Genomic DNA, 144,179 nt, shown 5'->3' with positions numbered 1-144,179 from the left:
GATACCCAAAGCACAGGTTTGATTCACTCACTGGACACTAAATTTACCTTCTTACCACTTGTATCTGGGGCAGAGATGGCTATACGGGCATGGGGTTGGTGTGTGTAAAATCACACCATGTGCCACATTTCCAATATCTGCTGAAGGACTCTGAATCTGGATTGCGCATGAAATAATCCAAACCAATCTGAGTGTGATACCCATTTATTTTGGCAGTGTTCTCTCTTGTATGGAAAACAAGCTGCATACCAGAACTGTATCATATTTATTGAGTGAAGAGACCACATCCAGGATCGGGAGCTAGGACAGAAATAGAGTAGAAAGCTCAGGTTATCCTGAGTTAGTCCTGCCCTGGTTTACATATGAGACAACCTTTGTTTTGGATGAAATCTGAGTTGCTTTTTTTTTTTTTAGCTCTTTCTGGCTCTGTAGTCAGGCTATCACCCACCAGTGCTCAGTGAATCTAGTGGAGGTATTGTCCCTTGGTAGTCTGTATACAAAGTAGCACCTCTAAGAATCTTCTAGAATCCTGTCTGCATATAATGTTGACTGATCTGCCTTTGTACTTTGATGTTGGGCACCTACACTTGCATGACATGGAGAGAGTTCCTGGAGGCTGGGTGCTTGCGAGGTCAAACGGGAGAAGCCATGAGTTGCTCTGGGACCCGGAGGGGCTCGGTCCTCTTTTCAGGGCCCTGGGTGAACTTGGCTCTGACCCCCTTTTTTGTGTCCTCAGGAGATGCTGACCTTCCCAGATGTGGCTGTGACCTTCTCCCCAGATGAGTGGCCATACCTGGGTGCCTCTCAGAGGAAACTGTACAGAGATTTGATGCTGTAGACCTACGAGCACCTGAAGGCTACAATTGAGAACTGCTCTGGGTCTGCTGCTGCTGCTGCTGCTGCTGCTGCTGTTTCTGCTGCTGTTTCCCAGTGTGGGGAGGTTCCAGGATCAGGCAAGGATCTTGGTCCCATAGGGGATGGGATTCTGCTGAGCCCCTGTGTCAAGCCTCTCTCTATTGTTCTGATTGCCCAGCCCCTGACTTTATTTCTTAGATGACTTAAATTTTATACTTTTTTTTTTTTTTTTTGGTTTTTGGGCCACACCCAGTAACGCTCAGGGATTACTCCTGGCTATGTGCTCAGAAGTTGCTCCTGGCTTGGGGGACCATATGGGACACCGGGGGATCGAACCGAGGTCCGTCCAAGGCTAGCGCAGGCAAGGCAGGCACCTTACCTTTAGCGCCATCGCCCGGCCCCCTAAATTTTATACTTTTAAATATCTTTTCAGTGACCCGAAAAACCATCCATTGTGTGGGGTTTGCCATATCTGGGCCAAAATGGGTTTGATGTCTGAGCTTGCATATGTTCCCGTAGGCCTGCCTGGTGTCCTCCCTGAGCACAGAGCCAGAAGACTGCCCTAATCACTGTGGGTTTGCCCGAAAGTGAGGTGATTTTATGAGCCAGGGGATCTATGCCACGCCAGTATGTGCTCAGGACTTCTCTTGGACGCTGCGTTCTGGGATCACTCCTGATTTGTTTCAGGGATCATCTGGGGTGCTAGTGATCATTCCTGCTTTGGCCTTGTTTAAGATCACATGCTCCCCTCTCTGCTATTTCTTTTCTGTTTTATTTGTTTAGTTTTTGTCCACACCCTGTGGAGCTCAAAGGTTACTTCTTGTTCTGTGCTTAGAAACCGCTCCTGGCTCGGGGGACTATCTAATATGCCGAGGATCAAATCCGCGTCTATTGCCGGTAGCCATGTGCAAGCGAAATGCCGTACAGCTGTGCTACATGCTGGGGATCTAATCTGCGTCTGTCCTGGGTCAGCCGCGTGCCAGCGAAACGCCCTACCGCTGTGCTACCAATCTAGCCCCTCTCTCTGCTATTTCAATCCTCGTGAACCTGACTACAAAATTTTCAGTAACTTAAGTTCTTTTCTTGTTCGAAAATATCCAGCCTGTAGCATATCCTGGGGTATCCCTATTGTTTCTTGGGACTTTATGCTTGGTGTGGAAGAAATGTGATGTCCTTCACGCGTAGCATTTTCTCTAAACCATTGCATCTCGTCCTTGGCAAGGGACATTTTGACTTTTCAGTTTAATTTTGTCTCTGGATTAAAGGTCTGCACATCAGAATCACCACTGGTGGGTCTTGTTAGATCCTATATGGTTCTGGGGATCGAATCATTGTCAACCCTGTGCTTGGCACATGCCATAACTACTGTAATATCATTCCAGCCTCTCCTTTTTAAGAGATCTCTGGGTCTTGGTGGTGCTTGTCTTTATTTTATTTTATTTTATTTTTGGTTTTTGGGTCACACCCGGCAGTGCTGAGGGGTTATTCCTGGCTCAATGCTCAGAAATTGCTCCTGGCAGGCACGGGGGACCATATGGGACGCTGGGATTTGAACTGATGACCTTCTGCATGAAAGGCAAACACCTTACCTCCATGCTCTCTCTCCGGCCCCGGTGCTTGTCTTTAATTTTGTCTCTTCATTCAGTGTTTACTCCCTGGGTGTCTCAGGGAACTTCGAGAGGTGCTGAATTCAAATGCAAGTCGACCATGAACAAATCCGATGTTTTCCTATTGCTCTCCTATCCCACTGCTGTATTTTCTGGTCCCGTCAGTTAGACTCATTTTTACCTATTCTCAGTGATTCTGTCCTTCATCTGTTCTGTCATTTGGCCACTTTTATTAGGAACCCAGACACTTGTGTTCTTCTGTCTCCTCACCTGCCTGTAATTCTTGAATTCTGGACAAAGCATTGCAGTGTGAAGCCTGAGCTGATCTCTTGGTTGGAAGGAGTTGCCTTGTGGAGGCAGCAGAGAGGTGTGTTTGCCTGGTGAATGTGGAAAGTTCTTCCTATGCTCAGGGATTAGGTTCTGTGTGGAGCATTCTGGGCGTTTGTGAGATGGGATACCTGGAGTTGGGGTGGGTGTTGGGTTCCCAGTACTTCACTGCATGACCTCACCTGCACCCTTTCAGTGCCCTTGATGCTGAGATCCAGGATGTTTTGGAGCTTTGCTGTCTTGCTTTGCTCTTTCTGGTTCTCTGTCCGAGTGTTTAGAACAGATTCTGAGATTCTGAGCCTTGACTCGCTATCTACTCTTAACAAGGTTGCACAGTCCCATGTCAGGGTATCCTTAGGCCCCTGTGTCTTTTTCATTTACTCTGGCCTTTGCTCTTAGATAATTGTGAGTTTTTGAGATCCCCCTAGAAGTGATTTTCTTTCCTCTTCTTTTATTCTCTGGTTCACTCAGTGGTGGAACATGGAGGTATTCCTGGCCTAATGCTTCAGGAATCACTCCTGGTGTCTCAGGGGACCTTTTGGGATGCTGGAATTTGAATTAGTGTAGTTACTGGCACAGCAAGCAAAACACCTTCCATGCTGTGATTTTTTTTTCTGGCCCACTCAAATATTTTAATTTCTGTAGTTTTAAACCGTTGATGAATGAGCCCAGCACAAAGCTAATGTTGCTCCCAACCTGTCTTGCTTTTTCATATTAGCTACTTTAGCAATTGAAAATAATATGTGTTTACCTCACCAGCGTTGCCACATTCAACCAACTTTTATTCTTTTCTTTAAAAACTTCTTTATTTAGTGTTGTGTTTATAGAATGTTGACAGTGAGTTTCATTTATTAAGTGTACACCTCTCTTCACCTGTGCAGATTTCCTGCCACTAATATTTTCCATTCCGTCTCTTGCAGCATCCTGGTTGTCTCTGAGACTGGCATTCTGCTTCTCTGTGGTTGTCCATGGTAATAATAAATGCAGTTATGCTCTAACTGCACTCACCACTTTGTGGCAAGGATTTTATCATTGGGTGGTCCTCGCAGCCTTCCTTTCTATTGTCTCTGGATATTATTACCGTACCGTTATTTATTTTTCTTTTTTATTTGAATTTTGGGTTCCACCTGGCAGTGCTCAGGGGTTACTCCTGGCTCTAAGCTCAGAAATCGCCCCTGGCAGACATGGGGGACCATATGGGATGCCGGGATTCAAACCACCATCCTTCTGCATGCAAGGCAAATGCCCTACCTCCATGTTATTTCTCTGGCCCATTTATTTTTATTTTTCATTGTCCTTTTGTTTTTGGCTTTTGGGGCATGCCCGGCTGTGCTCAGGGGTTCCTCCTGGCTATCTGCTCAGAAATTGCTCCTGGCAGGCACGGGGGACCATATGGGATGCCAGGATTCGAACCAACCACCTTAGGTCCTGGATCGGCTGCTTGCAAGGCAAACGCCGCTGTGCTATCTCTCCGACCCCACCATTTATTTTTCTTAAAACCCACAGATGTGTTACAGAATTCTGCGTCTGTCTTTCTCTTTCATCATCCCTCACAGTCCTGTCTACTTTATAGATGTTCTACAGTTTCTTTAGTCACTTACCTGTTGTCTCTCATCTGTATTGTTTCCAGTTTTAGGAAAATTATTATTGTAAGTAATGCTGTGAAGAGTTGAGTATAGGGTGTGTTTATACTGTGTTTTTTAAAATAATTTTTATTGTGACCAAAGTGAATTACAAATCTTTCACAGTAACACTTCACAGTAATATTAATAAAATATGTACATATTTAATATGGACATAGTGAAAATGAATCAGGGCCATGCCCACCACCAGTGGTCTCCTCCCTCCACCCCTGTTCCCAGCATTCATCTCATGTCTCCCTTCTTTGTCTCCCCCAGACTAGTAGTTTAACTGGTCCCCTCTGTGTGTAGCTTGTTGTAGATTTGGTAGCACTCGTTGATTTTGGGTTTTGTGTATAAGTCTGATCATTTTTATTTCCACCGAATGTTCATATGACTTTTTGGTGTTCATACCCTCCATTTTTCCCCCTTCCGTGAGGCAGAAGAAGATGATTCAAGTTATGTAGTTCTGTTGGAAAAAAATCTGGGAGAATTTCGTCTAGAGATTATAAATATCAATTTTGGGGCTTTTAGGGTTTTTTTTTTTATTTGGGTCACACCCGGCAGCGGTCAGGGGTTCCTCCTGGCTCTATGTTCAGAAATTGCTCCTGGCAGTCTCGGGGACTATATGGGATGCTGGGATTCAAACCAATGACCTCCTGCATGAAAAGCAAATGACTTACCTCCATGCTATCTCTCCGACCTTGGTTTTTGGTTTTTGGGTCACACCTGGCAGCGCTCAGGGGTTACTCCTGGTTCTATGCTCAGAAATTGCTCATGGCAGGCTCGGGGACCATATGGGATACCAGGATTCGAACCACAGTCGTTCTGCATGCTAGGCAAACACTCTATCTCCATGCTATATCTCTGGCCTCATAAATATCAATTTTAAGAAGAAAAACAAAACAAAACAAACAAAAAATCAGACTACAGAAAAAGCTCCCAGTTATTAAACACAACTGCTATCATATAATAACCACAGGAATGAAAGAAAATAAAAAGATGAAAATGAAAAAATGAAAAAATAGAAAAGTGAATAAAAAGAAAAGGAAGAAAAAAACGAAGGAAGAAAGGGTGATGTGGTAAGGTTTTGTACTTCTTTATTTTATTTTATTTTTTTTTGCAAAGGCACAGTAAATATTGGGGAGATTAGAAGGGGAATTACCTTGGCTAAGAGATACAAGGTTTCTCTGCCCTTGAAGCATAAAGTCATGGGAACAACTAAAGGCTCCATACATGTTCATTTTCATACCCTAAGGTCTTTTTATGGTGCTAGAAGGCTTTCCGCTCAGTCGTGATGATAAAATCAGGCCTCTGTAGCTAGAGATCTTGGTATTTGCACAGGTCATAGGACAGAGTCTAGGATAGAGTCTCTCTTTATGGGTTTAGAAGTTCTGTTCCATCACTGTTGTTGTAATCAGTCTTCTGTAATTAGTGATCTTGGTTTTTACTCAGATACTAGGACGAAGCCTAGGATGGAGTCTTTCATTATGGTTCCAAAAGTTCTGCTCAGTTGCAGTTTTCAAAGTCTGACCTCTGGATTTGGAGATCTTAGTTATTGTACAAATCTTAGGCCAAAGCCTAGGTTAGGATCTTTCATATTGGTCCCAGGATAAGTTGTGCCCAGTCGTGGTTGTTAAAGTCAGTCTTCTGTAGTTAGCGATCTTGGTTTTTGCACAGAGCAAAGGACAACTTGTCTTCTGATTTCATCTTACTAGTTAGTTGATGAGATAGGGCAACCTGCTCTTAGATCAAGTTGTTACCATTTCCTTGTCAGGATGTTGTATCAAAACTGGTGCAAGTTGGTGACAGAGCAGTTTTAGGAATTTCCCACGGAGGAGTTTGGTTCCTGGTGCTGTTTTTAAAGAAGTGTTCCAAAAGTTCTGCTCAGTGGATGATGTTGATTCTTCCTACCCATGAGCATGGGTTGTTCTTTATTTCCTTAGACCCTCTTCAATTTCTTTTTGAAGCATTTTGTAGGTTTTTTTTTTTGGTATAGGTCCTTCACTTCTCTTGTCAGGTTGATACCTAGGTACTTGATATTTTTGGATACTCTTTTAAATGGGATCAACTCCTTAATCTCTTTCTCCTTTGCTTTATTATTTGTATAGATTCGCAGGGATCCTCAAACTTTTTAAACAGGGGGCCAGTTCACTGTCCTTTAGACTGTTGGAGGGCCAGATTACAGTAAAAACAAAAATTATGAACAAATTTCTATGCACACTGCATAAATCTTATTTAGAAGTGAAGAAACAAAATGGGAATAAATACCATATGTGGCCTGTGGGCCATAGTTTGAGAACCATTGGTATAGAGGAATGCTACTGTCTTTTGTGTATTGACTTTGTAGTCAGCCACTTTGCTGTATTGGTATAATGTTTCTAAGAGTTTTACTATGGACTCATTAGAGTTTTCAATGTATATCATCATATCATCTGCCAAAAGAGATAGTATGACTTTTTCTATTTGGACTCCTTTGGTTCCCGTCTCTTGTCTGATTGCTATTGCTATGACTTCTAGAACTATGTTGTGTAAGGTCCGAATGACCCTCTCTCCAGCTGCCCGGCGCAGAGTAATGAAAAAGACTCAAACCCAGCAATGATGGAAGTGAGTTCTGATTTATTTTTCTGATCGATCAGGGTCCGAAAACGTTCTCGTAGCCGAGAAGAAGTTTGCGGACCCTCAGACCCTAAACCAGTCTTCTTTTATACAGAATTTTAAACAGACAGCTGCATTCTTATCGTTAAAGCACAACCTTGGAGAGAAACAGGAACAAGCACTGACATGGGAGAACTGTGTTCGAGGGTGGGAGATAAGAAGATTTCAAATTCCAAGACTTTTGAGTAGGTGGGCCACACAGGAGCAGCTCGTAAAACGCAGGAAACGGGAGGGGGAGCCGAGAGCAGGCAGGCAGCATCTGTAACTTCAGCAGATAAGAAATATGCAGGCAGCTAAAGAGAAATGACATAGGGCTAGTTAAAAAAAATGAAACAGAAGTAAGACAATCCAGGCAAGAGTTTTATACCAAGTTTTAAGACTTTCAATCTTCATTACATGTTCATTTCTTTCATTCCCTACTTCTCTTTGTACATAATTCTAATCCTAGAATTTTCTTTAATTATCTTTATAGTAATCACCGCTTTCGCAAACCAGGAATGTTGGGTGAGTAAGGGCTGACGATCATTTTTCCGTAACTACTTCCTGCTGAGAAGGGGTGATGACTCTAGGGACCTGGATGGAACAGCGAATGGCTACTCGGTGTTTGTTTCTTGGGATATTTATCTGAGATTTGTAGACACTTCTTGATATTGTTGCCTTAGTACCATTAGCTTAACTTCCCCTACCTGAGTGAGGATGAAAGTTATAATGCAATTTATGATGCAAGGTCCTATTGCAACTAACAGGAGTATACTTAGCAATGGGCCTAGTAAAGGTAATAGGTAGGGAAGGATTCCTCCCCATAGAGACCACAAAGGTTGCTCATAAAGCTCTTTACGTTGCTTTGCTAGCTCCTCCTGATGTTTTTTTATTCTATCCCGCACTATCCCAGATTTATTTACATAGAAGCAACATTCCTCATTTAGGGCTACACAATGTCCCCCCTTTTCAGCTAAGATTAGATCCAATCCCCTTTGGTTTTGAAGGACTACTCGTGCCAGTGAATCATGTTGGTCCTGCAAATCTTGGATGGACTTGTAAACTTGTTCTATGTCTGAGGTTAGCCTTTCGGATAATTTGTTATATCGATCTAGTGAAATCCCCAAACCTGCGGCTCCCATTCCCAATCCTCCTGCTAACCCTAATGCTGCTAGAAGAGGTAGTAGTATTACCGCTCTTCGGGCCCTATGCCCCCCCAGGTATTCTAGGCTGGGCAGAGGGATGGATTCGGTCCCTGGAATGACATCAATGTTAGGCAGCAAGAGGGCGGGTGCACAGATACCTGTGCTATTTCTGGGGAACACTGAGTAGGCTAAGTTTCCCCCGCAGACCCAGTCCTGTCCTGGGGGAAGACATCCCAAGTTCGGAGGGACCTCAGAAATATTGGAGCATTTTACAGATGGCACTTGCCCTAAATTTATGGTTGAGGAAAGATTTCGAATATAGCAGGTGGGGAAGTCGAATCCTTGAGGGATTACTTTAAAGGGCTTGACATAGGTACAGTTAGATAGGCTGTGTATGTTTGGTCTGGGCATAGCTATTGCCAGAGGCCAATTGTTGCCCATTTTCATACACAACCAGCAATTGGATGCTAGGCTAGGGTTGGTTTGATTTAAGAGCTTATGAGTAGTTTTTAGTATATCTTGTATGTTTGAATCCAAATCCTCAGCTGGCACTCTGGCTCGGAGGGACGGGTGTTTGGGCCAGCTTGGCATCAGGGCATTGATTTCCTTCTCCGCCCATTTTTTGTTTTTGTTTTTGTTTTTGGGCCACACCCAGTAACGCTCAGGGGTTACTCCTGGCTATGTGCTCAGAAGTTGCTCCTGGCTTGGGGGACCATATGGGACACCGGGGGATCGAACCGCGGTCCGTCCAAGGCTAGCGCAGGCAAGGCAGGCACCTTACCTTTTAGCGCCACCGCCCGGCCCCTTTCTCCGCCCATTTTATAGCCTCCTTTTCTCTTTCTTGATCTGTGGGCCCCCCTCCATCTGACACATGTATTGGGGCTTTTAGGGGCCAGCATACCACATCTCCGACACTAGCTTGGCAGTGTGCTGCCCCATATGGGGTTTTAAAAGTTTCGGGGCCCCAATCTCCTCCTGTACTTCCCCTATATGTGCTAGTTACTTTTGCCACCAGGTAGCATTGGCCATTGTTAACACATTGCTGATAGGTCTTATAGCAGTGTGAGTGTACCTGAGTTAAGTTTACACATCCTGTAGGGCAAATCCCTTTTACGTTTGGGGGAAGGGGTTGGGGTTTTTGTTTACATACCCACTGAGCTTTGATTTCACCTGTGGAGGTTGAAGGTTTAAGTTGAAGGTAGGCCATTCTTGTACCACAATCGACCGCCTGTGTGGACCGGTACCCAGGGTTAAACTGGTGGCCCCCGGAGCAGCCGCAAGGGTTACCATATAGGGCCCTTAGCAGTTTCTGTCGGTCTACCGGTTGATTAAATCCCCCCAGAACTGAGGATGTTAAAAACAGCTGCAGAAGCAGAGGAAGGGGGAGAAGTCTGCAGGCGTTTGAGACGGATTTTGAGTGGGTTTTCTGCTCGCTCCACTGCCCACTCATTTTGATCAAACCCTGTTGGGGCAGGCTTTAAATGTGAGGTGTGTATCCACGCTGCAATGCCATCTACCTTGACCGCAGTAGGAGTTGTGAGGAGGACAACATACGGTCCTTTCCACCTGGGTTCCAGCGTTAGGGCACGATGTCGTAGTACAAGGACTGAGTCTCCAGGCTTGTAGCTGTGTGGCACTGCTAGGTCCCCAGGTTCGTATGCCTGCTGAAGATCTTTCCAGATGTATTTTTGCAGTGTGGTGACAGCAGCCAGACGAGCAGCCAAAGGGGAAGTGGAGGTAAGAGAGAGTTCATAAGTGTCAGTTATAGTTTTTACCGGGGGAGGGGCCCCATATAGGATCTCAAAAGGTGTTAGGTTACATTGAGAAGGGAGAGGGGTGTTCCAGGCCCGAAAAAGAGCTGAAGGGAGGAGAGAAATCCAGTCACTTACACCAGTCTCTAGAGATAATTTAGTCAGAGTCTCCTTAATTGTTCTATTCATACGTTCTACCTGGCCTGAACTGCGGGGATGATAAGCACAATGCAATTTCCAATTAATCCCCAGAGCCTTGGGCAATCCCTGACTAACCCGGGCCACAAAAGCGGGTCCGTTATCGGACCCGATTACCTGAGGTAATCCAAACCTGGGGAAGATTTCGTCTAGAATTTTCTTCGCCACCATTTGTGCAGTTTCATTTTTACATGGGTAGGCTTCTACCCAGCCGGAGAAGGTGTCCACAAAAACTAATAAGTATTTTAGTCCGTATTTGGTGGGCTTGATTTCCGTGAAATCGATCTCCCAATGTTGTCCAGGTCGTGTCCCTCTTAGCCGCTTTCCTATTTCAATTTTTCCGGGGTAGGCGTTCACCAGTTGACATGGTTGGCAGGATTTAACAATTTGTTCTGCGAGTCTTTTCATTTCCTCGGGGCACGTGCCCCCAGACCAGTCTTTTGCTATTTCTAGCATTTTTCTAGACCCTAGATGGGTGAGATGGTGAAGTGTCTTCAGATATTCTTGAATCCTTGAGGTTTCCTCTGGTTTTGATGCTTCCTTGAGTAGTAGTAGATTCCCTGCTTCTGGGTCAAGTTCTTTTATTTCTTCTGAGTTCAGCTCAGTGGTTCTTGTGGACCACTCCAACCTGGGGGGAGGTATGCAGATGTCTTCCCAGACCCATACCAATGCCTCATCGTGGAGTGGTGGTCCCGATTGAGAATAGGGCAGCAGTCCTTCAGCTGCATCCTTTGCCTCCGCATCTGTTTTTTGGTTCCCTGTTGCTACTGCCCCATCTCCCCTCTGATGTCCGGAACAGTGAACAATGGCTAGTTCCTTGGGGAGTTGGAGGGCAGTTAGTAACTCTAATATTTCCTTTTTATTTTTAATGTCTTTTCCTGCTGAAGTCAGCAGTCCTCGTCTCTGATAGATGGCACCATGGACATGGGCAGTTCCAAAAGCATATCTACTGTCTGTGTAGATAGTGGCTCTCTTCCCCCTTGCCAGGTTTAAAGCTTTTGTTAGAGCAATCAGTTCTGTCCTTTGAGCAGAGGTCCCATGTGGCAATCACTGGGACCAGATCACCTTGTGGTTACTAACTACGGCCGCCCCGGCTCTTCTTTCTCCATTTCTCATGTAGCTGCTGCCGTCTGTATACCATATCACATCTGATTGTTCCAGTGGCTGGTCTTGGAGATCTTTTCTGATGCTGCTTTCTTTACCTAGTATGTTCTGACAGTTATGCAGGACTGGTCCTGTTGACTCTTTGGGTAACAGTGTAGCCGGGTTCAGGGCGGAGGGCATACCGATAAGGATCCTGTCTTTGTCTAGCAGAATACTCTGGTAGTGGATGACTCAGGCATTTGAGAGCTATCGATCCGGGGGCTGGCGGATGATGCTTTCCAGAGTATGTGGGGCTACTATAGTTAATTTTTGTCCAAGGGAGATTTTATCAGCGTCTTTTACCAGTAGGGCTGCGGCTGCTATTGCTCTAAGACACTTGGGCCAGCCGCTGGCCACCGTGTCTAATTTTTTTGATAAATAGGCAACTGGTCTTTTCCATGGCCCAAGTGTCTGGGTCAAAATGCCTCTGGCTACCCCGCCTTTTTCCTCCAAATATAAAGTGAATGGCTTACTTGCATCTGGAAGAGCCAGCGCTGGAGCAGACAGCAGAGCCATCTTGATCTCATCGAAGGCTTGTTGGCATTCAAATATTGCATCCCCCTTTGTAAGATGATACAGAGGTGCTGCCAGGCTGGCGAAACCTGGAATCCATAAACGGCAAAACCCTGCTGCCCCCAGGAACTCACGCAGCTGGCGCCGTGTCGTTGGTGGCGGGATTTGAGCTACTACCTTCTTACGGGCTTCTGTTAGCCATCGCTTACCGTCACGTAGGGTGTATCCCAGGAACGTTACCTCCCGTTTGCATAGTTGGGCCTTTTTAGCAGAAGCTCGGTATCCCAGCTGGGCCAGTTCTTGTAACAAGTCCAAAGTGGCCTGCTTACAGATACCTTCAGTTTCAGCCGCGATCAGCAAGTCATCAACATATTGTAACAGAGTCACCTGTGGATGCTGGTCACGGAAAACACTCAAGTCCTGATGTAAGGCCTCATCAAAAATGGTGGGAGAGTTCTTGAATCCCTGCGGGAGTCGCATCCACGTTAACTGACCTGAAATGCCAGCCTCTAGATCTGTCCACTCAAAAGCGAATAACGGTTGGCTGGCTGGGTGCAGGGGTAAGCAGAAGAAGGCATCTTTCAAGTCCAAAACAGTGTACCAGACCCTATCTGGGCTGAGGGTACTAAGGAGGTTGTAAGGGTTTGGTACTGTGGGGTAAATATCTTCCACTTGAGCATTGACTGCTCTTAAGTCCTGCACAGGTCGATAGTCCCCGGAACCTGGTTTCTTAACGGGGAGGAGTGGGGTATTCCACTGTGATTGGCATTTTACCAGGACTCCTTGTGTAAAAAGCTTTCTGATATGGGGGGTTATTCCCTGTCTTGCTTCTTGGCTCATAGGATATTGTCTGACTCTTACAGGAACTGCTGTTGCTTTAAGTTCCACCACTACAGGGGCCTGTAATACTGCCAATCCCAACCCTGCGGTCTCAGCCCACGCTGCTGGTTCTACTTCCAACCACCAGTCCAGTTCAGTTTTAGTGGTGTTAACTTCTTCCTCAAACATCCTATATTCTTCATCCTCTGCTCGAATTGTTAGGATGGAAGTTCCAAGCGGCCGGACACTTGGGTTCTGGAATGTTACTTCAGGTCCCGTTTCCTCAAAAGTAATTTGTGCCCTTAATTTAGTCAACAGATCCTGGCCCATTAAGTGCGAGGGGCAGTCTGGAATGACTAGAAAGGAGTGTTTTATTTCCCCTCTCCCCAAGTCCATTATACGATTCGTGGTCCAGGGTCTGTACTTGCTTCCATTTGCTCCCTGCACCAAGGTTAGTTTGTTTGCTAGTGGCCCTAATGGCTTCTTCAGGACTGAATATACTGCTCCCGTATCTAGCTCAAAATCTACGGGAGTCCCCTCCACCTTAAATTTAGCCTTGAGCTCCGGGAGGGGGTTGGAGCCCCGACTCCCTCATTCGGAGTCTATTGTCAGAGCCTTCTTTGGACCGGGCCTTGGAGATTGGGGGCACTCCCGCGCCCAGTGCCCCATTTGTGCGCATTGGGCACACTGATCCCCTCCTTAGTTCGCGTGGACTTTGTCGCGGGTTCAAATTACGACGTGTGCCTGAATTCCATTTTGCACCCAGGTTTTTATGTGGGTCCGAGTCCCTATCTGCTCTTCCTGTGTTTACGGCTACGGCCAGGGCTCGTGCTATTTCTTTTGTTCTCCTATAATCCCTCCGATCTTCCTTCCTTTCCCTCTCTAATTTCTCTTTTTTTTCTTCCTCCTTCTTTCGCTTTTCTCTCTATCTCCCATTCTCTACGTTCTCTAATCTCTCTTCTCTTTCCTCCTGCGTTTCTCTCTTTCTAAATATTTTTTCTGCTTCCTTTAGTACATCCTGCAGAGTCCTATCCCCTATGTCCTCTAGTCGCTGCAGTTTTTTCCTGATATCAGCCACTGACTGTCCTACAAAAGCCATGATAACTGATGCTTGATGGGCCTCGGAAGTGGGGTCAAATGGAGTATAGCATCTATATGCCTCCATTAACCTTTCTAGAAAAACAGCTGGGGGTTCCTCTGATCCCTGTATTACCTCTTTTACCTTGGCCAAATTGGTGGGCTTTCTAGCCGCCTCTTGGAGACCTCATAAGAGTCTGGCGATAAGTAGACAGATGTCCCCTACCTTCAGGAGTATTGGGGTCCCAGTCGGGTCTGCGCAAGGGAAAGACGTCATCTATGACATCAGGCCTAGTGGTGACTAGACCATCGTCCCCGATCACGCTCTTTCGTGCCGCGGCCAGAACTCTGTTTTGCTCTTCAGTAGTAAAGAGTGTCTTAATTAGCTGCTGACAATCATCCCAGGTAGGTTGATGAGTATTCATTAGGGAATCGAAAAGGTTATCAGCTTAGTAGGGTCTTCTGAAAAAGAAGGGTGATTAAGTTTCCAATTATATAAATCAGAGGAGGGAAAAGGCCAGTATTGTAGGGTGGGCATTCTCCCTCCCCGCCCATCTGGCAGCGGAACATTTGGAACCACTGGTCTTAGCGGCATGATTAATGCCGTGTGAAGAATGGAATCCTGTCCCTTCTGCTGGCTCCGAGTCCCCGCAGCTGGTCCTGTTTGTCCATCCCCTCCCTCTGAATCAGGGGGAGAGGGTGGACAGGACTAACTCTGTCCATCTGTAGTTAAGGCTGGGGTTGGAGATGGGGCCAGGTTGGGCCTTTGGGCCGGCGATCGCGGCGGCAGTAGCGGGCATGACATCGGTGGTGATGAGGGGGGTGCAGCGGGAACAGGGGCTGGTGGGGCTGATGGTTCCCGTGCTGCAGGTCTGTAAGGTCTGTAAGGAGGAGGCTCAAAAAGAAGATCAGCAATATCTGGGTAGATACGTGAGAGGTGAGGAGGGCGTGGGGGTGTACTAGGGGGATCTGTTTTTGTTGTCTTAGGGTTCATTTCCCCCTGGGATTTTACAGGAAGTATGCTGGGTGTCATAGGCAGCGGTAGGGAAGGAGAAGGAGAAACAGAGTCAGGAGGATGTTCAAGATTAGGTGGCAAGGCAACCGGGCTGTCAGTAACAGTTGGAAACAGAAAAGGGCGCATCCATTCTGGAGGATTCTCACACAAGTCCTCCCACACAAGAATATAGGGCTCCTGATCTGGGTGCCCCTCTGGCTTGGTGCGATAGATAACACCTTTCACCTTCTGTACCAAGGGTAGATGAAAAGAACCTCCTTGTGGCCATCCTACCTCAAATGAGGGCCATTCTGAAGAACAATATGTCTGCCATTTCCCCTTCTTCACAACCCAAGATTGTTTCTTAGCCCTCTTACTGATTTCTTTCCAATGCTCTAGAGTGAGAGTGAGCGGCGTGGATTGCCCTTGTCCCATCTTTGCTAGACAATTCTTCAACCTTTTAGCAAATTAAACCTTTCTTCCACACCGAATAGTATAACAAGCAAAGAGCAGTATAACCAGCACAATGCAGAGTCCAATTTCCAACACAAAAACCGGAGTAGGGATTTCCGGGGAGAGAAAACAGCACACAGGAGAGAGAGAGGAAGAGGATGAAGCTGCTCCAGACCAGGTGCAGCTAGGAGGACAATGGAAAGACATGAAGAGAGGACGTCCGACCACTAGAGGGAGTATTGTATTGCTTAAACCAATGTGCGCCTAATCGAGCTCAGATTGCCTTGTCGGGGGACAAGCCTTTATCTGGGTTTATTTACCTTCACCTTCACCAGGGTTTATTTACCGGACCACGCCTTTTATGGAGAAGACGGGGTACCTGGTCCCGGGGGTGGTTCCTGTGGTCGGACTTAGTGGTGTTAGTACAGGAACAGCAAAGAAGGAGACCAAAGGAAAATTTCAGCGTGAAGGAAAAACACTGTAGTTCATAGCAACATCAAAAATCACTTAAAGTATGAAAATCAAATCACAAGCCAGTATACCAACAATAAATCCAAAACCAATTATAGCAACAATGAACAAACCAACAACACAGTATGCTTCACACAGACAGACCTTCACCTGCAACTAGGGACCGTCTCCCTGTTGCTTTTCCCCCATTGAGTTACCTCCAACGGCTCCCTGGGACATCTCCAGGGCTGTGACCTTGCAACACCAGAGCCCGTCAGCTCCCTGCCACACTTGGAATACACGTCAAGTGGGGGACCCCGCCACTCAGAACACATGCCAAGTGGGAGATCCCTTAGTCACGTGAGGGACTCTAACCCTCCTTGTCACGACTCTGTTTTCTTTCTGAGTCACCAGGTCTGTTCAATGATAGCAACACAAAACCAACAGATAGACCCAAAGCAAAGCAAACGAGGAGCTAAGGAAAAAGGAAGGGATCCCAGAGAACTCACCAGGCTGGTCTGTTCATCTCTCCGGTCCGGGCAGGGTGTGTGGGCTCCTGGCTGGCTCGCCAAATGTAAGGTCTGAATGACCCTCTCTCCAGCTGCCCGGCGCAGAGTAATGAAAAAGACTCAAACCCAGCAATGATGCAAGTGAGTTCTGATTTATTTTTTCTGATCGATCAGGGTCCAAAAACGTTCTCGTAGCCGAGAAGAGGTTTGCGGACCCTCAGACCCTAAACTAGTCTTCTTTTATACAGAATTTTAAACAGACAGCTGCATTCTTATCATTAAAGCATAACCTTGGAGAGAAACAGGAATGAACACTGACGTGGGAGAACTGTGTTCGAGGGTGGGAGATAAGAAGATTTCAAATTCCAAGACTTTTGAGTAGGTGGGCCACACAGGAGCAGCTCGTAAAACGCAGGAAACGGGAGGGGGAGCCGAGAGCAGGCAGGCAGCATCTGTAACTTCAGCAGATAAGAAATATGCAGGCAGCTAAAGAGAAATGACATAGGGCTAGTTAAAAAAAATGAAACAGAAGTAAGACAATCCAGGCAAGAGAGTTTTATACCAAGTTTTAAGACTTTCAATCTTCATTACATGTTCATTTCTTTCAGTTGAATAAAAGTGGACAGAATGGACAGTCTTGCCTAGTTCCTGACCTTAGTGGAAATGCTTTCAGTTTTTCACTGTTAAAGATAATGTTGGTGGTGAGCTTTTTATAGACAGCTGTAACTATCTTAGGAAGGTTCCTTCCAACACTATTTTGCTAAGTGTTTTCATCATGAATGAATGTTGGATTTTCTTGAATGCCGTCTCTGCATTGATTGATATGGTCATGTGATTTTTGTCTTATTGTTGATGTAGTATATGATGTTGATTGATTTGCGTATGTTAAACACCCCTTGCATCTCTGAGATGAAAACCACTTGGTCATGGTATATATATAGTCTTTTTGATGTATTGTTGGATTCGGTTTGCTAGGATTTTGTTGAGGATGTTTGCATCCATGTTCATTAGTGAGATTGGACTGTAGTTTTCTTTCTTGGTGGTGTCTTTGTCAGCTTTGGGAATGAGTGTGATATTAGCTTCATCGAAAGAGTAAAGGGGGATTCCTGTCTTTTCAGTGTTTTGGAAGAGTTTGATCAGTGATTCTTCACGGAATGTTTGTTAGAATTAACCTGTTAAACCATCTATCTTTCTTGGACTTTTGTTCTTGGGGAGTTTCTTAATTACTGTTTCAATTATCATAGATGTGATTGACCTGTTTAAGCTTTCTACATCCTCCTTATTAAGTCTTGGAAGATGATATTTTTCCAGAAACCCGTCAATTTCTTCTGGGTTCTCTAACTTAACTGAGTACAGTTGTTTATAATAAGCCCTCATGATGTCTTCAATTTCTTGAGGTTCTGTTGTAATATCTCCCCTTTCATTTGTGATCTGGTTTATTTGGGTGTTTCCCCCCATTTTTTTTTTTTTTGGTGTGTCTCGCCAACGGTTTGTCTATGTGTCTATCTTGTTTATTCTTTCGAAGAACCAGCTCCTGGTCTCATTGTTTTTTTTTGTTTGTTTGTTTGTTTTTCTTTGTTTCCCTGTTGTTTATTTCTGCTCTGGTTTTATTTCTTGTCTTCTGCCTTTATTTGGGTTCTTTCCTGCTGCTTTTCCAGGTCCTTAGGTGTCCCTTTAAGCTGTTGATTTTACCACTTTGCTCTTTCCTACCATACACGTGTATTGCTATGAATTTCCCCTAATTACTGCTGGTGCTATATCCCACAGATTTTGACAATTTTTCTCTTCATTGTTTGTCTCAAGGAGCTGTAGTTGAGCAGCATGTTATTTAATCTCCAGCTATTGGATTTCTATGTAGCTTCTTTTTACAGTTAATCTTGATCTCTGTTGCATTGTGATCTGATAGAGTGCTTCTTATGATCCTTATATTTGTGACTCTGTGTATGTTAGATTTATAACCTAAGGCCTGATCTATTCTAGAGAAGGTCCTATGTGCACTTAAAATGAATGTATATTCTGTTTCCTGGGGGTGGAAGGCGCTGGATATGTCCATTAGTCCTAGTCCTTCTAGTTTCTCATTTAGGACTTTTAAATCTTTGCTAGTTTTCTGCCTATTAGTGATAGTGGTATGTTGAAGTCTCCTACTACTATCACAATTCCTTCCATATGTTTCTCCAGGTTTGCAAGCAGATGCCTTACATATTTTACTGGCTCTACATTTGGAGCATAAATGTTGATCAGAGTCAGTACTTCTTGGTCTAATGTTCCCCTGATCATAAGTAGTGACCCTCTTCATCTCTGAGCACTTTCTTGAGGTTGAATGTAATTTGGTCAGTTCAAAGAATGGCTGTTCCAGCTCCCCCCCCCCCATCGGCTTGAATAATTGATGTCCATCCTTTTATTCTAAGCCTGTGTATATCCTGTTCTTTATCAAGTTTTTGTTTTCTGATCCAACCCTCTACTCTGTCTTTTTGTTTGTTTGTTTTTTTTATTTTCTTTTCTGTTGTTTTGGTCACACCTGGCAGCGCTCAGGGGTTACTCTTAGCTTTACACTTAGAAATCGCCCCCAGCAGACTCGGGGGACCATATGGGATGCCAGGATTTGAACCATTCTTGTTCTGTGCAAACGCCTTACTGCTGTGCTATCTCTGTCTCCTCTAATCTGTCTTTTAATGGGAGAGTTTAGTCCATTGACATTTAAGGAGATTATCAACAGAGGGTTGTGTCATTGTATTGTGTAGGGTTGTTGTTACAATTGGGTGTTTGGATTGTGTAATTCATTTCTGAGTAGTTCATTTAGATATGGTTTAGTTAGAGCAGTGGTTCTCAAATAGAGGGGCTTGCCCCCAGGGGGCTCAAGGCTCCATAAAGGGGGAGCACATTTGACCTTGGCAAACACTGTCATAACAAGCTAAACCCCTACCCCGAGTTTATGTCTCTGTATGTCTCTGGAACTGAGAGTTGCTGTGTCCTGCTTTAAACCCTGCTTCGAAAAGCTATGCATTGCAAAGCATGCTCATTGTAGCCATAATCCAGACATCATCTCTGATTAAAAATATCAGCTCAAATTATTTTATATATTTTTATTTTGTAGGTTAAAGTTTTTTTTAATAAAGATACTATTTACAGCCGTGTGTGGGGGGAACATGGAAAATGTTTTCTTCTTCCTAGGAGGGGCATGACAGAAAATAATTGAGAAGCACTGGGTTAGTGCAAATAGTGCGAGTTATGGTGTTTTTGTTTATTTGTTTTTTGGTTTTTGGGTCACATCCTGCAGCACTCAGGGGTTATTCCTGGCTCTATGCTCAGAAACCGCTCCTGGCAGGCTCAGGGGACCCTATGGGATGCCGAGATTTGAACCACCGTCATTCTGCATGAAAGGCAAATGCCTTACCTCCATGCTATCTCTCTGACCCCAACGAGTTATTATTTTTTTTAATCTAAGAATGTTTTTTAATTTTAGTCTTTCCTTTCATATGATTGAGAGTTTTGCTGGGTAGTGAACTCTAGGTTGGAAGTGTCTTTCATTAGGTAGTTTAAATCTGTCATTCCATGTCTTCTTGCTTGAATCATTTTAAATAGTATATCTGGTTTGATTCTTATGTTCCTTCCTTTGTACTTGAAGCCTTTTTTCTCCCTTATTGCTTTAAATAATTCGTCATTCTCTTTGTGTTTGCCATTCGGATTACTACATGTCTTGGTGTTGGTCTATTAGGGTCTATTGTATTGGGAACTCTTCGCCTCCTGGAAGTGTCTCTTTCCAGAGGGTTGTTAAATTTGCTGTAATTATTTCCCTCACTACTTGTTCTTTCCCTACCCCTTTTTCCTCCCTTTCTGTTATTTTTATAATTCATGAATGATTTCTTTTGCCTTTGTTCATTAAGTACCTCACATTATCTTCCCATGTTTTATCTCTCATTTCTTTGTTGACTTCTTTGTTGTTTCTGGCTTGTATTTTGTTCTCAAGTTCATCTATGTGATTATCTATGTGTGTAATTCTGCTATTGTGGCTTCCTATCATTGTTTTAGTTCCTCAGATCGATTTGTATGGACTCTCTCATTTTCTGATAGAGTTCTTCTTTGATTTGGATGAACTGTTCATATATGGATTTTTTAATTTCTTTAGTTAGTGATTCTTTTTTTTTTAATTTGTACAGAATGATTTATTTAAGACTCCCAACTTGAGAAGCACATACTCCCAGTAATGAATAGTATCTGGCAACACTTTTAAGAAAAGATAGGATAGGATACCCACAAAATTCAAATATGAGTTCCTTCCTTATTCAGGAAGACATTTAAGAAATATGAGCAGACCAATATATCCAGGCTCATTAGTGATATTTCTCTTCTCTAGACTGATGGTTATGCTTAGATTTTACTTTATAGTTTTAGAATTTACGAATCTATACCTAATGACCTACCATACATCTTTTTTTAATATAATTTTTATTTTGATCATAGTGGCTTACATATTGTTGACAATAATATTTTAGGTACATATTTACATAAAATCAGGGGGGATTCCCATCACCAAATTGTCCTCCCTATACCTCCATTTTTGTCCTACCTCCCATTTTCTCTTCCCTCACCCCCAGGGCGGCTAGAATATGTGGTCCCCTCTGTATCTAACCTACTACATAGTAGTCTTGCATCTGTTTGGTTTTGATGCCTCCCTTATTTCCCCCTCTAACTGGAGGCAGGACTAGCTAGTTCAAGTTGCGTGGTTTTGCCTGAAAAAGAGAAATCAATAAACTGGGGTAAGAGTCTAATACCCCGAAAATGGGCGGAATCCTTCTAGAGGCTCTCATCATCGATTTGGGAGATGGAGGAGAAAAAGAAGGTGAAACACTCCACCAGTACCAAAAGAAGTGTCAAATATCCAGGGAGGACTTCAGCTATATTGATAAGCACCACAAAAAACAAACAAAAAACAAAACAAAATAAACAAAAACAAACAAACAAACAAAAAACACGCCATGGTCTTGAAATAAGAAACATGGCATAGCATATAACGAAAGAAAAGAAAGGAAGAAAAAAAAATAAGTATAATTGGGGACAACAATTTCAATAATCACCCCCAAACAGAGAAATAGACCAAAATAGATAGGTAAATAAAAATAATAATAACAATAATAAATGAAGGTAAAAAAAAGATATATATATAAAAAATAACCAAGGTTTTGTGCTTTTTGTATTTTTGTTTTTTTTTCTCCAGCCCTGGCACAGTAAATATTGGGGTCATTCGAAAAGGAATTCACTTGGCCTAAGAAATATGGGGTTTCTCCGTCCTTGGAGTATACTGTCATGGGATCAACTCTAGACTTTGCTCAGGATCATTTACTCTCCCGGTGGTGTTTTTGTGGTGTGTAGAAGACTTCTGCTCTGTTCAGGGTGATACAATCAGAGCTCTGTGTTTAGAGGTCTCAGTATCTTCACAGCTCCTGAGGTGGGACTTATGATGAAGTCAGTCGTTGTGGTTCTAGAGGTTCTGTTACCTCAGTATCATTTTAATCCATCTTCTGTGGTTGGTGATCTTGGTCTTTGCACTGAACCTAGGATGGCACCTAGGATAGCGTCTTTCTTTGTGCTTCCAGAAGCCCCATTTTGTTACAATTGTCTCTGCCAGACCTTTGGGACTGGGGATCATGATTATTTTGCAGGTCATAGTTCAAACCCTAAACTAGGGCTTTTTTATTGGTCCCAAGATGTATACAGTCTGGTCATGGGTCTAGCAGCCAGTCATCTGTAAATCGCGATCTTGGCTTTTGGACCTACCAAAGGGTGCCAAGTCTTCTGGTTTTGTCTTGTCGTTAGCTGGTAAGGTAGGCTAATCTGCTCTAAGGTCAAGTTGTTCACATTTTCCTCGTCAGGATATCATGTTAGAGCTGGCCCTTGTTGTTGACCCTGCAGTATTAAGGCTGTCCCGGATGGAATTTGTTTCCTGCAGCTGTTGTGAAGAGCTGTGCCGTTTCTATGTCTGGGTTCCAGGGTTCAAGGCTGGATGAATGGTATCTAATCACCTGAGGTCTAAGTTGATTCCACATGACATATTTTCAAGGTAGGAGATATCCCTGTATTGTAAACAACTATGAGTTCCTATCTCTAGTAGATAAGAGCTCTTTTTTTTTATATGTAAGATTTCCCCTTTATTTAGTGTGCCTTTGCAGGGGGAAGTGGTGCTACATTATATTGTCGGTGTATTTGGGGGTGGACAGAGGGGATAACAGAAACAGGTCACATACCCAAAAACGATAAAAAAAGGAAATAAAAATGTATGTGCTCACAAATGTATATGTAGGACAGACATTTAAAAAATAAATAAATTAATTTAAAAAAAAGTAATAAAATGAGTTAGCGAAGTTTTTAAAGGACCAAAGTGGTGCAAAAGACTACCTTACATTTGGGGGAGAGCAGGTAAATAGGTGGTGTATTACAGGTCTTATGCCTATGTTGGAAGTACAGTTTTTCCCATTGTCTTTTGGGTTTTTCTTGTGGTGTGTGGGTTCCCAGGCATCTTCCTATCACACCCCCTGACCTTCTTCAGATTGGTAAAAATTTGCGGCAGGGAGGTCTTGGAAGAGTTCTTGCATTGGGGATACTTTTGGACCTAGGTCCGGTTTCAAGAAACAGTCCACGTTAGGGGGAGTTGGTAGGGAGGGCCTTGCAGCATGAGTCCGCAGGGGACTTGGCTGTCTTTTCTTGCAGGAGATGAGGTGTGGGTTTGACTGGGTGTCCCCTCGCCTGGGTGCTGGGTACTGGTTCGTTGGGTAGGAGGTCGATCTTGATGCCTAATAAATTAAGGACTGAGGGTGAAGAGTTTTAATATGGTGGGAGATCTGGATGGGATTGAGGGGTGAAGGGATAGTTGGATTTCCGGAGGGGAGAAAGGGGAAGGTATATGGGAGGGGTATGAAGGGAGAGAAAAGAGAAAATACCTTAGAAAGAAAGGGAGAAGAGAAAGGGAAAAAAGTAAAGAGAAGAATAGAAAAGAAAAAAAAGTAGTGAGAAGAGAGGAGAGAATAGCAAGAGAATGCTGGTTTGGTTGAATGTGTTTGATGAATAGAGCCTGTAGTTTAAGTCTGTATGTCGCAGGTACTGCTTCGGTGGTCTGACTGGTCACATGCTTCAATTCCTAAAAGAAGGTATAACCTAGAGATAAAGTGTATGTTAAAGAGTTTTCTCGTGGCCATCTCGTAGTGCAAGCAAAGTATGGTATCTCGTGTGGTATCCCAAGTTGCCATCTTAGTTTGTCTGCCCTTTGTATCCAAGGGCACCTATGGACAGAAAAGCTGAGAGGTTATTTAAAATATAGTAAGATAAAGGCATCAAAACATAGTGTTATGGTATGTTGCCATTGCAGTCAGTGATTTCCCGTGGTGTTCTATACTTGTGTTCCTGTATACGATCTCTAAGGGATTATTGTGGCCTTTGTTGTAGAAGTCTGATTACATACCTGTTCTCTCTATGCTGCTGTTTCTGTTGTTGCTGTTTTCTTTGTGGCATAATGTGTAGTCAAGAGTTTGTGTTGTTCCTTTTTCATGTATTTTGGACACTGCTCCCACGTATATGTTGACTATTACAGTGTTCGGAGTTTCTACCCTGTTAAACCCTGTTATTTGACTGTTAGGTATTAGTTGTGTATAAAATATATGTTCTAGGTGTTTCAGAATAGTGCTACCATTCTGTGTTTCTCTTTTGTCTTCTGACTTACTGATTTATGTCCTTATCTATAAAGTTTGTACGTTTTGGAGGACTTGGGAATCTATTAGGATTTCTCTCTATATCCCCTGCTGCTGTATCTTCCTTAGTTTATCATTGTTCTTTGCATAGGGTGGGTTAGGGTACTGGGTTTTCAGGCTTGTTGTGGTGTTTGTTTGTTTTTTGATTTTTTAATGGTCTGGTTGTTTAGTAGGTGATTGGAAGTAGATCTATTTTAAGGCTTATTTTCTTGGAGTGCACCTGTTAACCCGAGTATGGTAGATGTGATAGAGTCTAGTTGGTTGGGTTTTGGGGCTATATATTTTTAAAGGGAGTAGAGAGATGGGCCTGCTCTGCCTAGCCAGATCTGTTGTAGTCTTCAGTGTCAGTGGGGTTTGTAGGGCAGTGATGTTATGTCCAGTGTGTATATAGTGAATGTACTGCCCAGTGGTGGCGAAGGCACAGTGATGGCATCGGCCGAGTGGTCATTCTTGCTTTTTGTTATTTGTTTGTTTTGTTTGTTTTGGGCCACAGTTGGGTTACTCCTGGCTATGCGCTCAGAAATTGTTCCTGGCTTGGGGGCCCATATGGGACACTGGGGGGATCCTAGGTCAGTTGCGTGCTGCAAGGCAAATGTCTTATTGCTGCACCATTACTGTGCCCCATCCAAGGGGTCATTCTTGTATGTCTCCTGGCAAAGTCGGATTTCTGGTATCTGTTCCCTGATTCCTGCATGCACAGAGCTGTAGGGACTAAGGCGCTGAGATGGTGTGCCCTGTGCCTGTGCTGTGTTTTGTATTCCTAGAGCGTGCCTGTGTTTTTTTGTTTCCTAGGAATGATATTGCTAAAGCATATATGAGTTACATTCCTACTTTTTGGAGGCATATCCGTATTGTTTTCCAGAAAGGCTGGACTAGACGACATTCAACAGTGAATCAGGTTTCCTTTCTCCCTGCATCCATGCCAACACTGGTTGTTCTTATTGGGATTCAGAGGCTATTCAAGATGCAGTGTTTCTGACTGACTCTCAGAGATGCTGGGGGATTATGTAGTTATGGGATTCTAAGCTGTATGCAATTTTTCATTGTGGTCAGGGTTATTAGGCAGACCCAGCAGTGTTTCCAGGGCCTCACAATTCTTGAGGATCAAAACTAGGCCCTGCCACTTGAATTACGATTCTGTCTCAAAATATGACTTTTGGGCTTTTTGGAGACAGAAGTTGGGCTACAGCTACGAATATACAGGGATTACTTTTCTTTTTTTCATATTGGGCCACACCCGGTGATGCTCAGGGGTTACTCCTGGTTATCTGTTTAGAAATAGCTCCTGGCAGGCACAGGGAACCATATGGGACACTGGGATTCGAACCTGGGTCTGCTGTTTGGAAGCCAAACGCTGCTGTGCTATCTCTCCGGCCTGGGATTACTCTGATTTGTGGTCAGAGATCACTGTTGGCAGTGCTTGGGGGACTAATAAAAAAAAAGTGTTATGAATAGAGCTGGTATTATTGGTCACAGGCTAGGCATAAACCGTAAACTGTGTACTATGTCTTTTGCCCCTAAAATACCATTTTAGATGGCAAGACTCACATTTATATTAATTCACATAAAATCTCTAACCATAACCCAATCCTGGCTCTGTTGGTAAAACTCCTAGGTAGGTGCTTCCTAATCACATTAATATCTCTCCCCTCAGAGGAAGTCACTGAGGATGAATTTTTTTTGATGGGCCATACCTGGTAATGTTCAGGGGTCATTCCTGACTATGTGCTCAGAAATCGCTTCTCCTCAGGGGGCCAAATGGGACACCAGATATTGAACCCAGGTCTGTCCTGGATCAGCAGCATAGAAGGCAAACGCACTATTACTGTGGTATAGCTCCGGCCCTCATTGAAGATGATTTCACCCCATGAAATCCAGTGTCACTATAACTCAGGAGAGTGAAATATCTTTTGAAACCACATCACAAAGTATTATGGTTTCAGGGTGCTGTGTACAGAAAAATCTAGTGTCTTAAGTTTTTTTTTTTTTTTTTTTTTTGGTTTTGGGCCACACCGGGTAATGCTCAGGGTTTACTCATGGCTATGCACTCAGAAGTCACTCCTGGCTTGGAGGACCATATGGGATGCCGGGAGATCGAACCACGGTTGTCCTAGGCTAGCGCTGACAAGGCAGAAACCTTACCTCTAGCGCCACCACACCGGCCATGTCTTAAGATCTTATGTCAAAATTACCAGAAACCAGAATAGAGTTTAAAGTAGTAGTGCAGTTGATAGGGTGTTGCCTTCCATGCACTAATCTAGGTTAAATCCTCGGCACCCTATAGGAATTTCCCAGCCAGCCAGCCAGGAGTTCTTGCTGAATGCAAAAACAGGAGTGACCCCTGAGCACTGAGTTTTGGCCAAAGACAAAAAAGAAAAATTTCTGGTTACGAACTTTCTCAATTTTGCACAGAATGCAGATGTTATGAGGAAACTCTTTTTATGGATAGAGGTATAGTACAGCACTCCATTCAGTCCTCAAAGCCTGTTAGAAGTGATCGCAGAGACAGAGCCAAGAGCAAGCTGTGGGCATCTCTGGGTGTGGCCGCAAAATCCAACCACTCTAAAACACCAGACTAGAAGCATGAAGGTTTTTTTTCTTTTCTTACAACAAAATAAGGAAAAGCTAGAACAGACTTTATCAAGAGATAGAGCTATGATTCCGATGGCCTTGCCAACATTCACTCTACCTAAAACCTTCCTTTTTCAGCAGGACCAAAACCGGAAATCCATCCATGTCCCTTCTCTGACCTCCATTCTGAACTTCCTCAATTGTCACATGAAACTTCGCCATCCTTCTGGGATCTTTCTAGGAACATCTGCAAGAAAGCATCCTCGATCAGAGAATTATTGTCCACGTGAGCAGAACCACAGTCAGCCACATTCTGATTCATGTAATTACCAAGTTGACGAATGAAGGAATGACATACATGCAAATCAAAAGCAGAAAACTTCATACCTTTGGCTAAGAAGATAAGGCATCAAAGAATTTCAGCAACAATATCTAGACTAAACATAGTAAAAGAGGGAGCTCTAATAAACATGAGGAAGAAACTCACACAGGCCAGAAAGCAGATCCAAGGGACACAACACACAATTGCAGGAATAAGAATGTCAAGAATTTAAAGAGGCAAGTATGTAAGGCCTGTGCAAGGCTTGAGTGATGGATCAAATCTCATCACCCACCAGAGGACTCAAACAAAGGAGAAGACCCATGTTTGGCAGGGAGTGTGGCTGAGGTTTCAGTCAGAAGTGAAAACTCGTCCGCCACCAGAGGGGACACTCTAGGGGGAATTCCTATTTCCAGGGAGTGTGAGCAAGTGTTCAGTATGCTTTCAAATCTCATCAAACACCAGAGTAAACACAAAGGGGAGAAACCCTATGTTCCCAATGAGTGTGGAGAAAGCTTCAGTGAGGGGTCAGCTCTTATCTCGCACAAGAGGACACGCACAGGGGAAAAGCCCTATGTTTGCAGTGAGTGTGGGCAAGACTTCAGTGAGCTGTCAGGTCTCATCAGACATCAGAGGAGACACACAGGGGAGAAGCCCTATATTTGCAGTGAATGTGGGCAAGGCTTTACAGTGAGTTCAGCTCTGAAGGCACACCAGAGGACACACTCAGGGGAGAAGCCCTATATTTGCAGGGAGTGTGGGCGAGGCTTCAGTCAGGTATCAAATCTTATCATGCACCAGAGGACACACACAGGGGAGAAGCCTTACGTTTGCAGGGAGTGTGGGCGAGGCTTTGCTCAGGCATCTACTCTCATCACACACCTGAGGACACACACAGGGGAAAAGCCATATGTTTGCAGTGAATGTGGGCGAGGGTTCAGTCGGAAGTCATATCTCACCACTCATATGAGGACACACACAGGGGAGAAGCCCTTTGTTTGCAGGGTATGTGGGCGAGGCTTCATTGACAGCTCATCTCTCAAAGTACACCAGAGGAGATACATAGGGGAGAACCCCTATGTTTGCACTGAGTGTGGACGAAGTTTCATTAAAGGGTCGCAACTCATTTCACACAAGAGGACACACACAGGGGAAAAGCCCTATGTTTGCATTGATTGTGGGCGAGGCTTCAGTCAGAGGTCATATCTCATCAACCACCAGAGGACACACACAGGGGAGAAGCCCTATGTTTGCAGTGATTGTGGGCGAGGCTTTAGTGAGCAGTCAAATCTCATTGTACACCAGAGGAGACACACAGGGGAGAAACCCTATATTTGCAGTCAATGTGGGCGAGGCTTCATTCGGACATCAGATCTCATCAGCCACCAGAGGACACACACAGGGGAAAAGCCCTATGTTTGCAGTGATTGTGGACGAGGTTTCAGTCAGAGGTCACATCTCATCAACCACCAGAGGACACACACAGGGGAGAAGCCCTATGTTTGCAGTGATTGTGGGCGAGGCTTTAGTGAGCAGTCAAATCTCATTGTACACCAGAGGAGACACAGAAGGGAGAAACCCTATATTTGCAGTCAATGTGGGCGAGGCTTTAGTCGGACATCAGATCTCATCAGCCACCAGACGACACACACAGGAGAGAAGCCCTATGTTTGCAGTGAGTGTGGACAAAGCTTCAGTCAGGGGTCACATCTCAGCTCACATAAGAGGACACACGGGAAAAGCCCTAGTTTTGCCGGGAATGTGGGCAAGGCTTTACAGTGAGTTCAGCTCTGAAGACACATCAGAGGACACACTCCAGTGAGAAGCCCCATATTTGAGGGGTGTATGGGTCTGGCTTTAGTCATCTGTTAGGTCTCATCAGACACCAGAGAACACACAAGTGAGAAGCCCCATGTTTAAAGTAGTGGTGACTAATGAACAGTAATCAACAGCTGCCACAGCAATGCAATCACCCCACACTCCATAATATAGCTGAGGATTTGGCCAGTTATGGAAATGTACTGTCATCCTACTTGCATATTTTACCCAGTGCTCTAAGAAACTTTGTCTTCATGTCTTTCTGGTCATTAGTAATTACATTCCCTTTGAAAGTAGCGGGGTATAGAATAAATGGAAAAATGCTATCACAACTCTAAACAGAATCAGTCCCTGAGAAAGTGAGAGCAGTCAGGTTAATTTGTTAATCAGTTGAATACTAGGGCCAGGACAAGAAATTACACATTTAAGCTCGAGTTGTTGACAAAATTCCAGAATTTCTATGAAGTAAGGTATATTTGATTGTGTTTTGCTTTGGGGTGACTCCTGGCAGTACTGAGGGTGACTGCTTTTTGCTCAGACGTGTGTGTGTGTGTATGCGCGCGTGCGCACGTGTGTGTGTATGAAGATGGGTGTTGGCTTATAAACCATGTGCAAAGCAATTGATCTACCCAGTGAACCATCACTCCAGCACCAAAACTTTGATAAGAAACATTTTTTATATGTTCACTTCTCTTGGATGCTTTTAGGAGTAGAAGGTGTGTCATGTGCTTAAGGGCAGCTTCATTTAGGGATCAGCACACTTCTTATTTTGTAACTTCAGCTGAGCTATCTTGGATGGAGGAGAAATAGAGCAATCTTCTAAGAACAGAAAATGAGTGTGAGGGGAATTAGAAGCTTTCAGATGAATTTCACATCCTTTTCCCACTAAAAAGTGACCCTAGTGGGTAGAGCCATTGCTCTGAAGAGTTGCAGCAGCCTTTCCTTTCCTCCCCATAAGGAATAAAAGACATAAATAAAGTGACCAGTCTTCAGGGTGTCTCCATATTCCCTGCAACAACAGCCTCTTGAAATAGGAGTGTGTGACTCCAAATCTAAGTCATTAAAAGGATTTTGGCTTCAATCTTCTGCTACAGGATATTATCCATGAGCTTACCACTCATGTTAGTAGGTTGCTCTTTATCCTGCTGCAGGAGGAAGCTCAGAACTGGGACAATCCTGCATCCACTGATCTCAAGTTTCTGTCTCTTAAAAGACAGCAGAGACACCTTCACCAAGAACTCCTATCTCTAGGCTAAATGTATGCATCCACTGCCACTGCTATTCCTAATGCCTCCACAAAAAGCTTATTTTCAGAGGGGCAGGACTGCATACCGGCTACATAGGAAGCAGGAGCTGAGGCAAGAGGTATGTAACCAGCTGACTCCATTCCATTCTTCCAGTCAGTCTCTTGGACTCGACAACTGCTGATGAAAGGGCATTGCCAGCTTTCTAGGAACCATAATTCGTTAAGTGAGGGTGACCAAGACTGTAGAAAAACAGACCTGTTCACAATCTTGGTGAAGTGAACCTCAAGTGGGAACAGACCGACAAGACAATGTTTCTGAACTTTGGTATATTTTTCTTCAAACTCACACTTCAGCATGTTTGAGGAAGGGCTATCTGACCTGTGTCTGCACAAACTTCTAAAGTTGACTTCAAGGAGAGATACTAACCAAAGATACTGTCTCTAAACATAGCATGAGGTCATGGAGAGAGCTCAAGTGATAGAACACATTACTTGCACATGTGCTGCGTATTGATCCATCCTTGTCACTTCATGTCTTCCAACTTGACCAAAAGTGGTCCCTGGTCTCTTGAGCATTGTTCTTTGTTGTTCCTAAAATCTTAAAACACATTTAGGGGCCTGGAGTTATAGCAGAGAGACTTTGTTTTATTCCTATTATCACAGATTCAGAAAGTGCAGTACTCATGGAACCATATGGGGTGCCAGGGATCTAAACTGTCAGTAGTGTGCCTGTCAAGTTTCCTACCACACTGTATTCTCACTATGGCTGCATTCCTTTTTTTTTTTTTTTTTAATTTTTGGGCCACACCCAGCGGTGCTCAGGGGTTACTCCTGGCTGTCTGCTCAGAAATAGCTCCTGGCAGGCACAGGGGACCATATGGGACACCGGGATTCGAACCAACCACCTTTGGTCCTGGATTGGCTGCTTGCAAGGCAAACACCGTTGTGCTATCTCTCCCAGCCCTTAAAAATGTCTTTTTTTTGGGGGGGGGGCACACACATTTGTTGCTCAGCGGTTATTCATGGCTAAGAGCTCAGAAATTGCCCCTGGCTTGGTGGGACCATATGGGACACTGGGGTATCGAATCGCGGTCATTACTTGGCTAGCGCTTGCAAGGCAGACACCTTACCTCTAGCGCCACCTTGCCGGTTACTCCTAGCTCTATGCTCAGAAATCGCTCCTGGCAGGCTCGGGACCATATGGAATGCCGGGATTCGAACCACTGTCCTGGAAGCAAGGCAAACGCCCTACCTCCGAGCTAACTCTCCTGCCCCCATTTCTCTTGTTTTTATATTTTGAATTGTGGGGCGTGTTTGGGGCCAAATCAGCACTGCTTAGGGGTTACTCCTGGTTGTGTGTTCTGGATTACTCTTGCAGTGTTAAAGGGACATGATGGGGTGCCAGAAACCAAGAGCTTGCTGCATGTAAGGCAGGTGCTTACTGTATTATTACCACTTCTGAATGTTTTTAAAATGTTTTGAGTCTTGCTGTTTTTAAGACCCAGCGATTAAATTACAGTGTAATTATTTTTATGAGCACCAGCAGTGGGCATTATAGCTCTATGAAGCATCACCACTATATAACAGATACGCAAGTGTCTTGATCAGCACATGACCTCTGGCAAGCATGTACAAGTACTGCAGTGATTGTAAGTATGCCAATCATAATTTGCGTGAATTTCACTGAGGTCACTAGCCACCATATGCACTGTAATGAGTGAAGCTAAGAGAATGCACACCTTGTGTTAAGTATATAAGCACATCATCTTGATATGTGACCACCTCACACAGTGAACACCACAGATCGAAATATGTGAACATCTTAGCCATGTATGCAATTACCATCATCAAAACTACATTAACACAAGGAACAAAAGGCAAAAAATTAGCTTCAAAACCCTAGCCTGCAGGGATCAGGGAGATAGATCTATCTCAGTGCTTTCTTGTCATGAGTGTTAATTGTAAGGTTCAATTCTTAGCATTACATGGTCCTCAAGGACTGGAATGAAATCTAGTGCTACCAAGTATGGCCCCAAAACAAAAAACTAACTTAGCCTTGGTGCAGAAAATTTGTCATTGATGAGGCACCTGCTTTGTATCTTTGTGACCACACATCATCTCTGACATCAAAAAATATTACATGTGATTAGCATGGTTTATTTTTACAAAAAACAAACTCTGGGTAAAGATAGTATATAAGACTTGTTTTTCATATGGCTGACGCTACTTCAATATTGGGCTGCATATGATTCAGCAAGACCGGCCCAAGGTTTCTTCAGCATCACCATGGACCCCAAAATAATACTCAGACTCATGTTTTACTAAGGAAAGCACATTTTTTTCTTTTTCCTTTTCAGGCCATGCATAGTGGTTCTCTGGAATTATACCTGGCTCTGCAATCTGAGATCAGTGTTGGAAGTGTTTAGGAGACCACTTGGGATGCTGGAGACTCAAATGGGTTGACCCATGTGAGATTATTTACCCTTCTTAATACTATGTGATGGCCTGGAAAGCATTTAACTTAATTAATTTTTTGTCAAAGCAGCATTGCTCAGGAATTCTTTCAGTGGTCAGCAGACCATATAGGATGCTGGAGATTAAACTGAGGCTGACCTGGGTTCACTTTTCTTAATACTATATGTATGGAAATAGAAATGTCCTGAAGAGCATTTAATTTAATTCATTTTTTGTCAAAAGAAGCATTGCTTAGGAATTCTTGCAGTGGTTAGACACCAACCATATTGTATGCCAGATATCAAACTCAAGTTGGCTGCATCCTAGGCAAGGGCCCAACACACTGTGCTCTGGATCCAGGCCCTAAATGCCCTTTTCCTATAACTGGGGTGTTGGAGAGTGAGGTCACATCCACTGCTGCTCAGAAGTTATGGGTCTGTGCTACCATACAACTCCTGGCAATGCTCGGAAACCATATTTGGTGCCCAGGATTCACTTTGGAGTCAGCACCTTACGTCCTGTACTATCTCTCTAGTCCCTCCTGTTGTAACTCTTTAGTTTTGGAGAGGTCTTTTATTCCATTAACCTGTGAAAAAGTCTGTAGCATTTTCCCCTGGTTTTCGGTCACACCAGATGATGCTCAGGGGTTACTCCTGGCTCTGAACTCAGAAATCACTCCTGGCAGGCTCAGGGGACCATATGGGATACTGGGATGTGTATGTAGACAAATGCCTTACCTCCGTGCTATCTCTCCAGCCCAAGTCTGTAGCATTTTTAGCATTTTGAAGATACATATTTTTCTGGCCACACCCAGTGTTTCTCAGTGGTTACATCTAGCTTTGTGCTCAGAAATCACTCCTTGCTTTGGAGACCATATGGGATGCCAGGGGATTGAACTGTGGTCTGTCCTAGGCTAGCACAGTCAAAGCAGATACCTTACCTATATCACCACCACTCCAGCCCCTGAAGAATATATCTTAAGATTAATCATATTCTGTTTTATTTTGTTCTGGTTAAAAACAATTTCTTGCGCTGGAAAGATAGCATAGTGATAGGGCAATTGTCCTGTACATGGCTGACCAGTGTTCTATACCAAGCATCTCAAGGTCTCTCAAGACCATCGGGAGTAATTCCTACTTAAAGACCCAGGGGAACACCCTGACCACCACTAGGTGTGGCCCCAAAAGATTTTCTTGGTGCTCAAGAGTCATTCTGTTTTTGGAAATGTCTTCTACTGCAGCAGATGGCAGCATGCAGTATCAGAGACTAAACCCAGGATCCTCATATTGGGATCCTTCTCAGGCAGCCCCTGCTTTGAGAACTTTGTAGAACTTGCAGGGTTCTCAGTGTGATCACAGAACTGTCCTGGTGTAAAAGTCCCTTCAGGGAGCGGGCTGCAACTGCTCTGCTATGGCCATGATGGAGGACCACAGCCTCTTCTTTTTTGGTCTCATGTTTTTATGAACCATAGAAGGAAGCAGGATTGCTAAGGATGGCATAAAGTAAGATTGCTTAGGGTGGCATATGCCCATAAGTTTCGATTTTATGTACAAATGTTAGGTGTGCCTTGTTATGCGATAAATTGTAGAGCTTGTTCTAATAAATTTGCTGTATTTTTCCATGCAATTTTTCCTACCCTGTTGTCTAGGTACCATTCTCTCTCTCAGGTTTTACCTGGGGTTTCCCTGGGTAGGCATTCTGGCTCCTGAACAGTGACAGGAGCACAAGAGATCTACTAATGAGCCTCCACCCTTCATAGACTCATTGTGAATATTAATTGGAAATTTTGTTCTGGGTATTATGTATATCTCATAGGGAGTAAGTATGGGATAGTCTATAAGCCATCAACAGTTGTTGGCTCAAACTTTGCAGTTTATGTTGATAAATAAATGAAAAAGACTGAAAGAAATACAGATTAATGCTGTGTGTGTTTTTGTGTGTGTTCATTTTTTCGGCTTTATCTGGCAAGATCAGGGATTATTCCTGCACTGTCCCCGCAAATTATCCTGGCAGTCTTGGAGGACCATATGGGATGCTAGGAACCAAACCAGGATCCATCCCAGTTTGGCTTCATGCAGGGCAAATGCCGAACTGATGTGCTGTCGCTTCAACTCAGATCAGTGCATTTTTGGATCATGTAAGGGAAGTTATCCCTAATTTCCTAAGCAAGGTATTTTGAATGATAATTCTTGGAACAAAGTAGGACAAGAGTTATAACAGCATTGTAATATTTTTGGTCCTGAAAGAACTCCTGTGGGCACATTTACCCTTGGAACCTTATTATAGATAATGTGACTTATACACCTGAATTGCTGAATATAGATTATTGAATTAATCCATCAGGTTCCAACCCTCGAACTCTGGCAAATCATGAATCTGTAATCAAACAGCAGTTTGGAAAATAGTATACACACATACACACACACACACACACACACTTATGTATAGAGAAAGGCTTTGAAATATTCCCAGTTTACCGTCGATTGTGGCCATCATTTCAAGGCACTTTCTAAGACCTGGAAAATGAAAATGAAATAGCTCTTTATTCTTTCCAAACAAGCCTTTAATCTCAGGGGAGAACATCACACCTGGAAAGTTGGAAGGTTCCCACACCAATCCAAGGCTTTACATTCAAAGAGAATTCCATCCAATAAGTAACAATGTGTAATAGATTGATGTAGAACAAGACAAATTCCATAATCTCATATCTTCTATTTTAGAAAAAGTGCAAAAATAAGAGGTAGCAAAAATTAATATAATTCCAAGGGAAAAAGAACATCTAAGTGGAAGTGGAACAATTGCCCTATCTCTATGCTATGTCTCCAGCACAAGAAGTTGTTTTTAACCTGATTAAAAATCAGAACAAAATAAAACAATATGATTAATTTTAAGATAAACATTAAAACATGATAGCACAATTTTTTGAATAGATGCAGGAAAATCTGAAATCTAGAAAGCAAAAAATCTTTTGGCCTAAAACCACAGGATGTCCCAATCTATAAGCTCCTGTCATAGATGAACTACAGGCTTCAAACAGATTAATTTGTCTAACTACAAGTTCTCTCTTCACTGTACCTAAAAGGGTTCCCCACTGGATTCCCCTACCAATACAGTTTTTGCCATCAGGTCACAAGTCTTCAAGATGTTAATGAAACACTTCACAAGTTATGCCGTTTTTGTTTAAACCTCACAGTTTTGCAGTGAATCAGCTCATAGTAGACACCTTCAAATTTTCCAGGTCAGTCAACATTTCTTGCTTCTTTATTTCGAAGGGAATGTTCAGCAGAGGCAGAGGTAGTAATGTAAAGGTCGAGTCCATAGAGCAGGAAAACAGCTCTACACTTCTCATCATTTGTATTAGTGTCTTGGTTGAGGAAGGCACTCCATAACTTTCGAGAAGCTGAGAATGATCAAATCTAAGACAAATCACTATAGCAATTGCTCAGAGTAAAGGACCTCCTAAAACCAAAGAATACTAAATTCTTATCCCTAATGGATAATATCTCCCTTGAAGTCTCATATTTTCTAAGATTAGTGTGTCCATGCAAAAAGAATTGTGCCACAGAACACCAGTGGGACCTTAGGGGTAAAATAATAACACCAAAGGATTCTGGTGAACAGGTTATACAAGTAACATACAAATTTAATGGGACTATCTATAATAAATTCTAAACAATTCTTACTATTCTAAATAAAAGAATAAAATTACTTAGTAAAATATACAATAGCAGATAAGGATGTTAACAAGTACAGTTAAACAAAATACAAAAAGATACATATCCATTTAAATAGAAAGAAAATGTATATAGAAAGAAAAGAAAACATACATGACTCTTGTAAGTATTTAAATAGTGACAAAGAAAATAAATTCTGAGTCATATTTTCAGTCAGTAACATAGTCATGAGGAGCCTGAGAAACTGGTTGGAAATAGTGACAATTCTGGAGACTTTTGTTTTCTCTCCGCATGTGCGTCCAGGGCCTTGGAGATTTTTTAAATTGATTTTTATTGTGACCAAAGTGAATTACGAATCTTTCACAGTAATATACAAGGTACATAGTGACAATGGATCTGGGCTATTTCCACCACCATTGTTGTCCACCCTCCACCCCTGTTCCTAGTATGCATCCCATATAACCCTCATTTGCCCCCCTTAGTACTGGTGTAACTACTCCCCTCTGTGTATAGCATATTTAGGATTGGGTATCTATTCTGTTGTCAGTAACATAGTCAACATGGAGCCTGAGAAACTGGTTGGCAGAAGTCACAGTTCCAGGGATGTTTTAAAGCTAAGGATCTCTCTCCTAATAATCTTGATTTTTTTTTTATTTTTTGGTATTTGGGCCACACCCGGCAGTGATCAGGGGTTACTCCTGGCTGTCTGCTCAGAACTAGCTCCTGGCAGGCAAGGGGGACCATATTGGACACCGCGATTCGAACCAACCACCTTTGGTCCTGGATTGGCTGCTTGCAAGGCAAACGCCGCTGTGCTATCTCTCCGGGCTCAGTCTTGAAAGTTTTAAGGTGGAGAGAAGTGATTAAAAAAATTTCTGGGAAGCAATCAGCAATATCGATGTGACAGTGGAGAATAATTCACAACCCTAATGAGTCAAGCAACTCCAACAGCATCTGCAGCCAGAGTGATGATATCTTGCAGGATGAGTCACTGAAGCGGACCATGAACATTTTAGAGGCCAGTGATGCTATTCTTTCCGCCATCTTCTATCAGTGGGTGGTTCGCAGTGGTGATGTGATCTTCCCATGATGGAAACAGGAGTCAAGCTGTGTAGAAATACATATTAATTATCGGATTCTGGATGGGGCAGGATGAGGGTGAGATGGATGGATGGTAAAAGGCCTTTTTCTGTTGGCCTGGGCCATGCACCTGCAACCCGTACCAGCTGGAGGGTCAATCCACAGATAGGTCTCAGGAGACATGAAACTTCATTAATAATAGGCCCTGAGACTACAGAAAATGACTTGGATTGGACAAACTAGTTTGCCTGGAGCCTAGAGTTGGTCTTATGCCAGGAAACTTTAGGGGTAGGGTCTCTTTGTATTTAGGCCAAGGCTTTTCCTATCCATGTCCCTCATATTTTGGTGGGCCTATGCAAACAATAATTGCCACTCTAACACCGTTTTTTATTGTGCTCCTTTGACTCTAATCCTTAAGAACAACAACCCACTTAAACTTTTGAGGTTAACTTAAACTAATATGCATGTGCATGGAAATGTTAAAAAGTACTTTGCCTTCAACGTTTAAGAAGTTACATAAGTTTTATGGCTTTAGATTGCTTTGTGTGCTGCTAAGAATATTATGTATTACAATCTGGGGACTTGTGGGACAAAGTAATTGTACATGGGTTCTGTTTTCTTTTTCTTTTTCTTTTTTTTTTTTTTTTTTGGTTTTTGGGCCACACCTGATATTGCTCAGGAATTACTCCTGGCTATCCGCTCAGAAGTCGCTCCTGGCTTGGGGGACCATATGGGAAACTGGGGGATCGAACGGCAGTCCATCCAAGGCTAGTGCAGGCAAGGCAGGCACCTTACCTCTAGCGCCACCGCCCGGCCCCTGTTTTATTTTTCTTAATGTTATTTGCTGAAAGTTCAAAGTTCAGATATCAGCAAGGGGATTTCAGAGAAATCTGTTTATGGCTGATTGTCCTTCCACTGTAACTTTACCTCATCCTCTTTCTTTGCATCTTTGTTCTCATAATTAAAAAATAAAAAATTAAAAAGATAGGCCCTGGGGCCAGAGAGATAGGTAAGGCATTTGCCTTGTATGCAGAAGGATGGTCGTTTGAATCCTGGCATCCTATATGATCCCCCGAGCCTGCCAGGAGCAATTTCTGAGCATAGAGCCATGAGTAACCCCTGAGAACTGCTGCTGTGACCCTGAAACCAATAAATAATAATAATAATAATAATAATAATAATAATAATAGTCACTAGCCACCTAGGTTAACCTTTTAAGCAGGCTGTCATCTGCCCTGCCATTTCAACCTGCTTCTCCCAGCCATTCTTCTTGCTGAATCCTCTCTAAATCCCCCACTGAATCCCCCTTCTGCCCCCTGAGGCAATCCTTTTCTAATCTACGAGAGACCTCTGCCAGAAATGGGCTGGTCTTACCATCAGGTAAGGTTATACAGGAAGATGGGGATGGGGTGACAAAGCTGGAGGTGGGGAGTGTCACTAGCAGCCTATTAGAAAGTGGCTAAAAAGAAGTTAACAGAAGATGAAAAGTTAAAAAAAGGGATAGAAATAGAATGAAAGGGGGCCGACGAGGTGGCGCTAGAGGTAAGGTGTCTGCCTTGCAAGCGATAGCCAAGGGAGGACTGCGGTTCGATCCCCCAGCGTCCCATATGGTCCCCCCAAGCCAGGGACAATTTCTGAGCGCTTAGCCAGGAGTAACCCCTGAGCATGAAACAGGTGTGCCCCCCCCCCCAAAAAAAAAAGAAAAAGAAAAAAAGAAAACAAAAGAAAGAAATAGAATGAAAGGTAGAGATAACACCGAACAGGCATTACAAACAAAAGTGAACAGCACTGAGGAAACTTTTCAGCACTCCTGGAATCAAACAAATGCATAAGTGGACACCAAACTCACACTCAACACACACCTAAATGTACACAAGGATCGATTCAAAGCTGACACCTGAAAAATTGACCCAGGTGAAATGGGTCAAGTGCTTTACAATATAGAGCTGGCGTGTCCAGAGAAAAACTATCCTAGCTTCTAGAAGTACTCTGTGTAGATGGAGTAGAACTTTGCTGAAAATAAAAGCTTTAAGATTTAGATTGAGCACAGAACATTTCCAAATCAATCATAATTTTGAAATTTAAAATATTAAGTAAAATGATTAATGAGCACTGTAGAAGGAGTCTGTACCTCGAAGTATAGTATCATCCACTTTGAGTAACCAGGTTATTTTCTAGAAAGAATTGGAAACAAAGTTACTTGATATAATAAAAACCCAGCAAGAATAAGAAATAAATGGTAAATAGCATACTCAGTGACTGAGCCTGTGGTAAGAGTCCAGAGTATTAAAATATCTCATCCAAGGATCTCTGGAAAACATATAAAATCATGTAAGCAGTTACAATCAAATGAAAAAAGATTAAAGTAATGGTTATGACATCATAATGAGCACTTCATTAGGAGTCCAAATATACAATTTCTTTCCACTGTAAACAAAACCATTAAAGGTTATTATGAAAATAGCAATTAAGACATTAAGAGATTCTAATGAGCACTGTAGTGAAAGTCTATATCTTCTAACCCATGTAGCCTGGTTTCCTGTCGATAAAAATTTTAGAACGTAATTTTAGACATCTGTAAAAAGAATTTAATTAACTAGTCATAACAGTTGTATCTGTTCTGTTGCCAAAATCCTTTTGAGGTATAAAAATGAATATAAGGAATACTTAATTGGTTTGTAGAATTTAGAAACTTCTTTATCAGCAAATTTGAACCAATGTTGCTTTGCTGAATCTTTTCCAATTCATCATAATAGTTCACAACTGAGGATAAGTTGTATTGTTCAGGGTTATTCATAGATTTCCTGATACATTGTGATAACTCAAAGTCTTCTAAAGGAAATTCCACTGAAGTTTGTAGTTTTTTTCCATCTTTTTGCTTTTGTAGAGAAAATGTTTCACATGTATTACTAGTACAGGAGATAATTTCAAAATGACTGCCTTTATAGAGAGCATCTTGTTATTTTTTACAATAACTGTAGTAGTATCTATTACTATTTTTAAGTTCTTTTTCAAAAAACATTTCAAGGTAGTCTTGTAACCTGCACATGCCTGTAGTGTCAGAGGCAATGATAAATGATTAAAATTCTCTGATGTATGAGAGAAGTGGTGGCACATGAGACATTGTACTGTGGATCTTAGCTGGCCTTGAAAAAAAAATGATGTAGTAATGGACTCATTAGACTGCTTGTGCCTTTGCCAAGGGTGTTTCACTTTCCTTGATTAGGTTGTTGCAAAACAGCTCTTAAGATGGCCTTGGATGGACATGGAGGACATTGTCCTTAGGCCCTGGACCACGTGGCTCCATCCCCCATTAACTGTCAGGTCTTTATCTTCAGGTGGTTGCGGCGGGAATCAGACTCACTCAGGCATCAGGAAGTATCAGTTTTTTTTTTTTGTTTTTTTTTTTGTTTGTTTGTTTTTGGGCCACCTGGCGATGCTCAGGGGTTACTCCTGGTTGTCTGCTCAGAAATAGCTCCTGGCAGGCACAGGGGACCATATGGGACACCGGGATTCGAACCAACCACCTTTGGTCCTGGACTGGCTGCTTGCAAGGCAAACGCTGCTGTGCTATCTCTCCGGGCCCAGGAAGTATCAGTTTTATTCTTACCCTATCCACCATATGTGTGGTCAATCTCAACCATTTATGCATGCTATCGTTAGCTTGCCGTGCAGCTTAGCTCTTTCTCTCCATCCTGGCCGAAGACCAAAAGGCCAAAAGACCCTAATTCTCTCTGGTCAAATCCTTATCTAAACTTTCCAAGACTCCTCCCAAGAATGGGCGGGGTCTTGCAGATAAGGTCAAGTTACCTGGGAAGAACGGGGGGATGAGGCCATATCTGCCCCCCCCCTTTTTTTTACATAAGACAAAAGGCATAAGTTATGTGACTTCCACCTATAGCCAAACGCAGGTAATATCTCCATAGCAGCAACCTTTAAAGTGTAAAATTAATATATTAGCCTATCTTAAAAATAACATTTCTGCAAAATACACCATACACTTGTAACTTAAAATGCTTTCTACCAAGCACTATCCCAGAACTTTCACGTTCCTATACTTTTAAACTATTTTGGGGGAACTTTCTGTTCCTATTAACCGTCCCTAAACACAAGTACTACAGCATAAATGCAGCCCATACATTTTAAAAACAGGCTCAATACATAAAAATACACAGTAGAATATTATACCAATGGAAACATTAACTATGGACAACAATAAAGCACATTAAATTAGCAAAAACATGACAGAATAAACTTAGATGCAGGCAGTTATTTTTTAAGATCTTTAAATGGGCTAAGCTGTATTACTCCCCCCTTTTTTTAAATTTTTAGACCACTAACTAACTAAAACTTATACCATCACCAACTATGTGTAAACTACCCTTCACCTAAAACCATAAGTCCAGACGCTGGTTTTTCCCACGCTGCTCTTACCTCGTGGCTTTCTTCCATGGGGTTTCAGCTGTATTAACTTGAGCCGTTTCTGTTGTGTAATTGTTATAATATTGTTTATGCCTGTCATCCCACCTGGATCCTCCAGGTGGGGGTGATTAAGGAAACAAATAAATAGCTTGTTGGGGAGACAGAGAACTCTTTTGCCAGAACTGACGGCTTGTTCGGTTTGCTTTTTACTCAATGACCAATTTGCTGGACATAACCAACAGGATCCTCACGAATTATTAATGTTTCTTATAGAAGGACTACATCAAGATTTGCTTAAAAATTCAATAACAGATGAAACTGTACACTTTATAGACAATGATAAATATGAACAATTTAGAGCTTGCAAATCTATAATCTATGATACCTTTCAAGGACAGTTTAAATCTATACTACAGTGTCTTACATGTTACCAAAAGTCTGAGGTTTATGAAACATTTGTTCAGTTGTCCCTGGCTGTCAAGTCTGCAGATAAATGTACTTTACAGGAATGCCTTGTTGAATATTTTAAAGAAGAAGATTTGAGAGATAATAATAGAATTCACTGTAATAATTGCAACACTAAAAGGGATTTTTCAAAGAAAACATATTTATGGAAAATACCTCCCGTATTGATAATTCATTTGAAAAGTTTTGCTTTTGATGGAAAACAGATTAAAAAATTATACATTTATGTGGATTTTCCTTTGGAAGACCTCAATTTAGCAGAATTCACTCAAGAAGATAATAACAAAATTGAAAAATATAATTTATCATCAGTATTAAATCATTTTGGTCAAGTTCATTATGGACATTGTACTTCATATTGTAAAATTGCCACAGAACAATATTGGATCAATTTTGATGATAAGAAGATCAAGAAAATCCCTGGGCCCGGAGAGATAGGACAGCGGTGTTTGCCTTGCAAGCAGCTGATCCAGGACCCAAGGTGGTTAGTTCAAATCCCGGTGTCCCATATGGTCCCCCATGCCTGCCAGGAGCTATTTCTGAGCAGACAGCCAGGAGTAACCCCTGAGCACCGCCAGGTGTGGCCCAAAAACCAAAAAAAAAAAAAAAGAAAATCCCTATTGCATCGGTAAAATCTACAGCAGCATATATCTTGTTTTATATTTCTCAGAGATCTACTATGAATACTTAATGATCATTTCCTTTATTTGTCGATTATCATTGATGTTTTACTGGTCATTTTTTAGGTATGATTCCTTAATAGGAATGAATAAGATGGTTGTTTGTATGATGTATTTATGACTTAATTTCAGTATTGTTTTAGGTCACTATTAATTAGATGATTCTGCAATATATTGTGTTACTTAAGACCTATATGGAAGAAAGATTCTTAATCATGTTAATGTTGCTTTATGATTGTGCATCAATATATATTCATTTGGCAACTTTTGACTTTTCATTGTAACATCAGTATTTTATTGCTCTCAACATAGATTTTGAGATGGAGGTATAATTATAGTTTTGATATAACCATAATTTTGGGTAGACTCTGTTCACAATGCTCATTATTGATGACTGATTATAATATATTTATTGTTTCATATTTGCATTATAGAATTTTATGGTCATGTTGTACATGAAATTCTTGATCATCTAGATTTACTCGACTTTGATTTAAAAAGTTTTTTTCGTTACTATAATTTTTTGTTATTCTAAAATATTCATTTAAACAGTTTTTTCATTATTGTATTTTCAAAGTGTTTTTTCTTTTTTTTTTGATTCAATTCAAATTTTTTCTTTGGCTTTATTTTGATTCCTGTCTAATAGATATTTCTGGCAATTATAAGTGAGTGTTTTTCCCATACTTTTGTATAGTATGTATTTGCATGTTTATCGGTTTTTGTAAATTTTGTTTATGGTTTTCTTTTCCTGACACTTTATTTATTATTTATTTATTATTTCTCACAATTCCTCTTTTCTTCCTAGTTCTTAACAGTTTATTTGTAGGAATCTCATCACAATTGCAAGCCTCCTGATATCGAACTGAGGAATACATCATTAACTGTTCCAGTGCTGTGTCCTATATCAAGTTACAACTCGTCTTTCCTGATTCATCAAATGTCTTTGGTCGGACTTTTAGGAGATCTATACTCCCTATATTTTTAGTGTAAATTTTGACTTGGTAAAAATTTTAGCTTTTGTATTTGTATTTTTTATGATTAGAATCCTTTAAAGTATATTTAATTCTGTATTTTTGTAATTATTGTAATTAATGTTTTAATTAATGGTAATTAGTGTTTTTAATCTTATAAAATTGATGTTATATTTCATTAAAGTTTTGCTTTTGTAACTATGTGTTTGGGGTTAGTGTTATATTATTATTATTGTTATTGTATTGTACACTATTATTGTTTGTTTACAAAAAAAAGGGGAATTGTTGTGTAATTGTTGTAATATTGTCTTTGCCCGTCATCCCACCTGGATCTTCCAGGTGGGGGTGATTAAAGAAACAAATAAATAGCTTGTTGGGGAGACATAGAGAACTCTTTTGCCAGAACTGACGGCTTGTTCGGTTTGCTTTTTGGAGCTGGCTGCAACTGACAAAAGACTTTCTTTGCTGAACCTTTGGTCCCCTAATCTTTTGCATTCGTTGATTATTTACTCCGGATATAATTATCAAAGTCTCCCCCAAAAGGGGGGACGGAAGAATGGGATTCAATTTATCTTTCTGGGAGTCATTCTTAGACTTGGAAACCATCAACAAGGGGTTTGACCTCCCACCACAGTTTCATTCTCCTGATCTGGAGGGAGTGTCTCAGACTCGCCGATTTTGCCTTTTCTATGCCGCTGTTTTCACATGGCTTTTACAGACTGGAGCAGAGCAGAGCAGAATGGAGCTGAGCTGCATGCGTTGTCACTTTTGGGCTGATTAGGAGCTTTTAGCTGCTTATTTGCCACAGGACGGGCGTTGTTTGATGATCGCAGCTGCCTTTTCTCCCCTCCGGGTGGCACTTTGGAAGCAGGTTTCACTGCCGCTGCTCTCGGCCACAGCTTCACTGGGGGCGTAATGGTGTTCAAATTTGAAGTTATTCAAGTTAAAAGTCCAGCCCGAAATTTTCAAAGTCGAAATTCAAATTCAGGCTGAAGGTCATACTTAGGAGTCAGTCCGTTTAGGGAAGATTTTTCTTCCTGGCACTTTTCCAACCAAAGCCTTTTATCAGTTTCTGAGGAGGCCGAAATCTTTGGAAAAAGGATTTTCGGCAACGAAGTTTCAGTTCTGGGCCATGGATGGGGGTCATCCAAGTTTTCCCCACTTCTGTTGTAATGGCCCGTGTGCCCCCTTTTTATAATCACTGTTTTCCTCCATATGACCACCCTGTCCACTTAATTTCAAATCCTGGTAAAGACCTTCCATAAAGAACAGAAGTAGTTCATGTGGGTCTTGTTGATTGTCTCCTGCAAACTTTACTTTTCCAATGGTCATCAGAAAACCTTTTGGGCTGACATCCTATGTTGTTCTGCCCACAAGGCTTCTACTTAGAAAATCTTCTGCCGTCTTTCTTTATGTCCCTATGGATTTGATCTATTAATGTCCTCTTTATTTTGGTTCTGCTAAAAGTAATCAGTCAAACTGAGGATATTATATATGCATTGTAATACTGACTTCAAATAACAAGTGTTTCCTAAATTATCAAGTCCGGTGAGAGCAGGACCCCTTTGCTCTTCTACAGTATCAAGATCCTGGAAATGGTTATTTCTATTTTCAACAGTTTGTTTCTACTGGGAGGTGTCAAATTATTACCCAGTTACCTGTTTAAGTCATAGACTGTTTTCTGTTCTCGTCAATTCTAGTGATCTGTGTCAGTGCTGAGGAGTGATAACATTTTATCTTACATTTGTGTCTGAAGTATTTCATTTGTAGGAATCGTGCTTCTGACACAGCAAAGCAGGACCAAGAGTTTCTTGCCTGGTTTGCCATCTGTTGAAACATAAGATATCCTCTTTGTATTTTCCATTTTTACCCATCTAGGTGAATCAATTGTTTTTTTGAACCTGAGCATCTTCTTTAAAGTGTCTTTCTGCAGCAGCATATTTTTCTCCTTGATGTAGATTTAATATGTTTAGCAAAAATTATGTTAAGTCAGAAGGTCAGTGGGTGGCATGCCACTTTTTCTATATTTTAATAGTTGAGTTTTGAAAGTCCTGTGAGCTTTTTTGACTATGGCTTGTCCTGTTGGTTTATATGGTAAACCCATGATGTGTTTGGTTTGCCATTCCTTAAAAAATATTGAAAAGTTCTGCTTTCATAGGCTGGGTCATTGCCTGTCTTAATGGATCAGGGACCACCCCATAATAGAAAAGCATTGTAACATGAAGGTTCAAACTGCTTCAGCTCCTTCAGAAGTCATTGGAATTCCACATATAAAATGTGAGTAGGTATCCACCACCAAATGAAGGTGGGGTTTTTTGTTTTTTGTTTTTTTTGGGGGGGGCCACACCTGGCATTGCTCAGGCTGTCTGCTCAGAAATAGCTCCTGGCAGGCACGGGGGACCATATGGGACACCGGGATTCGAACCAACCACCTTTGGTCCTGGAGTGTTTGCTTGCAAGGCAAACGCTGCTGTGCTATCTCTCCGGGCCCGAAGGTGGGGTTTTTAAGGGGAAAAAAAATCAACATGTGTGATATGCATTTATTAGTTTGCAATCCTTTGGGGGTGGCCCTAGGGTGCCAATGGATACCTGTATCAACTATTTTTTGGACTGCCTCCAAGGAACATATTTGAAATGCAAACAACAGGCATTTGTATAATGCTTCATGTTCTTCTGCAGGAGACTTAAATATTGGCATGGGTAGGCGATCAGTAATTTCATTCCCTTTAGCCATTTGGCCCTAGGAGGCCAGAATGAATTCTACTTTGAGTGATAAACAGGCTCAGAGAGTTTTTGTAAAAGTACTTGGAATTGCTGTAGCAAATCTTGAACAACCTGATTATGAGTATTTAAAGAGGTAGTTATATGTTTGAAAACAAACCTACCACATAAGCTAAATCTAATACTATATTACATAGCTTTGGAACATGTGATAATAAGTGATATAAATTAACAAGCTGCACTTTCTGATCAGGCTCATAGTACGAATTATTGTTGTCAGTGAAGGGCCAGTATACCACCTTTTCCTGATGCTGACTTGTCAATGTAAAACACAGGGGCATCAGGTATAGAAGAGGAGCAAATAATTGATGATACCACAGTTCTTTTGAAGAAGTCCCAGACTTTTCCAGTTGGATAGTGGAAGGAATTTCTCCTGAAAATGCAGATAAGGCCGTTGTAGGGATTCACTGAGAGATATTATGCATTCTATTTTATTTTTTTTAGGAATAGTCAACACTATTATATCTAGATCAAAACCTAACAGGGAAACTGTTCTGAGCCTAGCCTTTATAATAAGAGCAGCTACCAATTACAAAAGAGGCACACTTTTGCCATGCTGTTTGTTATGCAAATAATCCCAATCTAGAGGCCTAACATCTGAGCAATAGCACCTGTAGGAGAAAGAGGCATGGCAAAAATTAAAAGCCATACTTTCTCTCCAGGTACATACCTGGTACGATAGGACTATTTAAGCCCATCCATAATTTTTTTTTATAATTCTTGTTCCTCCTTTTGAGTTAAGCACCTGGGATTATTTAAATCCGGATTACCTTCCAAATTACCAAAAATTTTACTGAGTTTTGAGTTTGAGATTTCCAGAGATGGGTGGATCCAGTTTATATGACCTAATAGTTTTGAAGGTTAAAAGCCATTGAGAGTCCTTAGATATTTCTGATAAATAGAAATATTTTGTGGATGTACTAAAGTATGCTCCAGTACAAATCCCAAGTATTGGAAAAGAGGCAGGGTCTGAATATTTTCTGTGGATATATAGTAAACCCAGCACTCTGCAAGCAATTAATAAAAAATTCATAAACACCTTGCAATTCTTTGTAAGTCTCAGCCTAGATTAAATTGTAGCCTGATTCCCTGGGGTCTGCATTTGAATAGCTTATGCTGTTAAGGGTCGAGTGGCAGGAGATGAAGTCATGCCATTGACCTGATTTCCCGGAGTCTGCACCTGCATAGTATACGATGTTACAGGAGCAGCTGTGGGGGGTGAGGGCAGGTTGGCAGAAGTCACTGGCACAGTTGAATAAGTCCCAGAAAGACTTATTCTAATTATTAGAACTATTGCAGGGAGGAGGGTGGTTAGGTGTTGCATAATTGTAATAGCTGACATTTCTACAAGCATGCTGGTACCTCCATTACATACTCCTTTTCTATTATAGGATGTAATAGAGCTTGACACCGCCCATTAGCATTATCAATGACTAAAGTTCTTATCAGGCTTTTTTGGGAATCGATATCTTTTACCTTTCTCTCAACTGCATTTTTAATCTACCTAGAAAATCTACCTAGAAAAAATAAATTATGAGGGGCTGGAGAGATAGCATGGAGGTAAGGCGTTTGCCTTTTATGCAGAAGGTCATTGGTTCGAATCCCAGCATCCCATATGGTCCCCAGAGCCTGCCAGGAGCGATTTCTGAGCATAGAGCCAGAAGTAACCCCTGAGCACTACTGGGTGTGACACCCCCCCAAAATCTAATTGTGGCTTTGTAGCCCCTGGACCATCTTAGCATAGCTACCAATATATTCGGCTCTAGAGTCAACCTTCTTCCAAACCTCTAAAGCGAGGTCCCTAATCATCCTTAAAACAGTACATGGTAATCTAGCATGCTTATACTTGTCTCTGTATTCTAATGTCTCTTCCCCTGCAAGTACTTCACAATTCAATTGTATACCTTCAACCATCTTTCCAGAGTGATACAGTTTTTTTTAAAATTGGTCCTGAGACAGCTTATGGAAATACAATTTTTATTGTAAATATTGAGATGGATCGAGACAGATTTTGGTCACTCTTTTAAAATCTCTGAGAGTTAAAATCGCCTCATTACTCCAGATACCACGCTGTTTAATACAGTAGATGCTCATATTTAGTGAATGCTTTCTTAAACTGATTGAGACGGTGTATGCTTTTTTTGTTTGTTTGTTTGTTTTTGGGCCACACCTGGCGTTGCTCAGGGGTTACTCCTCGCTGTCTGCTCAGAAATAGCTCCTGGCAGGCACGGGGGACCATATGGGACACTGGGATTCGAACCAACCACCTTTGGTCCTGGATCAGCTGTTTGCCAGGCAAACGCCGCTGTGATATCTCTCCGGGCCCAAGATGGTGTATACTTAAACTTTCATAGGTTAAAGCCATTTTATCCTCTTGGTCGGGGAACTTTGTTCCTGAGTCTGTCTCATTACCAATTCATTTAAGAACTGGCCTCCGTGGTCGGATATTTTTCTGATGGATTGATTCCTTTGTTTCTGAACTTGCATTAATTCTAACCTGTCTAAGAACTGTTTGTTTTGGCAAATTGTTTTCCTGGTGAGGATAATTTACTTCCAAATCTGTATAATGGCAATCTCTTATGACTTCATTTTGTGTGAAATAGTGGGTCTGCCACACACCAGGTGGAGGTCTTTGGGAGGGTCTAGGATCTGTACCACACTTCTTATAAGTGTTTGTGGTAGAAATAGGATCTGTAGTGTACCCCTAGATGTTTATGGTGGAGGTATGGTGTCTGTACTGCCCTCCCTAGAAGTTTGTGGTAGAAGGAGTTTTGGTGATAAACTTTCAGATCTACCCTTAACCTCAGCTGATTGGGCCACATTAGTTACTTGTATAAGATCAAAACTTCAAGCAAAATATTTGGAAGCAGGGGCTGGTGAGGTGGTGCTAGAGGTAAGGTGTCTGCTTTGCAAGCGCTAGCCAAGGAAGGACCATGGTTCGATCCCCTGGCATCCCATATGGTCCCCCCAAGTCAGGGACAATTTCTGAGTGCTTAGCCAGGAGTAACCTCTGAGCATCAAATGGGTATTGCCCAAAAAGCCAAAAAAAATATTTGGAAACTCTTTTATATTTTCCATCACTTCTGTCTGACCCATGCTGGCTGTTGAGCTGAAGTGTCCTCTGGCCCGGTGTAGGACCAGCTATGGGATTCAAATTTTGACCATGTGTTATGGCAGGGAAAATCTGAAAATTAAGATTTTTCTGATTTTCAGAACAAAACTGAAACCATCTTCTATAACTTCTGAGAAAAATCGGAGAATTTTAGAAGTACAGACATCTTTTGTGACAGGTCAGTTTTCCACCTGTATTTTCTTTATCCTATGAATTTTATACTTTAACATAGTAAAACACCCAACATACATATTTCCATCAAACACGTTATAACGTCTGTATGTTCCATATTCCTAGTCCTATCTCCTAACCAAAGAGTTAAACTCACAAACCCACAATGGCAAAACCCATTAGAAAGGTAGCTTCATATTGGTTCCAGATGGGTCACTGTTATAGATGATACTATTTTATTTTAGGGAAAAATGTCACACCTTGAAGGTGGGAACATCCCTTTTCCACACCTATCGCAGGCTCTATATTCAAAGATAATTTCATCCAATGAATAACAATGAGTAACAGATTGAGGTAGAAACAGACAAATCCCGTAATCCCAAAAAGGATGACAGTGACTCGGGAGATACTGGCAGGCTTTCTAAGTGGCCAGCCCGGAAAGTGGTCACCTCTGAAGTAACAACCTTTTCTGCCTGCCTCTGAGCAAGAGACCAGTTTTACATTTAAATAAAGATCCTGAAATAACATCACAGGAGGAAATGACTGCTTCTCTGTCTCCAGAGACACTGTATGGGACATGTTTCAAAGAAGGGGAATTATATTCATTTTGGGTAAACAGTTGAAAAAATTAGAATTATTAGTGTTAACTTGGCCTATCCAGCTTAATGTTATCCCTTCCTACAACAACCCTGCCATTGGTTTTAGATAAATATTATGTCTTTCCTCCTTTTAAAAGGCTATTGTGAAAGCCAAAGAGCAAGAGGAGCGTTTTTGGCTTCTCCATGTTTCCAGTCAGAATTAACAAGCAGGAAATGAGATTCATGAGTCTTTGACCTTAAAAGAGATCTAGGAGCTAAAACTGGCTTGTTCCCAGTAAAGCCCTACAGCCTCATGTACCCTTTCCATAATGTAAAGCATAGCAGAGATCTTTTGTATTAATGACTGGAAGCAGTTAGTGAGGGGTGCCCTATTTGAGCAGATTTGTTATGGAAAGCTGATTTTTATGATTTTTGCAGAGACTGCTAGAATGAATAGAGCTCAAAATATCCCAGTTCCTGAGGATATGCTTACTGGGGAGGAACTCAACACTGACACCTTGAATCAGCTAGATTTCACTCCAGGTATCTATGCACAGATTAGAATTGCTGCTCCCAAGGCCTGATAGTGACTCCCAACAGAAAGCAATAGAAAGGAGGAACTATCAAAATTGAGACAAGGATTTGAAGAACCCTTTGCAAATTTTGTGGATAGGCTTTTAACAGCGGTGGTTAGAATGATCAGTGACCACCAAGCTGGAGAAATTATGGTGAAACAGCAAGCAGTAATGTCAGGTCGCCCTCTGCCCCTATAGCTAATAGGCTGATTTGCAAGATTATCTTCACATCTGTGCTGAAGTGAGCCCCTCTTGATTACAAAGCTTTGCTATGGTGGGTTGTATGTTTCACAATCCCCAGAGAGGGAGAGGGATCCTAATTGCATCCTCATCTGGCTTTTTCCCTCCCCCGAGGGTGGACTTTGTTTATCCCAATAATAAAAAAAATGTGAAGTACCCCATTCCCCAATGCCCTAACATTTCTATTGAAATATTAATATCACCTGGATGGTCAGATCCACCCTCACACTGGAGGGGTCTGAGGTTTGGAATTAAGAAGAAAAGGTGCTGTCTGGGGGAGGGGAAAAAGAAGGAAGTATAGAGAGCAAGTGGGAGAGAGACAGAGAGAGCTCTTGAAAGAGAGATATTACTTAGACAGACATGGCACACAGTCTGCACATGGTGGTTAGGTTCATAGAATAAACCAAGATGATGTCAATGAAACTTTAATTGACTGCTGTGATTATTTCAATGCCATTATTCGGTGTCTTTAGATCTGTCTACTGAAGAGACTACAGGTGCTGTGCCATGCTGAGGGAGGCCTCACCCCCAACGCTAGGGCTTCAGATTTTATATTTTAAATTAAAACAACAGTGCATCAACCAGCTTCTTTTATTGTGCCCACAAATATTATTGGCCCTTGGAAGGATGAACTAGGAATTGGAAGGATGAATAGAATTGTGGCTAACAGTGACTGCTGCCTTGAATAGGAAAAATGATTTCTTGGAATATTAATAGCTGATCTTACTGCCTTGGTTACTTTTACTGGTACAGATATAACAGCTGTTATAGCTCTCAGATGACAAGTATATAGTGCTAATGCAGTAAATAATCTGAGTAAAAACGTTACTAAAGTGGGGGCCAAAGAGATAGCATGTATAGCATTTGCCTTGCATGCAGAAGGACGGTGGTTCGAATCCTGGCATCCCATATGGTTCCCTGAGCCTGCCAGGAGTAATTTCTGAGTGTAGAGCCAGGAATAACCCGTGAGCACTGCCAGGTGTGATCCAAAAATTAAAAAAAACAGTTATTAAAGCATTAAGATGTCAAGAGGATATAGATAGGACATTAGAAGAAAAACAATGTCTTATGGGACATTGTGCATGTTATGGGAGATGGGTTAGAAGACATGAAGATTAGAAACAGTTTAAAATGTTATCGACAAAAAAAAAGGGGGGGGCGGAGAGATAGCATGGAGGTAAGGCGTTTGCCTTTCATGCAGGAGGTCATCGGTTCGAATCCCGGCGTCCCATATGGTCCCCTGTGCCTGCTAGGAGCAATTTCTGAGCCTGGATCCAGGAATAACCCCTGAGCACTGCCGGGTGTGACCCAAAAACCACAAAAAAAAATGTTATCGAGATCAGTGGATTTGCATTACCTTCCAAAAGTATAATGAAATTACAAATCCTTGGGAAAAGATTAAAAGACATGTATGGAAACATGACATCATGAGAATATTAGTTTTTTTGTGTGTGTGGTTTTTGGATCACACCCGGCAGTGCTCAGGGGTGATTTCTGGCTCCAGGCTCAGAAATTGCTCCTGGCAGGCACGGGGGACCATATGGGACGCCGGGATTCGAACCAATGACCTCCTGCATAAAAGGCAAACGTCTTACCTTCATGCTATCTCTCTGGCCCCGAGAATATTAGTTTTGACCTGAAAATATTGCATCAAGAAATTGTGGATATACAAAATGCCCCCTCGTTAAATGAGGATGATTTATTTCCTAATTTTACGAATTCTTTTTTTTTTTTTTTTGGTTTTTGGGCCACACCTGGCGTTGTTCAGGGGTTACTCCTGGCTGTCTTCTCAGAAATAGCTCCTGGCAGGCGCGGGGGACACCGGGATTCGAACCAACAACCTTTGATCCTGGATCGGCTCCTTGCAAGGCAAATGCTGCTGTGCTCTCTCTCCGGGCCCATTTTATGAATTCTTTGGCACAATATGTTAACCCTCACCACTTTTTGCATTCTATTATTGGTTTAGGAATTATTGTTTATAATTATTATTTACAATTATTTGTTTACCATGCTTATAGCAAAAATTATGTTGAAGATTGGTATTTTGGGCTGGAGCGATAGTGCAGAGGTTGGGTGTTTGCCTTGCATGCGGCTGATTTAGGATGGACTTTGGTTCAATCCCTAGCGTCCCACATGGTCCCCCAAGCCAGGAGTAATTTCTAAGCAAATAGCCAGGAGTAAACCCTGAACGTCACTGGGTGTGGCCCCTCCCAAACAAACAAAAAAATACAATATATATATATATATATTTTTTTGTGGTGCAGTGTTCATAGTATGCAGATTCATGATGAAACTCATTTTTCTCTATTTGGGAACCTATTGGGAACTTGCTCAAGCAGCCAAGAGTAACCCCAGTGTGCTGCCAGGTGTTACCCCAAAACAAAATTTTAGTGGAGCCCCTCAGGTATGTTCCTCTTGCACAGCTGCTCACATCTCCCACCCCTCTCACACACTTATTACACATCGATTTTGCATAGACCTCACACATGCCTCATGTACTCCCCTCACTGCATATTGGTATTTTGAAATAATAAAATATACAAGTATAATGATTGGATTAGGCATAGTGGAATATTTAGATGTTGAAATATTGGAAGTCTGGAATGTCGGAATTCTGAAACTTTAAACCTTTAGAATATTAAGTTGTTGAAAATTTGGCACATTAGAATTGAGGGAGATCTGGGAAATTGGTGGTGGGAATGTTGCACTGGTGAAGGGGGGTGTTCTTTACATGACTAATCAAACAACTATAATCATGTTTGTAATCACGGTATTTAAATAAAGATAAAAAAAGAAAAAAAGAATTGAGTTATATGTATGATTTCAAATCAAAATATTATCATATATTGGGATAATACCTTAACGGAATATATGGACATTGAAATAAAAGAACATTGGGATTTTAGAATATTAGAATACCAGAATATTGGAGAACTGGATTTCTATACTATTGCAGTGTTGGAATCTTGAAATAATAAAATGATGGAGTATTGGAAATTTGCATTTTAATATTGGATTAATGGTGTGGTTAAATAATGGTGGCAGTAAATGTGCATTGGTGAAGGGATTGGTTTGGGACCTTGCAGGACTGAATTTCAATCATGAATAAATTTGTATCTGCATTTCATGATGAACGAATTAAAAAGGGTTCATTTTAAAATATATTCCACGAATATAACTGAGTTTTCCAGGGAGGCAAGATGTGGATTACAGGACTCTATGGTTTACTGATGGGTAAAAGCAGACACCTGAAATAAATGATGGTTCTAGAATAATGTGTAGTGAAATTTGGTTGTTAATAAAATTGAAAATAATGGTGCCTAAATAAAAATTGGAAAAATTAAATATTCACATCTGTGGTCATTGTTTTTGTACAATATCCAGGACATGAAGCAATCCAAATGTTCAGCAACAGATGAATGGATGAGTTTACTAAGATTTAGCACATGTAAATCCTATGCATAAGTACAGAGCTATAAGGAAAGAGTCTAACTTTAAGTTTGCTACAATTTAGATGTAGTTGGAAGGTATGTTAGAAAAAATTAACCAGAAGGAGATCATGTATACATTACTTCACTGTTATGGTACTTAGAGGAAGGAAAATAAGGGACACCTATTTAATGCATCATTATCCTTTGAGAACAAATTTTTTAGTGCCAAGAAGAAAGAGATTCATGGGAAAATGAAGATGTAGACTACAGTTGGCACAGGGAAGAGTGGGATAATGTTTGGGACACGTTGAAGGTTCCAGGGTGTGTGAAAAAACTCTCTGATGGAAATACTATTATATCCATTTTAGATACACATAACGTAAAATAAATGTGAACAAAATTAGATCACTGCTCAGAGCTCTCGCAGACTGGCAATATTTCATAGGTGTAGAAGTTGTGAGGGTGACGATGTTGGAAGACAGACAGGGTTCTTTCTGCAGGGTATGCATGGACAGTAGGGGGGTGCTCAGAACCCGCCATTTAGGCTCCTCAGAAGCAGGTGCAAAAGCCTGCAAAGTTTTTCCTCAATTCCTGGGATTTCCTGTTATTCAAGAAACCCTCTGAAATAGGCACAAGAGAAACTCGTTGTGCATGGTCTCCTGAGTTTTTTTTCAATATTTTATTCTATTGGTTAATTTAGTATAAATAATATAAATGTGTTAGGTGAGGTGATGTCCAAATGCTCATAGCTCTCATAGACTGGCAAAATTTCTTAGGTACAGGAGCTGTGATTATGACAGCTGGGAATTCAGACACATTCTCATTGCAGAGCAGGTCTGGAACAGACAGTATGGATAGAGATAGAGGGACCTGGGAGCATGTGCTCAAGCCTGGAATTTCCTGTTTTTAAAGAAATCCCTCTGAAAGAGGTGTCCAGTGAGAATCTCATGCATTGTCTTATGAGTTGTTTCCCAATATTTTAATTTTTCTTTGGTTTGGTTTATTGCCACACCCGTTGGGTCTTAGGGACCCCTCCTGGCTCTGCACTAGAAATCACTTTTGCCAGTTTTGGGGGCAATATTTGATGCTGGGGGGTTACCTGGGTTTGTCCCAGTAGGCATCATGCAAGGCAAATGCCCTACTGCTTTATTATCATTTCAGTCCACCCAATATTTTATTCTAGTAGAATGTACATGACAAAATAAGTTCTTGACCATCTATAATATTATATTTGTTAATTCTTTAAAAATCCAAAGTAAGAAGTAGATGATATTTTACTTATAATTAAGTCAGATTATAAACACACTGATTATAACATATCTCACATCAAATTTCTGATATCACAGCCCAGAGAAATTCAGGGATCTATCAATCTCTGTGAAAAAATGCCCTGTGTGCCTAAAAAGGCTGAGAGAGGAAATTTAAATGCACCATGTCCAAGGACAGTGTAGACTCTCTTGTTCTCTCTTGTTCTCATCAGCCATGAAATTTTCAGAGGGAAACCTGAGTGAGCCAGTCACTTCTTTTTGAGCTAGGTAGGTTATTTTCTCTTTCATAAATATGCAAGGAAATTGAAATCTATTGAATTGAACAGAACAATCTATACTAAAAGTCATTACAAAATAAATAAACCTTTCCATTCAGTCACCATGAGAGCCATGCCTTCATCATGCACTTTAAATGGAGAATCCTCTTTCAGCTCTCAGTGGCCACAGGTAAGGGTCCCAGTCCCTGGACTAAGAAGGGAACTGGTCCAGTCAAGGGAGTCCTTCCACTCGTGTCTCTGTCACAGGTGTGCACTCAAATGCAGCTGGTGCAGTCTAGGGTTGAGGTGTGAAAAACGTAGGACATTAGTGAAGGTCTGCAAGGCATCCTGATACAACGTCACCAACTATTGGATGTGCTGGGTGCAGCAGGTACCTGGACAACGTTTTGAGTGGGTGAGAGTTATAAAGCCTGGTAATGGTAATACAGTCTATGCATTGAAGTTCCAGGGCAGTTACCTGCATCAAATCCTCCAACAGAGCCCTCGCGGTACTGAACAATCTGATATCTAAGGACACGGCTATGTATTACTGTTCAAGAGACAGTGTGACAACCCACATTCTGAGTGTGTGAGAAATGTGAGGGACAAACAGCTGTGGTGGCTGAGGAGATGACAGCGACACTGGTGCCTCTTGACTTCCTCCAGCAGAGTCAGGGTCTGTGGCACAGAATGGGATCTGTTTTTGTTTGAGGCAAAGGTTCATCTGTCCCTTGTCTTTCTACAATAACCAATAGTAAGATGCTTTTTTTTTCTAGAACACATCATTCCCCCCCCCTTTTTTTGTTTTTATTTTTGTTTTTTTGACATACACACCAGTGGTGTTAAAAGGTTACTCTTGAATCCTTTTTTTATTTTTTAATTTTTTAATTTTTAATTTTAATTATGAGAACAATGATGCAAAGAGGACAAGGTAAAGTTACAGTGGAAGGACAATCGCCCATAAAGAGTTCTCAGAAGAAATCCCCTTGATGACGCCTAAATATTGAACTTACAGTCAAGGAACATTAAGAAAAATAAGGCAGAACCAATATACAATTACTTAGTCCACAAATCCCCAGATCGTAGTACATTATAATATTTCTTAGCAGTACACAATGCAATCTAAAGCCATGAAATTTATGTGACTCCTTAAACATTGAAGGCATAGTATTTTTTTTTATATTTTCATGCACATGCATATTGGTTTAAGTTAACATCAAAAGTTTGAGTTTTTTCTAAGGGTTAGAGTCAAAGGAGTACAGTAAAAACGGTGTTAGATTGGCAAATATTGTTTGAATAGGCCCACCAAAATATGGGGGACATGGAAAGGAAAAGCCTTGGTCTAAATACAAGGAGACCATACCCCTGAAGTTTCCTGGCATAAGACCAACTCTAGGCTCCAGGCAAACTAGTTTGCTCAATCCAAGTCATTGTCTGTAGTGCCAATACACTTTTATTTTTCACGCAGTCTCTTGTTGGCATCAGGTTTCTGTATTAAAGATCCTGGAATCTGTACATCCTACATTGAAGTCAGGCTGGTGTGGAGTATCCTCTAGTTTCACCTCACAATTAAGGGGCAATACAGAAAGCCCAGTCCAGTAAGCAGGTCATTGTTGTTAAGTCTTCTTAGTGTTAAGGGAAGTCTCTTTTGAGTAGGTCGTTGTCAGAGCAGCAGTAGGGTCTTCCCTGGTAGAGGATTGCCTCCAGGTGATGTTATAGACAACCGTGGATGTTTTGTAGATGTCTTTCCTAGATCCGCGGTGAATGGAGAATGCCCATTCTTCTGAGGCCTGTGCCAGGTCATTATGCCAATGTTCAGGATGTAAGGTCCCATTGCACTACAAGATTTGCGTGTTCCCATCTCTATTAGATAAAAACTTATTTGTATGTATGGTATTTTCCTATTTTAATGTGCCTAAGCAAACAAGATAAAGCCACATGGTGTTATCGGAGTATATGGGGGGCGTAAGAACACGTCAAACAATACCCATGATTGGTTCAAACATAAGCATTAAACTGAAGGACTCTTTCACCAAATTCCCTATTGAACAGTTTACAAAGAGAAGAAAAGGTAAAGAAAAAAAAGGGGGGGGGAAATCGTCAGTGTATAAGAAAATATTCAGCAAGACTTATAACCGTCAAAGAAAACACACATAAATTGTTGAAAAGACATATGTGTACATTCTATGCCTTTTGGAATAGTTGGGGAGGTGTTAACTCCAGGGCACCACTATGGTCTGTGACTTAGGATTCTACAGTACTTAAGTTAAAAAGGGTAAATGTGGAGTAATGATGATAGGGGGTGAGAGAGTTAAGAGAAAAATGATCTTTTGTAGGGGTGTGCGAAAGGGCAGAGTACAAAATGGACATTCTGCATACACAAAAACATAATTCAGCGCCCCATATGGTTTTGAAAATATAGACTGGTAAGAGATTACCAGTGACTGCTTTAGTGCAACCCAAAAGTAAAGCCTAGGGTAACCTTCAAGCTCTGCCGAGGGACTCACCTCGCTGGCTTGCTCAGGCATGTGGCCTGGAGAAGCCCAGGAGATGTGGAGCAAGGCAGTAGAGAGGTGCTGGGGTCACCCAAGTCCCGCACCTTCACTAGGCCTGGTTAAGAAGGCCTCTGGCATGGCTGAGGCCTGCCGAACCCCATGCTGGTAGAGACTGCCAGCTCCCAGGAAGGAAAGAGAACCTTCAAGAAGCTGGGAGGCCGGAAGTTCTGGGAAGGAGCCAAGTAGTGGGGAATGGGGGAAAACTCCAACATTTCTGCAGTTCTGAAAACTGACTTTGTTCTTCAGATAACTTAAAAATGAGTTTCAGTGCTAAATTTTAATTTAAATTATGTCAAAAAACAAGACAGAGGGAATCAGCTGTGTGTGATCTGTGAGCTATATGTAATTGTGGTCCAAAGTTGTACACACAAGAGCAGATGCCGTACTGAGTGCCTGGAGAGACACCTCTCCCAGTCAGTCTTCTCTGAGCACATGTGTCATGGGAAAAGAAATGGGTCCCCACAAATCAGGGATCTGTAGTAGCAGAGACTATATAATATTGAACTTGTCTGTGCTTTACTATGACCACTGTGTAAAATCAGGTTATTTAGAGTTTATGTAAATTCTTTTTACACTGTGAATCAACAAGAAAGCATTTACTTAGAGATGAAATGAAGAGTTTTTACAAGTTTTCCTATTGGATTGTCTGGGAACTCTAAATTAATGGTAAGCTCCTAAGTTCTGGAGTGCTTTGCATTCTGGTAGAAAATGTCAAAACAGTCATTTAATTTTCCTCAAAAATAGATGGCACCTCCCAGTAATGAAAGCATCGACTAGGGGACAATAAGGTGTTGCTCTTGCAGACAGCCAACTTTGGTTCAATGCACAGCCTACTATATGCTCCCCAAGGAAGTCAAAGTAATTCCTCATGCGAAGCAACCTAGGAGAACCCCCTAAGCATTGCTGGATTGGGCCAAGCAACCAAACAAAAATAAATAGATGAGACAGCAGAAGATAGAAGGACTTATATGTCTCCTGATAGTCTCCTTTCCATAGATGTTTCTTCTCTACTGGGAAGTCTCAAGCAGACATGACAGAGACCTCAGAAGGGACTAATCAATGCAAGAGAACATGAAAATTACTGAACTTATGTGTGTGTCAGGAGATGAGCTATGAACTTTTCTTCTCAAGCTGCCTCTGAGATTCATGTCTGCTCTTTGAAATATGCTATAGAGACATTAACATGATCCTTTCCAAAAATGAATCATGTTCTTGTTCCATAATATCACAAACTTTCCTACTGATGGAGGAAGAGTATCTACTCTCCTAAGGAACAAAACGAACAAAACTTCACTCCCAGGTCAATACAGAAAATGTAAGCAGAGGTCCTACTTGAAGGCCAGCCTGGAGAGCTAATGTAGGTTGTTCTGTATGTAAACATTTCAATGGGATTATTATGTTACTGACCCTACCCTGATCAGTGATTGTACCCTACCCTAGGGTGTGACCTGGCATTCTGTTCCCATCCTAGTGTGGCACCTGATTCTGCTCCCATCATTGGGTGGTACCTGATTCTGGGGTATAAAACAAGAGTCTGTGAAATGCGAAGGGCTTTTTTTCCTAGGGCCTATTCTGTGACCTTTTGGCTTTGGCCTCTTCACGGAATAAAGAACTGTTTTCTTCTGAAGCCTTACTGCCTGTTGGCTTTCTTCCTGCCGCATTCACCTCAGAACCACTGGTTGAACAGGGTAACAGATGTGTGGTCGAGCTAGAGAAAGGCCTCATCCTCCATCCCTCCATCAGTCAACCCCATCAAGGGCTGACTTGGAACATTATGGCACCCGAACAGGCTGAATCTGGACCCTCAATAATTGTAAGTGAATGCTTTATTGGAAATTTCGTCTGCTGACTATTAGATGGTTTCTGTGGTTGGTCATGTAGATTCTGCCATCTCTTTGCATACACATTGGTTCTCTATTATTCAATTGGATAATTCCATTTTGTTTTAAATTAATTCATTTGGATCTAAGGAAAATCACTGCCATTCGATGGTTGTAGTCTATATTTAAAATGGAAATTTATACTCCAATGCTTATCTCTCCTGCATTTTTTGTAGTAGCCATAGTTTGTGAACTTTCTGTGTTGGCTAATGTTGTTATCGTGAGCATAGGTATTGGCTGGTATTTTGAAAATAGAAAGTGTAGAAATAGTGAGGCTAAAACCTGTATGGATAATAAGGAAATCTTTCTGACGAAAATTCAGAGCAAGGTGCAGACTGACGAATCCAGTCACACCATCAAAAATATAGGCATATTTCCTGGAAGAAAAACAACTCAGACTAATAATTCGAATTCAATTCTTAACACAAATGACCAACCTCCAGTGCTAACTCCACAAATGATGCCTAATTCTTGTGGATTGCATAACAGTGACTCAGACAATGATCAACGTCTGGTGCTCCACGAGTGAGGCCTGATTCTATTCACAAAATGGAATCGCACAACAGTGCAGATTCAGACAATGAACACACACACGGCCTCAGAGCTCTATTCAGGGTAATTTTGTTAATCTGGCCTTATCCCCTTTACATGGGGTAAATGTTTCTAACTATGTACCTCTTCAGATGGAAGAATTAAATCGGTTTAGAAAAGCATGTAAAGAGTATGGCCCAACATCACCATATAGTGTGGAGTTACTAAAACTTTGGAATCATAACTCATCTTAAACTTTGTATGATTTTAAAACAATCGCTAATATATGCCTGTCATCTAAACAGTGAAAGGAATGGGAAATGTTCTATTCAGAATGTGTAAAAGCCAAATTATATAGCCTGGATGGTACGAAAAAAAAAAAAAAAACAAAACAAGTGGCAGGGGTTACTCTATCATATGAATTATTGATGGCAGAAAATCAATTTGCAAATATTCAGACACAAGTGGTTTTACCTAAAGAAATCTTAAATTTAATTAGGGATATTGCATTGTCTTCATGGGAAAAATTGATTCTAACAGCATTGGTAGAGGAAACTTTTTAAAAATTACCAAAGGCCATTATGAGCCATTTGTAGAGTTTGTGGGTAAGCTTAAAGATGCGCTGAAGGGGTTAGCAGGGTCTGCCCAAGGGTTGGGAAAGCGGAGGCCCAGGAGAAGAGGGGAGAAAGGAGGCGGAGGATCCTGTTTACTTCGCTTCCTCTACCGATTCCCTTAGCCTCCAGGGGACCCCGTCAAAGGAAAGGGCGATTCATCCTTCTTCCTCCCCTCTTCTTTCTCCTTAGCCTTAGCCATGGCTGAGGCTGGGCCCGGGCGGAGCGAGACCGTCACCGAGACAACGGTTACCGTGACAACCGAGCCCGAGAACAGGAGAAGATTAACCATCAAGCTTGAGAATCGGAAACCAGAAAAAAAGGTAGAATGGACAAGTGACACTGTGGATAATGAACACATGGGACGCCGTTCATCAAAATGCTGCTGTATTTATGAGAAACCTCGGGCCTTTGGTGAAAGCTCTACAGAAAGTGAGGAGGAAGAAGAGGAAGGCTGTGGTCATACACACTGTGTTCGGGGCCACCGCAAAGGACGGCGCCATGCAACTCCAGAACCCACTCCTACCACCCCTCCCCATCCACCTGACCCTTCCCAGCCCCCTCCAGGGCCAATGCAGCACTAAATTTCTCGCTACCCTACCATTCCTGTGTGTGAGTATCTGACCCTTAGTTATCCAAGTGGCTATTGGGGACTAATTCATTCTCTGGATCCCTCCTTTCCTCTACTCTGCCTGACAGAAGAGGGAAAAGGAGAGTCGACAGAAATCCTAGAACTCTGACATGCTGCTATTCCCAAACTCTGACTTCTGGGTTTCCCTCAGCCTTCATAGTACTCTTCTAGAGATCCAGACATTTTGGTCCCTGTCTCTTCTCTTTGTTCTTACTGCCAAACTGCCAGTTCTTTTGGACACTTGCACTCTCAATTTGAGTCCCAAAAATTTACATTGGGTTTCCAACAACCCCAACTCTTACTGCCAGAGTCTCAGTCAGATTCTAGGCAATCTTGATCCAGTCATGTTAATCCTGGCTTACAGCTCTTCATTAATGTATTTATATTAATCTTAATTCTCCGACTTTACCTGTGGGATGTGAGGGCTTTTGGGAGACCTTAGGGTCCCTAGTCCTTTGCTTTCCCTACTGCCCATTCCCCTCATTCCCTCAAGAAGAATTAGGAGAGAAGTCTTTTTATTCTCACCTTAAATGGAAAAAGAAATAGTTATGACCTCTCACCTATTATGTGACCTAGAATTTATGACAAAACTGGCTTCAAACAAGACTTCACTAAGAACCAGCTATCTCTTCAGTCTTCAGTCTTCATCTCTGGAGATAGATCCATCATATTTCCAGCTAGTTCTCTGCAAGAGGAAGGAAGGAAAAAGGAGAAAGCCAAGAAAGGGGGTATATTCGTAACAATAATTCTTAGACCTACTTAGACTCTGATGTTTTTTACTAGCCCAGGTATCCAATCCCCTAACTGGATCCTCTCTGTAATCCTTTTTCCCCTTTCTGAGATCAGGATGCTTTCTAGGCTGCTTTTTGCACAGGTCATTCAAATCCATACCACCACTGAGATCTCATTTATTGCCACAGATGCGCAAAATAACCCAACATCAAAAAAAAAAAAAAAAAAAAAAAAGATGCGCTGAAATTACAAGTCAAAGGTGAGGAGATGAGGAACTTCCTAGTAAAATCTTTGGCTTATCATAATGCAAATTTGGCCTGTAGATTAGTATTGAATACATTAAATGAAAAAGGCAGATGTGAATGATTTCCTCTATGCCTGTCGGAATGTCTATGGGGAACACCAAAACCCACCCCACTTAGATTCGGTACAAACCTTTGCAGTTACTGAGGGAACGATGCCTTGCTACCCACGGGGACAAAGCACTTCCTGAAAACCAGGGCTTTGCCCAAAATGCAAAAAGGGTCAACACTGGGTGAAAGATTGCAAATCTGGAAACCTCATTGATAATAACTGAAGGAGAGATTTCAACACAATCCCCAGAATAGGCCCCAGGGAAAAAGTCCTTAGCCTTTCACAGACCTTTCTTTTATACCCCAGAATGAGGTACCACCCAATGGTGGCAGAATCAGGTACCACCCTAGGGTGGGAGCAGAATGCCAGGTTACACCCTAGGGTAGGGCACAATCACAGATCAGGGTAGGGTCAGTAACATAATAATCCCATTGAAATGTTTACATACACAACATAGATAAATGTAAGAAGTCTGGAGTGAAAACTGCAAAGGGCCTTCCTCAAACCTAACACCAAAGGATTGATCACAGTGCACTCTTCTGGGCTTGCCACAAGAACAGAGCCCTGTGTCTGTCCTTTTGTTTGATTACACAGCTGCCTACATTTCTGGAGTTCACAGACTCTGTCCTCTCCCTCTCCCCTGCTATGCTCTGTGTGATGCCAATTCTAAGTGGCATCCAGTCATTCCAAATTTCTCAAACTAGCAACCACTGCTTAAGTGTTACAAAATATACACTGACTTCAAGGTCTGAGCTTCTGAGATACTCTAGCAGGTAGTACTCTTTCTTTTTCTTTTTTTATTCATAGGATTTAATATAAATTTTAAATTAATATATTTATTTAAACACCTTGATCACAAATATGATTGTAGCTGGGTTTCAGTCATGTAAAGAATACCCCCCTTCACAAGTGCAATTTTTCCATCACCAATGTCCCTATTCTCAGTCCTCCCCACCTCACCCCCACCTGTACTCGAGACACTCTACTTCCCTAATTCATTCACATTGTTATGATAGTTCTCAATGTAGTTATTTCTCTAAGTGCACTCATCACTCTTTTTGGTGAGTTTCATGTTGTGAGCTGGACCTTCCAGCCCTCCTCTCTTCTGTCTCTGGAATTATTGTAAAAATCTCTTTTATTTTTCTTAAAACCCATAGATGAGTGAAACTATTCTGCATCTATCTCTCTCCCTCTGACTTATTTCACTCAGCATAACAGCTCCTGGAACCAAACTCCCTCTGGGACATTCTTAATACTGTTCTGACACCAATATGTGCGGGTTTTGATATGACATCCTGACAATGAGGAAATGGCAACAATTTGGTCTAAGTGCAGGTTGTCTTCCTTCACCTCCTAATGATAAGATGATCAGAAGACATGTCATCCTTTGATTTGTACAAAAGCCAACTTCGTTATCTACAGAAGATTGACTGTGACAACCATGACTGGGCAGAACTTATCCTGGAACCAATAAAAAAGATACTAGTCTAGGCCTTGGTCTATGATCTGTATAACAACCAAGGTCTCTAATTCCAGAGGTCTGCCTGAGACAACTGCAACCAAGCAGATCTTCTGGAAACATCCTAGGCTTCATCCTAGGATGGGGACAAAAGCCAAGACCACCAACTAATGAAGACTGATTAAAACAACAGTGATGAAACACAAGTCCTAGAACCATAAAGACTCCATCCTAGGTTCCATCATTTGACCCATGCAAATACCAAGGTCTCTAGCTACAGAGGCATGATTTTATCATCCACAAAAGACTGGAAAGTTTCCAGACCACCACAAAAGTACCTAGGGGAGAGACAGTAAAAGAACATGAATGGAGCCAGTAGTTATTCCCATGACAGTATACTTCAAGGGCAGAGAAACCCTGTATCTCTTTTTTTTTACCATAATGGAAAAAGTATTAGATTTTTTCTTCTTTATATGAACATCTTGATTACATAAATGATTGTGATTAGGTTTCAGTCATGTAAAGAACACCCCCTTTACCAGTGCAACATTCCCACCACCAATGTCCCAAATCTCCCTCCATCCCACCCAACCGTCACCTGTGCACCAGACAGACTTTCCAGTTCACTTATTAATTCACTTGACTATGGTAGTTCTCTGTGTAGTTATTTCTATAGCTGTACTCACCACTCTTTGCGGTGAGCTTCATGGAGTGAGCTGGCATTCAGGCCCTCCTCTCATTGTCTCTGAGGATTGTTACAAAAATGACTTTTATTTTTCTTAAAACCCATAGATGAGTGAGACTATTCTGCATCTTTCTCTCCCTCTGACTTATTTCACTCAGTATGATAGATTCCATGTACATCCATGTATAGGAAAATTTCATGACTTCATCTCTCCTGACAGCTGCATAACATTCTATTGTGTATATGTACCACAGTTTCTTTAGCCATTCTTCTGTTGAAGGGCATCTTGGTTGTTTTCAGAGCCTGGCTATTGTGAATAGTGCTGCAATAAATATAGGTGTGAGGAAGGGGTTTTTGTATTGTATTCTTGTGTTCTTAGGGTATATCCCTAGGAGTGGAATAGCTGGGTCGAATGGGAGCTCAATTTCCAGATTTTGAAGGAATCTCCATATCGCTTTCCATAGAGGCTGTACTAGGCAGCATTCCCACCAGCAGTGGATAAGAGTTCCTTTCTCTCCACATCCCCACCAGCACTGATTGTTCTCATTCTTTGTGATGTGCGCCAATCTCTGTGGTGTGAAGTGGTATCTTATTGTTGTTTTGATTTGCATCTCCCTGATGATTAGTGACGAGGAGCATTTTTTCATGTGCCTTTTGGCCATTTGTATTTCTTTTTTTTTTTTTTTTATCAAAGTGTCTGTTTATTCCCCCCCCCCCTTTTTTTGTGTTTGGGCCACACCCGGCGGTGCTCAGGGGTTACTCCTGGCTGTCTGCTCAGAAATAGCTCCTGGCAGGCACGGGGACCATATGGGACACTGGGATTCGAACCAATCATCTTTGGTCCTGGATTGGCTGCTTGCAAGGCAAATGCCACTGTGCTCTCTCCGGGCCCTTCTCCCCATTTTTTGAAGGGATTAGATGTTTTTTCTTGTAAAGTTCTGTCAGTTCCCTGTATATTTTGGATATTAGCCCCTTATCTGATGGGTGCTGGGTGAATAGTTTCTCCCACCAGTGGTGATTCTTGTATCATGGGCACTATTTCCTTTGAGGTGCTGAAGCTTCTCAATTTAATGTATTTCCATCTGTTGATCTCTGATTCCTCTTCTTTGGAAAGTGCAGTTTTCTCCTTGAAGATGCCTGCAGTCTCAATGTCATGGAGTGTTTTACTGACGTGTTGTTCTATATACTTTATGGTATCAGGTCTGATATCAAGGTCTTTAATCCATTTGGATTTTATCTCCGTACATGATGTTCACTAGGGGTCTATGTTCGCTTTTTTGTAAGTGGCTAACCAGTTCTGCCAGCACCACTTGTTGAAGAGGTTTTCCCTGCTCCACTTAGGATTTCTTGCTCCTTTGTCAAAAATTAGATAATTGTATGTCTGGGGAACGTTCTCTGAGAACTCAAGCCTATTCCACTGATCTGAAGGCCTGTCTTTATTCCAACACCATGCTGTTTTGATAACTATTGCTTTGTAGTATAGTTTAAAGTTGGGGAAAGTAATGCCTCCCATTTTTCTTTTCCCTAGGAGTGCTTTAGCTATTCGAGGTTGTTTATTGTTCCAGATGAACTTCATAAGTGTTTGATCCACTTCTTTGAAGAATGTCATGGGTATTTTTATGGGGATCTCATTAAATCTGTATAATGCTTTGGGTTGTATTGCCATTTTAATGATGTTAATCCTGCCAAACCATGAACAGGGTATGTGTTTCTATTTCCGTGTGTGCTCTCTTATTTCTTGGAGCAGGGCTTTATAGTTTTCTTTGTATAGGTCCTTCACATCTTTGGTCAAGTTGACTCCAAGATATTTGAGTTTGTGTGGCACTATTGTGAATGGGATTGCCTTCCTGACTTCCATCTCTTCCCTATTATTATTGGTGTATAAAAAATCCATTGATTTCTGTAGTTTGATTTTGTAGCCTGCACCTTGCTATATGAATCTATTGTTTCTAGAAGCTTTTTGGTAGAGTCTTTAGGGTTTTCTAAGTAGAGTATCATGTCATCTGCAAACAATGAGAGCTTGACTTCTTCCTTTCCTATCTGGATTTCCTTGATATCTTTTTCTTGCCTGATTGCTATAGCAAGAACTTCCAGTACTATGTTGAAGAGGAGTGGTGAGAGAAGACAGCCTTGTCTTGTACCAGAATTTAGAGGAAAGGCTTTTAGTTTTTCTCCATTGAGGATAATATTTGCCATTGGCTTGTGGTAGATGGCTTCAACTAGATTGAGAAAGGTTCCTTCCATTCCCATCTTGCTGAGAGTTTTGATCAAGAATGGGTGTTGGACCTTATCAAATGCTTTCTCTGCATCTATTGATATGATCATGTGATTTTTCTTTTCTTTTCTTTTTTTTTTTTTTTTGGTTTTTGGGCCACACCCGGTGACGCTCAGGGGTTACTCCTGGCTATGCGCTCAGAAGTCGCTCCTGGCTTGGGGGACCATATGGGACGCCGGGGGATCGAACCGCGGTCCGTCTCCTAGGCTAGCGCAGGTAAGGCAGGCACCTTACCTCGAGCGCCACCGCCCGGCCCCGATTTTTATTTTCTTATTGTTGATGTTGTGTATGATGTTAATAGATTTACGATGTTAAACCATCCTTGCATTCCTGGGATAAAACCTACTTGGTCGTAGTGTATGATCTTCTTGATGATGCATTGGATCCTATTTGCCAGGAGTTTGTTGAAGATCTTTGCATCAGCATTCATCAGGGATATTGCTCTGTAATTTTCTTTTTTGGCAGCGTCCCTGTCTGGTTTTGGTATCAAGGTGATGTTGGCTTTATAAAAGTTGTTTGGGAGTGTTCCCGTTTTTTCAATTTCATGGAAGAGCTTGGCTAGGATTGGTAGTAGCTCCTCTTGAAAGATTTGAAAAATTCATTAGGAAAATCATCTGGGCCTGGGCTTTTCTTTTTGGGCAGATGGTTGATTACAGTTTCACCACCAGTGTTGTCCTCCCTCCACCCCTGTTCCCAGCATACATCCCATATCTCTGTCATTTGCCCCCTGGACTGCTTATATAACTGCTCCCCTCTGTGTATAGCTTGTTGTAGATTTGATATAGATTCTGTTGTCATTGACTTTAGGTTTTTTGTTTAAGTCTGATTTTTTATTTCCACTCAATGTTCATATGGCTTTTTCGTCTTGGTACCCTCCATTCCCCCCCCCCCCATTCATGAAGCAGAACAAGGTGATTCAAATTATGTGATTTTGTTGAAAAAAAAAACTGGAAGGATTCCGTCTAGAGTAGTGGTCAGCAACCTTTTTTTTTCAACTGAGCTAAATCTCACCAAAACCACGATTGAAATTTATTTTGAGAGCCACATTTTTTTTGTTTTTTTTTTGTTTTTTTTTTTTTGGGTGTTTTTTTTTTTTGTTTGTTTTGGCAGTGCTCAGGGGTTACTCCTGCCTCTATGCTCAGAAATCGCTCCTGGCAGGTTCAGGGGACCATATGGGATGCTGGGATTTGAACCACCGGACTTCTGCATGAGAGGCAAACACCTTACCTCCATGCTATCTCTTTGGCCCCAAGAGCCACATTTTTAAAATTGAAAATACATAGGATGGTACACTGGTTTTAGTTTCAATAATTTTTTATTGAGAATATTCTGTATGCAAGTTTCCACATAGGTTGGGAGGATACAAATAACACAACTTATAAAACAAAAACTTTAGAACAATATTATTAATCAATAATATTATATTCCAAAAATTTGCCTTACAATGTAGAGAAAATTAATCCTGACAATGACTGACTAAGTTACAAACACTAATGTGAACATTGGCCTTGCATTTCCTTGGATAGTTTGAGTAAGTCAGGTTTGTATATTGTTGTTTTAATTTTAGGCACGATTCCAGGTTCTCATCGATGAGACGAGTTCTCAATTTACTCTTGATAAGATTCATGTTTGAAAATGATTGTTTGGGGCCCAGAGAGATAGCACAGTGGCGTTTGCCTTGCAAGCAGCCGATCTAGGACCAAAGGTGGTTGATTCGAATCCCGGTGTCCCATATGGTCCCCGTGCCTGCCAGGAGCTATTTCTGAGCAGCCAGCCAGGAGTAACCCCTGAGCACTGCCGGGTGTGGCCCAAAAACCAAAGAAGAAAAAAGAAAATGATTGATTGTATAAATATGTAGACCCAAACAAGGAAAGAACAGCAAACACTAGCATTTTTAGTTGATTACGTGAGTCAGGAATACTATTCCAGGTGTTAAAATCAACATATCTTCCTTCTCCAGGTCTTTCAAAGCAGACCACTTGTGCTGTGAACTAAGTTCACATTTGTGTTTCTCCAATCTTTCTACATTAGCACAAAGACATTCAAATTTTGAGCTCCACAGTTTTTTGTTTTTTAAATCCAAAGATTACATTTCAAAGTTGTCAACGTTGATATTAAAGGGAGAAAATTTTAATTCTGTTACAGTGGCATCCAGATTTTTTAACAAAGGCTAACGTCACTTTGCTGTTTCTGAAATTCTGAAACCTCTTGACAAAAGCTTCCCTCATACTTAAAAGTGCTGTTTTAAAATAGGTAACGTCAATATCAGAATTATTTTCTTGGCAATGTTTCAACAGGCTTGGAAGTTGAATCAAAGTTTCTCTGTCAAAATCTTGAGCAAAAAAAAAGATAATTTGTTTTCAAATGGAATAACTTCTTTATCTAACATAAAAAATGTATTTCCTTTCCCCTGTAATTTATGTTTAAGCTGATTTAGATATGAAGTAACATCCACTATGTAATACAGTTTTTTTTTTTTTTTTTTTTTTTGGTTTTTGGGCCACACCCAGTAACGCTCAGGGGTTACTCCTGGCTATGTGCTCAGAAGTTGCTCCTGGCTTGGGGGACCATATGGGACACCGGGGGATCGAACTGCGGTCCGTCCAAGGTTAGCGCAGGCAAGGCAGGCACCTTACCTTTAGCGCCACCGCCCGGCCCCGTAATACAGTTTTTGAATCCACTAATCGTTTGTTAATTCTGGATTGTGAACAACCTTCTCGAGGAAAAATGCTTTGATTTCTGCTAATAAGGAAGCAAAACGTTTCAAAACGTTTCCTCTTGATAACCAAAATGTGCTGAAAATTTGAAACCTTACAATATGGAGATGAAACAGGTAAAAGAGAAAAACCTTTTAACAATTTTTGAAAGCAAGGACAGTGTTCCAGAGAAAAGTAGTGATTTCGCTGAAAGGGAAAAAAATCGATTGACACTTTAGTGTGTGCTGCAAGAAACTGAACCAAAATACACACAAAAACAAAAAAAGGCACTTTGTTAAAGGCATATGTTATATCATAAAGGAATTATGATAGAATGCCTGAAACATTTTAAAAATATTTTTTCTTTATGCATATTTGTTACAAAATTATTCATACTTGAGGTTCAATCTTAGAATATACACCACCCTTCACCAGTGCACTTTCCCCACCACCAATGTCCCTGTTTCCTTCCCCTTCGCCCTCCTCTGCCTCTGTCAGGGGCAGGCATTTTGCATTTTTTTTCTCTCTATCTCTCTTTTCCTTTATGACACTGAGGTTTGCAAAATTTTCTTTATGACACCATGGTTTACAATATTGTTAATTAAAGGGTACCATGCATGCCACTTATTCATTTTCAGCATCCAGTTCTTGTCCAGAGTGATATGTTCCAACTATCAATGTCATAATGTACCTTTCTCTATTCTAACTGAACTCAACACTTTTTTATGGCAAGCTTTCTATCATGGACTAGTCCTCCTGTCCCTCATCTCTATTTTCTTTAGATATTATTACCATATTGCCATTTATTATTCTTTTTTTTTCTTTTTTTTTCTTTTTTTGGTTTTTGGGCCATACCCGGCGGTGCTCAGGGGTTACTCCTGGCTGTCTGCTCAGAAATAGCTCCTGGCAGGCATGGGGGAACATATGGGACACTGGGATGCGAACCAACCACCTTTGGTCCTGGATCGGCTGCTTGCAAGGCAAATGCCACTGTGCTATCTCTCTGGGCCCGCCATTTATTATTTTTATATGCCACAAATGATTATTCTGTGTCTATATCTCCTTCTACTCATTTCACTCAGAATAATTGATGTGTTGATGTATGTACAGATGATGCACTGTTCATGGCTCAGTTTTTTTTTGTAGTCACAAGTGACAGAAGTTGCACACCTGTACATTGTATCCACTCATTGTATGATAGACTGAATTCAAAAAAACTCCCCGCTGAACTAAACTCTGTGACAGATGACACAGTACAGATAATGTGAAATTCACAATTGTGATCAAATCCAGGCTATTCACCACCTTGGGTGACAGTATGGGTGCCCACTACTAGCATCTTCCCCATGAAGAAGTGAAGTGGCTGTTCAGGGGAAGGGTGCTCTCTCGCCTTGTTGGAAGAGGGAAGAAGTAGTGTAGTTCCTGTGAAAGCAGAACTCTGACTTTGTACAGCCCCAGTTAAAAAGGAATGAGTAGCTAAGCTTGTGTATTTGGCAAACATTGTTCATTTTCTCTATGAATGTAATATTTTTCTTCAGGGGAGTTTCACAAGTAGTTTTCACAGTGAGACATAAGATGGATGTGTTAAAAAAATTGGATTCTGGGATAGCTGTGTCTGAGAAGAAGATATTGAAATGTTTCCATTCTTGCAAAAAATTTCTGATTGCCACTTATATCATGCAGAAAGTAATAATCAATATGAAAAACAGCATTTAAGGGCATTAGCTCACAACGTTAATCATGAGTACTCTGAACATGAGAATCCACAGAAAACTCTGGGTTGAGAATCCCTTCAGGGAAGATGCCCACTCTTGTGCAAAATAAAATATGTGTTTTAAGATCACTCCAGGCATTGTATTTCTAACCTCCCACCCCAAATCTAGTCTGAAGAAGCAGGGTAGCAGGAAAGAAATAATAAATCAAGCTAGCCAGGAAAGGATGATCATGGAGGCCATGGCCTTTTACCTAGTACTCTGCCTCGAGCCCCAAAAGCTAGAACACCTCTTTCTTTATTAAAACCAATTCCCAATACCAGGAGGCTTCAGGTCTAGAGAGAGAGCCAAAAGTACATATTCAGTGGACTTTTACATATAAAAGGAAGAAGTTTAAGAAAGGATGACGTTGGGGGAACACCTTTGTTAAGGGTTGATACTGGATATCATCTTACACTCTTGGAGCCAGTGCCAGAGCTGCACACAGGGCGTGCACTGACAGAGGCTAGGAGCAGAGTCCTGACTTTTGGAGCAGCCACTCGGGACACAGAAGAGCCAAATTAAAGTGTAAAGAGCTACATGTTGCTCTCGAGCTGCAGGTTGCCTACCACTGGTCTAGAGGTTATAAATGTCAATTTCAAAGAAGAAAGGGATAAAAGAAGAAAAACAAACAAAAAATCAGAAACTACAAAAAGAAGCACCCAGCTACTAAAAACAACCACTATCATATAATAACCACAGGAATGAAAGAAAATTTAAAAAAAATGAATATGAAAAAAGAAGAAAAAAAAGAAAAAAGAAAAGAGAAGTAAAAGAAAATATATCAAAATAAATAAAAAGAAGGAAAAAAACTCAAAAAAAACGAAGGAAGGAGGACTGATATGACAAGGTTTTGTGCTTTTTTTTTTTTTTTTTTTGGCAAAGATGCAGTAAGTTTTGGGGAAATTAGAACAGGAATTCCCTTGGCCTAAGAGATACATGGATGGTTTCTCTGCTCTTGAAGTGTACTGTCATGGGAACAACTACAGGCTCCTTACACGCTCATTTTCACACCCCAAGGACTTTTTATGGCACCAGGAGGCGTTCTGCTCAGTTGTGGATGATAGGGATCTGGGTATTTTCACAGGTCATAGGACGAAGTCTAGGATAGAGTCTTTCTTTATGGGTCTAGAAGTTCTGTTCCTTCACTATTGTTGTAATCAGTCTTCTGTAATTAATGGTCTTGGTTTTTGCTCAGATACTATGATGAAGCCTAAGATGGAGTCTTTCCTTACGGTTCCAAAAGTTTTGCTTATTTGCAGTTGTCAGAGTTAGACCTCTGGAATTAGAAATCTTGGTTATTGTACAAATCCTATGCCAAAGCCTAGGCTAGGATCTTTCTTATTGTTCCCAGGATAAGTTCTGCCCAGTCATGGTTGTCAAAGTCAGTCTTCTGTAGTTGGCGATCTTGGGTTTTGTACAGAGCAAAGGACGATGTGTCTTTTGATTTCATCTTACCGTTAGGTGATGAGATGGGGCAACCCACTCTTAGATCAAGTTGTTGCCGTTTCTTCATTGTCAAGATATCATATCAAAGCTGGAGCAAGTTGGTTCTAGAGTAGTATTCGGAATTTCTGACGTGGGAGTTTGGTTCCTGGTGCTGTTGCAAGGAACTGTGTTGGTTCTACGTCTGGATCTGGGGTTCGAGGATGTATGGTTGCTGTCTGATCACATGGAGTCCAAGTTGGGTCCACATGATACATGTTCAGAGAGGGAGGCACTCCTGTATTAGAAAATGTATAGGTTCTTGAAAATTTTACTGGGACTACAGAGAATAACGGGTTGAACAACCAAGTATGCCTGGATCCCAGAGTTGGTCTTATGCCAGAAAATTTCAGGGGTAAGGTCTCCTTGTATTTAGGCTAAGGCTTTTCCTTTCTATTTCCCCCATATTTTGCTGGACCTTTGCAAACAACAATTGCCACTCACACTGTTTTTACTGTATTTTTTAACTTATCGTTTTAAAAAAGAAGAGCTTATTAAACTATGCAGTAGTGCTTTAATGTGTTCATTGATAATTCAATAATTTTCAAAAATATACTTGCTACTGAACTTTTTCCTTTCTCTTCCATCTCTTTAGTTTTTCTTTCAATTTTCTATTTTTTTTAATCATGCTCCTTTTGGTCTTCCTGAAAGAAATGTATTACGATCAGTTATGTCAACTATGTGATACATTTTCTTTAAATAAATAATAGGAAAAAATGCACAGGTTCTTATCCCTAGTAGATAAGAGCTTGTTCCTGTGCATAAGATTTCCCCTTTTTTAGAGTGCCTATGTAAACAGGAATGGTACCATATTATATTGCTGGTTCATTTGAGGTTAAGAATGACAGGCTACACAATTCGTGGTTTTGACCTGAGCTTTTTTCAGGCAAAACTTCTTCTAAGTTTTCATACCAAGCAGAACCAAAACATTTGAAGTTAAAGAATAATATATATATATAAATAGAAGAAATTAATAAAAATAAATTTGAAAAAAGTAATTAAAGAAAATAAGTGATGGAGGAGGCTACCTTTACATTTGGTAATGTACTCACTAAGAGGTATTATTTTAGAGGTTTTAAATATACAGAGGAAATATAGGCATCCCCTTTAAGTCTGTTGAGGTATTCTCTTGGTGGGGTGAAATCCAGGGCACATTTTCATCACATACCATGGTCCTGTTGAGATTGAGAAATGATTTGCAGCAGTAAGGGATCAGCTGGCAGTCTTTCTGGAGCTGACTCTGGTAGCATGCAACAGTTCACATTGTGCAGGGGGGGGGGCGGGTGAGAAGAAGGGGCACAGCATGACTCAGCAGAAGTGTTGGTTGTAGTTTCTTGCCAGGGCATGAGATGTCAGACTGATAAGATGTTGCTTTGCTTTGGGAGCTGGATGGTGGTTTATTGGGGCAGGAGGTTGGTCTTGGTACCTAACGGATTAAGAACTGAGGGTAAAGAGGGTTAAATAAGAAGGGATAATGGATCAGGATTGGGGGATGAGAGGATAGAGGGATTTCCGAAGGAGGGGGGAGCGATAATATATAAAAGGGACTATATACACTATAGGCATGTGTTGTTTACAGTTTACGTTTGGCAATCAGAGAGGAGTCCACTGTCTACCTACTCATGTCCACATAGACAGACATTAGAGAGCTATTCTTTTATTTATTTTTTGTTTTTGGGTCACACTCAGCAGCACTAGAGTTACTTCTGGCTCTACGCTTAAAAATCGCTTCTGGTAGGCTTGGGGGACCATAGGGAATGCCAGGATTTGAACCATCGTCCTTCTACATGCAAGGCAAATGCTCTACCTCCATGCTATCTCTCCGGCCCCAGAGATCTATTCTTTTTTGTTTGTTTGTTTTTTGGGCCACACCTGGTGATGCTCAGGGGTTATTCCTGGCTATGTGCACAGAAATTGCCCCTGGCTTGGGGGACCATATGCACGCTGGGGATCGAACCATAGTCCATCCTAGGTTAGGCATGTGCAAGGCAAATGCCCTATTGCTTGCATCACTGCTCAGGCCCCTAGAGATTTATTCTTAAGTTGTTGGAGGCCTGACCCTCATAGGATGGGTCTGAGCTCTTAAGAAATACTTGAATTAAGAAAAAATAAATAATTAGCTAATATATAGATTAGGAGAGAAAGAAAGGGAAATCAAAAGATAAGAGAGAAGAGAAAATAAAGATTAGCAAATTTAAAAATAAGTTAAAAAATAAATTGGGCTGGTGCATTGGAGATGAAAGGTTTTCCAATTTCTAGGCACATCATTAATGACGGGTGAGCTTTGTTATATGTAGGTTTCAGGGTTAGATAGTGGCCGGAGCATTTTAGGATAAGGATAGTTTTCATGTTTAGAGTACTAACCAGTATGGTAGTGAGGACTATAAGGGGTGGCTACCCTATGAATTGTCCTCCACCGCATCTTAAGTATGGAGGTTCCTTTAGTAAAGAGAAACTGCCAATGTGGGCTTTATTTAACATAGATTGAATTAATGAAGAAGAAGGAAGGAGAGAAGGAAAGAAGTAGGAAGAGGAAAAAAAAGGAAATGGTAATTTTCAGAAATGTATTCGATGAGTGGGATATGGAACATAAGTCTGTGGTATGTCGTTGACTGTTTCAGTGGTCTGAATGATCATATGCTTAAGGTCCTAATAGAAGATAAACAAAAGGAAATGGGTAAATTGTAGTGTTTTATTAAGATATTGTCATAGTAAGCACTGTAATATAGTATCTACTATGGTTGAGCACCGAGGCATAAAATTAGGGTATCCACCCTATGTTTCCAAGAACCACTGTGGACAAAGAAGCTGAAGGGTTATTTTATGCCTGATAAAATTAAGGCATTAAAACATATTGCTAATTATCACTGCAGTGAGAGTCTTTGGCTTCCAATCATATTTTGCACTTGCTTCAGTGGAGAAATACATTAGGATGTTGTTATAGGCCTTTGTAGTTAGAGGTTGAACAGCTGTTTCCGTTGTTGCTGGTTTCTTTATGGTATAATGGTTATTTTAGGAGTGCTATTGCTGGGTGATATGGCAGCTCAATTCTGAGTTTACTGAGCACCCTTCATACTGTTTTCCATGGGGGTTATACCAGGCAGTGTAGTGTTCCCATCAGCAGTGGATGAGAGTTCCTTTCTTACCAAATCCCCACCAACAGAGATTGGTCCCATTTTTTTGCTTTGTTTTGTTTTTGGGCCACACCCAGCAGCGCTCAGGGGTTACTCCTGGCCATCTGCTCAGAAATCACTCATGGCAGGCACAGGTGGTCCCGTTATTTTATTTATTTATTATTTGTTTGTTTGTTTGTTTAGGTTTTTCGGGACACACCCATTTGATGCTCAGGGGTTACTCCTGGCTAAGTGCTCAGAAATTGCCCCTGGCTTGGGGGGACCATATGTGACGCTGGGGGATTGAACTGTGGTCCTTCCTTGACTAGCACTTGCAAGGCAGACACCTTACCTCTAGCGCCACCTCGCCGGCCCTGGTCCCGTTATTTTTTCTGTGTGCTGTACTCACTGGTGTAAGGTGGTACCTCATTGTTGTCTTGATTTTAATTTCCCTAATGATGAGCGATGGTGAGCATGTTTTTATATGTCTATTGGCCATCTTTTGTTCTTCCTCAGAGAAATATCTATTTATTTTTTCTCCCCATTTTTCTATGGCTTTATTAGGATTTGTGGAACTAACCTTTCTGAGTGCTTTGTATATACTAGATATCAACCATTTATTTGATGTTTTGAGCACAAAATTTTTTCCTATTCCATTAGCTGTCTTCTAGTTTTCACGAGGTTTTCTTTGGCCACACAGAAACTTTTTAGTTTGATGTAGTCCCATTTATTTAGGTTTGAAGCTATAACTCCTGCCATTGGCATTCCATCATCAAAGACTGTTTTGAAGTATAAGTCTTGGTCTTGAAGTGTTCTTTTTACCTTTTCCTTAATGAACTTTATAGATTTGTGTCTGATTTCTAGGTCTTTAATTCATTTTGAGTTGATTTTGGGGGGAGGGTTGGGCCACAGCCTTTGATGCTTAGGTTACTCCTGACTATGTGCGCAGAAATCTGCTCCTGGCTTGGGGGACCATATGGGACATCAGGGGATCGAACTGTAGTCTATCCTAGGTCAGCCATGTGCAAAGCAAACTTGCCCTACCACTGTGCCACCGCTCTAGCCCCAATATTGAGTTGATTTTTGTGTAAGGTGTGAGTTATGGATCTTTTTGGGGGGAGGGATGGTTTGGGCCACACCTGGTGATGCTCAGGCTATGTGCTCAGAAATCACTCCTTCTTGGGGGGCCCTTACGGGACTTCAGGGATCAAACCAAGGTCTGTCCTGAGTCAGCCCCATGCAATGTAAATTCCCTACCGCTGCGCCATTGCTCTGGCCCTGGATCAATCTTTAGTTTCTTACAGGTAGTTATCCAGTTGTTCCAAAACCATTTGTTGAAGAGATTGTCTTTTTTCCACTTCAAGTTCTTGGCTCCTTTGTCAAATATTAGTTGACCACATATTTAGGGGTATGTTACTAGAATTCTATTCTGACCCATTGATCTGAGACTCTGTCTTTGCTCCAGTATCATGCTGTTTTGATCACTATGGCTTTATAGTAAAGCTTCTTGATAGGCAAAGAAATTCCACACAGTTTCTTGTTTTTCAGTAGGATTTGGCTAACCTAGGTCTTTTGTGGTTCCATATGAACTTTATATTTGATTGTTCTGATTCCTTAGAAAATTGATGTCTGAGGGTTGGAAAGATAGCACAGTGGTGGGGCATTTGCCTTGCATGTGACTGATCCGGGAGGGACCTGGTTTGATTCCCAGAATCCATATGGTCCCCCAGTCTGTCAAGAGTGATTTCTGAGTGCAGAGCCACGAGTAACCCCTGAGCACCTCCAGGTGTGGCCCAACAACCAATAAATCCATTAATCAATAAATAAAGTTTTTTAAACCTGAATTTGGATAGGAATTGCATTGAATCTATATAGTAATTTAGGTAAGATAGTCATTTTGATGATGTTGATTCTTCCTACCCATAAGCACGGGATGTTCTTTCATTTCCTTAGGTCCTCTTCAATTTCTTTCTGAAGCATTTTTAAGTTTTTTTGTATAGGTCCTTCACTTCTCTTGTCAGATTGATTCCTAAGTACTTGGATTTTTGGATACTCTTTTAAATGGGATCAACTCCTTAATCTCTTTCTTCTTTGCTGCATTATTTGTGTAGCAGGGGTCCTCAAACTTTTTAAACAGGGGGCCAGTTCACTGTCCTTCAGACTGTTGGAGGGCCAGATTATAGTAAAAACAAAAATTATGAACAATTTTCTATGCACACTGCATATATCTTATTTAGAAGTGAAGAAACAAAATGGGAATAAATACAACATGTGGCCCGCGGGCTGGAGTTTGAAGACCCCTGGAAAGAATGCTACTGTCTTTTGTGTATTGACTTTGTAGCTAGCCACTTTGTTGTATTGGTTTATTGTTTCTAGGAGTTTTACTGTGGACTTGTTAGAGTTTTCGATGTATATCATCATATCGTCTGCCAAAAGAGATAGTTTGACTTCCTCTTTCACTATTTGGACTCCTTTGATTCCCGTCTCTTGTCTGATTGCTATTGCTAGGATTTCTAGAACTCTGTTGAATAAGGGTGGAGAAAATGGAGTCTTGCCTAGTTCCTGACCTTAGTGGAAATGCTTACAGGTTTTCACTGATAAAGATAATGTTGGCTGTGGGCTTTTTCTAGATAGCTGTGATTATCTTGAGGAAGGTTTCTTTCAACCCTATTTTGCTAAGTGTTTTCATCATGAATGAGTGTTGGATTTTGTCGAATGCCTTGCCTGCATTGATTGATGTGATCATGTGATTTTTGTCTTTCTTGTTGTTGATGTAGTGTATGATGTTGATTGATTTGTGTATGTTGAACCATCCTTGCATCCCTGGGATGAAACCCACTTGTGTTTTTATTTTTTAAATGTCTTAATTTGGGGGCCGGAGAGATAGCGTGGAAGTAGGGTATTTGCCTTGCATACAGAAGGATGGTGGTTCGAATCTGACATCCCATATTATCCCCCGAGCCTGCCAGGAGCGATTTCTGAGTATAGAGCCAAGAGTAACCCCTGACCCAAAACCCAAATAAATTAAATGTCTGAATTTGGATAGGAATTGCGTTGAATCTATATAGTAATTTAGGTGCGATATCATTTTGATGATGTTGATTCTTCCTACCCATGAGCATATGATATTCTTCCATTTCTTAGGTCCTCTTCAATTTCTTTCTGAAACATTTTGAAGTTTTTTTGGTGTAGGTCCTTCACTTCTCTTGTCAGGTTGATTCTTGGGTAATTGATATTTTTGGATACTCTTTTAAATGGTATCAACTCCTTAATCTCTTTCTCCTCTGCTCTGTTACTTGTATAGAGGAATGCTACTGACTTTTGGAAATTGTCTTCTCTGCATTGATTGATATGATCATGTGATTTTTTTTGTCTTTCTTGTTATTGATGTGGTATATGATGTTGATATCCTTGTATCCCTGGAATGAAATCTACTTGGTCGTGGTATATAATCTTTTTGATGTATTGTTAGATTTGGTTTGCTAGGATTTTGTTGAGGATGTTTGCATCCATGTTCATTGCTGAGATTGGTTTGTAGTTTTCTTTCTTGGTGGTGTCTTTGTCAGCTTTAGGAATGACTGTGATATTAGCCTCATAAAAAGAGTTAGGAAGGATTCATGTATTTTAAATGTTTTGGAAGAATTTGAGGATCAATGGCAGTAATTCTTCTTGGAATATTTGATAGAATTCACCTGTAAAACCATCTGGTCCTGAACTTTTGTTCTTGGGGAGTTTCTTAATTACTGTTTCAATTTCCTTAAATGTGATTGGCCTGTTTAGGCTTTCTCATCCACCTTATTAAGTCTTGGAAGATGATATTTTTTCAGAAATCTGTCCATTTCTTCTGGGTTCTGTAAATTAACTGAATACAATTGTTAATAATTAGCCCTCATGATGTCATTGTTTCTTGATGTTCTGTTGTAATCTCTCTTCTCTCATTTGTGATCTGATTTATTTGGATGTTTTCCCTTTATTTTTGGTGAATCTTCCAAACGGTTTGTCTTTCTTGTTTAGTCTTTCTAAGAACCAGCTCCTGGTCTCATTGATTTTTTTTCTTTTATTGTTTTCTTTGTTTCCCTGTTGTTTATGTCTGCTCTGGTTTTATTTCTTTTCTTCTGCCTGTGCTTGGGTTTCTTTTCTGCTGCATTTCCAGGTCCTTACGGTGTTCCTTTAAGTTGTTAATTTTGCCATTTTGCTCTTTCCTAATGTAGACCTGCATTGCTATGAATTTCCCCCTAATTACTGCTGTTGCTGTATCCCACAGATTTTGACAATTTGTCTCTTCATTATCATTTGTCTCAAGGAATATTTTTATTTCTTTCTTGATTTCCTCTTTGATCCAATTGTTGTTGAGCAGATTGTTTGTTAATCTCCAGGTGCTGGATTTTCTCCACACCTTTTAACAGTCATTCTTGATCTCTGTTGCATTGTAATCTGCTAGAGTGCTTCTTATGATCCTTTAATTTGTGACTTTGTGTACGTTAGATTTATATTCTAAAGTATTTCTATTCTAGAGAAGGTCCCATGTGCACTTGAAAAAAATGTGTATTCTGCTTTCTGGCGGTGGAAGACCCTGTATTTCTTTTAGTTTTGCATTTAGGGCTCTTATCTCCTTGCTAGTTTTCTGCCTAGTGGATCTGTCTAGTAGTGATGGTGGTATGTTGAAGTCTCCTACTGCTATCACATTTCCTTCCATATGCTTCTCTAGATTTGCAAGCTGACACCTTACATATTTTGCTGGCTCTACATTTGGTGTATAAACATTTGTCAGAGTTAGTACTTCTTGGTTTAATGTTCTCCTGATCAATAATAAGTAGTGACACTCTTAATCTCTGAGCACTTTCTTGAGGTTGAATGTAATTTGGTCTGATATAAGAATGGCTGTTCCAATTTATTTTTTTCCAGTGATTGAATAATTGATTTCCATCCTTTTATTGTAAGCCTGTGTGTATCCTTTTCTTTTAGGTGTGTTTCTTGCAGGCAGCAGATATTAGGTTTTTGTTTTCTAATGCAACCCTCTACTCACTGTCTATTAATGGGGGAATTTAGTCCATTGGCATTTAAGGAGATTATCAACAGAGAGGGTTATTGTGTCATTGTATATTGTATAGGGTTGTTGTTGTTACAATTGAGTGTTTGGACTGTGTAATGCATCTCTGAATAGTTCATTTCGAGATGGTTTGGTTAGTGCAAATGGTGCATATTCTTTTTTGTCTGAGAATATTTTTAGTCTTCCCTCCCATATGAATGAGAGTTTTGCCTGGTAGTGGACTCTAGGTTGGAAGTTTGTTTTGTTAAATATTTTAAATATGTCATTCCACTGTCTTCTTGCTTAGATCGCTTCAAATGGGAGATCTGGTTTGGTTCTTATGTTCCTTTCTTTGTACTTGAGGTCTTTTTTCTCCCTTATTTTTTTTTTAAAGAATTCATCCTTCTCTTTGTTGTTTGCCATTTGGATTACTATATGTCTTGGTGTTGGTATACTAGGGTCTATATTATTGGGAACCCTTTGCCTCTTGAATTTGTACAGATGTCTCTTTCCAGAGGGTTGGAAATTTTTCTGCTATTATTTCCTTCACTACGTGTTCTTCCCCTATCCCTTTTTTCTCCCCTTCTGGTATTCTTACAAATAATTTTTAGATAGCATGGAGGTAAGGCGTTTGCCTTTCATGTAGGAGGTCATCGGTTCGAATCCCGGCGTCCCATATGATCCCCCATGCCTGCCAGGAGCAATTTCTGAGCCTGGAGCCAGGAATAACCCCTGAGTACTGCCAGGTATGACCCAAAAACCACAAAAAAATTTTTTTTAGGCCACACCCGTTTGATGTTCCTGGCTAAGTGCTCAGAAATTGCCCCTGGCTTGGGGGGATCACATGGGATGCTGGGGGATTGAAGCACAATACTTTCTTGGCTAGCGCTTGCAAGGTAGATACCTTACCTCTAGCGCCACCTCACCGGCCCCAGTATTCCTACAACTTATAAATTATTTCTTTTGCCTTTGTTCATTAAGTACCTCACATATCTTATGTTTTGTCTCTCATTTCTTTGTTGACTTCTTTGTTGCTGCTAGCTTGTATTTTGTCCTCAAGTTTATCCATTCAATACTCTATGTGTGTAATTCTGCTATTGTGGCTTGCTAGTATTTTCTTTTTCTTCAGTTCTGTTTGTAGGAACTCTGTCATTTTCTGATAGAGTTCTTGTTTGATTTGGGTGAACTGTTTGTCTATGGAGAACTTGGAAATGTATTAGAATTTCTCTCTGTATCCCCAGCTGCTGTGTCTTTCTTAGTTTACCCATTGTTCTTTGCATAGGGTGGATTAGGGTACTGGGGTTTCAGGCTTGTTCTTTATTTAAATGGTTTATTTGGTTATGTAGGAGGTGGTTGGAGGCAGATCTATTTTAAGGCTTATTTTCTCGGGGTGCACATATTTACCAAAGTATGGTAGATACGTTAAAGTCTAGTTGATTAGGTATTGGGGCTATATCATTTTAAAGGGAGTAAGAAATGGGCCTGCTCTGCCTAGCACTGTCTGGTGTAGTAATTTTCTTATTTTGGTTTTTGGGTCATACCCATACTCAGGGGTTACTCCTGACTGTACACACAGAAATCGATCTGGCTTGGGGGGATTATATAGAACACCAGGGGATCAAATCGCGCTCCATCCTAAGTCAGCCAAGTGCAAGGCAAATGCCTTATTGCTGCACCATCACTCTGGCCCCATCCGAGTGGTCATTCTTGTGTGTCTCCTGGCAAGATTGGATTTCTCCAATCTATTCCCTGATTCATGCATGCACAAGCTGTAGGGACTGAGGCACTGAGATGGCATCAACTGCACCTGTACTGTGTTTTGTGTTCCTAGGGTGTGCCTGTGTTTTTCTGTTTTCTAGAAATGATATTGCTGGAGCATATTTGTGCTCCATTTCCACTTTTTGGAGGCATATCCATATTGTTTTCCAGAAAGGCTGGACTAGACGGCATTCCCTTCAACAGTGAATCAGGGTTTCTTTCTCCTCGCATCCATACCAACACTCGTTCTCACTGGTATTCAGAGGCTACTCAAAATGCAGTGCTTGTGACTGACTCCCAGTGATGATGGGGATTTATGCAGTACTGGGGATCTAAGATATATGCCAAGTTGGCTGTTCTTCCCCTTTTTTCATTGTGGTCAGGGTTATTAGGTCAGATCCAGCATCATTTCCAGAGCCTCAGAGTCTTGGGGGTCAAAACTAGGGTCCTGCCACTTGAATTACAAATCTGTTCCTAAATATGACGTTTGGGCTTTTAGGAGACAGAGGTTGGGCTACACTACAAAGAGTACTACGAGAAGTACTCTTTGATTTGTGTCTAGAGATCACTCTTGGTAGTTCTTCGTGGACCAAATACAGTGTCATGTATAGAACTGGTATTATTGGCCATGGGTCAGGCTTAAACCATAAACTTTGTATTATGTCTTTCACACCTAAAATGCGTTTTTAGATGGAAAGACTCACATTTATATTAATTCACATAAAATCCTATAACCTAATCTTGGCTCTCTTGGTAAAACTCCTAGCTAAGCTCTTCCTAACCATATTAATATCTCTCCCCTAATAGGAAGTCACTAAGGATGGTTTTTTTTGGGGTGGGTATAGGCTACACCTGGTAATACTCAGGGGTTAATCCTGGCTATGTGCTCAGAAATTGCTTCTCCTCAGGGGGCCAAATGGGACACCAGATATTGAACCCAGGTCTGTCTTGGATCAGCAGCGTAGAAGGCAAATGCACTACTGCTGTGCTATAGGTCCAGCCCTCACTGAAAATGATTTCACCCCATGAAATCCAGTGTCACTACAACTCAGGAGAGTAAAATATCTTTTGAAACCACATTACAGAGTATTATGATTTCAGGGTGCTGTGTACAGAAAGATCTTTTGTCTTAAGATCTTATGTCAAAATTACCAGAATAGAGTTCAAAGTAGTAGTGCAGTGGGTAGGGTGTTACCTTCCATGCAACAATCTAGGTTAAATCCTTTGCACCCTATAGGAATTCCCCAGCCAGCCAGCCAGGAGTTCTTGCTGAGTGCAAAAACAGGATTGACCCCCTTATCACTCTGAGGTTTGGCCCAAAGATAAAAGATAAGTTTCTGGTTACAAACTTTCTAAATTTTGCACAATTTAGTGAATGCAGATGGAATGAGAATACCCTGTTTCGGGGCCAGAGATATAGTACAGCATTCCATTCAGTCTTTTAGGAGTGATCCCAGAGACAGAGCTAAGAGTAAGCTCTGGGCATCTCCAGGGGTGGCCAAAATCCAACCAAACTAAAACACCAGACTAGAAGCATGAAGGATTTTTCTTTCCTTACAACAAAATAAGGAAAAGCTAGGAGAACAAACTTCAACTTTGGTTCTGATGGCCTTGCCAACATCCACTCTAATTAAAACCTTTGTTTTTCAGCAGAACTAAAGTCAGAAGTCCATCCATGTCCCTTCTGCTCTCTGGCCTTCTTCATTCCGAACTTCCTCAGTCATCACATGAAACTTCGCCATCCCTCTGGGACCTTTCCAGGAACATATGCAAAAAAGTATCCTCAATCAGAGAATTTTTGTCTACCTGAGCAGAACCAAAGTCAGCAACATTCTGATCCATGTAATGACAAAGTTGATGAACGAAGGAATGACATACATGAAAATCAAAAGCAGAAAGAAACTCCATACCTTTGGCTAAGAAGATAAGGCATCAAAGATTTTCAGCAACCATCTCTAGACTATATCACAGTAAAAGAGGGAACTCTCATGAACAAATGTCAATTCAGGAAGAAAATCTCACAGGGCACAAAGCAAATCTAAAGCACACAGGAACAATAGTTGCAGGAGTAAGAATTTTAAGAGGCAAGTATGTAAGGTCTGGGCAAAGCTTCAAAGATGGATCAAATCTCATTACCCACCAGGGGACTCAAACAAAGGAGAAGACCCGTGTTGGTAGTGAGCGTGGCCGAGGTTTCAGTGAGAAGTCAAAACTCGTCCGCCACCAAAGGGGATGCTCTACGGAGAATTTCTATGTTTGCAGGAATTGTGGGCAAGTATTCATTATGCTTTCAGATCTCATCAGACACCAGAGGACACACAAAGGGGAAAAGCCCTATGTTTGCAGTGAATGTGGGTGAGGCTTTACAGTGAGTTCAGATCTCAAGACACACCAGAGGACACACTCAGGGGAGAAGCCCCATATTTGCAGGGAGTGTGGGCAAGGCTTCAGTCAGGGGTCAAAACTCATCATACACGAGAGGACACACACAGGGGAAAAGCCCTATGTTTGCAGGGAGTGTGGGAGAGGCTTCATTAACAGCTCATCTCTCAAAATACACCAGAGGACACACACAGGGGTAAAGCCCTATGTTTGCAGTGAATGTGGGCAAGGCTACAGTCGGAGATCATATCTCATCATTCACCAGAGAATACATACAGGGGAGAATCCCTATGTTTGCAGGGAGTGTGGGCGAGGCTTCAGTCAGGTTTCAATACTCAGCACACACCTGAGGACACACACGGGAAAAGCCCTATGTTTGCAGTGAATGTGGGTGAGGGTGTAATCGAAGGTCAAATCTCACCACACACAAGAGGACACACACAGGAGAGAAGCCCTATGTTTGCATGGGTTGTGGGCGAGGCTTCATTGATAGTTCATCTCTCAAAATACACCAGAGGAGACACACAGGGGAGAACCCCTATGTTTGCATTGAGTGTGGACGAACCTTCAGTAAGGGTTCACATCTCATTTCACACAAGAGGACACACACAGGGGAAAAGCCCTATGTTTGCAGTGATTGTGGGTGAGGCTTCAGTCGGAAATCACATCTCATCAACCACCAGAGGTCACACAGAGGGGAGAAACCCTGTTTTCAGTGATTGTGGGCTAGGCTTCAGTGAGCTGTCAGGTCTCATCAAACACCAGAGGAGGAGACACACAGGGAAGGAACTCTAAGATTGCAGTGACTGTGGGTGGGGCTTTTTTCATGTGTGAGGTCTTCTCAAACACCAGAGGATACACAGAAGAAGCCCTATATTTGCAGTGAGTGTAAATGAAGCTTCATTCAGGAGTCAACTCTCAGCTCACACAATAGGACACACCTTGGGGAAAAGCTCTACGTTTGCAGGGAATGTGGGTGAGGCTTTACAGTGAGTTCGGCTCTCAAGACACAGCAGAGAACACACTAAAGTGAGAAGCCCCATATTTGAGGGGTGTGTGGCCAAGAGTTTAGCCAGCTGTTGGGTTTAATCAGACACCAGAAGACACACAAGGGAGAAACTGCACGTTTGAAGTAGTGGTGACTAATGAACGGTAATCAACAGCTACCACAGCAATGCAATCACCCCGCACTCCATAACATAGCTGAGGATTTGGCCAGGTATGGAAGTGTACTGTCATCTCACTTGTATGTTTTACCTGGTGCACTAATAAACTTTGTGTTTATATAATTCTGGTTTCTAATATTTATATTCCCCTTGGAAGCAGTGAAGTATTGAAAAGATGGAAAATGCTGTCACAACTCTAAACAGAGTCAGTCCCTTAGAAAGTGAGAACAGTCAGGTTAATATATTAATCAGTTGATTACTAAGGCCAGGGAAAGAAATCTCATGTTTAAATTAAAGTCATTGACAGAAATCCAGAACTTTTGTGAAGTAAGGTGTATTTAATTGTGTTTTGCTTTGGGGTCACTCCTGACAGTACTGAGGATCACTACTTTTTGCTTAGATTTGTGTTTGTGTGAATGAAAATGGCTTTTTAGGGAACATCACATACTACCTATTCTGTAACTTTAGCTGGGTTATCTTGGATTGGAGAGAACAGACAATGAATGAGGAGTATTACGAGCTTCCAGGTGAGTTTCACATCCTTTAGAGCTGTTGCTTTGAAGAGTGCAAAGAGCCTTTTCTTTCTTCCCCATAAGTAATAAATGACATAACTAAAGTGAGCAGACCTCAGGGTATCTCCATATTCAGTCTCTACAACCACCGCCTCTTGAAAAAGGAGTGTGTGACCCTGAATCTGAGTCATGAAAAGGATTTTGGCTTTGGCCTTCTGGTACAGGATACTGGTCACTACCTTCCCAGTCATGTCAGAAGGTTGGTCTTTATCCTGCTACTGGAGGAAGCTGGGGCAATTCTGCATCCACTGATTTCAATTTTCTGTCTCTTCAAATACAGCAGAGATACCTTCACCAAGAACTCAGTCATATCTCTAGGCCACATATGGGCATCCACAGCTACTGTTGATCTCAGTGACTCCACAAAAACCTTATTTGCAGTGGAGCAGGAACACATAGCAGGCACATAGGAAGCAGGAGCAAGAGGGATGTAACCAGCTGACTCCATTGCATTCTTCCAGTCAGTCACTTGGACTTAAGAACTGCTGCAGCAGTCAAAGTCAGTCCTCCTATTTAGGAAAGGGCATTGCCAGCTTTCTAGGAACCATAGTTTGGCAGGTAAGGGTGACCAAGAACTAAGAACAACAGACCTGTTCACAACCTTGATTGAGTGAGCCTCAAGCGGGAGCAGGCTGACAAGACTCAAGGTTTCTGAATTTTGGTACATTTTTTTCAAACCCAAGCATTAGCCATGTTTGAAGAAGGCATGTCTGACCTGTGTCTGAACAAACTTCTAAAGTTGCTTTCAAGAAGACATACTAACCAAAGATACTGTCTCTAAAGATAGCATGAGGTCATGGAGAGAGCTCAAGTGGTAGAACACATTACTTGCACGTATGAGGCCCTATGATCCATACCTGACATTTCATGTCTCTCTTCCAACTTGACTACAAGTGGTCCCTGGCTTCTTTTGCATTGTTCTTTGTTGTCCCTAAAATCTTAAAATATATTTAAGGGCCTGGAGTTATAACAGAGAGACTTCGTTTTATTCCTAGTATCACAGTTTTACAAATCACAATCCTCTCCGTCCTGCAACTTTTTTCCTTTGTTTTAATTTTGGGGTCACATCTAAAATGATCAGGGCTTTTCTTGGCTTCTCTCAGGGATTACTCAAGGCAGTACTCATGGGACCATATTGGGTGTCAGGGATCAAAACTGTCAGTAGTGTGCCTGTCAAGTTCCCTACCCAATGTACTATCACTATGGCTCCAACCCAGCATTGCCTCTGTGCTCTGGAATTACTCCTGCAGTGTTAAGGGGGCATGATGGGGTGCCAGAAACCAACAGATTGGCGCATGTAAGGAAGGTGCCTGCTACACTATTATCACTCTTGGATGATTTTAAAATGTTTTGTGTCCTGTTTTTAAGATACAGCAATTAAACACAGTATAACTAGTTTTATGAGCACCAGCAAAGCAACAGCATAGGTCTATGAAGCATCATCACTATATAAAAGATAAGCAAGTGTCTTGATCAGTATGTGACCTCTGGCAAGCATGTATAAGCACTGCAGTGATTGTAAGTATGCCAACCATAATTTGTTTTGAATTTTGTGAATCTCAGTGAATAAAACTGAGATCACTAGCCACCATACGCACTGTAATGAGTTCAGCTAAGAGAATGCACACCTTGCAGTTGAGTACATAAGCGTACCACCTTGATATGTGACCTCCTCCACACAGTGAATGTTGTGTATATAAACATTTCAATGGGATTATTATGTTACTGATTCTACCCGATTGGTGATTGTTCCCTACCCTAGGGTGTGACCTGGCATTCTGCTCCCACCCTAGAGTGGCACCTGATTCTGCTCCCACCATTGGGTGGTACCTGATCCCACCAGTGGGTGGTACCTGATTCTGGGGTATAAAACAAGGGTCTGTGAAAGGCGAGGGGATTTATTCCTTGGGCCTATTCTTAGGCCTTTTGGCTTTGGGCCCTTCACAGAATAAAGAGCTGTTTTCTTCAGAAGCCTGACTGCCTGTTGGCTTTCTTTCGGCCACATTCACCTTAGAACTGCTGGCTGGACAGGGTAACAGATAACCCGTATTAGAAATGAAAAGGGGGGAGATCACAACAGAAATTGCAGAGATCCAAAGGATAATCAGAGGCTACTTTGAGAAACTTTATGCTACAAAACATGAGAACCTAGAAGAAATGGAAAAATTCTTGGACACTTATAACCTTCCACATTTAAGTAAGGAGGATGTAGCATATCTAAACACCCCATCACTACTGAGGAAATTGAAACTGTAATCAAAAATCTACCAAAAAAGAAAATCCCAGACCCAGATGATTTTCCTAATGAATTTTTTCAAATCTTTCAAGAGGAGCTACTACTAATCCTAGCCAGATTCTTCCATGAAATTGAAAAAAACGGGAACACTCCCAAACAGCTTTTATGAAGCCAACATCACCTTGATACCAAAACCAGACAGAGACGCTGCCAAAAAAGAAAATTACAGACCAATATCCCTGATGAATGCTGATGCAAAGATCTTCAACAAAATCCTGGCAAATAGGATCCAATGCATCATCAAGAAGATCATACACTACGACCAAGTAGGCTTCATCCCAGGAATGCAAGGATGGTTTAACATCCGTAAATCTATTAACATCATACACAACATCAACAACAAGAAAAATAAAAATCACATGATCATATCAATAAATGCAGAGAAAGCATTTGATAAGGTCCAACACCCATTCTTGATCAAAACTCTCAGCAAGATGGGAATGGAAGGAACCTTTCTCAATCTAGTTGAAGCCATCTACCACAAGCCAATGGCAAATATTATCCTCAATGGAGAAAAACTAAAAGCCTTTCCTCTAAATTCTGGTACAAGACAAGGCTATCCACTCTCACCACTCCTCTTCAACATAGTACTGGAAGTTCTTGCTATAGCGATCAGGCAAGAAAAAGATAACAAGGGAATTCAGATAGGAAAGGAAGAAGTCAAGCTCTCATTGTTTGCAGATGACATGATACTCTACTTAGAAAACCCTAAAGACTCTACCAAAAAGCTTCTAGAAACAATAGATTCATATAGCAAGGTGGCAGGCTACAAAATCAACCTACAGAAATCAATGGCCTTTTTATACACCAATAATAATAGGGAAGAGATGGAAGTCAGGAAGGCAATCCCATTCACAATAGTGCCACACAAACTCAAATATCTTGGAGTCAACTTGACCAAAGATGTGAAGGACCTATACAAAGAAATAAGAGAGGACACACGAAATGGAAACACATACCCTGCTCATGGTTTGGCAGAATTAACATCATTAAAATGGCAATACTCCCCAAAACATTATACAGATTTAATGTTATCCCCTTAAAAATACCCATGACATTCTTCAAAGAAGTGGATCAAACACTTATGAAGTTCATCTGGAACAATAAACAACCTCGAATAGCTAAAGCACTCCTAGGGAAAAGGAAAATGGGAGGCATTACTTTCCCCAACTTTAAACTATACTGCAAAGCAATAGTTATCAAAACAGCATGGTGTTGGAATAAAGACAGACTTTCAGATCAGTGGAATAGGCTTGAGTTCTCAGAGAACGTTCCCCAGACATACAATTATCTAATTTTTGACAAAGGAGCAAGAAATCCTAAGTGGAGCAGGGAAAACCTCTTCAACAAGTGGTGCTGGCAGAACTGGTTAGCCACTTACAAAAAACCGAACATAGACCCCCAGTTAACGTCATGTACGGAGATAAAATCCAAATGGATTAAAGACCTTGATATCAGACCTGATACCATAAAGTATATAGAACAACACATCAGTAAAACACTCCATGACATTGAGACTAAAGGCATCTTCAAGGAGAAAACTGCACTTTCCAAAGAAGAGGAATCAGAGATCAACAGATGGGAATACATTAAACTGAGAAGCTTCAGCACCTCAAAGGAAATAGTGCCCAGGATACAAGAGTCACCCACCGAGTGGGAGAAACTATTCACCCAACACCCATCAGATAAGGGTCTAATATCCAAAATATACAGGGCACTGACAGAACTTTACAAGAAAAAAAATCTAATCCCATCAAAAAATGGGGAGAAAAAATGAACAGAGTTCCAGACCCTCATCTTTACAGATTGGCATTGGACTCTATAGAAATTTCACCTTTTGTAATTTTATTATAATTGTAATCCTTTGAATTTGACACTACACGTCTTTTGACTGTTGTAATTAATGTTTTTTCATTTTAGCTTTTAATCTTAAGAATTGATGTCGTATTACATTCGGGTTTTGCTTTCTTTTTTTTAAATTTTTTTTATTTTTAATTATGAGAACAAGGATGCAAAGAAAGAAGACAAGGTAAAGTTACAGTGGAAGGACAATCACCCATAACATAATTCTCAGAAGTCCCCTTGCTGATATCTTAACTTTAAAATTTCAGCCAAAGTACATTAAGATAAATAAAACAGAATCCATGTACAATTACTTTGTCCCTCAAGTCCCCAGATAGTAACACATTATAATATTTCTTAACAGCACACAAGGCAATCTAAAGCCATAAAACTTATGTAACTCCTTAATCATTACAGGCATAGTATTTTTTTTACATTTCCATATACATGCATATTAGCTTCAGTTAACCTCAAATTTTAAGTGGATTCTTTTTAAGGATTAGAGTCAAAGGAGCACAGTAAAACGGTGTTAGAGTGGCAATTGTTGTTTGCATAGGCCCACCAAAATATGAGGGACATGGAAAGAAATAACCTTGGCCTAAATACAAAGAGACCTGACCCCTGAAGTTTCCTGGCACAAGACCAACTCTAGGCTCCAGGCAAGCTAGATCGTCCAATCCAAGATATTGTCTGTAGTGCCAACACACTTTTATTTTTCATACAGTCTCTGTTGTTGGTATCATGTTTCTGTATTAAATATCCTGGAATCTGCATATCCTACATTGAAGTCAGGATGTGGAGCATCCTCTCGTTTCACCTCACAATCAAAGGCAATGCAGGGAGCCCTGTCCTGTAAGCAGGTTGTTGTTGTTAAGTCTTCTCAGTGTTAAGGGAAGTCTCTTTTGAGCAAATCGATGTCAGAGCAGGGTCTTCCGTGGTAGAGGATTGCTTCCATGTGATGTTATAGACCAGCCTGTATGTTTCGTGGATGGCTTCCCTGGTTCAGGGGTGAATCAAAAATGCTCTTTCTTCTGAGGTCTGTGCCAGGTCGTTATGTCAATGTTCAGGGTGTAAGGTCCCTTTGCACTACAAGACTTGTGAGTTCCAATCTCTATTAGATAGGATCTTATTTGTATGTATAGTATTTTCCCATTTTAATATGCCTATGCAAAAATGGAGCAATGCCAAGTGGCATTATTGGCGCATATGGGGGCCATAAAAACAATTCCAATGATTCCCATGATATGGTTCAATCATAAGCATTAAACTGGGGGACTCTTTCACCAAAATTCCTTTTTAAACAGCTCAAAAAGAGAAGATAAATAGCAGTTAGTATCGTCACTGTAGGGGCCGGGCGGTGGCGCTAGAGGTAATGTGCCTGCCTTGCCTGCGCTAGCCTAGGATGGACCGCGGTTCGATCCCCGGTGTCCCATATGGTCCCCCAAGCCAGGAGTAACTTCTGAGTGCATAGCCAGGAGTAACCCCTGAGCGTCACTGGGTGTGGCCCAAAAAACCAAAAAAAAAAAAAAGTATCGTCACTGTATAAGACAACATTTAGTAAGAATTATAGCTGTCAGAGAAAAAAACACAAAATATTCTAAAGAAATACGTGTCCATTTTATGTATCTTAAAACAGTTTGGGGTTGTTACACACAATGCACGGCTTTGGTCTGTGATTAGGATTGTACACTACTGAAGTTGAAAAGAGTAATGTAGGTTAGTGACGTTTGGGAGGGTTAGAGAGTTAAGGAGTAAAAAAGAGCTTTGCAGGGGTGTGGGAAAAGGCAGAATACAAAATGAACATTCTGGATACGCAAAACATAACATAAGGATAAGGAATAACCAGGCGTGGCCCTGAAGACCCACCTGGTGTGGGGGGGGGATCTTGGTCCCCTGGACCAAGTGGTCAGCCCAGGGGGCCTATGGCTAGCTCTCCTGCCCAGAGCCCCCAACATACCAGTCAAACACACTCAGAAATCCTGGCATGCAGAGGGCTCTGAGCCCAGCCGTGCCTCTGTAGCTTTTGGATGCATAGGGAGGAATTTCTCACCCCTCCCCCCAGGGCCCGATTAACCAGGCGTGGCCCTGAAGACCCGCCTGGTGTGGGGGGGATCTTGGTCCCCTGGACTAAGTGGTCAGCCCAGGGGGTCTATGGCTAGCTCTCCTGCCCAGAGCCCCCAACATACCAGTCAAACACACCCAGAAATCCTGGCATGCGGAGTGCTCTGAGCCCAGCCATGCCTCTGTAGCTTTTGGGTGCATAGGGAGAAATTTCTCCCCCTCCCCCCAGGGCCCAATTAACCAGGTGTGGCCCTGAAGACATGCCTGGTGTGGGGGGGATCTTGGTCCCCTGGACTAAGTGGTCAGCCCAGGGGGCCTATGGCTAGCTCTTCTGCCCAGAGCCCCCAACATACCAGTCAAACACACCCAGAAATCCTGGCATGCAGAGTGCTCTGAGCCCAGCCATCCTCTGTAGCTTTTGGATGCATAGGGAGGAATTTCTCACCCCTCCCCCCAGGGCCTGATTAACCAGCGTGGCCCTGAAGATCCGCCTGGTGTGGGGGGGATCTTGGTCCCCTGGACTAAGTGGTCAGCCCAGGGGGTCTATGGCTAGCTCTCCTGCCCAGAGCCCCCAACATACCAGTCAAACACACCCAGAAATCCTGGCATGCGGAGTGCTCTGAGCCCAGCCATCCTCTGTAGTTTTTGGATGCATAGGGAGGAATTTCTCACCCCCCCAGGGCCTGATTAACCAGGCATGGCCCTGAAGACCTGCCTGGTGTGGGGGGGATCTTGGTCCCCTGGACTAAGTGGTCAGCCCAGGGGGCCTATGGCTAGCTCTCCTGCCCAGAGCCCCCAACATACCAGTTAAACACACCCAGAAATCCTGGCATGCGGAGTGCTCTGAGCCCAGCCGTGCCTCTGTACCTCTTTGAGGGTTTTGCTTTCTTGACTTTAGGTTAGTGGGTTAGATATTGTTGTCTATAATTTCTGAAATGATATTTTGTTTGTTCTCAGGGTTTTTTTTTTTTTGTGGTTTTTGGGTCACACCCGGCAGTGCTCAGGGGTTATTCCTGGCTCCAGGCTCAGAAATTGCTCCTGGCAGGCACGGGGGACCATATGGGGCGCCGGGATTTGAACCGATGACCTCCTGCATGAAAGGCAAATGCCTTACCTCCATGCTATCTCTCTGGCTTTCTCAGGGTTTTTTGCATGGGTGCACCATAGGCAAAAATACTAGGTTTAAAAGGAGGTTCTATCTGTTTTGTATGGACACTCAAGTTGTTTATTTACACAGGGAGGATCTCTACCTTAAACATTTTGTTTTGGTTTGTGACTTAAGCTCCCATCTATAAAAAAAATCGGCCGTACTTGGTACATCAATTTTGGACCTCATATGGACTTCAGCCTGGACTAAGAACTTGAATTAAGTTCAGTTGCCTATTGATCATCATTCAAGGCCCCCACTGTGCAGGGGGTATATGGTTCTTTCTCCAAAATAAGAGCCCTGAATGATGGCCTCTCTGGTCTACCTGGACTTGAATGGAAAATGTGCTTCAGAACTGAAGAGATAGCATGGATGTAAGGTGTTTGCCTTTCATGCAGAAGGTTGGTGGTTCGCATCCCATATGGTCCCCTGACCCTGCTAGGAGCGATTTCTGAGCATAGAGCCAGGAGCAACTCCTGATCATTGCTGGGTGTGATTCAAAAACCAAATACCTAAAACCAACAACAGCAAATAAAGAAAAGGTGCTTCTTCTCTCCCACTACACAGTCTTTCTAGCGTCTCTTTGAAGGACCTATGTCTACGGATTACAATTGGGCTTTCTGGTTACCCTTGGAGCTCCCCATCGCCTACTAGATCCTTGATCATTGAATTTCAGATTCTCCATCTGCTTTTCCAAGGAAGATATTACTTGGAATTCTTCATCTTGTACGTCATAGATCTATCATCTCAGGAGCTTGTTGATACTTTGACACGTGATTCTGGTTTCAGATACCCTGTGTTTAGGTTAGAAGTTTTCCTTTACATTTTCCTGTGATACGCTCGTGCAAACAGCCACTCTTTTATTATTGACTAGTTTTTCCTTTAATAATTATAGACAATATTACTTCCTTTTGTATATTATTAATATTTGTTTACTAAAAACAAATGGGGGAATTATTGTGTATGTGAACATTTCCATGGGATTATTATCTTACTAACCCTACCCTGATTGGTGATTTTGCCCTACCCTAGCGTGTGATCTGGCATTATGCTCCCAACCTAGGGTGGTGCACCCGCCTCCGTTTCTGCCCTTTAATGGGAGAGACTCCGGCCAGCAGCTTTCTCTCAACCAGGACAGAAGGTAGAAGGCGAATACAAATAATTCGCAAGTGTTAAGCTCTTTTGTGAACACCTAGAAAATTAAGCCATAGAAGTTAATAATAAAAAGCTCAAGCTGAATTCCTGTCAAGAGGTTTATTGAGAGAACAAGTAGAGTTTTTATAGCCTGCTTCAGTGGGAGGGGCAAAAACACAGGATTGAAACTTAAACCAATCAGATTTGTACAGGTACAACGATTTTTAACCAATGGGAGCAGACACATTTTGATGGCGGGAAGGATAAGGAGAAACCTGGCAGGATGGGGGGAGGGGAAGCAAATCCTTAAACAAATAGATCTTTCTTTTGTGCAAGCAAATAAGGATTACAATTTAAACCTTACAAAAACCTATCTATAACTATGCTTGAGAGCAGTTACAAAAAACAGGTTCCATGGAAGGGTTTAAGGAATTTAGTTAGGGCAGATTCTCTGTGGTGAACTAAATTTATTTGCAGGGTTCTTTTGGCTCAGGGCTATGCAAACTTTTGGCTTGAATCAGGCAGCGGTGAAAAATCCATTCAGAGTTCCATTAAACATGTGGGTGCTCGGTCGCTCACATCTCCCCCTGTTTAGTATACAAAATGGAAAGGACAGATGTGCCTCGGTGGACTGGCCACACTGGGTGAAGAGGTGTGGGGCTTCCAGTCACCGCATCTGCTACCCTTGAGTCAGTCGTTTCCAAAGCTTGGCAAGGCGCGAGCGCACAGATTGAGGTCTATGCGCCAGCTCCTCGATTACTTCAAACTTAAGTGGTGGAGAGTTGGCAGGGGGGGGGGGATGTCAGGCGTCAGCTGGTCTTCTGAGGTGCATAGCTGTTGGTATAAAACTTTTGAGTCCTTTCTGGTTGCTTCATCTACTTGATTCTTCACGAAGGTGGTGAGTTTGCGAAAAGCCCAAGGACCAAAAGAAACTAGCAACATGAAGCCAATGAAGGGTCCCAAAAAAGCTGGGAGCACTGTAGTTATCCATGGAGTGGTAGAAAACCAATTTTTGTACCAGCTCTCACTTTGCTCTAAATCTTTTTGTCTATTTACTAAATCATCATTTATACGTTGAATGCTGTCTCTAACTAAACCTGTTTCATCCTTAAAAACACAACATTCTTCTTTAAGGGCTACACAGATTCCCCCTTTCTTCAAAAAAAAGGAAACCAAATTAAAGCATGGTGGTTTTGCTGCACTATTTTTGCTAGGGATTTAACAATGTGCTTTAAGTGTTGTAAACTTAGTTTAAGTTTGTAAACATTATTAACAACAGTTATACTTAAGGCATTGATAGATTTTAGAGTATGAATTAATGAATAAATTATTGTGCCAGCACCAATAATACCCAGGCCCATTAATAAGGCAAGGGTAAGAGCAGTAACTGGCTATTTTCTGCGGAGGGAGAGAGACACAGAGTTATTTTTAAGGGGTAATAAATTAGTTTTAGGTGTAACAGTTAATTTAGGCATTAAAACAACTAAAACACAGTAGTTCTAGGACTGAAAAAACAAATGTGAAACAATGTGGGGAGATAAACCAGTAAAACAGGCAAGAAACGTTAAATTGGGGGCAATTATGAACTAAAAGGAGGAATTAATGACAAGAATTTGATTACAATTTTCAATAGGGGGAATCATATTGGGTACCAAAAGGCAAAGTACAAGTTTTACCACCTGTTCCAAGGTGATGCTGAAGTGAGGCTTGGGGCTGGATCGCAGAGCGAAGGGGTCAGAGACAGGCAGGAGGTTGCCAAAGCAGGCAGGGTTGGTGATGGTGGAGACGTTGACCAGCTGTAGGATGAGGTTTGAGGTGGGTGAATAGCAGGTACCGAAGGCGTTTGCATCTGGGCGGAGGGCGGAAGCGTTGATCATGACAAGGATGAGCTGAGAAGAGGAGGGGGGTCCGGAGGACAGCATGGGCAGCAAAGGGTGAAGAGAAGGAACCAGAGGTGTTGTCATCGTTTTGCAAGGGAGAGTGAAGTGGAGCAAACAAATTAATGAAGACTTGGTGCGAAGGGGGTGGTTGGTGGCAGTGGGCATCAAGGACAGCCAGGCAGAGTACCAAATTCAGCATTGTTAAAGGTGGAGTCAGTCAGAAACAGGTTCGCAGTAATGGCAGCTAGCAGGTGGGGTGGCAGGCTTTTTTGAAGTGAATGAGGACAGGACTGCAGGAAGCTGTAGGAGGTCTATAAGAAAACAACTTGGCAGGAGGTAAAATGATTATTTTTGAATGCCACAGGAATGCCTTCTGACTTTTGCCAGACTTTAGCACTTTTAAAGAATCTTATAATTAATGATAGCCAATTGTTCAAAAGCCTTTAAACTGAACTTAAATGATTTTTCTTAAACTTATTAGTTATTATTTTAAAGCTAGATGCTTCTTTCTCTAGCCACATTTGGCCTTATTCTATTGGCCTTAACTACACATAGCAGAAAAACTGGGGATTGCAAAGTTCAAAAATTTTCCAGGGAAAAATTATTCCTGATGGCCATTTGAGAAATTTTTGGGGTTTACCATCCCCTACCTTTTTTGCCATGCTGATAGAACAAAGCTAGCTTAGCACAGAATTTTTTAGCAGGATTTCACAGTTTGTTAGATGACCAGACTAAGCCAGGTTAAAAAAAAATTAATTGAAATTTTAAAAATGGATAAGGCTTTAAAAATTGTATTTATATGAAATGCAAGAATAACAAATAGACAGACAGAACAAACAACACGAAACACAACATTGTGGCCACTTTCACGCATAACACACACACATGAACAGACAAGAGGATTTATTCAAAATTTGCACTGGAAAAATTGACAAGCGCTTTTAAATATTTAGCCGGCATGTTTGTAAAAAATTGTTAACGTAGCTGGAGTGGAACTGCTGAAAATAAATTTTAAGGTTTAGCTTTAACACAAAACATTTTTAAAACAATTTTAATTTGAAGTTTAAATCATGAAGGAAAATGTTAGCAGTTAAAAAATGAGCGCTGTAGAAGGAGTTTTCACTTTGAAGTATGATATCATTTGCTGTAAAGGAACAGGTTTGTTATAAATTGGTTTTACAGTAGAATAGTAAAACAGCTGTAATAAAGTGTTAAAATTTTTATGATTAAACACAAGAGCATGAACTATGATTATTAAAGGTATAAAAAACTGACTTTAAAAAACAACTGTTTTTACTTTGAAGACTTAAAGTGAATAATTTGTAAAAAATATTAGATACCAAATTAACAAAATGTTTAGACATTATAAAATATAGTTAAAGACATTTGATGCATTTACACACCTAGAGCTTAAGACCAAAATTATTTTTAATACTTGTTAATTTGCTTATAAAATTTAGTTACTTTTATGATACTAATTAACAATATTATTTTAAAAAGGGCTAACCACAACATGAACAGAGACAACTTAAGATTAAACTTGGAAAATGCAAAATTATTTGTACTTACCTTTGAGTTTAAAATTAAGCTTGAAATTAAGAAAAGAAATAAAGCTACTTAAGGTTTAAGTTTATGAACAATAATTTATGAACAAATTTATTTAACTAGTTATCATATTGTTTTTGTTATTGAAATGGCTTTTATGCCACTATTTGAACTGCCTAACCACTTTTAAGGTTTAGATTATTTGGTTTAAGTTTTTCAAATGGCAATGCTATTTTGCTATATTTATATGCATTCAAAAGAGCTTAGGCTTAGCTTAGAGTTTTGGAATGTTTACACATTATTGTTAAGGAAAGCTGACCAACCTATTTTGCTTACTTGTATTATTTTAGGTTTTTTTTTTTTATGTTTTGCATTTTAGCTACACAGAAACTTACAGTTTTAAAAACAAGTACAAAGTAAGCCACATATACGTTACCTTTGCGTAGGTTAAAGAACTTTTTATGACATTTTGTAACACATTTAAGACTTTTTAATTTTACCAGCTGTGGCCTTTATATTTAGAAAAACATTTCAACTTAGGCATTCCAACTCAGGAAAAAAGGAACATTTGTAGCACCAGAGAGACAATTATAAAAGCCTGAGGGAAGATAGGCATTTGTATAATAAGGGATGGGAGGTTTTCGCCCTGCTCGCTGAATTTTGCTGAGGCGGCCGCATGGCCAAGAGGGGGGGGGGGAGTAGCAAAAGTTTGTTGCCACGTGTGGAACCGGGTTTAAGCTGGGATTTGGAAAATGGGCGCTGTCCCTTTAAGGTGAAGCCAGCGATGAGCTCAGAGATTAGAATCTGTGCTTGCTTGCTGGAAGGAAAGATTTTACTGCGGAGAAAAAGTTAACTTTGCAAGAGTTCAGCTTTTCAGCGGGGGAGACAGCGCCGCCCCCAATAGATTTCAAGCAGGAGAGCGTGTAAGGGGCTGGGGTTACACGGCTTGAAACAGCTGTGAGGCTTTTTTTTAATTAAAGACTTTGCTTTGTAGCAATTGCCGGCTAAGGAGGGGAGTAAAAACTTTGGCGGAGCAAGGACGGAGCTGAGGCAGGCTATGGCAGGGTACGAGAAACGCCAGGGAGATTTTTAAAGGCAGCTTTTAGTTTTGCAGCGACAGAAAAGCTGGAGGCAAGGTTAGGGAAGTGGCTGACTGTTAGCGGCAGAAGTGAAGATGAAGGATAAGAGGAGGAAGGAAACAGAGATGAGAGGGAGCCCAGAACACTAGATTTTTGGCAAACATTATGATCAAACATTAAGAAATTACAAATACGTTTTTTGGTAACTTCTATATGTCTGCATTTTAATTCAGACTGAATATTAAGCAATGAATTTGGCTTCTGTGCTTGAGGGGGCTGCCCTATAGTAAAAAGCACAGGAGTCCCAAAGCCAATTGCGGGACGATAGGTCGATAGGTCGGCACAAAAATAAATGTGTGCACACTAAGAAGGGCTGACTATTACGCTGCGTCACTCCTGATGGGAGTTTGCCCACCCCTGATGAGGGTTTACCGACGTCTTACCGCGTTAGCTCCTGGATTCGCCCTGCCTCCAGCCGACCGGATGTACACGCGGGATGAAAAACACTCACGTTGTGGCGCCATCTGCACCCGCCTCCGTTTCTGCCCTTTAATGGGAGAGACTCCGGCCAGCAGCTTTCTCTCAACCAGGACAGAAGGTAGAAGGCGAATACAAATAATTCGCAAGTGTTAAGCTCTTTTGTGAACACCTAGAAAATTAAGCCATAGAAGTTAATAATAAAAAGCTCAAGCTGAATTCCTGTCAAGAGGTTTATTGAGAGAACAAGTAAAGTTTTTATAGCCTGCTTCAGTGGGAGGGGCAAAAACACAGGATTGAAACTTAAACCAATCAGATTTGTACAGGTACAACGATTTTTAACCAATGGGAGCAGACACATTTTGATGGCGGGAAGGATAAGGAGAAACCTGGCAGGATGGGGGGAGGGGAAGCAAATCCTTAAACAAATAGATCTTTCTTTTGTGCAAGCAAATAAGGATTACAATTTAAACCTTACAAAAACCTATCTATAACTATGCTTGAGAGCAGTTACAAAAAACAGGTTCCATGGAAGGGTTTAAGGAATTTAGTTAGGGCAGATTCTCTGTGGTGAACTAAATTTATTTGCAGGGTTCTTTTGGCTCAGGGCTATGCAAACTTTTGGCTTGAATCAGGCAGCGGTGAAAAATCCATTCAGAGTTCCATTAAACATGTGGGTGCTCGGTCGCTCACAGGGTGGTACCTGATTCTGCCGCCACCATTGGGTGGTACCTGATTCTGGGGTATAAAAGGAAGGGTCTGTGGAGAGCGAGGGGCTTTTTTTCCCTGGGTCTGATTCGGGGGCCTTTTGGTTTCAGCCTCTTCCACGGAATAAAAGCTGTTTTCTTTAGAAGCCTGACTGCCTGTTAGCTTTCTTCCTGCTGCATTCACCTCAGAACCGCTGGCTGAACAGGGTAACAGACGAGTGGTCTAATCTGGAGGAGAAAGTCCTCATCCTCAATCCCTCTATCAGTCAACCCCATCAAGGGCAGTTTTGCAACAGTAATCCACTTTGGTAAAAATGAAAATTAAAAAAATCTTGTAAGTCACTATATATGTGTAAACAGTGTATGTATATTTCTATGTATGTGTGCATGTATGTACCTATGAACCCATGCAAGGCAAAGTCCCATAGCCATTGAATCACTGCTTAGGTCTCCTGATTCGTATCCATTTTTACTGAATCATAGAAGGTAAAAACGACTTTTAAGAGTCCAAAAATTCCAAAAAAGACTAACAACCTTTTTCATTCTGAAGCAATTTTACTGTTTTAATTTTATCCCTTGCTGATTTAAAATATGTATACCTCTAATTTTGCTCTATACTTAGATTTGATTGCTTTAACCAAAACCTACCAATGACCCATAAGCACTGGTTATTCTCTTTCCTTTCACCTAACTTGAAAAACAAGTATCAAAATTCATGAACTAGAAAATATATCAGTTTTGTTGCCCATCGTGTTTGCCAAGTTTATTTAAATTGGTGATCATTTTAGGACATATCTGTAAAAATCTGTATTAAGGTTAAAATATTAAAGATCATCATTTTACGTTAATTTATAATAGCAGTTATTGAGTTGCTGTTTAAAAGAAGTGATGGGGAGGGGGGCCAGATGATAGCACATTGGTACGGCATTTGTCTTGCATGCGGCCAACCTCAGATGGACTGTGGGTCTTTCTCAGCACACCATATGATCCACTGGATCATATCCCAGGAACTACTTCTTAGTGCAGAGCCAGGAATAACCCCTGAGCACTGCCAGGTGTGACCCAAAACCAAACCAAAACAAAAGTAGTGATGGCAGCAGGTAGGATTTTTGCTTTACATGCAGCTGACCCAGGTTTTATCCCTAGAATCCCATAGGGTTCTCAGAGCCTGCCAGGAGTCGTTTCTGAGCACAGAGTCAGGAGTCATACTTGAGTACCAACAACTAACCAACCAAAAAAAAAAAAAACTAAAGGAGTAATGGAGGAGCTGGAAAAATAGTATGGTAGGAATGGTGTTTGCCTTGTATGTGGCTGACCAGGTTTGTTCCCTGGTAGGCAATAATTCCTGAGCGTGGAGCCAGGAATAACTCTTTAGTACAGTTAGGCATGGCAAATAAATAAATAGGTAGCAATAGAGCATATACTCTGGAGAGACGTTTCATGAGAGTGAGGTCAGTTCACTCCTGGTCAGACTCAAGGGACTATAGGGGTGCCAGAGAACAAACCAAGGTCTGCAGCCCACACCGTGTGTGTGTGTGTGTGTGTGTGTGTGTGTGTGTGTGTATCCAGCCTCAAAGACTGATTACCCAATAATGTACTCCCGTGATCTTCTTTATTTAGACTCTACCCATGTGGTGGGGAGAGAGCTCTTGAAGTAAAAGATAAAAGTACTTACCCAATGCTAAACTAAGCCTAGGGGAAACATCATAAGGAACAGGTGAAGGAAAAAGAAGCTAGATCAACGTGTCTGTTTCTGGGATAGCAGGGTGTGAGTTCTGAGTATTATAGGTACACTATGCGTTTTTTTTTCTTTTTCTTTTTTTAGTTTTTCGTGCCACACCTGTTTGATGCTCAGGGGTTACTCCTGGCTATGCGCTCAGAAATTGCCCCTGGCTTGGGGAGACCATATGGGACGCCAGGGCATCGAACCGTGGTCCTTTCCTTAGCTAGCGCTTGCAAGGCAGACATCTTACCTCTAGCGCCACCTCGCCAGCCCCAACACACTATGGTTTTCTGGAAATCCAACCTGGTTAGTCATGTGCAAAGCAAATACCAGAGAGGTGTTGCAATCATTCTGGCCAATCCAACCCCTACATATTTTACCTTCAATATACCTTCACTATAACTACTATACTATATTTTTTATTAATTAAATGCTTGATTTATATACCTTGCTTACAAAGTTGTACAAGATTGCGTTTCAGTCATACCAATACGCCCCTTTAACAAAGTTCATTTATCACCACTGATATGCCCAGTTTCCTTCCTTTACTTCCTGTCCTGCCTCGGAGCAGACATTTTATGTCTCTAACTTTCATTTATTCCCTTTTAGATACTGGCTTGCCTTCCTGTTAATGAGGGGAAACTGTGTAGATCACTTCCTTTCATTTCAGAATACAGTTCCAGAGTGATGTTTCAACTATTACTGTCGTCCCTTCTGTACACTAAGTGCAGTGCTGCACAATTTGTGGCAAGCTTCTTACTAATAACCGGTTCTTCTATTCCTCGTGTCTATTGTCTCTGGATATTCTTATCATACTATCTTATTTTCCCTTATATCCCACAAGTGAGTAAGATCCTTCTATGTCTATTTTGCTCCTTCTGACTCATTTTACTAAGCACAATACTCTCCATATCCTTCCATGTATAAGCCAATTCCGTAGCTTCACTTTTCCTAAATGCTGCAGGTATTCCCGAGGATAGATGTACCAGAAATACTCTCTATCCACTCGTCTGGGCTGTTTCCAGATTTAGGCTGTCACAAATAAAATCTGGAAACAACGCAATTGCCAAAAATCAGAGGAGTGGATAGAGAGTATGAGCACGCTGTGGTGTGGACAGCGATAATATCTAAAAAATTAAATAAGAACAATAGAGTCATTGATGTTTCAAAGGAATATGCTATCGTGGTACCTTTTAAAAACCTTTTCTTTTGAGGGTCCACGCATGGCAATGTTCAGCGGCTCCTCCCGCTCTGCACGCAGGAATTACTCCTCGCTGCCTCAGGAACGTATGGGCTGCCTGACATTGACCCCGGCTGGATGCCTGCAGTGCAGTAGCCCTCCCTCCGTCCTATTGCTCAGGCCAGCGATGTATGCGGAATGGCAAAATGGGCATTTTCTCTCGGTGCTGTGGGGCATCAAACATGTTCACTGGTTCCTGGCGGACCTCTATGCAAGCCCCAAAGGGACGTGGATCTGTTTCTCCGAGCCGGATGCCCCCTTTCTGCCCAGGAATCCGCTTGCGTCGCCCGGTCCCGTTGAGGTCTGGCAGAAGGACCTCGCAGGCCGGGGCGCGGCAGAGCGGAAGTGGCCGCCTGGCCCTTTAAGACGCGGCCGGAAGTGGCGCGACGTCGCGCGGCGCCATCTTGCCGCTCTCTCCTGCGGGGCGCTGCGCTGCGCGGGCAGAGCTCGGGCGCGTTCGGGCCGCACTTTCGGGGCCCGGCCCTCGCGCCCCGCAGCCCCGGGTCCTCCGCGTCCGCCAAGATCTTCGCCCCCGCTCCGCCCCGGCGTCTCTGCGCGCGGCCCGCCAGGTGAGGCGCAGCTCGCCGCCCGCCCGCCCGGCCTGCAGCCTGGGGCTCAGGGCTCGTACGGCTCCGCGCCGCGCGCTCGCGCTGTGCCGGGCGAGCTTGGGCCAGAGTCCGCCTCGCCTCGGGTCGGGACGGGGCTTCCGCGCGCGACGGCTGCTTCCGGCCGGGACCAGAGTCCTCAGGGACCAGAGTCCGGCCCCACGGTGCCGCTGGGCGCAGCCGCCTCGGGCGAACGCCTGCCCCGCTCTCGTCCCCGTCCCCAAGCCCCAAGAGCGAGGGCTCCGCCCCACACACAGGCACCCGCGGCCCCGGGGCTCTAGGACGCGCGACGGGCCTCGCCGCTGCTCTCCGGGAGGGAACCGGCTGGAGACATGGGGCCACAGCGGCCGGCGTCCTGCGCCCAGGCAAGGATCCGCTGGGCGCCGAGAAGGTCGGGGGGGGGGAGCCCCCGGGACCTGTGGACCCAGAGATGTTTTAGGAAGAAGTCTGGGAACGGGCTGCCGCTGCTGACGCTCGGGGCGGCCCTTCCCCGGACTCGGTGTCCTTGGGTCCCCCGCCAGTCGAAGACCCTCTTGGATGTCAGGGTCCAGGCTGGAGCTCCCGGGAATAGGGACCTGACTGTCGGTGGGAAAGGAGACCTGGATCCCAGGATTTCTGCCACGAAGCATCATTCCTACCTCACTTGGGGAAAAGCTCTTTGATTCATTTCTTATGGATGGCCCACAGAAAAAGGGGATTCTTCTGGCTCTACACTCTGGCATCAGACTTTCTCGTGCTGGGGCCCAATTGGGTGTCAGGGATTTAGCCTCTGACAGTCCTGGATGACGACAGCGTCCACCGAATTGACTTGTTGGTCCTGCATAAAGGGCTTTATATTTTGCTGCTGTTCCCCACTGCCATGGCTATGCCCGTGACAATGTGTCTCTCCCTGTATTCACTCAGGACCCTCGCTGTAGGTCTTGCAAAGTCCCTGGGAGAGTTTGGGCTCTGGGCTCTTGGTGAAGAATTTTCTACCTTACCTGAAAGAACGCAGCAGGATCCTTGCCTGCATGTGTACTTTCCTCTTTTTTTTTTTTTTTTTAATTTTAGGTTTAGGTGCTTTGTGCTGTGCTGTGCTGTGTCTGTTTGTTTTGTTTTGTATTGAAATTTTTGCCACCTGGTGGTACTCAGGGCTCTTCCTTAACTCTACACAGAGGGTTTACTCCAGGCGAGATCAGAGGACACTAGCCTGTGCCTGGGATGGGCCCTGTCTGTGCCTTCGCAGCACTGTTGCTCTGGTTCCAGGATACACAGCTTTCGCCTCCTCCCTGCAACCACATTTCACCTTAGTAAACCAGTTGCAGCGCCAAAGTCTCTTTGTCTATAATCCCGTTGCTGTGGTTCTACTGGGAAATAGGACCAAGATATTTTTCTGTAAGCCATAGTTGCTTGGAGTGGGGTCCTTTTTGCTGGCACCAGGAGGGATTTGTTTGGGAGTGCTGATAACCAAAGCACAGGTTTGATTCACTCACTGGACACTAAATTTACCTTCTTACCACTTGTCTGGGGCAGAGGTGGCTATAGGGGCAAGGGGTTGGTGTGTGTAAAATCACCCCATGTGCCACATTTCCAATATCTGCTGAAGGACTCTGAATCTGGATTGCGCATGAAATAATCCAAACCAATCTGAGTGTGATACCCGTTTATTTTGGCAGTGTTCTCTCTTGTATGGAAAGCAAGCTGCATACCAGAACTGTATCATATTTATTGAGTGAGGAGACCACACCCAGGATCGGGAGCTAGGACAGAAATAGAGTAGAAAGCTCAGGTTAACCTGAGTTAGTCCTGCCCAGGTTTACATATGAGACAACCTTTGTTTTGGATGAAATCTGAGTTGCTTTTTCAGCTCTTTCTGGCTCTGTAGTCAGGCTATCACCCACCAGTGCTCAGTGAATCTAGTGGAGGTATTGTCCCTTGGTAGTCTGTATACAAAGTAGCACCTCTAAGAATCTTCTAGAATCCTGTCTGCATATAATGTTGACTGATCTGCCTTTGTACTTTGATGTTGAGCACCTACACTTGCATGACATGGAGAGAGTTCCTGGAGGCTGGGTGCTTGCGAGGTCAAAGGGTAGAGGCCATGAGTCGCTCTGGGACCCGGAGGGGCTCGGTCCTCTTTTCAGGGCCCTGGGTGAACTTGGCTCTGACCCCCTTTTTGTGTCCTCAGGAGATGCTGACCTTCCCAGATGTGGCTGTGACCTTCTCCCCAGATGAGTGGCCATACCTGGGTGCCTCTCAGAGGAAACTACAGAGATTTGATGCTGTAGACCTACGAGCACCTGAAGGCTACAATTGAGAACTGCTCTGGGTCTGCTGCTGCTGCTGCTGCTCCTGCTGCTGCTGTTTCCCAGTGTGGGGAGGTTCCAGGATCAGGCAAGGATCTTGGTCCCATAGGGGATGGGATTCTGCTGAGCCCCTGTGTCAAGCCTCTCTCTATTGTTCTGATTGCCCAGTCCCTGACTTTATTTCTTAGATGACTTAAATTTTATATTTTTAAATGTCTTTTCAGTGACCGGAAAAGTCATCCATTTTGTGGGTTTGCCATATCTGGGCCAAAATGAGTTTGATGTCTGAGCTTGCATATGTTCCCGTAGGCCTGCCTGGTGTCCTTCCTGAGCACAGAGCCAGAAGTCTGCCCTAATCACTGTGGGTTTGCCCGAAAGTGATGTGATTTTTATGAGCCAGGGGATCTATGCCATGCCAGTATGTGCTCAGGACTTCTCTTGGACTCTGTGTTCTGGGATCACTCCTGATTTGTTTCAGGGATCATCTGGGGTGCTAGTGATCATTCCTGCTTTGGCCTTTTTTAAGATCACATGCTCCCTTCTGCTATTTCTTTTCTGTTTTATTTGTTTAGCTTTTGTCCACACCCTGTCCTTAGAAACCGCTCCTGGCTTGGGGGACCATCTAATATGCCGGGGATCTAATCCGCATCTATTGCCGGTCAGCCATGTGCAAGCGAAATGCCGTACGGCTGTGCTACATGCTGGGGATCTAATCTGCGTCTGTCCTGGGTCAGCCGCATGCCAGCGAAACGCCCTACCGCTGTTCTACCACTCTAGCCCCTCTCTCTGCTATTTCAATCCTCATGAACCTGACTACAAAAGTTTAAGTAACTTAAGTTCTTTTCTTGTTTGAAAATATCCAGCCTGTAGCATATCCTGGGGTATCCCTATTGTTTCTTGGGACTTTATGCTTGGTGTGGAAGAAATGTGATGTTCCTTCACGCTTAGCATTTTCTCTAAACCATTGCATCCCGTCCTTGGCAAGGGACAGTTTGACTTTTCAGTTTAATTTTGTCTCTGGATTTAAGGTCTGCACATCAGAATCACCACTGTTTGGTCGTGGTAGATCCTATATGGTTCTGGGGATTGAATCATTGTCAACCCTGTGCTGGGCACATGCCATAACTACTGTAATATCCTTCCAGCCTCTACTTTTTAAGAGCTCTCTGGGTCTCGGTGGTGCTTGTCTTTAATTTTGTCTCTTCATTCAGTGTTTACTCCCTGGGTATCTCAGGGAACTTCAGAAGGTGCTGAAGTCAAATGCAAGTCGACCATGAACAAATCTGATGTTTTCCTATTGCTCTCCTATCCCACTGCTGTATTTTCTGGTCCCGTCAGTTAGACTAATTTTTACCTATTCTCAGTGATTCTGTCCTTTATCTGTTCTGTCATTTGGCCACTTTTATTAGGAACCCAGACTCTTGTGTTCTTCTGTCTCCTCACCTGCCTGTAATTCTTGAATTCTGGACAGAGCATTGTGGTGCGAAGCCTGAGCTGATCTCTTGGTTGGAAGGAGGAACCTTGGGAGGCAGCAGAGAGGTGTGTTTGCCGGTGAATATGGAAAGATCTTCCTATGCTCAGGGATTAGGTTCTGTGTGGAGCATTCTGGGCATTTGTGAGATGGGATACCTGGAGTTGGGGTGGATGTTGGGTTTCCAGTACTTCACTGCATGACCTCACCTGCACCCTTTCAGTGCCCTTGATGCTGAGATCCAGGATGTTTTGGAGCTTTGCTGTCTTGCTTTGCTCTTTCTGGTTCTCTGTCCGAGTGTTTAGAACAGATTCTGAGATTCTGAGCCTTGACTCGCTGTCTACTCTTAACAAGGTTGCACAACCCCATGTCAGGGTGTCCTTAGGCCCCTGTGTCTTTTTCATTTACTCTGGCCTTTGCTCTTAGATAATTGTGAGTTTTTGAGATCCCCATAGAAGTGATTTTTCTTTCCTCTTCTTTTATTCTCTGGTTCACTCAGTGGTGGAACATGGAGGTATTCCTGGCCTAATGCTTCAGGAATCACTCCTGGTGTCTCAGGGGACCTTTTGGGATGCTGGAATTTGAATTAGTGTAGTTACTGGCACTTCAAGCAAAACACCTTTCATGCTGTGATTTTTTTTTTTCTGGCCCACTCAAATATTTTAATTCCTGTAGTTTTAAACTGTTGTTGAATGAGCCCAGCACAAAGGTGCTCCCAACCTGTCTTGCTTTTTCATATTAGCTACTTTAGCAATTGAAAATAATACGTGTTTACCTCACCAGTGTTGCCACATTCAACCAACTTTCATTCAATTCTTTTCTTTAATAACTTCTTTATTTAGCGTTGTGTTTATAGAATGTTGACAGTGAGTTTCATTTATAAAGTGTACACCTCCCTTCATCAGTGCAACTTTCCTGCCACTAATATCCATTCCCTGCTTGTCTCTAAGACTGGCATTCTGCTTCTCTGTGGTTGTCCCTGGTAATAATAAATGCAGTTATGCTCTAACTGCACTCACCACTTTGTGGCAAAGATTTTATCATAGGGGGGTCCTCGCAGCCCTCCTTTCTATTGTCTCTGGATATTATTACCATACTGTTATTTATTTTTCTTTTTTATTTGAATTTTGGGTCCCACCTGGCAGCGCTCAGGGGTTACTCCTGGCTCTAAGCTCAGAAATCGCCCCTGGCAGACATGGGGACCATATGGGATGCTGGGATTCAAACCACCATCCTTCTGCATGCAAGGCAAATGCCCTACCTCCATGCTATTTCTCCGGTCCATTTATTTTTATTTTCCATTGTCCTTTTCCTTTTTTTGGCTTTTGGGCCATGACCGGTGGTGCTCAGGGGTTACTTCTGGCTATCTGCTCAGAAATAGCTCCTGGCAGGCACGGGGGACCATATGGGATGCCAGGATTCGAACCAACCACCTTAGGTCCTGGATCTGCTCTTGCGAGGCAAACGCCGCTGTGCTATCTCTCCTACCCCACCATTTATTTTTCTTAAAACCCACAGATGAGTTACAGAATTCTGCGTCTGTCTTTTTCTTTCATCATCCCTCACAGTCGTGTCCACTTTATAGATGTTCTACAGTTTCTTTAGTCACTTACTTGTTGTCTCACATCTGTATTGTTTCCAGTTTTTGGAAAATTACTATTGTAAGTAATGCTGTGAAGAGTTCAGTATATGGTGTGTTTATACCGTGTTTTTTTAATAATTTTTATTGTGACCAAAGTGAATTACAAATCTTTCACAGTAATACTTCACAGTAATATTAATAAAATATGTACATATTCAATATGTACATAGTGAAAATGAATCAGGGCCATGCCCAACACCAGTGGTGTCCTCCCTCCACCCCTGTTCCCAGCATTCATCCCATGTCTTTCTTCTTTGTCTCCCCCAGACTAGTAGTTTAACTGGTCCCCTCTGTGTGTAGCTTGTTGTAGATTGGGTATCACTTGTTGTTGATTTTGGGTTTTGTGTTTAAGTCTGATCATTTTTATTTCCACCGAATGTTCATATGACTTTTTGGTCTTCATACCCTCCATTTTTCCCCCTTCCGTGAGGCAGAACAAGATGATTCAAGTTATGTGGTTCTGTTGGAAAAAAAAATCTGGGAGAATTTCGTCTAGAGATTATAAATATCAATTTTGGCGCTTTTGGGTTTTTTTTTTTATTTGGTTTTTTGGTCACACCTGGCAGCGCTCAGGGGTTCCTCCTGGAATCCTCCTGTTCAGAAATTGCTCCTGGCAGGCTCGAAGACTCTACGGGATGCTGGGATTCAAATCAATGACCTCCTGTATGAAAAGCAAATGACTTACCTCCATGCTATCTCTCCAGCCTTGGTTTTTGGTTTTTGGGTCACACCTGGCAGTGCTCAGGGGTTACTCCTGGCTCTATGCTCAGAAATTGCTCATGGCAGGCTCGGGGACCATATAAGATATCAAGTTTGAACCACAGTCCTTCTGCATGCTAGGCAAACACTCTACCTCCATGCTATCTCTCTGGCCGCATAAATATCAATTTTAAGAAGAAAGGGATGAAAGAAGAAAAATAAAACAAAACAAACAAAAAATCAGACTACAAAAAAAGTTCCCAGTTATTAAACACAACTGCTGTCATATAATAACCACAGGAATGAAAAGGAATAAAAAGATGAAAATGAAAAAAAGAAAAATAGAAAAGTGAAGAAAGGGGCCGGGCGGTGGCGCTAAAGGTAAGGTGCCTGCCTTGCCTGTGCTAGCCTTGGACGGACCGCGGTTTGATCCCCCGGTGTCCCATATGGTCCCCCAAGCCAGGAGCAACTTCTGAGCACATAGCCAGGAGTAACCCCTGAGCGTTACTGGGTGTGGCCCAAAAACCAAAAAAAAAAAAAAAAAAAGAAAAGTGAAGAAAAAGAAAAGAAAAAAAAAACGAAGGAAGAAGGGGTGATGTGGTAAGGTTTTGTACTTCTTTATTTATTTAATTTTTATTGCAAAGGCACAGTAAATATTGGGGAGATTAGAACGGGAATTCCCTTGGCCTAAGAGATACAAGGTTTCTCTGCCCTTGAAGCATAAAGTCATGGGAACAACTAAAGGCTCCATATATGTTCCATTTTCATACCGTAAAGTCTTTTAATGGTGCCAGAAAGCTTTCCGCTCAGTCGTGATGATAAAATCAGGCCTCTGTAGCTAGAGATCTTGGTATTTGCACAGGTCATGGGACAGAGTCTAGGATAGAGTCTCTCTTTATGGGTTTAGAAGTTCTGTTCCATCACTGCTGTTGTAATCAGTCTTCTGTAATTAGTGATCTTGGTTTTTGCTCAGATACTAGGACGAAGCCTAGGATGGAGTCTTTCATTATGGTTCCAAAAGTTCTGCTCAGTTGCAGTTGTCAATGTCAGACCTCTGGAATTAGAGATCTTAGTTATTGTACAAATCCTAGGCTGAAGCCTAGGCTAGGATCTTTCATATTGGTCCCAGGATAAGTTCTGCCCAGTCGTGGTTGTCAAAGTCAGTCTTTTGTGGTTAGCTGTGGCCCCCCAGGAACCCCACTCCCGACCCGCGGGAGAGGCTGGAGACCACAACAGTTATTCCCGAGTCACGAAGAGGATTCTGGCCTTAAAGAAAAGAGAGGCTGGGAAGATAAAGAGACTCAAGGCGAGAATTTCCGATCAAGAGTCCGTTTATTCTGGGAGGGGGCAAGCTTTTTATAGTCAGGCCAAACAAAGAGAAAGGAGCAAAGCATTCTTGGAATAATTGTAACTTTCCACAGGCACATCTTGTTTTTTCAAAATTAACAAGGTTGTACATCATGAGACTGGCATTCATCAATCATGAGGCCCATACCGTGTTAGAGCAACAAAGTATAAGATCTAATCTCTGCCCAGGCCCACCAGCCTCTATCTTTATGGGAACATCTTGGTGCCTGTGGTCGACTCCCCTAGTTCTGAGGTATGCAGAAACTCCCCTTTTCTTTATGTCCAAGGGCAAAGGCCACATTTGCTAGCTGCTCAGGCTGGCAGCTCCTGCTAATTGTCACGTAGGCACTTTTGCTCAGACTTTCAGAGACTCCATTTTGATTTTAGTATAAAGGGCTTTTAGTTATGCCAAACTGTCTCCAACAGTTAGCGATCTTGGATTTTGCACAGAGCAAAGGACAACTTGTCTTCTGATTTCATCTTACTAGTTAGGTGATGAGATAGGGAAACCCGCTCTTAGATCAAGTTGTTACCATTTCCTCATCAGGATGTTGTATCAAAATGGGTGCAAGTTGGTGCCAGAGCAGTTTTAGGAATTTCCCACGAAGGAGTTTGGTTCCTGGTGCTGTTTTTAAATAAGTGTGTTGGTTCTATGCCTGGGATCTGAGGTTCGGGTTTGTAAGATTGCTGTCTGATCACCTGGAGTCTAATTTGGGTTCTCATGGCACATGTTGAGTGGGAGGCGCTCTTGTATTATAAAATATATAGGTTCAGGGCCTGGAGAGATAGCACAGCAGCGTTTGCCTTGCAAGCAGCCAATCCAGGACCAAAGGTGGTTGGTTCAAATCCCGGTGTCCCATATGATCCCCTGTGCCTACCAGAAGCTATTCTGAGCTGACAGCCAGGAGTAATTTCTGAGCAACGCCGGGTGTGAACTAAAAACCAAAAAGCAAACAAACAAACAAACAAAAAACATATATATAAGTTCTTTAAAAAATGTGTATCCAGGTTTCGGGGGATGGAGTGTCCTATATATATCCACTAGTCCTCTTCCATTTCTCTTTTCAGGTCTAGTATATTCTTGTTGGGTTTCAGTCTGGTTGACCTATCCAGTGTTGACAAAGCCGTGTTGAGGGCCCCCCCAATTATTGTGTTGTTATTGATATTATTTTTCAGATTTGTCAACAGTTGTATTACATATTTTGCTGGCCCCTCATTTGGTGCATATATGTTTAGGAGAGTTGCAGCTGTAAGGGATCAGGAACTATCCTTGAGCTGGGGGTCCTTCTGGAGCTGAATCCAGTAGCATGCAACAGTTCACATTGGGTGTGGGGGTGTGAGAAGAAGGGCCATAGCATGAATCAGCAGGAGTGTTGGTTGTAGTTTCTTGCCAGGGCATGAGATGTCAGGCTGATAGGATATCCTTTCACTTTGGGAGCTGGATGGTGGTTTATTGGGGCAGGAGGTTGGTCTTGGTCCCTAACAGGTTAAGAACTGAGGGTAGGGGCCAGAGAGATAGCACAGCAGTATTTGCCTTGCAAGCAGCTGATCCAGGACCTAAGGTGGTTGGTTCGAATCCCGGCGTCCCTATGGTCCCTGTGCCTGCCAGGAGCTATTTCTGAGCAGATAGCCAGAAGTAACTCCTGAGCACCCTGGGTGTGGCCCAGAAACAAAGAATTGAGGGTAGAGAGGGTTAAATAAGGAGAGATAATGAATCAGGACTGGGGGATGAGAGAATAGAAGGATTTCCAAGAGCGATTATATATGAGGAGTTTGGCAATCAGAGAGGAGTCTACTATCTACTAACTCATGCCCACATATAGACAGACATTAGAGATCTATTCTTTTTTAGTTTGTTTTGTTTTGTTTTTCTGGCCACACCTGGTGACGCACAGGGGTTACTCCTAGCTATGGGCTCAGAAATTGCTCCTGGCTTGGGGGACCATATGGGACACCACATGGACACCACATGGTCCGTCCTAAGTTCAGTGCGTGCAAAGAAACGCCCTACTTCTGCCCCTAGAGATCTATTCTTAAGTTGTTGTGGAGGCCTTACCCTCGTAGGATGGGCCTGAGCTCTTAAGAAATATTTGAATTAAGAAAAGATAATTAGCTAAGATATAGATTAGGAGAGAAAGAAAGGGACATCAAAAGATAAGAGAAAAGAAAGATAAGCAAATAAAGTAAAAATAAGTTAAAAAATAAATTGGGTAGGTGTGTTGGAGATGAAAGGTTTTCCAATTTCTAGGCACTTCATCTATGTCGGGTTGGCTTTGCTAAGTGAAGGTTTCAGGGTTAGATAGATTGAAACCCTAGCATTTTAGGATAAGCATAGTTTTCATGTCTAGAGTACTAAGCAATATGGTAGTGAGGACGATAAGAGGTGGCTACCCTATGAAGTATCTTCTGCCGTATCTTATATATGGAGGTTCCTTTACTAAAGAGGAACTGCCAGTGTGTGCTTTATTTAACATAGATTGAATTTTGAAGAAGGAGAGAAGGAAAGAAGTAGGAAGAGAAAAAAAAGGAAATGGTAATTTGCGGAAACGTATTTAATGAGTGGGACCTGTAACATAAGTCTGTGGTGTGCCGTTGACTGTTTCAGTGGTCTGAATGATCATATGCTTAAGGTCTTGATAGAAGACATAAACAAAAGGAAATGGGTAAATTGGAGTATTTTTTCAAGACATTGTCATAATGAGCATTGTAATATGATATCTACTATGATTGAGCACTGAGGCATAAAATTAGGGTATCCACCCTATATCTCCCAGAACCACTGTGAACAAAGAAACTGAAGGGTTATTTTATACTTGATAAAATTAAGGCATTAAAACATATTGCTAGTAATCACCGCAGAGGGAGTCCCTGGCTTCCAATCATATTCTGCACCTGGTTCAGTGGATAAATACATTAGGATATTATTAAAGGCCTTTATAGTTAGAGGCTGATTGCATACCTGTTCACACTAAATAGCTGTTTCTGTTGTTGCTGGGTTTTTTTTTTATGGCATAATGGATATTCGATGAGTGCAATTGCTGAGTCAGATGGCAGATCAATTCTGAGTTTACTGAGCACTCTCCATACTGTTTTCCATAGGGGTTGTAGCAGGCAGAGTTACCACTAGCAGTGGATGAGAGTTCCTTTCTTACCACATCCTCACCAACAGAGATTGGTCCTGTTATTTTTTTATTTTTTATTTATTTTGGTTTCTGAGTCACACCTGGAAGCGCTCAGGGGTTACTCCTGGCTCTATGCTCAGAAATAGCCCCTGGCAGGCACAGGGGACCATATGGGATGACGGGATTTGAACCACCATTCTTCTGCATGAAAGGCAAATGCCTTACCTCCATGCTATCTCTCTGGCTCCTGGCTTGTTTTTTTTCTTTTTTTGGTTATCAGGGCCACACTTGTTTGATGCTCAGGGGTTACTCCTGGCTACGCACTCAGAAATTGTCCCTGGCTTAGGGGGACCATATGGGACGCCGGGGGATTGAATCGTGGTCCTTTCCTTGGCTAGCGCTTGCAAGGCAGACACCTTACCTCTAGCGCCACCTCGCTGGCCCCTTGTTTTTTTCTTAAAGTCTGAATTTAGATAGGGATTGCATTGAATCTATATAGTAGTTTAGGTAAGATAGTCATTTTGATGATGTTGATTCTTCCTACCCATGAGCATGGGTTGTTCTTTATTTCCTTAGACCCTCTTCAATTTCTTTTTGAAGCATTTTGTAGTTTTTTTTGGTATAGGTCCTTCACTTCTCTTGTCAGGTTGATACCTAGGTACTTGATATTTTTGGATACTCTTTTAAATGGGATCAACTCCTTAATCTCTTTCTCCTCTGCTTCATTATTTGTATAGATTCGCAGGGATCCTCAGACTTTTTAAACAGGGGGCCAATTCACTGTCCTTTAGACTGTTGGAGGGCCAGATTATAGTAAAAACAAAAATTATGAACAAATTTCTATGCACACTGCATAAATCTTATTTAGAAGTGAAGAAACAAAATGGGAATAAATACCATATGTGGCCTGTGTGGCCGTAGTTTGAGGACCATTGGTATAGAGGAATGCTACTGTCTTTTGTGTATTGACTTTGTAGTCAGCCACTTTGCTGTATTGGTATATTGTTTCTAAGAATTTTACTATGGACTGTTAGAGTTTTCAATGTATATCATATCATCTGCTAAAAGAGATAGTTTGACTTTCTCTATTTGGATTTCTTTGGTTCTCGTCTGATTGCTATCTCTACGAGTTCTAGAACTATGTTAATAAGAGCGGAGAGAATGGACAGTCTTGCCTAATTCTTGACCTTAGTGGAAATGCTTTCAGTTTTTCACTGTTAAAGATAATGTTGGCAGTGAGCTTTTTATAGACAGCTGTAACTATCTTGAGGAAGGTTCCTTCCAACCCTATTTTGCTAAGTGTTTTCATCATGAATGAATGTTGGATTTTCTTGAATGCCGTCTCTGCATTGATTGATATGGTCATGTGATTTTTGTCTTATTGTTGATGTGGTATATGATGTTGATTGATTTGCGTATGTTAAACACCCCTTGCATCCCTGAGATGAAAACCACTTGATCATGTTATATAGTCTTTTTGATGTATTGTTGGATTCTGTTTGCTAGGATTTTGTTGAGAATGTTTGCATCTATGTTCATTAGTGAGATTGGTCTGTAGTTTTCTTTCTTGGTGGTGTCTTTGTCAGTTTTGGGAATGAGTGTGATAATAGCTTCATAGAAAGAGTAAAGGGCTGGGGCCGGGAAGGTGGCGCTAGAGTTAAGGTGCTTACCTTGCAAGTGCTACCATAGGATGGACCGCGGTTTGATCCCCCGGCGTCACATATGGTCCCCCCAAGCCAGGAGCGACTTCTTTTTTTTTTTTTTTTTTTTTTTTTTTTTTTGGTTTTTGGGCCACACCTGGTAACGCTCAGGGGTTACTCCTGGCTATGTGCTCAGAAGTTGCTCCTGGCTTGGGGGACCATATGGGATGCCGGGGGATTGAACTGTGGTTCGTCCAAGGCTAGTGCAGGCAAGGCAGGCACCTTACCTCTTGCGCCACCGCCCGGCCCCCAGGAGCGACTTCTGAGCACATAGCCAGGAGTAACCCCCTGAGAATCAAACGGGTGTGGCCCAAAAACCAAAAAAAAAAAAAAAAAAAAAGAAAGAGTAAAGGGGGATTCCTGTCTTTTCAGTGTTTTGGAAGAGTTTGATCAGTGATTCTTCTCGGAATGTTTGTTAGAATTAACCTGTTAAACCATCTATCTGTCCTGGACTTTTGTTCTTGGGAAATTTCTTAATTACTGTTTCAATTTTCATAGATGTGATTGACCTGTTTAAGCTTTCTACATCCTCCTTATTAAGTCTTGGAAGATGATATTTTTCCAGAAACCCGTCAATTTCTTCTGGGTTCTCTAACTTAACTGAGTACAGTTGTTTATAATAAGCCCTCATGATGTCTTCAATTTCTTGAGGTTCTGTTGTAATATCTCCCCTTTCATTTGTGATCTGATTTATTTGGGTGTTTCCCCCCATTTTTTTTTTTTTTGGTGTGTCTCGCCAACGGTTTGTCTATGTGTCTATCTTGTTTATTCTTTCGAAGAACCAGCTCCTGGTCTCATTGTTTTTTTTTTGTTTGTTTGTTTGTTTTTCTTTGTTTCCCTGTTGTTTATTTCTGCTCTGGTTTTATTTCTTGTCTTCTGCCTTTGGGTTCTTTCCTGCTGCTTTTCCAGGTTCTTAGGTGTCCCTTTAAGCTGTTGATTTTTCCACTTTGCTCTTTCCTACCATATACGTGTATTGCTATGAATTTCCCCTAATTAGTGCTGGTGCTATATCCCACAGATTTTGAGAAATTTTCTCTTCATTGTTTGTCTCAAGAGCTGTAGTTGAGCAGCATGTTATTTAATCTCCAGCTATTGGATTTTCTCTGTAGCTTCTTTTTACAGTTAATCTGGATCACTGTTGCATTGTGATCTGATAGAGTGCTTCTTATGATCCTTATATTTGTGACTCTGTGTATGTTAGATTTATAACCTAAGGCCTGATCTATTCTAGAGAAGGTCCTATGTGCACTTAAAATGAATGTATATTCTGTTTCCTGGGGGTGGAAGGCGCTGGATAAGTCCATTAGTCCTAGTCCTTCTAGTTTCTCATTTAGGACTTTTAAATCTTTGCTAGTTTTCTGCCTATTAGTGATAGTGGTATGTTGAAGTCTACTACTACTATCACAACTACTATCACAATTCCTTCCATATGTTTCTCCAGGTTTGCAAGCAGATGCCTTACATATTTTACTGGCTCTACATTTGGAGCATAAATGTTGATCAGAGTCAGTACTTCTTGGTCTAATGTTCCCCTGATCATAAGTAGTGACCCTCTTTATCTCTGAGCACTTTCTTTGCGGGTGTCCTGTAAGCCCCCCGAAGGGGCCCGGCCAGCGGAGATTGGACGAGAGGCTCACGAACAGCCGCACCTTTATTTTGCGAGGCTCAGATCACACCACACCTGTAAGAAATCTGGGAGAGGTTAATAACAAATGACCCAAGACAGAAATTCTATTCAAAGGCGTTTTAATGTGACCCTGCATTTTCTTATATAGACAAGGTAAAAGGGGGCAGGCATAGGTAATGTCAATCACTCTTTTTGGCGCGCAGGCCATTTCATTATTCCAAATAAGGTATAAACACAGGACATGTAGGGTGGAACAAGGAACATAACATCATTCCCCAAATATGGAAAGTGGGCAGTGGGGCAGGGGGCAGTACAACCTACAAGTCATGCTAGATAAGCAGTTTCCTGGGTAGAGTCTGCTTGACCACATTCCCAAGCTCTTAACAAATTTATGGTGGGGCAATGTTCTTATGGAATAACTTTGCAAAAACCCAATGTTGCACAAAACTATAATGAATACCTTGTTAACTCAAGAATGCGGGCCAGGGGAGTATAGCTTCATTCCTGGGAGTGGTACCAGGCTGTGTTCCTCTCCCCTGGGCTAAGAAATTATTTATTACTTTTGTGGCTGCTTTTTTCCTGCTGGCCCAGGGGCTTTGTAGCAAACAGCACGTAGGCAGTTTGCAGGTGCAAGACTGGAAAATGGCAGAGAAGCTTTTGCAAAAATGGCCACTGTCAGGTCACGGTAGCCAACATTTCTTGATATTGAATGTAATTTGGTTTGTTCAAAGAATGGCTGTTCCAGCTCCCTCACTCCCCCCGCCCATCGGCTTGAATAATTGATGTCTATTCTTTTATTCTAAGCCTGTGTATATCCTGTTCTTTATCAGGTTTTTGTTTTCTGATCCAACCCTCTACTCTGTCTTTTTTTGTTTGTTTGTTTTTTGTTTTTTTGGGTCACACCTGGCAGCGCTCATGGGTTACTCTTAGCTCTACACTCAGAAATCGCCCCCAGCAGACTCGGGGGACCATATGGGATGCAGGGATTCGAACCATTCTTGTTCTGTGCAAAACACCTTACTGCTGTGCTAGCTCTCTGGCTCCTCTAATCTGTCTTTTAATGGGAGAGTTTAGTCCATTGACATTTAAGGAGATTATCAACAGAGGGTTGTGTCATTGTATTGTGTAGGGTTGTTGTAACAATTGGGTGTTTGGATTATGTAATTCATCTCTGAGTAGTTCATTTAGATATGGTTTAGTTAGAGCAGTGATTCTCAAATAGAGGGGTGTGCTCCCAGGGGGCTCAAGGCTCCATAAAGGGGGAGTACATTTGACCTTGGCAAACACTGTCATAACAAGCTAAACCCCGTGTTTATGTCTCTATGTCTCTGGAACTGAGAGTTACTGTGTCCTGCTTCAAACCCCGCTTCGAAAAGCTATGCATTGCAAAGCATGCTCATTGTAGCCATAATCCAAACATCACCTCTGATTAAAAATATCAGCTCAAATTATTTTATATATTTTTGTTTTGTAGGTTACAGTTTTTTTTTTTTTTAATAAAGATACTATTTACAGCCGTGTGTGTGGGGGGAACGTGAAAAATGTGTTCTTCTTCCTAGGAGGGGCATGACAGAAAATAATTGAGAAGCACTGGGTTAGTGCAAATAGTGTGTTACAGTGTTTTTGTTTGTTTGTTTGTTTGTTTTTTGGGTCACATCCTGCAGCGCTCAGGGGTTATTCCTGGCTCTACACTCAGAAATCGCTCCTGGCAGGCTCAGGGGATCCTATGGGATACCGTGATTCAAACCACCATGATTCAAACCACCATCGTACTGCATGAAAGGCAAACGTCTTACCTCCATGCTATCTCTCTGGCCCCAACGAATTATTTTTATTTATTTATTTAGTTAGTTATTTAGTTAGTTAGTTAGTTAGTTTGGGGTCACACCCGGCAACGCTCAGGGGTTACTTCTGGCTCTATGCTCAGAAATTGCCCCTGGCAGGCACGGGGGACCATATGGGACGCCGGGATTTGAACCACGGACCTTCTGTATGAAAGGTAAATAAATGCCTTACCTCCATGCTATCTCTCCGGCCCTGAGTTATTTTTTTTTTAATATAAGAATGTTTTTTAATTTTAGTCTTCCCTTTCATATGAACGAGAGTTTTGCCGGGCAGTGGACTCTAGGTTGGAAGTTTCTTTCATTCGGTAGTTTAAATATGTCATTCCATGTCTTCTTGCTTGAATCATTTTAAATAGTATACCTGGTTTGATTCTTATGTTCCTTCCTTTGTACTGGAGGTCTTTTTTCTCCCTTATTTATTTAAAGAATTTGTCTTTCTCTTTGTGTTTGCCATTCGAATTACTACATGTCTTGGTGTTGGTCTATTAGGGTCTATTTTATTGGGACATCTTCGCCTCTTTCCAGAGGGTTGTTAGCTTTGCTGCAATTATTTCCCTCACTACTTGTTCTTCCCCTACCCCTATTTCCTCCCTTTCTGGTATTCTTACTATTCATAAATTATTTCTTTTGCCTTTGTTCATTAAGTACCTCACATTATCTTCCCACGTTTTGTCTTTCATTTCTTTGTTGACTTCTTTGTTGTTTCGGGCTTGTATTTTGTTCTCAAGTTCATCTATGTGATTATCTATGTGTATAATTCTGCTATTGTGGCTTCCTATCATTGTTTTAGTTCCTCAGATCGATTTGTATGGACTCTCTCATTTTCTGATAGAGTTCTTTGATTTGGATGAACTGTTCATATATGGATTTTTTAATTTGTTTAGTTAGTGATTCTTTGATTCCATAGCTAGGACATTAAATGCTGATTTTATGTCCTTATCTATAAAGTTTGTACGTTTTGGAGGGCTTGGGAATCTATTAGGATTTCTCTCTATATCCCCAGCTGCTGTATCTTCCTTAGTTTATCATTGTTCTTTGCATAGGGTGGGTTAGGGTACTGGGTTTTCAGGCTTGTTGTGGTGTTTGTTTTTTTTTAAATGGTCTGGTTGTTTAGGAGGTGATTGGAGGTAGATCTATTTTAAGGCTTATTTTCTCGGAGTGCACCTGTTAACCCAAATATGGTAGATGTGTTAGAGTCTAGTTGGTTGAGGTTTGGAGCTATATATTTTTAAAGGGAGTTGAGAGACGGGCCTGCTCTGCCTAGCACTATCTGTTGTAGTCTTCAGTGTCAGTGGGGTTTGTAGGCAGTGATATTATGGCCAGAGTGTATATATTGTATGTACAGCCCAGTGGTGGTGAAGGCACAGTGATGGCATTGGCCAAGTGGTCATTCTTGCTTTTCATTATTTGTTTGTTTTGTTTGTCTCCTGGGCCATAGTTGGGTTACTCCTGTCTATGCACTCAGAACTTACTACTGGCTTCGGGGCCCATATGGGACAGTGGGGATCCTAGGTCAGTTGCGTGCTGCAAGGCAAATGTCTTATTGCTGCACCATTGCTGTGCCCCATCCAAGGGGTCATTCTTGTATGTCTCCTGGCAAAGTCGGATTTCTGGTATCTCTTCCCTGATTCCTGCATGCACAGAAATGTAGGGACTGAGGCGCTGAGATGGTGTGCCCTGTGCCTGTGCTGTGTTTTGTATTCCTAGGGTGTGCCTGTGTTTTTCTGTTTCCTAGGAATGATATAGCTAAAGCATATATGAGTTCCATTTCTATTTTTTGGAGGCATGTCCATATTGTTTTCCAGAAAGGCTGGACTAGACGACATTCCATTCAACAGTGAATCAGGTTTCCTTTCTCCACGCATCCATGCCAACACTGGTTGTTCTTATTGGGATTCAGAGGCTACTCAAGATCCAGTGTTTCTGACTGACTCCCAGAGATGCTGGGGGCTTATGTAGTTATGGGGTTCTAAGCTGCATGCAATTTTTCATTGTGGTCAGGGTTATTAGGTTAGACCCAGCAGTGTTTCCAGGGCCTCACAGTTCTTGGAGATCGAAACTAGTCCCTGCCACTTGAATTATGATTCTGTCTCGAAATATGACTTTTGGGCTTTTTGGAGACAGAGGTTGGGCTACAGCTACTAATATACAGGGATTACTCTTTTTTTTTCATATTGGGCCACAGCCAGCGATGCTCAGGGGTTACTCCTGGTTATCTGCTCAGAAATAGCTCCTGGCAGGCACAGGGAACCATATGGGACACCGAGATTCGAACCTAGGTCGGCTGCTTGGAAGACAAACGCCACTGTGCTATCTCTTCGGCCTGGGATTACTCTTTGATTTGTGGCCAGAGATCACTCTTGGCAGTGCTTGGGGGACTAATAAAAAAAGTGTCATAAATAGAGCTGGTATTATTGGTCACAGGCCAGGCATAAACTGTAAACTGTGTACTATGTCTTTTGCCCCTAAAATACCATTTTAGATGGCAAGACTCACATTTATATTAATTCACATAAAATCTCTAACCATAACCCTATCCTGGCTCTGTTGGTAAAACTCCTAGGTAGGTGCTTCCTAATCACATTAATATCTCTCCCCTGAGAGGAAGTCACTGAAGATGAATTTTTTATTGATGGGCCATACTTGGTAATGTTCAGGGGTTACTCCTGACTCTGTGCTCAGAAATCGCTTCTTCTCAGGAGGCCAAATGGGACACCAGATATTGAACCCAGGTCTGTCCTGGATCAGCAGCATAGAAGGCAAATGCACTATTAATGTGGTATAGCTCCGGCCCTCATTGAAGATGATTTCACCCCATGAAATCCAGTGTCACTATAACTCAGGAGAGTGAAATATCTTTTGAAACCACATCACAAAGTATTATGGTTTCAGGGTGCTATGTACAGAAAGATCTAGTGTCTTAAGTTTTTCTTTTTTTTGGTTTTTGGGCCACACCGGGTAATGCTCAGGGATTACTCCTGGCTATGCGCTCAGAAGTCACTCCTGGCTTGGGGGACCATATGGGATGCTACGAGATCGAACCGCGGTTCGTCCTAGGCTAGCGCTGACAAGGCAGAAACCTTACCTCTAGCACCACCACACCGTCCCTGTCTTAAGATCTTATGTCAAAATTACCAGAAACCAGAATAGAGTTCAAAGTAGAGTACAGTGCATAGGGTGTTGCCTTCCATGCACCAGTCTAGGTTAAATCCTTGGCACCCTATAGGAATTTCCCAGCCAGCCAGCCAGGAGTTCTTCTGAGTGCAAAAACAGGAGTGACCCCTGAGCACTGTGAGTTTTGGCCAAAGATAAAAAAAAAAAATTTCTGGTTATGAACTTTCTCAATATTGCACAGTTTTTTGAATGCAGATGGAACGAGGAAACTCTTTTTAGGGATAGAGGTATAGTACAGCACTCCATTCAGTCCTCAAAGCCTGTTAGAAGTGATAGCAGAGACAGAGCCAAGAGCAAGCTGTGGGCATCTCTGGGTGTGGCCGCAAAATCCAACCACTCTAAAACACCAGACTAGCAGCATGAAGGTTTTTTTCTTTTCTTACAACAAAATAAGGAAAAGCTAGAACAGACTTTATCAAGAGATAGAGCTATGATTCCGATGGCCTTGCCAACATTCACTCTACCTAATACCTTCCTTTTTCAGCAGGACCAAAACCGGAAATCCATCCATGTCCCTTCTCTGACCTCCATTCTGAACTTCCTCAATTGTCACATGAAACTTCGCCATCCTTCTGGGATCTTTCTAGGGACATCTGCAAGAAAGCATCCTCGATCAGAGAATTATTGTCCATGTGAGCAGAACCATAGTCAGCCACATTCTGATCCATGTAATTACAAAGTTGACGAATGAAGGAATGACATAAATACAAATGAAAAGCAGAAAGCTTCATACCTTTGGCTAAGAAGATAAGGCATCAAAGAATTTCAGCAACAATATCTAGACTATACATCGTAAAAGAGGGAGCTCTAATAAACATGAGGAAGAAACTCACACAGGCCAGAAAGCAGATCCAAGGGATACAGGTAGAGTAGTTGCAGGAATAAGAATGTCAAGAATTTAAAGAGGCAAGTATGTAAGGCCTGGGCAAGGCTTGAGTGATGGATCAAATCTCATCACCCAACAGAGGACTCAAACAAAGGAGAAGACCCATGTTGGCAGGGAGTGTGGCCGAAGTTTCAGTGAGAAGTGAAAACTCGTCCGCCACCAGAGGGGACACTCTGGGGGGAATCTCTGTTTCCAGGGAGTGTGAGCAAGTGTTTAGTATGCTTTCAAATCTCATCAAACACCAGAGTAAACACAAAGGGGAGAAACCCTATGTTCCCAATGAGTGTGGAGAAAGCTTCAGTGAGGGGTCAGCTCTTATCTCGCACAAGAGGACACGCACAGGGGAAAAGCCCTATGTTTGCAGTGAGTGTGAGCAAGACTTCAGTGAGCTATCAGGTCTCATTAGACATCAGAGGAGACACACAGGGGAGAAGCCCTATATTTGCAGTGACTGTGGGCAAGGCTTTACAGTGAGTTCAGCTCTGAAGGCACACCAGAGGACACACTCAGGGGAGAAGCCCCATATTTGCAGGGAGTGTGGGCGAGGCTTCAGTCAGGTATCAAATCTCATCATGCACCAGAGGACACACACAGGGGAGAAGCCTTATGTTTGCAGGGAGTGTGGGCGAGGCTTCACTCAGGCATCTACTCTCATCACACACCTGAGGACACACACAGGGGAAAAGCCATATGTTTGCAGTGAATGTGGGCGAGGGTTCAGTCGGAAGTCAAATCTCACCACACACCTGAGGACACACACAGGGGAGAAGCCCTTTGTTTGCAGGGTATGTGGGCGAGGCTTCATTGACAGCTCATCTCTCAAAGTACACCAGAGGAGACACATAGGGGAGAACCCCTATGTTTGCATTGAGTGTGGACGAAGTTTCAGTAAGGGGTCGCAACTCATTTCACACAAGAGGACACACACAGGAGAAAAGCCCTATGTTTGTAGTGATTGTGGGCGAGCCTTCAGTCAGAAGTCACATCTCATCAACCACCAGAGGACACACACAGGGGAGAAGCCCTATGTTTGCAGTGATTGTGGGCGAGGCTTTAGTGAGCTGTCAAGTCTCATTGTACACCAGAGGATACACACAGGGGAGAAACCTTATATTTGCAGTCAATGTGGGCGAGGCTTCAGTCGGACATCACATCTCATCAACCACCAGAGGACACACACAGGGGAGAAGCCCTATATTTGCAGTGAGTGTGGACGAAGCTTCAGTCAGGGGTCACATCTCAGCTCACATAAGAGGACACACACAAGGGAGAAGCCCTATGTTTGCAGGGAATGTGGGCAAGGCTTTACAGTGAGTTCAGCTCTGAAGACACATCAGAGGACACACTCAGGTGAGAAGCCCCATATTTGAGGGGTGTATGGGTGTGGCTTTAGTCATCTGTTGCGTTGTTATTCAGTTGAATACTAGGGCTAGGAAAAGAAATTACACATTTAAGCTTGAGTTGTTGACAAAATTCCAGAACTTCTATGAAGTAAGGTGTATTTGATTGCTCAGACATATGTGTGTATGAAAATGGGTGTTGGCTTATAAACCATGTGCAAAGCAATTGATCTACCCAGTGAACTATCATCCAGCACCAAAACTTTGATAAGAAATATCTTTTATATGTTCACTTCCCTTGGATGCTTCTAGGAGTAGTAGGTGTGTCTTGTGCTTAAGGGCAGCTTCATTTAGGGATCAGCACACTTCTTATTTTGTAACTTCAGCTGAGCTATCTTGGATGGAGCAGAAATAGGGCAATCTTCAAAAAACAGAAAATGAGTGTGAGGGGAATTAGAAGCTTTCAGGTGAATTTCACATCCTTTTCCCACTAAAAAGTGACCCTAGTTGGTATAGCCATTGCTCTGAAGAGTTGCAGCGGGCCTTTCCTTTCCTCCCCAGAAGTAATAAAAGACATAACTAAAGTGACCAGTCTTCAGGGTGTCTCCATATTCCCTGCAACAGCAGCCTCTTGAAAAAGGAGTGTGTGACTCCGAATCTAAGTCATTAAAAGGATTTTGGCTTCAATCTTCTGCTACAGGATATTATCCATGAGCTTACCACTCATGTTAGTAGGTTGCTCTTTATCCTGCTGCTGGAGGAAGCTCAGAACTGGGACAATCCTGCATCCATTGATCTCAAGTTTCTGTCTCTTAAAAGACAGCAGAGACACCTTCACCAAGAACTCCTATCTCTAGGCTAAATGTATGCATCCACTGCCACTGCTATTCCTAATGCCTCCACAAAAAACTTATTTTCATAGGGGCAGGACTGCATACCGGCTACATAGGAAGCAGGAGCTGAGACAAGAGGTATGTAACCAGCTGACTCCATTCCATTCTTCCAGTCAGTCACTTGGACTCGACAACTGCTGATGAAAGGGCATTGCCAGCTTTCTAGGAATCATAGTTCATTAAATGAGGGTGACCAAGACTGTAGAATAACAGACCTATTCACAACCTTGGTGAAGTGAACCTCAAGTGGGAACAGGCCGACAAGACAATGTTTCTGAACCTTGGTATATTTTTCTTCAAACCTACGCTTCAGCATGTTTGAGGAAGGCCTGCCTGACCTGTCTGCACAAACTTCTAAAGTTGACTTCAAGGAGAGATACTAACCAAAGATACTGTCTCTAAACATAGCATGAGGTCATGGAGAGAGCTCAAGTGGTAGAACACATTACTTGCACATGTGCTGCGTATTGATCCATCTTGTCACTTCATGTCTTCCAACTTGACCAAAAGTGGTCCCTGACCTCTTGAGCATTGTTCTTTGTTGTTCCTAAAATCTTAAAACACATTTAGGGGCCTGGAGTTATAGCAGAGAGACTTTGTTTTATTCCTATTATCACAAATTCACAAATCATAGTCCTGTGTGTCCTGCTTTTCTTGGCTTTTCACTCAGGGATCACTCAAGGGCAGTACTCATGGAACCATATGGGGTGCCAGGGATCCAAACTGTCAGTAGTGTGCCTGTCAAGTTCCCTACCCACTGTATTATTATCACTATGGCAGCATTCCTCTTTTTATTTTTATTTTTTGATGTCACACCTGGCAGTGCTCAAGGCTCAAGGGTTACTCCTGGCTCTATGCTCAGAAATCGCTCCTGGCAGGCTTGGGACCATATGGAATGCCGGGATTCGAACCACTGCCCTTCTGGAACCAAGGCAAACGCCCTACCTCCGAGCTAACTCTCTGGCCCCCATTTCTCTTGTTTTTTATATTTTGAATTGTGGGGCGTGTTTGGGGCCAAATCAGCACTGCTTAGGGGTTACTCCTGGTTGTGTGTTCTGGATTACTCTTGCAGTGTTAAAGGGACATGATGGGGTGCCAGAAACCAAGAGCTTGCTGCATGTAAGGCAGGTGCTTACTGTATTATTACCACTTCTGAATGTTTTTAAAATGTTTTGTGTCCTGCTGTTTTTAAGTCCCAGCGATTAAAGCACAGTGTAACTATTTTCATGAGCACCAGCATTGGGCATTATAGCTCTATGAAGCATCACCACTATATAACAGATACGCAAGTGTCTTGATCAGTACATGACCTCTGGCAAGCATGTACAAGTACTGCAGTGATTGTAAGTATGCCAATCATAATTTGCGTGAATTTCACTGAGGTCACTAGCCACCATACGCACTGTAATGAGTGAAGCTGAGAAAGCACACCTTGTGTTAAGTATATAAGCACATCACCTTGATATGTGACCACCTCACACAGTGAACACCACAGATCGAAATATGTGAACATCTTAGCTATGTATGCAATTACCATCATCAAAACTACATTAACACAAGGAACAAAAGGGAAAAAATTAGCTTCAAAACCCTAGCTTTCAGGGATCAGGGAGATAGATCTCAGTGCTTTCTTGTCATGAGTGTTAATTGTAAGGTTCAATTCTTAGCACTACATGGTCCCCAAGGACTGGAATGAAATCTAGTGCTACCAAGTATGGCCCCAAAACAAAAAACTAACTCAAGCTTGGTGCAGAAAATTTAAGTCATTGATGAGGCACCTGCTTTGTATCTTTGTGACCACACATCATCTCTGACATCAAAAAATATTACATGTGATTAGCATGGTTTACTTTTACAAAAAACAAACTCTGGGTAAAGATAGTATATAAGACTTGTTTTTCATATGGCTGACGCTACTTCAATATTGGGCTGCATATGATTCAGCAAGACCGACCCAAGGTTTCATCAGCACCACCATAGACCTCCAAATAATACTCAGACTCATGTTTTACTAAGGAAAGCACATTTTTTTTCTTTTTCCTTTTCAGGCCATGAATAGTGGTTCTCTGGAATTATACCTGGCTCTGCAATCAGAGATCAGTGTTGGAAGTGTTTAGGAGACCACTTGGGATGCTGGAGACTCAAATGGGTTGACCCATGTGAGATTATTTACCCTTCTTAATACTATGTTATGGCCTGGTAAGCATTTGACTTAATTAAATTTTTGTCAAAGCAGCATTGCTCAGGAATTCTTTCAGTGGTCAGCAGACCATATAGGATGCTGGAGATTAAACTGAGGCTGACCTGGGTTCACTTTTCTTAATACTATATGTATGGAAATAGAAATGTCCTGAAGTGCATTTAATTTAATTCATTTTTTGTCAAAAGAAGCATTGCTCAGGAATTCTTGCAGTGCTTAGACACCAACCATATTGTATGCCAGATATCAAACTCAAGTTGGCTGCATCCTAGGCAAGGGCCCAACACACTGTGCTCTGGATCCAGGCCCTAAATGCCCTTTTCCTATAACTGGGGTGTTGGAGAGTGAGGTCACATTCACTGCTGCTCAGAAGTTATTTATGGTTCTGTGCTACCATTATGACTCCTGGCAATGCTCGGAAACCATATTTGGTGCCCAGGATTCACTTTGGAGTCAGCACCTTACGTCCTGTACTATCTCTCTAGTCTCTCCTGTTGTAACTCTTTAGTTTTGGAGAGGTCTTTTATTCCATTAACCTGTGAAAAGTCTGTAGCAATTTTCCCCGGTTTTTGGGTCACACCGGATGACGCTCAGGGGTTACTCCTGGCTCTGCAATCAGATATCGCTTCTGGCAGGCTCGGGAGACCATATGGGAGGCTGGGATTTAAGCCACCATCCTTCTGTATGCAAGACAAATGCCCTACCTCCATGCTATTTCTCCAGCCCAAGTCTGTAGCATTTTTAGCATTTTGAAGATATATATTTTTCTCACCACAACCAGTGTTTCTCAGTGGTTCCATCTAGATTTGTGCTCAGAAATCACTCCTTGCTTGGGAGACCATATGGGATGCCAGGGGATTAAAATGTGGTCTGCCCTAGGCTAGCATGGTCAAAGCAGATTCCTTACCCCTATCACCACCACTCCAGCCCCTAAAGTATATATCTTAAGATTAATCATGTTCTGTTTTATTTTGTTCTGGTTAAAAACAATTTCTTTTGCTGGAAAGGTAGCATAGAGATAGGGCAATTGTCCTGTACATGGCTGACTGGTGTTCTACTCCAAGCATCTCAAGGTCTCTCAAGATCATCAGGAGTAATTCCTACTTACAGACCAGGGGAACAACCTGACCACCACTAGGTGTGGCCCCAAAAGATTTTCTTGGTGCTAAAGAGTCACTTTGTTTCTGGAAATGTCTTCCACTGCAGCAGATGGCAGCATGCAACATCAGAGACAGAACCCAGGACCCCCCATATTGGGAACCTTCTTAGGCAGCCCCTGCTTTGAGAACTTTGTAGAACTTGACAGGGTTCTCAGTGTGATCACAGAACTGTCCTGCTGTAAAAGTCATTTCAGGGAGCCTAAGTGGAGGGCTGCAACTGCTCTGCTATTTCCAAGATGGAGGCCCACAGCCTCTTCTTTTTTGGTCTCATGTTCTTATGAACCATATAAGAAAGCAGGATTGCTAAGGATGGCGTAAATTAAGATTGCTGAGGGTGGCATATGCCCATAAGTTTCGATTTTATGTATAAATGTTAGGTGTGCCTTGTTATGCGATAAATAGTAGAGCTTGTTCTAATAAATTTGCTGTATTTTCCATACAATTTTTCCTACCCTGTTGTCTAGGTACTATTCTCTCAGGTTTTACCTGGGGTATCCCTGGGCAGGCATTCTGGCTCCTGAACAGTGACAGGAGCACAAGAGATCTACTAATGAGCCTCCACCCTTCATAGACTCATTGTGAATATTAATTGGAAATTTTGTTCTGGGTATTATGTATATGTCATAGGGAGTAAGTACGGGATAGTCTATAAGCCATCAAAAGTTGTTGGCTCAAACTTTGCAGTTTATGTTAATAAATAAATGAAAAAGAGTGAAAGAAATACAGATTAATGCATGTGTGTGTTTGTGTGTGTGTGTGTGTTCATTTTCTCGACTTTATCTGGCAAGATCAGGGATTATTCCTGCACTGTCCCCACAAATTATCCTGACAGTCTTGGAGGACCATATGGGATGCCAGGAACCAAACCCGGATCCATCCCGGTTTGGCTTCATGCAGGACAAATGCCCTACTGATGTACTGTCACTTCAACTCAGATCAGTGCATTTTTGGATCATGTAAGGGAAGTTATCCCTAATTTCCTAAGCAAGGTATTTTGAATGATAATTCTTGGAACAAAGTAGGACAACAGTTATAACAGCATTGTAACATTTTTGGTCCTGAAAGAACTGTGGACACATTTACCCTTGGAGCCTTATTATAGATAATGTGACTTCTAAACCTGAATTGCTGAATATAGATTATTGAAGTAATTCATCAGGTTCCAACCCTCGAATGGTGGCAAGTCACGAATCTGTAATCAAACAGCAGTCTGGAAAATAGTACACACACACACACACACACACACACACACACACACACACACGTAAAGAGAAAGACTTTGGAATAATCCCACTTTACTCTCGATTGTGTCCATCATTCCAAGGCACTTTCTAAGACGTGGAAAATGAAAATGAAATAGCACTTTATTCTTTCTGAGCAAGCCTTTAACTCGGAAAAATATCACACCTGGAAAGTTGGAAGGTTCCCACACCAATCCAAGGCTTTACATTCAAAGAGAATTCCACCCAATGAGTAACAATGTGTAACAGATTGATGTAGAATAAGACAAATTCCATAATCCCATATCTCCTATTTTACTTTTAGAAAAGTGCAAAAATAAGAAGTAGCAAAAATTAATATAATTCCAAGGGAAAAAGAACAACTAAGTGGAAGTGAAACAATTGCCCTATCTCTATGCTATCTCTCCAGCACAAGAAGTTGTTTTTAACCTGATTAAAAATCAGAACGAAATAAAACAATATGATTAATTTTAAGATAAACATTAAAACATGATAGCACAATTTTTTTGAATAGATGCAGGAAAATCTGAAATATAGGAAGCAAAAAATTTTGGCCTAAAACCACAGGATGTCCCAATCTACAAGCTCCTGTCATAGATGAACTACAGACTTCAAACACATTAATTTGTCTAACTACAAGTCCTCTCTTCAATGTACCTAGGAGGGTTCCCCACTGGATGCCCCTTCCAATACAGTTTTTGCCATCAGGTCACAATTCTTCAAGATGTTAATGAAGCACTTCACAAGGTTATGCCGTTTTTGAGGCATCTCTTGTTTAAATCTCACAGTTTTGCAGTAAATCAGTTCATACTAGACACCTTCAAATTTTCCAGGTCAGTCAACATTTCTTGCTTCTTTATTTCGAAGGGAATGTTCAGGAGAGCAGAGGAAGTAATGTAAAGGTCGAGTCCATAGAGCAGGAGAACGGCTCTACACTTCTCATCATTTGTAGTAGTGTCATGATTGAGGAAGGCACTCACACCATAACTTTCTAGAAACTGAGAATGATCAAATCTAAGTCAAATCACTATACCAATCGCTCAGAGTAAAGGACCTCCTAAAACCAAAGAATACTAAATTCTTATCCCTAATGGATAATATCTCCTCTTGAAAGCTCATTTTCTAAGATTAGTGTGTCCATGCAAAAACAATTGTGCCACAGAACACTATTGGGACCTAAGGGGTATAATAACACCAAAGGATTCTGGTGAACCAGTTATACAAGTATCACAAATTTAATGGGACTATCTATAATAAATTCTAAACAATTCTTACTATTCTAAATAAAGAATAAAATAGAAATAAATTACTTAGTAAAATATACAATAGCAGATAAGGATGTTAACAAGTACAGTTAAACAAAATACAAAAAGATACACATCCATTTAAATAGAAAGAAAATGTATATAGAAAGAAAAGAAAACATACATGACTCTTGTAAGTATTTAAATAGTGACAAAGAAAATAAATTCTGAGTCATATTTTCAGTCAGTAACATAGTCATGAGGAGCCTGAGAAACTGGTTGGAAATAGTGACAATTCTGGAGATTTTTGTTTTTCTCTCGCATGTGCGTCCAGGGCTTGGAGATTTTTTAAATTGATTTTTATTGTGACCAAAGTGAATTACGAATCTTTCACAGTAATATATAAGGTACATAGTGACATGGATCTGGGCCATTTCCAGCACCAGTGTTGTCCACCCTCCACCCCTATTCCTAGTATATCCCATATAACCCTCATTTGCCCCCCTTAGTACTGGTGTAACTACTCCCATTTGTATAGCATATTGAGGATTGGGTATCTATTCTGTTGTCCGTCACATAGTTAATGTGGAGCCTGAGAAACTGGTTGGCAGTAGTCACAGTTCCGGGGATGTTTTAAAGCTAAGGATCTCTCTCCTAATAGTCTTGAAAGTTTTAAGGTGGAGAGAAGTGATTAAAAAAATTTATGTTTCTTGTTTGTTTGGGGGGCCACACCCATTTGACTCTCAGGGGTTACTCCTGGCTATGTGCTCAGAAATCGCTCCTGGCTGGGGGCGGGGAATCATATGGGATGCTGGGGATATAACCACGGTCTGTCCTAGGCTAGTGTTTGCAAGGCAGATGCCTTTTTTTTGTTTGTTTGTTTTTGGGTCACACCCAGTGGTGCTCAGGGGTTACTACTGGCTGTCTGCTCAGAAATAGCTCCTGGCAGGCACAGGGGACCATATGGGACACCGGGATTCGAACCAACCACCTTTGGCCCGAGAGATTGCACAGTGGTGTTTGCCTTGCAAGCAGCCGATCCAGGACCAAAGGTGGTTGGTTCGAATCCCAATGTCCCATATGGTCCCCCGTGCCTGCCAGGAGCTATTTCTGAGCAGAGAGCCAGGAGTAACCCCTGAACAATGCCGGGTGTGGCCCAAAAGCCAAAAAAAAAATTTATGGGAAGCTATCAGCAATATCGATGTGGCAGTGGAGAATAATTCACAACCCTAATGACTCAAGCAACTCCAACAGCATCTGCAGCCAGAGTGATGATATCTTGCAGGACGAGTCACTGAAGCGGACCATGAACATTTTAGAGGCCAGTGATGCCATTCTTTCCGCCATCTTCAATCAGTGGGTGGTTTGCGGTGGTGATGTGATCTTCTCATGATGGAAAGAGGAGTCAAGCTGTGTAGAAATACATATTAATTATCGAATTCTGGATGGGGCAGGATGAAGGTGAGATGGATGGATGGTGAAAGGCCTTTTTCTGTTGGCCTGGGCCATACACCTGCAACCCCTACCAGCCGGAGGGTCTCAGGATTCAGGATAGCAATGGGGAAATGATCCACAGATAGGTCTCAGGAGACATGAAACTTCATTAATAGTAGGCCCTGGGACTACAGACAATGACTTGGATTGGACAAACTAGTTTGCCTGGAGCCTAGAGTTGGTCTTATGCCAGGAAACTTTAGGGGTAGGGTCTCTTTGTATTTAGGCCAAGGCTTTTCCTATCCATTCCCTCATATTTTGGAGGGCCTATGCAAACAATAATTGCCACTCTAACACCGTTTTTTATTGTGCTCCTTTGACTCTAATCCTTAAGAAAAACAACCCACTTAAACTTTTGAGGTTAACTTAAACTAATATGCATGTGCATGGAAATGTTAAAAAGTACTTTGCCTTCAACGTTTAAGAAGTTACATAAGTTTTATGGCTTTAGATTGCTTTGTGTGCTGCTAAGAATATTATGTATTACAATCTGGGGCTTGTGGAACAAAGTAATTGTACATGGGTTCTGTTTTATTTTTCTTAATGTTCTTTGCTGAAAGTTCAAAGTTCAGATATCAACAAGCGGATTTCTGAGAATTCTGTTTATGGGTGATTGTCCTTCCACTGTAACTTTACCTTATCCTCTTTCTTTGCATCTTTGTTCTCATAATTAAAAAATAAAAAATTCAAAAGATAGGCCCTGGGGCCAAGAGATAGGTAAGGCATTTGCCTTGTATGCATAAGGACGGTGGTTTGAATCCTGGCATCCTATATGATCCCCCGAGACTGCCAGGAGCGATTTCTGAGCATAGAGCCATGAGTAACCCCTGAGAACTGCTGCTGTGACCCTGAAAACTAATAAATACTACTACTACTACTACTACTACTACTACTACTTCTACTACTACTAAAATATAATAGTCACTAGCCACCTAGGTTAACCTTTTAAGCAGGCTGTCATCTGCCCTGCCATTTCAACCTGCTTCTCCCAGCCATTCTTCTTGCTGAATCCTCTCTGAATCCCCCACTGAATCCCCCTTCTGCCCTCTGAGGCAATCCTTTTCTAATCTACGAGAGACCTCTGCCAGAAATGGGCTGGTCTTACCATCAGGTAAGGTTACACAGGAAGATGGGGATGGGGTGACAAAGCTGGAGGTGGGGAGTCTCACTAGCAGCCTATTAGAAAGTGGCTAAAAAGAAATTAACAGAAGATGAAAAGTTAATAAAAGGGATAGAAATAGAATGAAAGGGGGCCGGTGAGGTAGCGCTAGAGGTAAGGTGTCTGCCTTGCAAGCGATAGCCAAGGGAGGACTGCGGTTCGATCCCCCGGCATCCCATATGGTCCCCCCAAGCCAGGGACAATTTCTGAGCGCTTAGCCAGGAGTAACCCCTGAGCATCAAACAGGTGTGCCCCCCCCCAAAAAAAAACAAATTGAAAAAGAAAAAAGAAAAGAAAGAAATAGAATGAAAGGTAGAGATAACACTGAACAGGCATTACAAACAAAAGCGAACAGCACTGAGGAAACTTCAGCACTCCTGGAATCAAACAAATGCATAAGTGGACACCAAACTCACACTCAACACACACCTAAATGTACACAAGGATCGATTCAAAGCTGACACCTGAAAAATTGACCCAGGTGAAATGGGTCAAGTGCTTTACAATATAGAGCTGGCGTGTCCAGAGAAAAACCATCCCAGCTTCTAGAAGTAGTCTGTGTAGATGGAGTAGAATTTTGCTGAAAATAGAAGCTTCAAGATTTAGATTGAGCACAGAACATTTCCAAATCAATCATAATTTTGAAATTTAAAATATTAAGTAAAATGATTAATGAGCACTGTAGAAGGAGTCTGTACCTCGAAGTATAGTATCATCCACTTTGAGTAACCAGGTTATTTTCTAGAAAGAATTGGAAACAAAGTTACTTGATATAATAAAAACCCAGCAAGAATAAGAAATAAATGGTAAATAGCATACTCAGTGACTGAGCACTGTGGTAAGAGTCCAGAGTATTAAAATATCTCATCCAAGGATCTCTGGAAAACATATGAAATCATGTAAGCAGTTACAATCAAATGAAAAAAGATTAAAGTAATGGTTATGACATCATAATGAGCACTTCATTAGGAGTCCAAATATACAATTTCTTTCCACTGTAAACAAAAACATTAAAGGTTATTATGAAAATAGCAATTGAGACATTAAGAGATTCTAATGAGCACTGTAGTGAAAGTCTATATCTTCTAACCCATGTAGCCTGGTTTCCTGTCGATAAAAATTTTAGAACGTAATTATAGACATCTGTAAAAAGAATTCAATTAACTAGTCATAACAGTTGTATCTGTTGCCAAAATCCTTTTGAGGTATAAAAATGAATATAAGGAATACTTTATTGGTTTGTAGAATTTAGAAACTTCTTTATCAGCAAATTTGAACCAATGTTGCTTTGCTGAATCTTTTCCAATTCATCATAATACTTCACAACTGAGGATAAGTTGTATTGTTCAGGGTTATTCATAGATTTCCTGATACATTGTGATAACTCAAAGTTTTTTAAAGGAAATTCCACTAAAGTTTGTAGTTTTTTTTTCCATCCTTTTGCTTTTGTAGAGAAAATGTTTCACATGTATTACTAGTACAGGATGTAATTTCAAAATGACTGCCTTTATAGAGCATCTTGTTATTTTTTACAATAGCTGTAGTAGTATCTATTATTATTTTTAAGTTCTTTTTCAAAAAATATTTCAAGGTAGTCTTGTAACCTGCACATGCCTGTAGTGTTAGAGACAATGATAAATGATTAAAAGTTTCTGATGTCTGAGAGAAATGGTGGCACATGAGACATTGTACTGTGGATCTTAGCTGGCCTTGAAAAAAATGTAGTAGTAATGGACTCATTAGACTGCTTGTGCCTTTGCCAAGGGTGTTTCACTTTCCTTGATTAGGTTGTTGCAAAACAGCTCATAAGATGGCCTTGGATGGAGATGGAGGCCATTGTCCTTAGGCCCTGGACCACGTGGCTCCATCCCCCATTAACTGTCAGGTCTTTATCTTCAGGTGGTCGCGGCGGGAATCAGACTCACTCAGGCATCAGGAAGTATCAGTTGTATTCTTACCCTATCCACCATATGTGTGGTCAATCTCAACCATTTATGCATGCTATCGTTAGCTTGCCTTGCATCTTAGCTCTTCCTCTCCATCCTGGCCGAAGACCAAAAGGCCAAAAGAACCTAATCCTCTCTGGTCAAATCCTTATCTAAACTTTCCAAGACTCCTCCCAGGAATGGGCGGGGTCTTGCAGGTAAGATCAATTTACCTGGGAAGAATGGGGGGATGAGGCCATATCTGCCCCTTTTTTTTTTTTACATAAGACAAAAGGCATAAGTTATGTGACTTCCACCTATAGCCAAACGTGGGTAATATCTACATAGCAGCAATCTTTAAAGTGTAAAATTAATATATTAGCCTATCTTAAAAATAACATTTCTTCAAAATACACCACACATTTGTAACTTAAAATGCTGTTAATGCTTTTTACCAAGCACTATCCCAGAACTTTCACATTCCTATACTTTTAAACTATTTGGGGGAAACTTTCTGTTCCTATTAACCTTCCCTAAACACAAGTACTACAGCATAAATGCATCACATACATTTTAAAAACAGGCTCAATACATAAAAATACACAGTAGAATATTATACCAATGGAAACATTAACTTTGGACAACAATAAAGCACATTAAATTAGCAAAAACATGACTTAGAATAAAGTTAGATGCAGGCGGTTATATTTTAAGATCTTTAAATGGGCTAAGCTGTATTCTCCCTTTTTTTTACTAAACTAACTAAAAACTTATACCATCACCAACTATGTGTAAACTACCCTTCACCTAAAACCATAAGTCCAGACGCTGGTTTGTCCCCCACTGCTCTTACCTCGTGGCTTTCTTCCATGGGGTTTCAGCTGTATTAACTTGAGCCGTTTCATTCTCCTGATCTGGAGGGTGGGTCTCAGACTCCCTGATTTTGCCTTTTCCATGCCGCTGTTTTCACATGGCTTTTACAGACTGGAGCAGAGCAGAGCAGAATGGAGCTGAGCTGCATGCGTTGTCACTTTTGGGCTGATTAGGAACTTTTTGCTGCTTATTTGCCACAGGACGGGCATTGTTTGATGATCGCAGCTGCCTTTTCTCCCCTCCGGGTGGCACGTTGGAAGCAGGTTTCACTGCCGCTGCTCTCGGCCACAGCTTCACCGGGCGCGTATGGGTGTTCAAATTTGAAGTTATTCAAGTTGAAAGTCCAGCCCGAAATTTTCAAAGTCGAAATTCAAATTCAGGCTGAAGGTCATACTTAGGAGTCAGTCCGTTTAGGGAAGATTTTTCTTCCTGGCACTTTTCCAACCAAAGCCTTTTATCAGTTTCTGAGGAGGCCGAAATCTTTGGAAAAAGGATTTTCGGCAACGAAGTTTCAGTTCTGGGCCATGGATGGGGGTCATCCAAGTTTTCCCCACTTCTGTTGTAATGGCCCGTGTGCCCCCTTTTTATAATCACTGTTTTCCTCCATATGACCACCCTGTCCACTTAATTTCAAATCCTGGTAAAGACCTTCCATAAAGAACAGAAGTAGTTCATGTGGGTCTTGTTGATTGTCTCCTGCAAACTTTACTTTTCCAATGGTCATCAGAAAACCTTTTGGGCTGACATCCTATGTTGTTCTGCCCACAAGGCTTCTACTTAGAAAATCTTCTGCCGTCTTTCTTTATGTCCCTATGGATTTGATCTATTAATGTCCTCTTTATTTTGGTTCTGGTAAAAGTAATCAGTCAAACTGAGGATATTATACATGCATTGTAATACTGACTTTAAATAACAAGTGTTTCCTAATATATCAAGTCCGGTGAGAGCAGGACCCCTTTGTTCTTCTACAGTATCAAGATCTTGGAAATGGTTATTTCCATTTTCAACAGTTTGTTTCTACTGGGAGGTGTCAAATTATTGCCCTGTTACCTGTGTAAGTCATAGACTGTTTTCTGTTCTCGTCAATTCTAGTGATCTGTGTCAGTGCTGAGGAGTGATAACATTTTGTCTTACATTTGTGTCTGAAGTATTTCATTTGTAGGAATCGTGCTTCTGACACAGCAAAGCGGGACCGAGAGTTTCTTGCCTGGTTTGCCATCTGTTGAAACATAAGATATCCTCTTTGTATTTTCCATTTTTACCCATCTAGGTGAATCAATTGTTTTTTTGAACCTGAGCATCTTCTTTAAAGTGTCTTTCTGCAGCAGCATATTTTTCTCCTTGATGTAGATTTAATATGTTTAGCAAAAATTATGTTAAGTCAGAAGGTCAGTGGGTGGCATGCCACTTTTTCTATATTTTAATAGTTGAGTTTTGAAAGTCCTGTGAGAAAGTGTCTTTCTGCAGCAGCATATTTTTCTCCTTGATGTAGATTTAATATGTTTAGCAAAAATTATATTAAGCAGAAGGTCAGTGGGTGGCATGCCACTTTTTCTATATTTTAATAGTTGAGTATTGAAAGTCCTGTGAGCTTTTTTGACTATGGCTTGTCCTGTTGGGTTATATGGTAAACCCATGATGTGTTTGGTTTGCCATTCCTTAAAAAATATTTAAAAGTTCTGCTTTCATAGGCTGGGTCATTGCCTGTCTTAATGGATCAGGGACCACCCCATAACAGAAAAGCATTGTAACATGAAGGTACAAACTGCTTCAGCTCCTTCAGAAGTCATTGGAATTCCACATATAAAATGTGAGTAGGTATCCACCACCAAATGAAGGTGGTTTTTTTTGTTTTTTTGGGTTTTTTTGGGGCCACACCCAGCATTGCTCAGGGGTTACTCCTGGCTGTCTGCTCAGAAATAGCTCCTGGCAGGCACGGGGGACCATATGGAACACCGGGATTCGAACCAACCACCTTTTGGTCCTGGATTGGCTGCTTGCAAGGCAAACACTGCTGTGCTATCTCTCCGGGCCCGAAGGTGGGGTTTTTAAGGGCAAAAAAATCAACATGTTTGATATGTATTTGTTAGTTTGCAATCCTTTGGGGGTGGCCCTAGGGTGCCAGTGGATACCTGTATCAACTATTTTTTGGACTGCCTCCAAGGAACATATTTGAAATGCAAACGACAGGCATTTGTATAATGTTTCATGTTCTTCTGCAGGAGACTTAAATATTGGCATGGGTAGGCGATCAGTAATTTCATTCCCTTTAGCCATTGGCCCTAGGAGGCCAGAATGGATTCTAATTTGAGTGATAAACAGGCTCAGAGAGTTTTTGTAAAAGTACTTGGAATTGCTGTAGCAAATTTTGAACAACCTGATTATGAGTATTTAAAGAGGTAGTTATATGTTTGGAAACAAACCTACCACATAAGCTAAATCTAATACTATATTACATAGCTTTGGAACATGTGATAATAAGTGATATAAATTAACAAACTGCATTTTCTGAGTAGGCTCATTGTACGAATTATTGTTGTCAGTGAAGGGCCAGTATACCACCTTTTCCTGATGCTGACTTGTCAATGTAAAACACAGGGGCATCAGGTATAGAAGAGGAGCAAATAATTGATGATACCACAGTTCTTTTGAAGAAGTCCCAGACTTTTCCAGTTGGATAGTGGAAGGAATTTCTCCTGAAAATGCAGATAAGGCCAATGTAGGGATTCACTGAGAGATATTATGCATTTTATTTATTTATTTTTTTAGGAATAGTCAACACTAATATATCTAGATCAAAACCTAACAGGGAAACTGTTCTGAGCCTAGCCTTTATAATAAGAGCAGCTACCAATTACAAAAGAGGCACACTTTTGCCATGCTGTTTGTTATGCAAATAATCCCAATCTAGAGGCCTAACATCTGAGCAATAGCACCTGTAGGAGAAAGAGGCATGGCAAAAATTAAAAGCCATACTTTCTCTCCAGGTACATACCTGGTAAGATAGGACTATTTAAGCCCGTCCATAATTTTTTTTATAATTCTTTTGAGTTAAGCACCTGGGATTATTTAAGTCCGGATTACCTTCCAAATTACCAAAAATTTTACTGAGTCTTGAGTTTGAGATTTACAGAGATGGGTGGATCCAGTTTATATGACCCAATAGTTTTGAAGAGCCATTGAGAGTCCTTAGATATTTCTGATAAATAGAAATATTTTGTGGATGTACTAAAGTATGCTCCAGTACAAATCCCAAGTATTGGTAGGGAGGCAGGGTCTGAATATTTTCTGAGGATATATAGTAAACCCAGCACTCTGTAAGCAGTTAATAAGAAATTCATAAACACTTTGCAATTCTTTGTAAGTCTCAGCCTAGATTAAATTGTAGCCTAATTCTCTGGGGTCTGCATTTGAATAGCTTATGCTGTTAAGGGTTGAGTGGCAGGAGATAAAGTCATGCCATTGACCTGATTTCCCAGAGTCTGCACCTCCATAGTATACGATGTTACAGGAGCAGCTGTGGGGGGTTAGGGCAGGTTGGCAGAAGTCACCGGCACAGTTGAATAAGTCCCAGAAAGACTTATTCTAATTATTAGAACTATTGCAGGGAGGAGGGTGGTTAGGTGTTGCATAATTGTAATAGCTGACATTTCTACAAGCATGCTGGTACCCCCATTACATACTCCTTTTCTATTATAGGATGTAATAGAGCTTGACACCGTCCATTAGCATTATCAATGACTAAAGTTCTTATCAGGCTTTTTTGGGAATCGATATCTTTTACCTTTCTCTCAACTGCATTTTTAATCTACTTAGAAAATCTACCTAGAAAAAATAAATTATGAGGGGCTGGAGAGATAGCATGGATGTAAGGCGTTTGCCTTTCATGCAGAAGGTCATTGGTTCGAATCCCAGCATCCCATATGGTCCCCAGAGCCTGCCAGGAGCGATTTCTGAGCATAGAGCCAGAAGCAACCCCTGAGCGGTGCTGGGTGTGACACCCCCCAAAATCTAATTGTGGCTTTGTAGCCCCTGGACCGTCTTAGCATAGCTACCAATATATTCGGCTCTAGAGTCAACCTTCTTCCAAACCTCTAAAGCGAGATTCCTAATCATCCTTAAAACAGTACATGGTAATCTAGCATGCTTATTCTTGTCTCTGTATTCTTTTTTTTTTTTTTTTTGTCTCTGTATTCTAATGTCCCTTCCCCTGCAAGTACTTCACAATTCAATTGTATACCTTCAACCATCTTTCCAGAGTGATACAGTTTTTTAAAATTGGTCCTGAGACAGCTTATGGAAATACAATTTCTATTGTAAATATTGAGAAAGACTTATTCTAATTATTAGAACCATTGCAGGGAGGAGGGTGGTTAAGTGTTGGGTAATTGTAATACTGACATTTCTACAAGCATGCTGGTACCCCCACTACATACTCCTTTTCTTTTTTTAATATAATTTTTATTTTGATCATAGTGGCTTACATATTGTTGACAATATTATTTTAGGTACATATTTACATAAAATCAGGGGGGATTTCCATACCAATTTGTCCTCCCTACACCTCTGTTTTTTGTCCTACCTCCCATATGCTCTTCCCTCACCCCCAGGGCTGCCAGAATATGTGGTCCCCTCTGTACCTAGCCTACTACTTAGTAGTCTTGCACCTGTTTGGTCTTGGTGCCTCCCTTATTTCCCTCTCTAACTGGGGGGGGGCAGGACTAGCTAGTTCAGGTTACGTGGTTTTGTTTGAAGAAGAGAAAAGTAATAAACTGGGGTAAAAGTCTAATACTCAGAAAATAAGTGGAATTCTAGAGGCTCTCATCATCGGTTTGAGAGATGAAGGAGAAAAAGGTGAAACACTCCACCAGTACAAAAAGAAGTGTCAAATATCCAGTGAGGACTCCAACAATAACGATAAGCACCACACATAGGAAAAAAAAACCTGCCACAATCTTGAGATAAGAAACATGGCAGAGCACATAAAGGAAGAAAAGAAAAGAAAAGAAATAGGTTTAAATGGGGGCAACAGCTTCAATAACCACACCATAGCAAAGAAATCGACCAAAAATAGATAGGTAAATAAAAATAATAATAATAAATGAAGATAAAAATTATATATAAAAATAATGTTTTGTGCTTTTTTTTCCCCTCCTGCCCAGGCACAGTAAATATTGGGGTCATTCGAAAAGGAATTCACTTGGCCTAAGAGATATGGGTTTTTTCCGTCCTTGGAGTATATTGTCATGGGATCAACTATAGACTCTGTTTAGGATCCTTTACTCTCCTGGTGGTGCTTTTGTGTTGTTTGGAAGACTTCTGTTCCGTCCTAGGTGATACAATCAGACCTCTGTATCTATCGATCTCAGTATCTGCACAGTTCCAGGGGTGGGACTTATGATGAAGTCAGTCTTTGTGGATCTAGAAGTTCCATTCCCTCAGTGTCATTTTAATCGATCTTCTGTGGTTGGTGGTCTTGGTCTTTGCACTAAACCTAGGATGG

General features: G+C 41.8%; 2 protein-coding genes across 2 annotated transcripts; both read left to right on the top strand.

Moving 5' to 3' along the window:
* The first annotated feature begins 26,970 nt into the window (after nt 1-26,970).
* Nucleotides 26,971-127,619, top strand: LOC126010906 (histone-lysine N-methyltransferase PRDM9-like). Its single transcript, XM_049774504.1, has 3 exons — nt 26,971-27,503; nt 125,705-126,497; nt 127,498-127,619. Exons 1-3 carry the CDS (start codon nt 27,165-27,167, stop codon nt 127,617-127,619), a joined length of 1,254 nt encoding a protein of 417 aa, XP_049630461.1. The 5' UTR covers nt 26,971-27,164.
* LOC126010929 (E3 ubiquitin-protein ligase PPP1R11) lies at nt 61,549-62,675 on the top strand. The gene has a single exon (XM_049774536.1). The coding sequence runs from the start codon at nt 61,727-61,729 to the stop codon at nt 62,108-62,110; it is 384 nt and encodes a 127-aa protein (XP_049630493.1). The 5' UTR covers nt 61,549-61,726; the 3' UTR covers nt 62,111-62,675.
* Nucleotides 127,620-144,179: the final 16,560 nt, after the last annotated feature.

The sequence above is a fragment of the Suncus etruscus genome, chromosome 6 (genome assembly GCF_024139225.1).
Source record: "Suncus etruscus isolate mSunEtr1 chromosome 6, mSunEtr1.pri.cur, whole genome shotgun sequence".
Taxonomy (NCBI): Eukaryota; Metazoa; Chordata; class Mammalia; order Eulipotyphla; family Soricidae; genus Suncus; species Suncus etruscus.
The sequence above is the reverse complement of the archived record's forward strand: the minus strand, read 5'-3'. Positions and strand labels throughout refer to the sequence as shown.

Coding starts and splice junctions, on each gene's coding strand:
- LOC126010906 (XM_049774504.1), top strand. CDS start 27,165: ATGCTTTCAAATCTCATCAAACACCAGAGTAAACACAAAGGGGAGAAA. Junction 27,504..125,704: donor GTGGGCGAGGCTTCAGTCAG/GTATCAAATCTT, acceptor GGCTTCAGTCAG/GTATCAAATCTCATCATGCA. Junction 126,498..127,497: donor ACATCAGAGGACACACTCAG/GTGAGAAGCCCC, acceptor TCTTCCAGTCAG/TCACTTGGACTCGACAACTG.
- LOC126010929 (XM_049774536.1), top strand. CDS start 61,727: ATGGCTGAGGCTGGGCCCGGGCGGAGCGAGACCGTCACCGAGACAACG.